The sequence below is a fragment of the Enhydra lutris genome, unplaced genomic scaffold (genome assembly GCF_002288905.1).
Source record: "Enhydra lutris kenyoni isolate GAN:26980312 unplaced genomic scaffold, ASM228890v2 scaffoldscaffold27, whole genome shotgun sequence".
Classification (NCBI taxonomy): Eukaryota; Metazoa; Chordata; class Mammalia; order Carnivora; family Mustelidae; genus Enhydra; species Enhydra lutris.
In genome coordinates, this window is record NW_019154111.1 from 7,646,963 (window position 1) to 7,764,349 (window position 117,387).

At 39.6% G+C, this 117,387-nt stretch overlaps 2 protein-coding genes across 2 annotated transcripts; both read right to left on the bottom strand.

The window, feature by feature from the left end:
• Positions 1–2,598: 2,598 nt before the first annotated feature.
• On the bottom strand, positions 2,599–6,044 carry LOC111151900 (short transmembrane mitochondrial protein 1). The gene is made up of 2 exons (XM_022510116.1): positions 5,964–6,044; positions 2,599–4,961 (listed from the first exon to the last, which is right to left on the bottom strand). Exons 1-2 carry the CDS (start codon positions 6,042–6,044, stop codon positions 4,887–4,889), a joined length of 156 nt encoding a protein of 51 aa, XP_022365824.1. The 3' UTR covers positions 2,599–4,886.
• Positions 6,045–27,657: 21,613 nt separating this feature from the next.
• Positions 27,658–110,868, bottom strand: LOC111151974 (nucleoporin 205). Its single transcript, XM_022510226.1, has 43 exons — positions 110,840–110,868; positions 103,507–103,649; positions 101,762–101,933; positions 99,599–99,743; positions 99,064–99,223; positions 98,405–98,633; positions 95,519–95,683; positions 92,641–92,816; positions 87,986–88,102; positions 87,627–87,764; positions 84,864–85,014; positions 83,229–83,434; positions 81,385–81,567; positions 79,953–80,003; positions 79,144–79,353; positions 76,377–76,476; positions 75,813–75,950; positions 74,503–74,692; positions 73,272–73,392; positions 71,442–71,523; positions 71,014–71,178; positions 70,584–70,708; positions 67,066–67,180; positions 64,810–64,959; positions 64,160–64,231; positions 63,650–63,807; positions 62,834–62,914; positions 61,432–61,623; positions 60,621–60,888; positions 60,431–60,529; positions 51,196–51,344; positions 49,078–49,269; positions 48,066–48,187; positions 46,139–46,277; positions 43,628–43,754; positions 38,297–38,373; positions 35,615–35,743; positions 35,263–35,389; positions 32,280–32,446; positions 30,581–30,704; positions 30,001–30,129; positions 29,593–29,666; positions 27,658–28,002 (listed from the first exon to the last, which is right to left on the bottom strand). The coding sequence occupies exons 1-43, from the start codon at positions 110,865–110,867 to the stop codon at positions 27,850–27,852; spliced, it is 6,039 nt and encodes a 2,012-aa protein (XP_022365934.1). The 5' UTR covers position 110,868; the 3' UTR covers positions 27,658–27,849.
• Between the last annotated feature and the right edge of the window lie 6,519 nt (positions 110,869–117,387).

Consider the following 117,387-nt stretch of genomic DNA (forward strand, 5'->3'; position numbering starts at 1 on the left):
ACTAAGCATTCTCTTTAGTAGTAGTAGACTTATGTCTCTTGCAAATATATTCTAATTTGATTTTTATCTTCTAATATCACAACACTATGAGTGGAAAGCAGTAATGATCATTTTATACCAGCTCAATTTTATAGATGACTGAGAAACAAAGACATTAAGTATAGTTGCACCTTATTGTCAAGTCAATTATATATCACACTTGCTTAATTGCCTTTGAAAATTGCCTTCGAAATTCCTGTAAAGTCACCCATGAAGTACACGGTACAATCTTTTATATTGGGATTTACATGACAAAGACTCATGAACCATTTTTTAGTAAATAAAAGCTAGCTAGTTTTCCCTCAGAAATGTCAGAATCAATCTGGTTGGTTTTTTTTGTTTGTTTTTGTTTTTTTTTCAGTTGCATACCAAATAACATCACTGGCCTCACATTAAGGGACCATGTTTGAAAAAGTACATCTAGAGGTCTTGGGTGGCTCAATTAGTTAAGCATCTCCCTTTGGCTCACGTCATGATCCCAAGATCCTGGGATGGAGCCCCAGGTCAGACTCCCTGCAGCAAGGAGTCTGCCTCTTCCCTTTCCCTCTGCCCCAATCTCCTGCTCATGCTTACTCTGTCACGTTCTCTAAAAATCTTTAAAAAAAAAAAAAAAAGTACATTTAAACAGAGTAACTCTCTGTATAGCAAAATGTTCAAACCATTGGCACACAAGGCCTGAGACGACCCAAGTACACAGATTACCCATCCTGCGGCTGCCATCACTAAATGAATTCAAAGCACAACTGCCCAGCTATTTCCATGGCGACTCTTTCTTGTCCCAATGCTGGTACAACCAGACATGCAGGAATGACACCACCAACTGCCCCTTTCATAAGGCCTTGCCACACGGGCAGTGATCCAAGCAGACACACGACTGAGGTTTTGCAATGCCCCACCCTGTTCAATTTCCATGAAGCCCTACTGTTGTGCCGTTGCCCAGTGCCTTGCAAAAAAAAATGGACTTGACTAAATTATGATGCACGGAGATTTAGAAAAGGTATAGAGTAAACATGAAAATCTAAGTGTCACAAATTCCCTTATTAAGACTGTGACACTTATGTTCCCTTCACCACCCTGTTGCTGTCCACAAGGCCCTAACAGTCACTAGGGAAAAAAGGACTCATTCATGACTAAGGAATGGAAATGCTGTGTGCAAAGTCCAAGATGGGAAGTTAAGAAAAGCCTCATTTGCTCCAGTAAGGTCTGTGGTGTTCCTTCCGGGGAAGTAACAGAATAAGTACTAAAAAGGCAAGAGACCTCAGTGGAAAAACAAATACCAGCAGAGCATCTAGGGAGTGAACTGCTTAGTGGAAATGAAAACATTATACACGTGTCCATATGCTCTACGAACCTGTATGCAAGACAACTAGAAAAAATACACATCATAACTTTTACAGTCCTGCAAATGAAAATTGAGTAAATGGGTTAGAAAAAAAGGAATTGTTCCTCTAAATCAGGTCACTGCTTAACTGCATAAAACACCAAATCAAAAGAAATGTCTAAAGGCATCAACTGGTAACTTCAACTCCTAAAATATAGCCCCTTTTGATGATTTTAAATACAGTTGTTTGGGTTTTTCTCTCCCTTTCCTTGGGAGGATGGTGGTTTAAGGATAAACTTTTCAAGTTCACTGTGTTTATTAAGTTCCCAACATCAATCCTAAAGTCTTATTTTGTACATGTTGGCAACCTTCCTTTTATGATCAGGTATGGTCAAAAGTTTTCTTAAATCACATCAGCAGGAGTTTTCAAATAATTTTAAAAGAAGAAGAAGAGTATATCTTGAGGTGATTCTTCCCATCCCTCCAATGATTTGTGAGCCAAAAGTCCCAACAAAACCCCCAGGGAACACAACTCTTAGTTACACAGTCAAAATCACTGCAACCCCCACCCATGTTACAGAGTTTCAACTACACCCTACAATGCGTGATGGCTCTGAGCTCCTCCTCTATCTCAGTGAGGATAATCTCGCCTGAGAACTCTGAGCCCCTTTTCGCTGCTGCAACCTAAAACCAGAATTTTCCTGAAGAGCAACCACTAAGGCAGCCTGTATTCACTGTGTCACAGTTCACATGAAGGCGAGAGCAAGAACAAAGCTACTGGATGGCTCCACTGGTGGAAATGAGCCTAGTAGCCAGGGAAAGAGACCATCACTCTTTAGGAAGCCTTACATCCAAATGAGATTAGATATAATATAGAGACACCTCATTTCCTAGTACCTAAGTTACCTTCATCCCTAAAAAAGCCACTCTAGAGACACACAAGAGCAATCATGCTACTGTAACTGTGACAAGGAATCCATTTGGAAGCACCTTTCTAAACTTGCAGCATTTTCAATACACTCAAAGGTGGTAAAACTTTATCCTTCAAGGCTGTCGTTCATTCTACTGAACTTCCTCATCCAAGATCAAATCTTGTGAGCCAGGAGGTATGATCAAGGTAGAACTAGAGATTTTCATCAGCAACCAAGAGAGTGACCACAGGATGACAAATTTTGCATGGTTCATAAACTGGTTCCAAAAGTGACTGCAGAAAAATAAAGTATTCTGACCAAAAGCAGCATGTTTGAACCAGTATCTATTATTTATTGGGTAATTTGCAGAGCACTGTGCAACACATCACATACATTATCTCAGCTGTTTCTGGTGTGAGCCACAGGAGGTAGATATTGTGTCCACATCTTAGAGAATACAACAGTGTCAGAAAAACAAGCGCCTTGCCCATGTTCTCACTTCTAGGGTGAAGCCAAACCATAACATGCTGCTAATCGGTATCACACACCAGGACAAGCTGCCAGAGATAAAACCTACACCCATGTACGAGAACCCTGTTTCCAAAGAGCAGCAAAACCCCTCTGTTTTAGAATCACACAGTAATAATGTCATCACTGTCTGAAATAAGGTGTCTCTAAATTACTCTTCCAGTTTACTGATATCTGCTAAAATGTCTTCAGAAATGGCATTATCAGTGAGCTGCCCGACAAGTCCCTAAAACAAAACACACAATCAAATGGGACTTCATCTACAGTTTGTGCAGATTACACTTTTAGGGTTTAGCTTACAGCTATACCCTGCACAGATATGTATAACTTTAGGTTCAAGGTTATCACTGTAACAGCAGAAGACAGGAAATCTAACATTCATCAGTAACAGATTAAATAAGTTATGGTATATCCATTCAATAGAATCTCATGTAGCCAAAAAAGGGAAAGAGGTTTCTTGGCCCTTACATACTGATACGGAATGATCTCCATTAAGGAGGAGGGAAAAAAGGGCAAGGGGTGAACTCAGTGCAATTTCTGATTTGTGTAAAAACCCCCTTACACACATGTATTTGTTTAGGCAAATAATCCTTCTCAAAGTATACAGGAAATTACTGACAGTGCTTGCCTCCAGGAAGAAGAACTGAAGGTCAGGAGTATGACAGGCCCTTTGTTCTGAATCACTTTTGTATCCTGACCCATGGGAAAAGTGATGTATACAAACATTTAATTTTTAAAAATGGACTAATTATATATTTGACAGATTATAACGGTGATTTTCTTTCTTTCTTTCGTCCTTTTTAAAGCAATAGAAGTTTACTGATTACACTGCAAGGGAGCAACGGGCAGGACAGCAAAGGAGACACTATCTACCAAGAGGTGGTGGTGAGGGGCTAGTCATAGGGCAAAGTAAGGGACTATGGAATTCTCCCTTTATGGCAATCTTAGAGACCGTGACTGGTTTTAAGTAGCCCATTGGTCGGTTAGGGCCTATGGCTTAATGAACCTGTTTGCATCAGCTCAGTGGTCACTGTGGGTCCTTTTGCCTTGCTCAGGTTTCTACTGCTCAAGCCCGTGGCCTGAAAGTGGCCTCTGTGTTCCACCCTGACAGACTGACAATAACAAATCTTTGGCAATTGGGTGAAGGTCTCATTTTCAGTAGCTTCTTCCTGCTGAATGAGGGACTTAAGAGATGTCCCTACCTATGGGTCAACATACAATGGTGATTTCTGATCGCAGGAAACAAACAAAAAAACTCTCAAAGTTTCTTACGAGAATCGCTATAAAGATATACTGTAAATACATTTTTAATGTGAAGAGGCATAAAATTTCCTTTACAACTTGTCATTTATCTGTCATGTAACGTCAAATGCACCTGTAAACCCCTGCGATAAGTAGGATTCTTTTGAGGGAAAAGAGCCAAATCAAAGACACAATTAAGGAAAACATGCATACTAGACTATGAATTCTACTGAGGATAAAGGCCATTATTTTACATATTTTTAAACTCCCTAGTTCCTGACAGAGTTCCCAAAGTATAGTTTCTTAGTTAATGAGTAATAAATTGATTTACTGATTAAATTAGCAATTATGGAGCTGCCTGACAACAGCACAAAATAAGTGGAAAATTCAGGAGTGACTGGCTTCTGGGCTTTAATTTTAATGACTTTAAAACAACATAATTTAGTACCACATGTTTAAACACCCATTATAATTGCTAAACTGTGAAATCAGCATTATTTATGTCTGGTCAGCTATACAAAACTCATCAATTTTTCTTTAGAAAAGAGTAGAAATTCCAAAGAATAAAGGAGAGACTAGTAATTAAAGGTCACATTTACTAATCTAGCACCATAATTCCAGTCTTATGCCGTCTCAAGTGGCTGGAAGGAGGAAGGGACGAGGTGAGGAAGCTGGAAAAGGGTGGTTCTTAACTTGTGGCCCCATCTGTGTTCTCAGGCAATGCAGGATCTAACAGGAAAATTGTTGAGGCTGGAATTTAAAACAAAAACTTTTGGTTCAGATGGTAAGGAGGCCCTCAAGAACAGCAGAATCGGTGTATCCAGAAGGCAGTACTGGAGTCCGCCTCATGAGCTAGGGGGTTTCTTCTTGGCATCCAAGTCCTTTTTTATTTCTTCTAGTTTTTTAGCCAGGTTTGGTATCTTTAAAAAGAGAAAAGGTTATTGTAATTTTGCATCTACCTAATCAATAGTCTTTTACTTTTCTTCGTCCAACAATAAAGGGTTGTTGTACAAGTCTTTATTTTCCTCTGAAAGTGACCAGCTAAATAGAATTTCTTGGCCTCCTAACTGCATAAGGAGGATCTCAGGAGTTGTTAAGTAATGTATGCTCCCTCCCTGAAGCTATATTCTGACTTCTACTTTTCTACTTCTACTTCTACTTTATAAACTCACTTAGCACCTCAATCCAGTGCCAAGTAGAAGCTGTACATATAAATAAAGGTGATATAAATTAATAAAGCTCCTTCCTAGAAAACCATATAACTCAAGTGAAGGTTGATAAAGAATTTCTTTTGTCACATGAAAAGCTTCACAACAAAAAAATCTAAAGTTACTATCATGTTTCCCTTCCTTCCCTCTTCCCGCCTCTTCCTTCCTTTCCCTCTCTTTACAACAACCCTTCCAGAATCCCCATTCATGGGCAGTTTTGTCAGCTGGTTTTCAACTTCTTGTCTATAAAATGAAGCTAATATAACTCCCCACTTCACAAAACTCTGACCTCCTTAACTGAGCTGCATTATAAAGATCTGCCACTAAAGTTCTCAGTCATTATTACCATTATTACCATGTAGAAGGAGCTAAAAAGATTATCCAATTAGTCTTTAAATTCCCATTTATCACAATTCTCCATAGAACTGTAAGAAGACTCTAACTTAGTAATTAATTGCTCTGGGCTAACAAACACAGCTCAGGATCACAAAAACATCTTAAACTGATGGAATTTTGCCCTCTTGTGGTGATATGGAAGACAGATGCTTCTGTGAGGTGTATTTTTCTAACGGAAAATCTTTCTACAAAGTTCAGGACATTTTCCTCAGATCTATGGACTTCATTTACAATGGAGGGCATATCTGACTCTAACAAAGACAAGTCAATACGAATTTGTGACATGGAATCGGGGAGGACATGGATACGGTCACTTACATCATAGTTCTGAGCCAGATACATTCCAACCACGTTGCCAAGAGTAAATCCAAGCTGAAAGAATAGAACAGGAAGAGTCATACTGGGTCCCGAGTCCTGTGCCATCTGACACCAAACCAAACTACACAGACAGTAGTCTTGAAGTAGCTCAGGCCAGTTCAAGACCCCAGTTTCCAGGGGCACCTAATGGTTTAGCATCTGCCTTCAGCTCGACTCATGCTCGCAGGGTCCGCGGATCAAGCTCCGCATCCCTGCTCAGCGGGAAGCCTGCTTCTCCCTCTCCCACTGCCCCTGCTTGTGTTCCCTCTCTCACTGCATCTCTCTGCCAATAAATGGATAAAATCTTTTAAAAAAAAAAAAAAAAAGACCCCAGTTTCCAGTCTAGGGCTAGACAGTATGAGATTCAGTTTTTTGTAAAATAAATATAGGAATACTCTCCCTAAAGGTTAAAGAGCATACAAAAGTGAGAATAAATGGCAGCACCAAACAAATCTACCATAGATTCTCCCTGTCCCCTCACAACCTCCATAAATACTTAACTGTCAGCTCCAGAAACTCAAGCCACACTGATGATTTTGTTGTTAAAAGTAATTTGTTTTCTCTTTCTTTTTTGGTTATAAGTATTGTTACTACATCAAATAAAAAATATCCGATTAAAAAAAAATACTCAGCTAAGCTCTATTATCTTGGACAATGGAGACATTTTCACAGTTACTCTCTTCATACCTGAGGCCCAGGGTAATGAAGTGACTTTTTCAGGGTCATTCATAACAAAGGAACACAGACCTAAATTAGATTCTCACTCAAAAATGAAAATGTATCATGACAGAAAAACATGGGAAACTCTGACATACAACTGAGACAGCATATGGCTTAGCACTCTGCCGTGGATGTAACCTGATGGGCAGAACGCTTAAGACGTGTGGGGGACAAAGATTCCCTAACCAGCTCTTACTCAGTGAGGAGAGAAAGGCATGATTTTTAGAGAACTATAAATGCTTATGCCATTGGGCAACTATTTTCCTGAACTTTTAAAAACTGTTTCATGAAAATTTAAAGCACTCAATTTACCACAAACAAACCAAAGCTCATTAAACTTCGAGTTCTAATGATCCATAACTCCCTGGGGTCTTTTCCTCCAATAATTAAGAATCTCCAAGAGGACACCTAATTTCTAATTTCATAAATTCAAACTGGCATCTTTTTTTTTTAATCATTTTCTCTAATCAGCATTTCTCCTATTCAATAAATAGCAGAGCTTAACAGAAAAACGTGGCACTTAACACTGTCAGTTCTACCTAATGTGGTCGAACCTTCTCTTCAAGTCAGAGATACATATAGGGAAACATATAGGGAAAGCCTTCCTGAGCTTTAAATACCAAAAGCACAATTTAAATTGGTTGTTAGTTGATGTTAGGAACATAAAAGCAGCTATCCATTCTCTAACCAGAGTCCATTTTCTAATAATTTGATTAATTAGACACATTCTCTCAAATAATAGTTTTACTAAGGTGGCACCAAGAAGCAAAATGATTTTTTTTACTCCTGTGGGTTGAAACCAGGTAGACCGTTTTCCAAATCCGAAAGAGTATTAAATTTACTTGTAAGAACTGTGGGGAGTGGGGGGGAGTGGGAGGGGATGATCAACTGAGAATTTTAGCTCTAACACCAAGCAGAAAAAACAGAAAGGTATAAATTCTCAAGAAAAACAGAGTTCTGGTTCTACTACTCACTATCTAGCTGGGTAGCTGTAGCTGATTTGAGTTTCCTGTTCTATAAAACATTATACTAACAGTGTTCTTGGGGCGCCTGGGTGGCTCAGTGGGTTAAGCCTCTGCCTTCGGCTCAGGTCATGATCTCAGGGTCCTGGGATCAGGCCCCACACTGGGCTCTCTGCTAGGCGGGGAGCCGGCTCCCCCCCGCCACCGCCTGCCTCTCTGCCTACTTGTGATCTCTTTGTCATAAATAAGTAAAATCTTTAAAAACAAACAACAACAATAACAAAAACAATGTTCCTTCCAGCTCCAACATTCTAGGATTCCTGGTTCTTAACCACATGTGTCTCAACATAAAAATATGGCATATCTAATGTGGCTTCACTTTGGCAATTTCACCAGCACATGAAAAAATAGAAGTTATTTTAAAACACAAACAAAACAAAAACTACGGGCCTCTAGACAAGTGGTATCCAATTCCAGTTTCAGAACACTGCCAGATCTACCACGGGGATATTGTAAAATTAAATACACAACATAAGAGAAATGTCACATATTAAGTGAATGTTGAGGAAAATGCAGGAAGCCAGAAAACCATTTATATGTTATCCATGGGATGCTCACTAGGCAAGTTTACACAGAGAAAACATCTTAATCTAATAAAAAACATAAAACATAAATCTGAGGAATGGTGACTCATTAGTCTAACAAGTTAGACTGAAGCCAGATTATAGAAGGCCTTGAATGAGTCTGCAACCTCCCTGCAGGCCCAGATTGCTTAACTTCTTCCAGGCCAAGACCTGGACGCCTCATCAGGCGTCCATCCAGACAGCTGTAAGCCTCCACGGTGCCCCCTCCAACTCACTGACCCCCCTCCCCCAGTAGGCCCTGCAGGGAAGGCAGTGTAGAGAAAAGGGAATGACTTCCCCAGCAGTCACTGACTAAACAAATGACTATCGCATTCCTTCTGCAATCATTTTGAGACTTTAGGAATATGTGGCTACTTCTCACACGCACACTGCAGACAATAAATGGTAAGACATCACAAATGTGGGGACACAGGAGTGACCTGAGCAAAGTGGTTGAGAACAAATGGGTGGGGGGAAGAGGCTGCAGCTAAGAGACACAGGAGGCAAGTCTAGACTGGGTCAGGGCAGCACACGTAAGAGACAGAATTTTCCATCTCTACATTTACACCATACAGGTACCGTACAGGTAAAATCGGTGAGGCTCTTCAATCCATTATCCACACTTCTGAAAGGCAAAACTCTATTCAAACTGTTTCACTGTAATTCAACTGGCAGCAAAATCACACCTGACCAAAACTGATATGATACTATTTATAGTCTATCACATTTCAGTGTGAATATTCACTTTTTGCTACAGAAAAAGCAATCTTTAAACAAAGGATTCTGCCCTACATCCCACTGGAGAATATGTGTAACAGTAAATATTTTAATGTATGTCATTAAAGAGTGCTATCCCAGAGTGCTATTGGTTAAATAATAAGTATATGCAGCTTAAACTTTTATAAAATCTTTTTAAAAAATCTCTCAAATACATCTGGCCCCCAAAGGTTTTGATTAGAAGACTGAAGACCCTTACATACTAAAAATAAATTCATATTCAGCCCTGTGAAAGGATTTTAAAACAGTCCCTACATATTTCAGTGTACAGGAATGTGTAGGAAAAAAGCTATAGATACATAAAATAGTTATATGAGGCAGCAGCCAGTATAGGACCCTGAATGTAGGGGCGCCTGGGTGGCTCAGTGGGTTAAAGCCTCTGCCTTCGGCTCAGGTCATGGTTCCAGGGTCCTGGGATCGAGCCCCACATCGGGCTCTCTGCTCAGCGGGGAGCCTGCTTCCTCCTCTCTCTCTCTGCCTGCCTCTCTGCCTACTTGTGATCTCTGTCAAATAAATAAAAAAAAAAAAAAAAAAATCTTAAAAAAAAAAAAAAAAAATTTAGGACCCTGAATGTAACAGATGCAGGAAGAACTAGAAATGGATCATGCATTAAGTGGTCACATGAATGAAACAGAAGTGATTCTTCTAAGAAACCATATCTGAAAGAGATCAATGTACCTAAATTTATTAAAGCCTCTAATTATGCTGAGTAAGTATAAAAATTTAAACTGAGAAGGGAACTGAATGTGGAGAATCAAGGCATAAGGTATGAATGAGGAGGTAATGACTAAAAGAAATAGGACTGATTAGGAGAGGACTTGAATTTAGAAATGGAGAGAAACAAGTATGGAGCCCCGGGTAGGGCTGGCTCAGGGACCTCAAAATAGGCAAAGTAGTTTAGTTCCAATGTAACCTTGATATCAAGCCAATGGCTACTCCTTACCATCAACAACACGATGAAAGCACTGCTTTGGAAGTATTCACCTACCAACTGTACTCAAAAAAGGCTGAACAGTTACTAAGTACAGATTGGGAAGGCCCAGATTAGTGTGGTAGCATAGGGGACAGCGAGCAAACATCGCTAAATTGCTTTTCTTCTTAAGTCAATGATGATCCCCAAAACAGGTTCGTAACTATAGAGAACTGATGGTTACCAGAAAGCAGATGGGTGGGGAAATGGGTGAAACAGGTGAGCACTGAGTAATATAGAGAGTTGCTGAATCACTATATTGTACACTTGAAACTAATATAACACTGTGTGTTAACTATACTGGAATAAAAATAAAAATAAATTTAAAAAATAAAATAACAATTAAAATAAAAATCAATGATGACCAATGATATAGAATGGAGAGTCCAGGAACCAACCTTTACATTTATGGTCAAAGGACTTTTTTTTTTTTTTTTAAAGATTTATTTATTTGAGAGAGAGAGTATAAGGGAAGAAAAGGGAAGGGCAAAGGGAGAGAGGATCCCAAGCAGACTCCCCACCAAGCTCAGAGGTGGACACGGGGCTCGATCTCATCACCCGGAGATCATGACCTGGGTGGGTCAACAGGCCAACTGAGCCACCCAGGTGCCCCTGGTCAAGTGATTTTTAACAAGGGTGCTGATACATTCAATGGAAAAAGAATAGTCTTTTCAAGAAATGATGCTAGGACAACTGGATATCCACAAGCCAAAGAGTGAATATGGACCCCTATCTCACATCATAAACAAAAACTAACTCAAAATGGATCAAAACCTAAATGTAGAGGTGCCTGGGTGGCTCAGTGGGTTAAAGCCTCTGCCTTTGGCTCAGGTCATGATCCCAAGGTCTGGGATAGAGCCCCGCATCGGGCTCTCCGCTCAGCAGGGAGCCTGCTTCTTCCTCTCTCTCTGCCTGCCTCTCTGCCTACTTGTGATCTCTGTCAAATAAATAAATAAAATCTTAAAAAAAAAAAAGACCTAAATGTAAAAGCTAGAACTATAAATCTCTTGTAAGAGCAAAGTAGTAAATCTCATGACTTTGCATTAGGCAACAGTTTCTTAAATATGGCATCAAAAGCACAAGTGACCAAAAAAAAGAGACACATTGGACTTCATCAAAATTAAAAATATTTATGTTTCAAAGAATACCATCCAGAAAATGAGAAAACAACCCAATGGAATAGAATAAAATATTTGCAAATCACGTATTGATAAAGGACTTGTATCCAGAATATAAGAATCCTTATGACCTAACAATAAAAAGACAACCCAATTTAAAACTGAGCAAAGGATTTTTTTTTTTAAGATTTTATGTATTTATCTGAGAGAGCCAGAGAGATCACAGAGTGGGAGGAAGATGGGGAAGCAGATTCACCACTGAGCAGAGTGCTGGATGCAGGGCTTGATCCCAGGACCCTGAGATCATGACCCAAGCCAAAGGCAGATACTCAACTGACTAAACCACCCAGGCACCCCTGACCAAAGGATTTGATAGACATTTCTTTTTTTTTTTTTTTTTAAGATTTTATTTTTATTTATTTGATAGAGAGCACAAACAAGGGAACCAGAGAGGGAGAAGCAGGCTCCCTGCTGATTAGGGAGCCTGAAGTGGGACTCAATCCTAGGACCCCAAGATCATGACCTCAGCTGAAGGCAGTTGCCCAACCAACTGAGCAACCCAGGCGCCCCAGACAGTTCTCCAAATAAGATATACATGGCCCGGGGCGCCTGGGTGGCTCAGTGGTTAAAGCCTCTGCCTTCGGCTCAGGTCATGATCTCAGGGTCCTGGGATCGAGTCCCGCATCGGGCTCTCTGCTCAGCAGGGAGCCTGCCTCCTCCTCCTGTCTCTCTCTGCCTGCCTCTCTGTCTACTTGTGATCTGTCAAATAAAAAAACAAAAAAAAAAACAAAAAACAAAAACAAAAAAAAGATATACATGGCCCATGAGCACATGAAAAGATGCTCAATATCACTAGTTATTAAGGAAATGCAAATCAAAACCACAATGAGGTGCCATATTACACCCACTAGGGATGACTTTAGTCAAAAAGTGTTGAAAAGGAAGTGGAGAAAATGGAACCTTCATCCACTGCTGATGGGAATATAAAATCGTAAAGACACTGGAAGATGGTCTGGCAATCTCTCAAAGTTAAGCGTACAGTTACCATATGATGCAGCGATCTTACTGTAGGGTGCATACTCAAGAGAACCAAAACATACAACCACGCAAAAACTTGTACACAAATGTTCACAAGATTATCCATAAGCCAAAAGGTGCAAACAACCCAAATGCCTATAAGCTGGTGAATGGATTAATAAAATGTGGTATATCCATACAATTTAATATTATTCAGCCATGAAAGTACTAATTCGTGCTATAAAATGGATGAACCTTGGTAACACTGTTCTAAGTGAAAAGCAGTCAGAAGAGACCACATGTTATATGACTCCACTTAAAGGTAATGTCCAGATTAGGTAAATCCATAAAGACACACAATAAATTAGTGGTTGTCCAAAACTGGGGAAGAGGAGAATGAAAAACGAATGCTAATGGATATGGGGTTTCTTTGGGGGACAATGAAATATTGGATATAAAATTATAGTGGTGATGGTTGCGCAACTCTGTGAATATGTAAGAAACCAGGGAATTCTACACTACAAATGGGCGAGTTGTATGACGAATATTTTATCTTAAAAATATTCTGGGGTGCCTGTTTGGCTCAGTCAGTTAAGCGTCTGCCTTCAGCTTGGGTCCTGATTGCAGAGTCCTGGCATCAAGTCCCGCATCGGGCTCCCTGCTCCTCGAGGAGCCTGCTTCTCCCTCTGCCTCTCTCCAGGTCTCCCGTGAATAAATGAATAAAATCTTTAAAAAATATTTTTTAAAAAACCATTAATATTTGGTAAAATATCAGCTATATGGGATAAAACTGGAAATCACAGACAACTTCAAGGTTTCCAGATTGGACAAATGTTTAAAAAGAATGGAAATGTTAGACTGAAAAAAAAATGAGGACCACTGAGATAAACAGTTGGCTTTGTGTATGAAAACCACAAAAAATCAACTCTTTTTTATGTAAGGACACATGAGCAAGTTAGTCTCAACACTGTATCAACATAAAGAAGCACCAAGTCTTAAAAATAAGAAAGCTAACTCCAGAGCAATCTGACTCTTCTCATCATTTGCTGCTCAATCTCTTCCCCAATCAAAAAGTTACATCTGTCATTTAGTAAATAAAGCTACAATTTTTACCCAGGGATGGATCCTGGCAATAACCCCAACTGAATACTACCTAACAATTCTGAAAGACTCATCAAATTACATTTTTTTAAAATTTTTTATTTATTTGACAGAGAGAGAGATCATAGGTAGGCAGAGAGGCAGGCAGAAAGAGAGAGGAGGAAGCAGGCTCCCCGCTGAGCAGAGAGCCCGATGTAGGGCTCGATCTCAGGACCCTGAGATCATGACCTGAGCCGAAGGCATAGGCTTAACCCACTGAGCCACCCAGGTGCCCCTTAAATTACATTTTCAATGAGTACACACCCAAACCCAAGTTATGACACAGAATCTGAACCATCTCATATTTACTGAGAAGGGCTTAAGAAATCTAAAAATAATCTCATTAAAAATAAAAAATAAGGGCGCCTGGGTGGCTCAGTGGGTTAAGCCGCTGCCTTTGGCTCAGGTCATGATCTCAGGGTCCTGGGATCGAGTCCCGCATCGGGCTCTCTGCTCAGCAGGGAGCCTGCTTCCCTCTCTCTCTCTCTCTGCCTGCCTCTCTGTCTACTTGTGATCTCTGTCTGTCAAATAAATAAAATCTTAAAATAATAATAATAATAATAATAAAAAATAAAAGTAATCTCATTTTATTTAGCAAATATAACTACAACTAGCATTCAAAAGGATACCTAAAAATGTTGTATCGTCTCAGGTGAGAAAAGCTACACACTGACAAGAAAACCAGAAGTATACATTATCTAACATTAATAAAAAAATAAACTGGGGCGCCTGGGTGGCTCAGTGGGTTAAAGCCTCTGCCTTCGGCTCGGGTCATGATCCCAGGGTCCTGGGATCGAGCCCCGCATCGGGCTCTCTGCTCAGCAGGGAGCCTGCTTCTTCCTCTCTCTCTGCCTGCCTCTCTGCCTACTTGTGATCTCTCTCTGTGTGTCAAATAAATAAATAAAATCTTTAAAAAAAAAAATAAATTGATAATTTTATTTCTCCATTTAAATCGAGAGACCTACAGAAACTATCTGAAGACTGCTCATTCCAAGGAGGCAAGAAAAAAATTCGTCTTTAGTCTTTAAACGTTTCAGACTTGTTGCAAAGAAATTGTGTTTGACATATGCTTCAAGTAATAATAAAACCCATATTCTATATAATAAAACAAAAACCTGCTGAGGATATAACCTGTATCTCTTCTACTACCACCACAGAGATGTGCATTTTTAAAATGTAAGGCTGGTTTTATATTCAATAATTTTCCTTAGATAGTGAAAGGAGGAGGCTGTTAATTCTTCTTTGGAGCCAGTAAATTAAATAGGGACATTCATGAAAAAGATAGATCTAACACTTTGGAAAGAGGTCAATCAGGTAGAACCAGTCTGCCTGTTCTCAAAGAAGCTGATTCAAATATTCAAGTATCTTATGAATACCTAAGAGTAGTAATCAAGTAAAGAAGGAATATCTAATTAAATCAACACACGGTATTAGCTAAGTGCCATGTGCTTAGGAAATCTAAGCATAAGCCATGTTGCTTCTTCCCCTGGAATTTATGATCTATTCTAGAAAGATAAGACTAAAACAAGTGGAGGTGCAGGGAACAAAACACAGCAGCACAACTCCAAATGATGGTCTGAATGGGCCGCATAGTTCAAGGGCATCATGTTAGAAATTGAACATAATCTGTATGAACATATTAAAGGAGAAAAATCATTTATCATCAGAGGGGGAAACAGCATGATAAAATTCAACAGTCAATCACAACAAAAACTTTTATACTAGAAACAGAAGAGAGGGGACGCCTGGGTAGCTCAGTATGTTAAGCGATTGCCTTTGGCTCGGGTCATAATCCCAGGGTCCTAGGATGGAGTCCTACATTGATCGGGCTCCTTGCTTAGCAGAAGCCTGCCACTCCCCCTGCTTGTGTGCTCGATCTGTCTCTCTGTGAGACCAATAAATAAATAAAATCTTAAAAAAAAAAAAAAAAAGAAAGAAATAGAAGAGAATTCCCTTAATGTTAGGAAATACCAGAAACACAAACATCATACAAAAACCTGAGAAGCATTTCCACTAAAAGCAGAAAAAACTAGGATATCCACTCTCCTATTGGAAGTCCTAACTCGAGAAAGACAAGAATTGGAAAAGAACACAAAACTGTCCTTTTTTCCTTCACCAGAGATATGACTGCCTTCACAGTATTGCATTCATTGATTTACTTCTTTTTTTAAAATTTTTTTTAAAAGTCTTATTTAATCTAGGGGCGCCTGGGTGGCTCAATCGTTAAGCAACTGCCTTCAGCAACTGCCTTCGGCTCATGATCTCTGGTCCTGGGATCGAGCCCTGCATAGGGCTCTCTGCTCAGCAGGGAGCCTGCACCTCCCCCCACCCCCTGCCTGCTGCTTTGCCTACTTGTGATCTCTCTCTGTGTGTCAAATAAATAAATAAAATCTTTCTAAAAAAATAAAATAAAAGTCTTACTTATTTAATCTCTATACTCCATGTGGAACTCAAACTCATGACCCCCAAGATCAACAGCCACACACTCCTCTAACTGAGCCAGCCAGGTGCCCAACTTTTTTTTTTAATTAAAAAACTATTTTAACTAAGCTCTATGCCCAATATAAGGCTCAAATTCACAACCCAGAGATCAAGAGTTGCATGTTCTACCCACTGAGCCAGCCAGGTACCCTGTCAGTCATTCACTTCCAAGTCAATCTACAAACTATGAGAGCTAAAAGATAGGTAAGACTGCTAGATACAAAAATCAGTACACCAAACTTAGCATTTCTATACATCAGCAACAAATTTGAAAATGTAATTTTAAAAAGGATGCCACTCATGGGGCACCTGGGTGGCTCAGTGGGTTAAAGCCTCTGCCTTTGGCTCAGGTCATGATCCCAGGGTCCTGGGATAGAGCCCCACATCGGGCTCTCTGCTCAGCCGGGAGCCTGCTTCCCCCTCTCTCTGCCTGCCTCTCTGCCTACTTTCTATCTCTATCTGCCAAAAAAAAAAAAAAAAAATTTAAAAAAAAAAAAAAAAAAAGGATGCCACTCACAACGACTAAAAAGTACCTGGAAATACTAAAAAAAAAAAAAAAAAAAGACTATTACTGAGAAGACAATAAAACACTGATGAAAGACATTTAAGACATAAATTAACAGGTAGGTGGATCATAAGTGATCCATGAGCTTTCTTTTTTTTTTTTTCTTTTTCTTTTTTTTTTTTTTTTAAGATTTTATTTATTTATTTGTTAGAGAGAGAGAAAGAGCGTGAGCACAGGCAGACAGAGTGGCAGGCAGAGGCAGAGGGAGAAGCAGGCTCCCCGCAGAGCAAGGAGCCCAATGCGGGACTCGATCCCAGGACGCTAGGATCATGACCTGAGCCGAAGGCAGCTGCTCAACCAACTGAGCCACCCAGGCGTCCCGATCCATGAGCTTTCTTTATGAAAAGAAAAGCTCCTGAGAAAACACGGGAGTTGAGAGTAGTTGGGGAGGCAAAAAAACAGAGGACAAAGGGAAAACCAGATGGGAAGGTCTGAAGGCAGGAAGGTCCATCAGTGGTCCAGGTTGGTAAGATAGCCTAGTCAGTCTAAAATAGAGGAGATATGTTAAAGGGCAGTAGTAAGGGAAAATGGAGTCAGATGAGCAAATCTTGAAAATCAAGTGCAAGTGGTTACTACCTGATGTACAGGGACATAAAGACCACTGACAGTTTCTGAGCATGTGAATTAGACAATTACTACTAGATGATTACTCTGGCAGCTGCAAGACTGAACAGAACACCAAAGGCATCAAGGGAAACACAGAACTAGAGAAGACAGCCTTACTTTTCTATGGCCGATCAGACTGGAGCGGGAGTGCCATGTTTCAAAAAGAAAAGTGGGGGAGAACTGAAAAACTATAATATTTGGGGGAAAGAAGGCTAACCGGAATAAACCCAAAACCATAAAGAATGGATGGAAGAATCAGAGATGTTTCGTCTAAAGAACAGACTAATGGGGGTCAGGGGGGCTGAGAGAGGTACCAAGATGCTCTTCAAATATGTACAGGGTTGTTATGTGGATTAGAACAGCTCTTTAATACCAAGAACTAGTTAGAGAGACACTGACCAAAAATGATATAGATCATCTGAGGAACTAGAGCACCTATTTCAATGGGAGGTGATGAAACATAAACCGGATGCCCCCTTAGTAGTGGAAACTGACACGTCAGCATCTTAGCAGAACTACAGAACCTAAAACAACTCTTCCAACTCAAAACCCACATTCCTACCCCAGCAAGGCTGGTGTAGTTAGTGCAACAGTGGAGTAAAAGACACCTACTCTACAAACCTGGCAGCAGGAACATAAAGATGTAACTCTCATAAGGTGAGTACAGAAGACCCAATGGCTTAAAACAATAGCTAACATTTACTGAGAGCTGTGTGCAAGGTAGTATTCTCTTTTTCATGAATGAATTTCATAGCCTTATAAGCAGCCTTATAAGCAGGTACTATTATTGCCCAGTTTATGTTGGGGAAACTGAGGCAGAGAGCAGATAAGTAACTTGCTCAAGAATACACAGGGAAATATATGTGCTAGGCATAGCAGCTAAATGATATGGAGAATGAAAGAGAGAAATAAATCAAGGATTATGTCAGTATTTCAAATTTGAGAAAGCCAGGACTGCAGAACAGAGAAGTTAGGTGTGAGGTATGCATTGCAGGGTGGGGAACAGAGGAGGTAATGGGTCCAGAGGTGCTGGATCTGAGATAAAGGGGATGACGAGAGATGTTCAGCAGACAGTTAATGACTGGAACTCAGAGAAACAGGACGCAAGGTAGTTTTGGAAGCAGCAAAGAGGAGAAGGTGGCAGCATGACAAGAAACACACTCCCTGAGGGTGGGTTTGAAGAAAAGAGTGAAGAGTCAAGGACTGAGCCCTGAGGAACACCTAGTAACTCAAAGAAGGGAAAAGCAGCCAGCACAAACGGGCGAGATTAGATAGGGCCCCTTCCCAGCTGCTGCACCAAGATACTGATCCCCTCAGTCCTTGGAGGGGCCAGCACCCGAGCCAGTCACCTTCACGGGTTCTTCTGTGAAGATAAATCCATATGTGTTGTAATGTTAAAGAATGTCAGAAAATATGGAGACGGAGGATCCAAAAGCCAAGGGAGGAGGGATTAAGGAGGTCGTGATAAAGGGCACCAAGAGCTGTCACCTCAGAAGGTGACCAGCAACAGCCAGTGACAGTCCGACAGGCAGCGGACACCGAGCTCCCAGCGGTGCCTGTCCTGTCAGGCTGCCCTCAAAAGCTTCCGAAGTTTCCTTACAAAACCTGTAGCGAAACCTTAAAGAAGCCACTGTAGTAAAAGCGAAGGGCAGCAGGACCACAGGAACAGGTTTCTGGGACAGGGATGATGGGCGAATATTTTAATCCACGGAGGAATGGACAAGGAAGGAGAAGATAAGCAGCCCATTCGGCTGCGGTAGTTTGGAATAGAGTTCCAGGAAGCGACAAATACAGGAAGCAACCTGGACAGTTCCAAAACGCGGGATGACTGTGGCTTAAGTTGTAATAATTTCAACCTTTCAAAACTTGTCCCGTCGCCATCGCCTACTTGCCTGAGGGCAAAGGAACCCCCATTTTGAGAAGAAACCGTATCAGAGTTTAGCTGGTATCTTGTAAAAGAGAAACTGAATTTTACCTGAGTCCTTACTAAGTTCTCTAAAGCACCTTCATGTAGTAACTCATTTTTACTCCTCACAATAAAACCATGAGGTAGGTTCCCATTTTCATTTGTGGAAACTGAAGCACAGTGAATTCAAGGGACCTCCCCGAGTTCCCACAGCTTGCCAACGATGGAGCTGGGCTTGGAACCCAGATGTCTGACCTCGTAAGCACTAGGACAAGACAGCTGGCCACAGGCTGAAAGCTCGAGGGCAACTCAGGAATCACCTGCTTCAACTCCTTGTTTTATAAATCAAATGGCTAAAAGCAAGAGAAAGACTTGCCCAAGTTCACAGAATTAGTGAATCATTCGACAGAGGTGGAACCAAAGTGAGAAGGTCATACTATCCTGCTTCTTCCAACAGATGCGGTGAGGAGATGGGGGAACAAGAGGACGCAAGAACATCCCTGTTCCAGCGACTTCTGAGCTAGGAATTTAATGAATGGCTGCAGCCTTTCGCCTTCAACGCTGAGGACTCTAATTCTCAAATCAGGTCACGCATATTTACACACAGCAAAAGCTTATTCCAAAACCAAGTAAATTCACTCCACAAAAGCACTTACAAAGTAATTATCAGGGGCGCCTGGGTGGCCCAGACGGCTGTGTCGGCCTTTGGCTCAGGTCATGATCAGAGGGTCCTGGGAACCAGCCCCTCAAAGGGCTTCCTGCTCACGGAGGAGTCTGCTTCTCCCTCTCCCCCTGCTTATGCTCTGTCCCTCTGCCACTCTCTATCGAATAAATAAAATCTTAAAAAAAGATTTACAAAACAAATAATAATAATAATAATAATCAATGCCCTCCCAGTCTGTCAACGCGCTACAGCTATACTAGGCTCAACGCTATCATCTCACTCTCTGAGGCTGACACTGTCTTTAACCTGTTTCCTCCAACTGAAAGACAGTAATTATTTCTACTGACTCCTAAGCTAACACCTAGTTAGGACACTGGAAAAACTTCCAGAGGCAAAGGAACAGCCCCGTCTTACTTGGGCGATGTAAGTCAAGGTTACCTCTTTCCCTCTGAGGATTTAAAAAAGTCAATTACCACCTCAAAAAAGACAAGGGGGGCACTTTAAAAAATTCTCTTCGATAAAGAACGTAACACTCGGGAAAGCGTCTCCTCCCCAGAGCACTCAATGTGGAAGATAACCTGGAAGGTAACTTGGAACGTTCGCGCGCCTCCTAATCGAACGAGAGGGAGGAAGCATCGAGTTCGGAAGCCTCAAACGCTGGCAAGGCAGACTCTGGCCTGGCGATGCTCGGCCCGCCCTCCGGAAACCCGCTGTGCCAGAAAGCCAGCTTTTAACCCAAATAAACAGCCATGCGATAGAGTTTATTTACTCACAGTAACACTCCCCCCCCCCCAAAATGAGCCCCCTGCAGGCGTTCCGTGCACACCAGGGTCTGACTCAACGCCAGCCGCCAGCCACCCTCAAAGTCTGGAAGCTAGAAAAGGCCCGGCGAGGGCTCCCCGAGCCTCCAGCTCTGACCTTGTGCTTCCGCCTCGTGAGGTGGCTTACTAACTTAGAGTTCGCGGCCGGCCCTCCCACGTTTCCAGAAAACCTTCCGGCGGGGCTCCAAGGCCGGGATGGAGTGTGCGGGCGGGAGGGCATGGGAGGGCATGGGAGGGGCGCCTCCAAGTCATCTGCGTCCCTCACAGCTTTAACTCGGGCGTCCCACAGTGCCCGCCGGGACAGCACAGCAGTGGCTGTGAAAATGCCCGCCCGACACCTCCACGCCTCAGGGACTCGGACGATTCCACAAGGACTGGCAAAGGGGCTTGGGCCCGGCACACACAAAACCCCGCGGCCCCCCCGCCAGGCGACGAGCGGGCACCGCGCGGACCCGGAGCACGCCCAGACCCCCCGAAACCCGGAACCAGGCCAGCCGGGCCCCGAACCAACCCTCACCACTACCCTGGACCCCGCCACTCCAGGGCAGCTGCACTGACCAGGAACTGCAGCATGGCGTCGGCAAGGAGAGGTGCGAAGGGCGGCTGCCGCTCGGTGGGCCGGTCGGAGCCTGCCTCTCCCCGAGCGAGGGGGCGGAACCCGCCGTGGGCTTCCGGGTCACGCCCGACCCCGCCCGCGCCTCCCGCCTCGCCTCGCCTCGCCTAGCCTCGCCTCACGCAAAGCCGCTCGCGGCGCCCGGGCGCCCCCTGGCGGAGAGCCCCGGAATTACCTCCTGGGCTGGCCGACTAGGAGAGAAGGCCCGCGGGGCGGGGAGAAACCTCAAGTCCCAGGCAGGCCTGGACGGACTGGTTTGATGGTTCAGATTCCAGGACGTGCCAGTCCCCAAGTCCCGCTACTGTAAACCTGGGTCGGTCCCGGGATCTAGATTACTCCCAGCACCCCAACGATTCTGATGCATAACCAGGCTTAGGACTCGCACACCTAGAAAGACTGCAGAGGTGCCGGATCCCATTCCCACGTGCACAGCGGAATTCTCCGTGGCGCTTTTGCAACATAATCTACCCAGACCCCACGCAGAATCTGTGGGAGGGGAGAGCTTTGGGTTTCAAAAGTGCCACGGGTGTGTCATGTAACCTGCAGGGAGCACTTTCAATAGAGGTTAGGGGCTTAAGTGGTTAAGCTAGACAGCTTTGGAAACTGGCACAGCCGTGTCCAATTCATTCCTGGCTGCTTAACCTCTCTCAGGCTCTCTTTCCTTCTCTGCAAATGGGGCTGATTCCAGCTCCCCGATGACCTGCAGTGTGAATCAAATGAGACAACGTGAGGAATCAAAAAATGCTCGTCACATGTCTGGGGTGGACAGTGAGCTCTAGAAGACCTTTTCTCATCCTGTCTCCACACAGAGCTACCCTCTCATACTATGGCCACCTCTCGCTCCTGGTCTTCAAATCATTCAACGACCTCCGTTAACACACACACTTCCAAAGCAAGACCTCATTTTCTTTCTTCTCAGCCTTCTGAGTTCACCCTTATCTGTTATATTAAGTGGAACTCTGGTACCAAACTGTAACAACCAAATCATATAGGTGTAAACTATATGGGAGTATGTTATGGAGATACAGAGGACAACGATGGGGAATGGGAAAGGTATCCAGAACTAAGCAGCATTTTCTCTCCATCTCTGCTTTTCTCTGTATATCTGCTTCATTGTTCTCTCATTTTGCCTTTTGTTTTTTCTGCCTTCCAGAATATGACCATTGTTACTCACTAGAGTTTACTCATTAAATGATCCAATGATAGAAAAATGGGATCACCTTCCCTACCATGTTCAATACCCAGGAGAGGAATGCTAATTGAGCAAGTTAGTGTCAAGCGCTCTCTCTTCAATTATAACCAGAGAAGAGGGCTCTCTTGGAACTAAAGTGACTGGCAAGGAGGTGGAGATGCTGGTAGATGGCTGTAACACACTTCACTTTCTGACATTCCTAGATTAAAATGAGACTCCGTCAAATCTTGACCAGTGCTTCTCAAACTTTAATGTGCATTCAAATCACCTGGGAATCTTGAGTGGGGACCTGACATCACGCATTGCTACCTAGCTCCCAAGTGATGCTACTACTGGTGGCCTCTGAAACATTTTGAGTTGCAAGACACCGTACTGCGAGCTACACGAAGATGAGAATTTCATTCCATTCATGACTCTATCCTCAGTGCCAGCAAGTGTTTGGTGCAGCCTCTGAACACAGGATTTATTGAGGTTCCTTGCATAAAACCTTAATGAATCCTGAAAGGGAAGACATTTCCTCTAAGGTCTTTTCAAAGGTTCTTTCTCTTATACCCCCAAATATTACCACAAGGAGAGGGGGGGAAAGGGAATTCTTTTTGCTACTTTGAGATTATTACTTAAATGTCCTCTGATGAAAACACTTCCAAGATAATGCCTTCCCTTTATCCCTTCACGATGCCTTCATCTACTGACTTCCCAGGTGGTCCCCTCATTCACCAAAGGCTTTGGCATCTAACAGCCTTCTTTTCAGGCTTGCCAAGCTGAATCATGGGTGACTTCCAAGGCCACATACACTTGTATTCTCCAGAATCCTTACCTCCAGGGACCTTCAACCTCACACCTCACCTTCAACCTCACACCACTTCAGCAATCCGACCGCCATGTTCATAACCCACACTTGGTCATCTACTCGACCTGCTCCACATTTGAAGTATTATATTCTCAAATCTTATTTCCTATTTTATCATTTTTTAAAGATTTTATTTATTTATTTGACAGAGATCACAAGTAGGCAGAGGCAGGCAGAGAGAGCGTGGGAGAAGCAGGCTCCCCGCTGAGCAGAGAGCCCGACCCTGAGATCATGACCTGAGCTGAAGGCAGAGGCTTAACGCACTGAGCCACCCAGGCACCCCACCAATTTTTTGACCTTAGCCAAATCTCCAGTCTCCCAGCTGTTCCATATTCTTATAAGCTGTGAGCTCCCCTCTGGCTTCATTCCCTTTCTAGCTGGTCTAAATCCTAAGAGATCTGAACTTCAATCAATACAAACAACGAAGATGCCCTCCAGTAGGTAAGCGGATTAAAAAACTGTGGTACAGGGGTGCCTAGGTGGCTCAGTTGGTTGGGCTACTGCCTTTGGCTCAGGTCAAGATTCCAGAGTCCTGGAATGGAGTCCCGCATCAGGGCCCCAGCTCCATGGGGAGTCTGCTTCTCCCTCTGAACTTCTCTCCTCTCGTGCTCTCAGTCTCTCAAATAAATAAATAAAATCTTAAAACAAAACAAAACAAAACTGTGGTACATCCAGACAACAGACTACAAGTCAGTGCTTAATAAAAAAAAAAAAAAAAGAAAGAAAGAAAAAGAAAATGCTATCAAGCCATGAAAAGATTGGAGGAAGCTTAAATGCCTATTACTGAGTGAAAGATGTTAATCTGAAGAGCCCATGTACTGTATGATTCCAAGTCCATGAAGTTCTGGAAAAGGCAAATCTATGGACACAATAAAAAGATAATTGGTTACAAGGGTAGTGGGTGAGCAGGAATGGAGAAATGAACAGGCAGAGTGCAAAAGGTAAGATTTTTAGGGCAGTGACCATACTCTGTATATCACAGTGATGGATGTATGTCATAGATTTGTCCAAACCCAAAGAATACACACCAAGAGTGAACCCTTCACTCTATAATCGCTTCAGGCGATTATAAGATGTGTCAATGTAGGATCATCTCTGGTAAAAACACACCATTCTGGTGAGTGGTATTGATAATGGGGGCGGGGGGGTGCTATGGGTGTGTGGGAACAACAGGTATAGGGGAAATCTCTGAATCTTCCTCTCAATTTTGTTTTAAACTTAAAACTGCTCTAAAAATATTAAGTCATTGGGGGAAATGACAGTTGGAACTGTTATTAATGGTATGAACAAACAGGTGCTCTCACCCCACGGATAGGAATAAGATGGAGGAATCACTGAGAAAAATATTGCAATGCCTGGTGAAACTTAAAACTCTTAATCTCCATCTCAGCGTTTCTACTTCTAGTTATGTAAGCCAGAGAGGCCTCCTTATAGGTCACACGTCTCATCCAACAAGACATGTGTGATAATCATTGCAGCACTGTTTCTAACAGCAAAATACTGGAAATTTAAATGTATGTCAGCCCACCAACAATAGAATGCATAAAATAGGGTATTTGTAAAATGCAGTAACTACCATTCAGTATTTATAATAAACGAGTATGAGGAATTGTTAAAAACACAATGTTAAATCAAAAAAAAGCAAACTGCACATTGTTCCATAGTATAACAACATACCTATAAAGATTAACAACCTGTAAAACAAGGGATAGGTTAAATGAATGATGGGGATTAAGGAGTGCACATGGAGAGAGCGTCACATGACGTATGGAAGGGCTCAATCACTATATTGTACTATATTGTATCCCTGAAACTAATATAACATGCTTTGTCAACAGGAATTAAAAAACTTAAAAAACAAAAAACCTGTAAAACAACCCTTTTTAATGCCTATGAATACACACATATGTAGTGGAGGCATAAAACATGAATGGCAGATTCAACAATGAATTCTTGACAAAGGTTATCTCTGGGAGGGAAGCAGGGGGAATGGGATCAGGGAGTTCCCAGCAGCCCCAACTGTACCTACCATGGCAGAGTTCCTTAAAAAAAAAAAATTCTGGAGCAAAGATGGTTAATTTAAAGATTTGATCAAATTAAGTATATGAGATAAGGCATCTGCATGTTTATTATATTGGTTATACGTATGATTGAAGCCATACACAATTTTTAAAAATTTGAATACATGACAAAAGCAATCGCTGAAAAGGTTTTTGGAAACATAAATTCACATTCTTGAAGCATCAACCCACAGATTATTCATTGCGATGGAGAGGTGTGTCAAGCACTACCTTAATTAAGTGAGCAAGCTTAAAATAATGGCACAAACTGATATACCTCCTGATGGGATATGCTGAAGGCACATCACCCATAGAATTGTAGTATTCTTGCCAAAACTGTTTAACCTGAATTAAAAAAGAAAACAAAACTGTGGGAAACTTTTCCAAAATAGCTTAAGCGTCAGGTTAAACACCTTCTCCCCTGAAAAGGGAGGGGAACCACTTCTGAATCAAGGGAAAATGAGAGAACGAAATGTAATGTGTGATTCTTGATTTAATTCTGGGTAAAAAAAAAAAAAATGTTCTAAAAGTACATTTTGGGGGCAACTGAAATTTGAATACAAACTCAGTATTAGAAAAATTTTTATTGCATTTTATGAGCAAATGTCTTAAGTGTGATAATGCTATTATGATTTGTAAGGATATACTTGCTGAAGTATTATGGATAAAGTGTCACAATGTCAATTACCTACTTTCAAACAGTTAAGGGAAAAAAACAGTATATATATATACACATATAAAAAAGATAAAGCAAATGTGCAAATGTTAACAGTTGGTGAAGCTAGGTTAAAGCTGTATATAGGTTCACTGTACTTTTCTTTCAGCTCTTGTGAAGAGTCAACATTTTCTCAAAATAACCTGGGAAAATAGGCAAATATTTAGAAAAGACTCAATTGTGTATAAACAGCTTTTATAGCTCAAATAAAGTACAGACATATATTTATGCAACACTATTTTATGAAAACTATAATAATAAAGGTACTCACCTCTTTTGTCTAATCCCACCAAACAGAGTAACTCAGTAAAAACAATGTTTTAAGACCTTAAGCTTATTTAGTAGTTTTTAGGACTAGACGAACCTTCCCTTTAAATGCTACACCTTTTTAAAATGAAAGTTCTGCGATGTTTTGATCCCCTTTGCTTTGCTGCAGAGCACAAGCCACACACCCAAAAGCCCCTCTCCACACCCCAGGTAGCTGAGCTGGGCAGTGTGTCCTCTGCAGCCCCCTGTGTGAGCTTCTCCCTCTGGCTTTATTATACAAAGCTGTGACCCTTCCTGCCCTCCCTCCACATACATTCCCCAGTGTCCAATTTCTGATCCAGTCTGCTGGAGTTTTGGAAGAAATGATGGGAAAACAAGAAAACAAGGCTTAGTAAATCTAAAAATCATTTTCAATTCAGCTTCACACTCACAAGGTTTACAAAACGCTTTGATTCTGTGCCCCAGGCTCCCTTCTGATCCTTTCTGGGCTCCTGCCCGTGTTCAGATGGTACAGTCACCAGAGGCCTGACAGGGGGCAGCTACAGTCGCTACTCCATGGCGGACCCACTTACTCACACATTCACACTCCCCTAAGACTTCTATTTGTTAGCGGGATGTTTTCCAGCTAAACACTAATGTTTCTAAGTGGTGGGCAGTAAATTAACTTCAAAATATAACAATGACAAGGCCCTTTTAAAAAGATGCTATGGAAATGACAGAAATTTTTTTTTTTAAAGAGCAACACTAGGGGCGCCTGGGTGGCTCAGTGGGTTAAAGCCTCTGCCTTCGGCTCAGGTCATGATCCCAGGGTCCTGGGATCGAGCCCCACATCGGGCTCTCTGCTCAGCAGGGAGCCTGCTTCCTTCTCTCTGCCTCTCTGCCTACTTGTAATCTCTGTCAAATAAATAAATAAAATCTTTAAAAAAAAATAAATAAAGAGCAACACTATAACTGAGTATAACTTTTCTGCTACTACATGAGCCCGGACCATTTGTGCAGTCTCTCCCGTATATTAGGCTGAAATAATTGGTGGCTGGAAAGGGGAAAATGGACTTTGAGATGATGCAGTCACTTGAACGTAAGTACAACTGGGCAAGAAGTAGAATGGTGATTGTATATGTTCTTTTGCTCTAATCGTAGCCATCATATTAATTACATGAGAAATATCAGCAGGTGATTAGTTTGTGAAATTTCACAATCATTTCTAAGGAAGAAATGCAAATCATTACACTGTCATTTATATGCAGAAAAGAAAAAAAAAATTTTAGGAAGGAGAGGGCTTCATTTCTTGGGACTTTTCCGTAACACATTCACAACACTGAGCACACTCTTCTGTCAAAGAGCATAGCTACAGTTTCTTGTCCACTCTACCTCATGGAGTAACCCTGAATATCACAAAGGTGTAATGTAGACAACAAAGGGATAAAACAGTAGAATTTTCAGACTATTCCTTTAATATAACATTCAGAACTATATCCCTAGAAGAAAACCACCACTGTGGGAATTTTACTTGTTGGATTCCTATTAATGTTGATCGTTTTCTAGGTAAAATTTCAAAAGACTAAACATACATTCGTTTTGTTTCCTTTTTTTAAAAAGTATTTATTTTTTCACCAGTGCAATTGGAAACAGGCAAAGAAATGTACAGAAAAGATGTTCATATATAAAGAAAGAAATAGCAAAATATTTTTTGGTCATAATTTAGAAACAAGCTAATCTATAAGAAGGAGACAGTTTTCCCCAATTCCTCTCTTCCCTAGAAGAGTATAAGCACAGGCTCTCAGTTCCTGGATATCCTTAGCAGGCCTCGGATACGTCTGACAAGAGCTTGTATGAAACTATAGCGAGATCGAACTTTTGAGTATAATCCTTCAATGTCCAGAAGTTTCTTTTGTAGTGATTCTCCAAAAGCGTTGATAGCATCAGCCTGAAGCTAGAGGTAAAACAGATGACATATCATTATTAAAATTATAGTCTCAAATATTTCTTTTATTCTGTCTTCCAATTTACAGTATCTTTGAATTTTTGTAATGCGGTCCTTTCTCATGTAGCAAATTAACTAAACATTCACACTTCCATGCTAGAATTTACTGGTATAGAATTGTTTTTCCCTCTTTCCTATCTTGTAAAAATGTGTAAAATCTTAAATAGCAACAACTATGGATGCTGCTTTTGATATATGGGCATATACACTAAAACTTTTCCCCAAGGGCAATACAAGAAGCTGTTAGGAGTGGATGCCTTTGAGGAAAGAAACAAAGGATAAATTGGAAAGAAGCTTTTTACTTTTGTTTGATTTTTCAATTAAGAAAAAAAAAATTTACATGTGTTTATTTTCAAAATATATAAATAGAGGAAAGGAATCTGGTATACACTTCAGAATTCATGTATTTTAGAATGCATATATAGTTTTGGATGGATTCTATTGGTATTATACTGAAACACTAAAATTAAGTGTAAAATTAGATGACTCTATCTGCCTTAGATCTGCAGTAAAATCAAAGCACAGAGTGAGAAGATCATTTATTAATCCTGCATTTCTTCTAACTATAACAGAGCAGTCTAATGAAACAAATGGTCATTAATTCAACACGTATTTCTCAAACATCTTCTGGAAGAACTATGCTTTGGCTAACTCTGCCCATGGCCTCACTGAACACTGGGTTCCCTAAACAAGCCAACCAAAACATGAATTACTATTACGCAGTCACTCAGAGGGCAGATGCAGTCGGGGCTAGGACGAGAGCATGCTACATATGACATCTGGTTAAGTATGGTCGGGAGGATGCTCTTTCCTGGATAAAGCCCAGTCATTGGCTTCAAGAAAGGCAGTGACCAAGAAGGATTAGAGAAGACTAGAGGCTTTATCAGACCAGAGCTAGGGACACTCAGATGCCTAGCAGCAGATCTAGTTGTAATTAGTTTATCTAATATCACATACCCTGCTAACTATTTTGTTCCCAAGACTCTTATTAGGTTCATGTGAGGTTTTTAAATTAGTTGTTTTCGGAATGCTCTTCATCCATTCTGATATTACAGGTCAAGAGATTACTAAGTACATAATACTATAATAATATAGTCTCCTGCAAAGGAATTTTTAATGGCTGTTCATAATCTCTCCATTAAATTATTTTCTCAAAAATTAAGTGCTAAGTTATCCTTTGTGCCTAAGAAGTCCACAAAGTCAATCTAAAGAAATTGGGAGTTTTCTGATCACGACGCCTACTAATGGTTGAATTCTCACTATGTCCCTTCCAGGCACTATTGCCCCAGGAGCCCCACATACGAAACCTCATTTTATCCTGACAAAACTCTCTGAGGCTGAACTATCATTCCCATTTCTTTGGTGAGGAAAAAGAGGCTCAAAAGTAAGTTGTTCGAAGTCCCAAAGCTGTTAGGCGGCCAGGCCAGAATTAAAATCAGGTCTTTGAACACAATCCTGAAAATCATTATCTTACCAACATACTAGGCTTTTCCTTTTTCCTTTCAAAAAAAGAAAAAGAGTATGGGGATAGAACCTCACCTGGTCTATGTCATGTTGGCTCACTCCAGTCAGCCCACTTCTAAAATCCAGGTTGGTTTCTGAAGTGAAGGAATCTGGCAATGAAAGACACAAACAAACCAGCTTTACAAGTATGTATCTACCATTTGGCGGAAGAACCTGAAGACCAGGGGACTCTGGAGCTGTCCAACCCTTCACTGCGAGAAGCTAAAGACCGGCATCTAAGATGTTCTTATGCTCCACACTATCTCCCATGAACAGAAGTAAAGTACAAAAAACAGCTTTGTCTAATAACGAAGTAGCTCTCGATGGCCCAATCCACTCTTAGAAACCCGGAAACATAAAAAATAAATAAAAATGTCACTAGTTTTTCAAGGCACTGAAACCTATAGGTATGTATGGTTCACTAATCTTCAGAATAAAGTTTACCTTGTAGTCTTCTGCTTTTAAATAAGGTTCTGGAGGCAAACAAGGAATCTTGGGAGTCCGTGGGCGTGCAGTGTAACAAGTAGTACTCCAGATGGCGCCAAAGAATAAATAGGCAGGTCTCTATGATGACTACAGAGTGCTCAGACTAAAGGAAGATAATCTCATCAAACCAGTTTCTGAGGAGGAAAACAAAGAGACCTCACTACTTCATGAGTGAAGACCCACTGCCTCGGTCTGAGAGAGGGGAAACATTCCACTGAAGGTGTCCCCCCCAGAAAGCAGCAAGGTGAGAGGAAGGAGGTGGGGACCAGGGGCTGCGGCACCAGCAGAGTCCCCAGTGTCCCCGCCTTCGGTCCAGAGTGACTGTATACATTATCAGGATTACTAGCTAACTCTAAAAGATAAGAAAAAAAATTTCAGGTTGGAAATAGATCAGGCATTTACTGGGGAAAAAAATTATGTCCCTTCTCATACAGTTTTGATGCCCAAATAATTTGAGAATCAGCAAACAGTTCCTACATTTAAAGATTCTCTTAAAGGTCACCATTCAAATTCCCACTGTGATTTCCATTAAGGATACAAGAACAAAGGGAAAGCAGTTTGGCTCGATTGTTGATCAACTTCACCAAGCGCCGTCTTGCTAGAACATATTTCTGGGCAGTGGAGATCTTCTCAACACCAACAGGCATCACAGACTGACACAACTGAGGACCAGAAGCAAAAGCAGCATTAGCGAGAACATAAACTGTAACAAAAACTTCATGAAACTCTATAGAGCGAGTCCCTATGACAGGCAAGGCGAACAACATTCAAAGAAGTTTAAACATCCTTGCAGACAAGGGTTATTATCTAGTTAGGAAGCTGGTAACTTTAAAAAAACTGAGCCAAAGTAGTAGAATTCACAAATGCAGATTCATCTGCTGCTTTCTGGAAAAGGTCTTATCTCTGAAACCGACATTTCCAATCTGCTGATGGGCCCACCCACCCTGAATTTCCTGTCAAACTTAAACAAAACACAACAGTAGGTTTTTCAAGCTGTAGGTCTAACAGTGCCATGGAGAATTTCTGTAACAGCTGTCATGTGTCTTCTGAAGAAAATGTAAAGCAGATTTCTACAGCATAAACTAAAATAGGCTCATCAACCCAGAACCGCCCTTCATCACACCTCTGCTCGGCATAAGCACTGTGGGCCGCCTCAAAATTCAGCTGTGGCTTTGACAGAAGGCACCCTGAAGTGCGGCTGGGGGGGCACCATGTCCTTGACGGGAAGGCTGCAGTCCCTCTGGCAAGAACCGGCATCACCCACAAGCTGCACGTGAGGGAGAAGGGCTGCCAGAGGTAAACCACCCCATTTCAGGGATTATCTGAACATCATCACAGTTACTCCTGCCTCGGGACTCGCTAGCTGTGTGGCTCTGGGTAAGTCATTCAACCCTCCAGGACCACCATTTCCTCATCCGAGAAAACAGGCATAGTGACAGTATCTTCCTCAGGGACTGAGAAAGAACTTGCAGCTCGGGGCCGGCACATCGTCACCACCCACCACACGTGCCCTGTCATCCTGGAGGAGTGGCAAGAGGGAGGAGCTCTGACTGCTCTGTAAAGTGACATGGAGTTTTTCAGGACACTTGGTGCAAACAAGGAATGACAACATGGTTCCACATCCAGGCCGCCAAAGGCCACCAGGAAGCTTCGGCACTCGCCAAGGGATACCTGTCGTGGTTCAGCTGTGCCAAACAGGAAAGACGGCAGCTGCTCAGGAAGCAGGCCTAGCAACTCAGCATCGTTAGCTACAGTAAATATCAGTGAGTGATTCTGGGTCACTGAGGGCAGGCAGTCAGGTCTGAGGTGCCATCTCATTTGTCTGAAAAATTCATCCAAAACCAAAGACACTGAAGGCACAGAGACCTCTTACTTAAGGGATCACTTCTACTGAATAAGCCTTTGCGACAGAAACCCAAGTTTCTCAGCACAGATTTTAAAAGAGCATAAATTACCAAAGCTCTTCTTCACAAGCCAGCTGCTGTCCTACTGGAGGACAGGTGGTGTTCCTGAACAGGTGTGACTTGCCTGTCTCCCATTCAAGTGTTGCCCTGCTTACCAGGCGTGGTACTCCTGTGAGGGACTCTTCTTCAGGCCACACAGAGCCATCATCTCAAACCCTTTTATCTCACTGCACACGTCATCTTTATGCACAAGCTGGACACCAGGACTGTGGCCCTTATCAGGAAAAGCAATGGCTTCTCAAAACTCTCCACAACTTGTTATAAGATTCATACCTCTTTGATCTCGTCTGGTGGAAGTTGCTCTACGTTCTGTAATTTGTTGACACTCCGTCGATGACTGTCGTAATAGCTGAAGAAATCATTAGCGCTCTGTTTCAGCAGGTAGACAATAATACCCAAACCAGGCAGGCGCCAGTACGGAATCACTGGAGCTTGAGTATCTAACAGAGTTGAAAAAAAAAACACAATGTTCCACCTATAAGACCTGTTTTAAATGAGGGATGGCCGGGAACTGAAGGGCATTTAAGCTATTATTAAAACCAACCCAAGCCTATTGGTGGGTACTTCTGACAGTTCAGAGGAGTGGTGAGCTACCACGATCAGGAGCTCCTATGCACAAAGCTGAAGCCTAAAGAATAGGGCAGTCTGGCTGGCGGACTCTGACAGAACTCCCTTTATGGGGGGAAGACCTCTTTGGGAAATCTGGCACACACCTTTGCATCCAGCTCCCCACCCACATCCCAAACACACACACATACGCGCACACATGTGCAAGCCGTACACACGAGTTGGAGTTTCCAGAGCCCAGGGGAAGAATTCCTGCCTCACCTACAGCCCTAGTTATATGGATTCATTTCTGGTCTGCACCTCTCTGGTTGCTGAATTCCCAGCTCACAGTCATTCTCCCAAGAGAAGGAGAACACTGAGATATTGAAAAAATACAATTAAATTTAAACTTTAACAACTCTCTTACCACCATGAGTCCATTTGGGTAGGAAAACAAAATGTGTTACCTTTTACTCAACTAGCTTCTGATGAAGGTGCAAAGGAACCATGAGAAGTTGGAAAAGTAGTTCGTGAAGGGAAGAACTGGAAGGATTGGTGCAAACAGAGCAATTTCCTCTTACAACCAAGTGACTCCTTGGGAAATACCTTAGTAATTTCAAGTACAATTTGGAGATAATCTTTGTTTAATGGCTCTAACTGCCAAGAATACTGTAGGAGGGATGTGCATTTGCTTCCTTCCCCACTATCTCCCTTAACTTTGCTTCAAAGTCAGATTTCACAGGTCTTCATGAGGAGAGGAAGAGAGAGAACAGTTTCTTGTCAGTGGATGTTGCCACCAACCAGGACACCCTAGACTCATCTAAGTTGCCGGGTTTCCCTTTCCCGTCTTCAGTGAAGATGTGACAGTCTCTACAATATACGGCCTTCTCCTAGGGACCCTGGTGCCCAGGCAACATTTAAATGATACCTACTCTGGAAGGAAAATATCCAAAAAGAGAATGATCTAATGCTGACAGGAGTACTTCAAAGCCTATCAGGAGTTCTCACATACTAACATGATCATAGCTAGAAAATATTAAGGTGTGCAGAAGCCAGCAGACTTAAACGGCAGATGAGGACAGCTCATGACAAAGCTGACTACAGAAACAGATTCTGCAGGAAAGAGCGTGAGGTCTAGGCAGCAGAAGTGCTACAGGAGAGCGCCCTGAACCACAAGTAATAGCACATATGCTAAATAGTAACAGTGACGACTCGCAGGAATGAAAATAATTCTACGTCACACTTAGGCAGTGCTAAGGGCCAGACATTGCTCTAAAGCACTTCACGTTTGAGTAACATGATAATCCTTCCAGTAATTCAATGGAGAAGAGCCTGTTGTTACTCCCATTTTACAGATGAGGAGGCTGAGGCACAAAGAGGCTAAGTAGCTTTTCTAAAGTCCTATCAACAGTCGCTCACAGAACAGGAACTCGAATCTAGGCAGCTCATCATGAGTCTATGTTCTTCGCCGCTAGGTTAGACCACCCTCTACAACTGAATGTTCTTGAACCTACCACACACCTATCCACTCCTGTGTCTACAACTGGCAAAGGTAAGTAGGCTTTTTAAGTCTTTAAAAAGTCTGAGGAAAAATGAAGACCCATATGTAAGGCTTCATAAAGTTCATCATCAAGTATTAAAAATCTAAGAATGACTTCGTATGTGAAAGACTGGCTCAAAGTGAGAAGAAACCGAATGAACTGTTAATAATTATTACTGATACATTATTAGCATATAATTAATGTTTTTGAAGAACAGATGACAAAACTACAATTTCATTTGAAAATGTTATGAGGTTAAATTTGTTTTAAAATGTTATAAGATTCAAGGGAGAAGAAAAGGGCCTCCTTCGACACTTTATAATGGAGTCACACAAACAGTTTTCGGCACCATTTACGCGAGACAGTGGTTATATGCTATTAAGCTAATATGTTTTTCATAATATCATTCTATTAAATATTTTATGTGATTAAGTAAGTTTCAGAGAAAATAAGATCTTGAAGAAGATGAAAATGTGACAAAATGATGTTCAGAAACCTCACACAAAAAGCTTCTGGAAATGAGCAGCAGTGCATTACATTACCAAGAACCACTAAGATCCGAATGGGCTTTGTCTTCTGAGTCTCCCACGGGATAACAGCTTTAATCAGCCCATAGCCGTCACTTTCCAGATCTTGCCTATTATGTCCTTAGGAAGTCATAGACTGTGTCATCTACATTTACTTGGCATCTACTTAGCACCTACATTTTACTTTGCTGTGGTATAGAAATTTGGGGCTATACTACAGGACCCAATTTAGACACTGCATTCAGCTCAACATGATTTCACACATAAACCGTCTGTTACATTTGTACATTTCTCACCCAGCTAGCTTACTCACCAATCTTAGAGCCTTTCTTTGGGGTCTCAAGTACTATTCAAAACCATACTCTCCCCACAAAGCTTTTCTAAACTTATCCTCAGAAAATCTTGACTTTCTGTCCTCTCGGGCTCTCTAGCTTATGCATGGGACTGACAACACTACCGCCTTACTGAGCCTTCTTAAAGTCATTTACAAATTTTCCCACTAATTACATATAAAGAAAAAACCTGTGTCTCACTGGAGCCAACTAGATTTTGTCTTAATTACAGAATACAGAAATACAGAAAAAATACAGAATACAGAAGAAAACTTAATCCTCAAATACATAAAGAAAGAAACAGGCTCACCTTGCCGGGTACCATCTCTGTTAATGGTTTCTGATAGGCTGGGGGTGAAGAGACACACAGCCTGTTGAAATGTGGGGGAGATCTGTAGCATGAGTGACTGGCAATATTCCATGACATTGGCACAGATCTACGAAGGAAGAATAACAGTAACAAAAATATTAGTTCCCCAAATGCCCAAATATCATCGAACTCCAGATTTGGAGGAGAACAAAGTTACTGATCATTTTGTAAAATTACAACAAAGTTCTAAATCAATTTGCAAAATTACTCCCATCTGCCCATCTGTTATTTTGCTTCTGAAAACACACAAATGTTCAATAACAGATACACGATGCCCACCCTTCTTTCTTACCTGCTGCATGGCCAGTTCGAGCTCATCTTTCTTGCTCACTCGATCTCCCTCCACATTATCATCTTGAAATTTAAACTGACGCAGTCTGTCAGAGCCCCCAAAGCGGCTTAGAAGTCCTAAACACTGGCGCTGAGAAAGAGAAAGAGATTTTATTCATATATAATGGGATATGTCTAAAATTAGTGACCTCTCTTTGAGGGATATAAAAAAGAAAAACTCATCAGGGAGTAAAAATCGCTTTAAGGAGTCTGATTTCTTACTTCCAACTGAGGCAACTGAAGTTAGCCCTATTAAAATTAGCCTTATTGCAACTGCCATTTGCTCGGCAGCCAACTTATGAACACCATTTTTTTTTAGCAGTTAATCCCCATTACACCATAAGCATTAGCCAAAGAATATTCTGTTATCACACCAATAATTCCTTGGAAGATACCCATTAAATGAACACAAGTTGATAAACAATGAGAAGGAAAATGAGATGGCAAATAGACGACACCATGTCACAAGCACGTCCATGACCATTTTGTCTAAGAAGGCTCAAGTTTAAAGGCTGCTTCTCCTAGGGCCACTTCTGGGGACTTCATAAGAGGGTGGGAATACACAGGGAGCCTTGGCAGATAAAATGAAAATGTCATCTGCTTGAAATGTTGGTACTTTTCACCTGACAACATAATTTTTCCTAAGGTTCTTGGAAGGAAAAGATAAGCTTTTCACAATTGGTAACCAACAGGTTACTCAACCTCCACAAACCTCAATGCTCACATTCCCAGGGCATAAACAGCGATTCCTACTCTAAGAGATTGTGGTCAGAATTATCTGAGACAATGAATGAATCATATTTACACTTGTATACAGTGCTCTGCACATAGTAAGGGGACAACAAAAACATGTTTTGTACTTTAGAAACTGGTATCTCGGGGCACCTGGGTGGCTCAGTGGGTTAAAGCCTCTGCCTTCAGCTCAGTGATCCTAGGGTCCTGGGATCGAGCCCCAAGTCGGGCTCTCTGCTCAGCAGGGGGCCTGCTTCCTCCTCTCTCTCTGCCTGCCTCTCTGCCTACTTGTGATCTCTGTCTGTCAAATAAATAAATAAAATCTTTTAAAAAATTTAAAAAAAAAACTGGTATCTCACACACACACCCATGGACACAGACATACACAGATATATAATACAGCCTACATAAACTGATGTTAGTTTACATAGTAAGACTGGGTAAGGCAAAACATATTAAAAAGACAATATAAATTTATTTTGTCAAAATATTTGCCAAAACAGATGCACTAACACACTTCTAGAGGTCACCTTATGAAATATCCTTTAAAAATATCTTTTTCTCCCTACCAACAAAAAAAAATTAGAAGACAAAAAAAAGAGAAGAGGAAAAAAAAGCAGAGTATTTGGGTTTTGCTGGTGAGAGTGCAACCCTTTTCAGAGTTTGATAATGGCTCAACATGTCCTGTGTGTGCATCCTTGGACCCAGCAAGACCAGTTAGTTTTTATCTAATCTATAGCTCAAAAATTTGTACACAAAAATGCTGACAGCAACTGTTTTCTTTTGGAAACCTGAAAAAACAGTTCACAAAAAGAGAACTGGTTAAGAAAATTACCGTATCAAAAACAATGAAATATAAATTCTAATATATAAATACAATTTTCTGAAGCCAATCAAAAGTGAAGCTATTCAGATCAAAGCAGGCCAGGAGGCTCCCACAAAGACAATACATATTTAGTTGACAATATGTTTGAATATATTAAAGGGAGATTACATAACTGGAAGACAGCCTGTGAATAAATTAGAACTAACTATATAAAAACCAAGCAAATAGGGGCGCCGGAGAGGCTCAGTCAGTTAAGTGTCTGCCTTCAGCTCAGGTCATGATCCCAGGGTCCTGGGATCGAGCCCGCATCATCAGGCTCCCTGCTTGGTGGGGAGTTTGCTTCTGCTGCTCCCCCTGCGTGCTTGCTCTTTCTCTCTCTGTCAAATAAGTAAATAAAATTAAAAAAAAAAAAAAAAAAATTAGAAAAAAAAAAAAAAAAAGCCAAGCAAACAAACAAAAAAAAACCCCAACTACTCACTCTAGGGAAAACATAATGTTGCACTTAAAAGTAAACATGGGTGATAACCCATTCTTTTTTTTTTTTTTTTAAAGATTTATTTATTTATTTATTTGACAGAGATCACCAGCAGGCAGAGAGGCAGGCAGAGAGAGAGGAGGAAGCAGGCTCCCTGCCGAGCAGAGAGCCTATGTGGGGCTCGATTCCAGGACCCTAGGATCATGACCTGAGCTAAAGGCAGAGGCTTTAACCCACTGAGCCACCCAGGAGCCCCCTATCACCTATTCTTAATCATAAATGACAAGTGCTGATCTAATTAAAATTATGATGTAATTATGTTGCATTTCAGTGGGGGGGGGGACAGTGTTGTGAGAAACGTCCATATTATACAGTGGAAGAAAAAGACAAAAGGGATCTAAGGTCTCATCCTCCTCAATGGAAAATCAACAGATCATTCCTAAAATTGGAAAATAAACACATTATTTTGATACACCACAAAATCAATTAAAACCCATCAAGAGGGTTTGCCCAAATCCAGGAAGCAGAACAGGGAGGATGAATGAGAGGACTTCTGTATTTTACTGTAAGTCTTTTAGGAACTACTCTTTAAAGAAGTCAGAATCAGTTACCTGGAATCTTCCAATATGTCCCTGAAGCTCCATTAGAGATCCTTCATTTACATCAACATCAAGTTCATTTAATATACCTATAAAATTTGGAATGCTTTTAAATACAGTTTTATAATCAACAAAATAAAAACATTAAAAGACCAGGAAGAGTGGTTCTAGCATTTTATATTCCCTATGTATAAGAACAGACAGAGACTTGCCATGAAGAAGCTCTGGGAAATACAACTTCACAAAGACTGGAAGTTCACCAATTGTTCATTTATATGCAACTTAAATCTAGACTGAATTCATAATTTTAAAAGGTACTTTTTAAAGGTTTTGGCATAAATCTCACTTTTTATTTATAACCATAAAAGTTAAAATTTTCTAAACTCAGCAGTAAATTACTTTGTCATGAAAGAGTTTAGGATATAAAATGCTGATAACGAAATACATTTCCTTTTTCATTTAACTCTCCTAGGTACTGTATCATTTAATTTTTTTTCATTTCCCTTAAGCAAAGTACGGTTTGCATATACATAAAAAAGTTCCTATTCAGCTTCTGTTTAGACTTACTACAAAATTCTTAAATCAAAGTGATCAACCTCTCATAGGAAAAAAACTATGAGGAAAAAAAAAAAAAGCTATCAGGAAAAAAACCTTTATTTCTATCAAGGCCTCCAAGCAAACCCACACTGGCTTCTTCTTTGTTCCATGGCTGTCGTCATGCTGAGGATCACCTGCACCTGTCCCAGTCACCCTAACTTTCTGTTTGCACAATCCCTTTAACTCAGGCCTAACTTCCAAGCATCCACTCCAGAGCATATAACCCAGAACCTTATCCTTTGCTACTCACAAAGACAAGACCTCCTCTTTCCAGATTTTTCAGCCCATGACCTCACAAAAACCTATAGAAAATACACACGCTGGCTCACTGTACCTCACCTGTGCCTCATTCTCTATCCCTTCCCGCCTCTACCTCCTCTGCGAGTCTGCTCCCAGAATCCCCTTCTTTCCCAGCTTACCAAAATCTATCCTGCCACAGAGGATTTTTCCTCACTATTTGAAAATATGTCCAGGTTTCCTTTGTACTCCAAAACAAAACAAAGACAAGCAAAAACCTGGTTAATATAAAATTCTTGAAATATTTTTCCCACATTTGCTGCTTACAACTTTAAGCCCTTCTCTTCCCATCCTACCCCTTGAAAGCTGGATTGTGTATCTAACACTATCATGGAATGCAGGCTTTTTCCTCTTTGTCCTCAAACTTTCTGATCTCTGCAACATGTGCTGCTATTCCCCAGTTCTTTTTTTCCACCTGCTGCCTCTGTTTAAAAAGACCACTTAGGGCGCCTGGCTGGCTCAGTCAGTGGAGCACACAACTCTTGATCTTGAGGTTGTGAGTTCAAGCGCCACACTGGGTATAGAGATTACTTAAAAGTCAAATCTTAGGGGCGCCTGCCTGGGTGGCTCAGTGGGTTAAAGCCTCTGCCTTCAGCTCAGGTCATAATCTCAGGGTCCTGGGATCAAGCCCCGCATCGGGCTCTCTGCTCAGCGGGGAGCCTGCTTCCCTCTCACTCTCTGCCTACCTCTCTGCCTACTTGCCATCTCTGCTGTCAAATAAATAAATAAACTCTAAAAAAAAATCAAATCTTAGGGCACTTGGGTGGCTCAGTCGGTTAAATGTCTGCCTTCCACTCAGGTCATGACCCTGAGTCCCAGGATCAAGTTCCACATCATGCTCCCCACTTGGTGGGGAGCCTCCTTTTCCCTCTGACCCTCCCCGCTCTGGTGCTCTCTCTCTCTCTCTCTCTCTCTCTCTCTCTCAAATAAATAAAATCTTTAAAAAAAATAAGTAAAAATAAAATAAAATAAAAATCTTAAAAAAAAAAAAAGACTACCAATTCTCAGTTTCCGTAAGACCCTTCTACTAAGTATCAGTTGAGTCCTCTATGTACCATTTGTATCGGTCTCTACTCCCAAACACTTTCTAGAATATTTGTGGGTCCTAGAAAAAAATTAACCTGCTGACAAGTATTTGAGGAGGTAAGACACACCCAGGATAAGGTGAGGCAATACAGGGGACACAGTTATAAATGGGCTTATAATTTAATGGGAGCATTTAAGATAAAAAATATATATAGCAAAATTATGGGAGAATACAAAATAATACATCATCAAGGGTTAAACTGCAGTGTAGGGTTGATAGAAGTTAAAATTGTTAAAAGTTTGTTGAAAAAAATCTGGGAGGGTATTTGGCATTATTTTCAAAAAAGTTTTAAGTATATATATTTTCAGACCAAGCACTGTCAGAAATTTATCAAGCTCAAATCTACAAAAACACATATGTGTACAAATAGACACACACATAGTTATTAAATGCCACACTTCTGGAAATTTTAAAAAAGACTGGGAACAGTCAACATGTTACAGGGATATGGTTAAACAATAAAGATCTGGTTAGCTCTCATAACTGGAGAATTATGCAGCCAATTTTTTAAAATGAGGTAGGAACTCTATGTGATGATGAGAAAAGATCTGGAAAAAAGTTACAGAGCAGTGTGTATAGTATGATTTCATTTGTGTAGGGAGGTGACAGTTTTATACCATATGCATAGAAATGTCTAGAAAAATAAATTGATAACTGATTTCTTTTAGAGAACAGGAACTGCAAGTTATGGTATTTTCACTCTGTTCTTTTATTTTGTTTGAATTTATCATCAGCATGTTAAAAATAAAACCCTGCTTTTCTGAATACAATCTTAATACCCTAACAGGGTCAAATGATGCTATTAAGCAAAATACAAAAATTTTAGGCATTTAAAAAATTTAATGACAGGAGACTTCATGAATAAAACGATCTTACCAGAGGATATGATAAATTCTCTTTTATCCTAACTCAGCACTTTTGGTGCTGAATGAAGTAGCATCATAGAATGAAGCAGCAATCATAGAATGTCCCTCTTGTTGGGGCACCTGGGCGGCTCAGTCAGTTAAGTGTCTGCCTTTGGCTCAGGTCATGATCCCAGGATCCTGGGATCAAGTCCCGCATCAGGCTGCCTGCTCAGCAAGGAATCTGATTCTCCCTCTCTACCTCTCCCTCCTGCTCTCTCTCTCTCCCTCGCTCTCTCAAATAAATAAAATGTAAAAAAAATAAAGAATGTCTCCCCTGTCATCAACCTACAAAATGAATGAAATTCGCCAAAAAGGGGTGGCGGTGGGGGACTTATGCTGTAAACACTGAAAAATGGTGATGGCAAAGGACAAAAATAAGAGAAAATTCTGGTGAAGTAAGTAGCATTATTCAGCTTCATGACCCTTATTCCACTCCTCAGATGCAGTGAAGGAAAGAAGATAAACCAAAAACTCTTGCAAATTCTCATGAAGACTCTTCAATTTGCAGAGAAATCTTTTAGAGTAATTAGGCAAGGCCTAGAGAAATCAAGGGAAACCCGTTAGGAGGAGAACCATTACAAAGCACCGTGGGACCTTAGTAGAGGTAAGAAGGATGACCTGACTGGTTTCATCTGAAGACACTGGGATGAGCTGGGGAAATCAGCCTAACAAGCACACAGGACTGAGATACACCACGACTACGAGGAGTGGAAGCTGCGCTTTCATCCGAATAAGCAGGAGCTCTCAGTGCTTCCCCAGGCACTGCACTCCGCCCTGCCAAACACTCTTCCTCTCCCAGTACAAAAGGGCCAAAGCACTGATACCCCATGGAGAGAAAAACATATTGGGGTTGTGGGGAGCAGAATCACGGGCTGGCCTCGTACTTGGCAACAGGTTAAAAATGGAGGTAGTATAGCCTACAAGTTCACAGCATGGGCTCAGAAGCCATACTGGCTGGGAAACCACACCACCAGTATTATCCATGTGACTTTGGACAAGGCAACCTCTCTGTGCCTCTCTGTGCCAGGCACCCCAAAACTAAATAGCTTTCTTAAACTGCACGTAAGAGGTAATCTTGTTCTCGTTAGTTGTAAAATGTGGAAAATAATCTCGTCAGACTGTTGTGAGGAATAAATAAATATACTAAATGTTTAAAATAAGTACTTGGCACATTATGCTTAGTAAATAAGAGCTACAAGTTCTGAGGTAAATAAAATCATAATCAGCCATGCCATCATTCACGAATAAAGGCAACTTTTAGACATTCATCAACATTAGAGTATTCAGGGAGCATAACATACTTTTTCTTGGGAGAAGGGACCTCAGTACAAATTAAAAATACCGATAGATAGGGACGCCTGTGTGGCTCAGCTGGTTAAGCGTTCGACTCAGGGTCCTGAGATCTAGCCCAGGAAATGGGCTCCAGCACCAGCTCCGTGCTTAGTGCAATCTCCTTGCCCCTCCCCCTGCTCACAAGTACTCCCTTCCTCTCCCTCGCTCTAATTCTTTCTCCAATAAATAAAATCTTTAAAAAAAAAAAAAAAAAAAGAGCTAATAGCTCTTATGCTCTGAGTGAAGAAACACTTGTCTGGAATTCAGCAATGTTTTCAGAGTCTCTTCAATTAACTCTTTAATCTGTTAAGTTCACATAAATTTAAATAGTTTCTTGTTTTTTAAAGATTTTATTTATTTATCTGACAGCGAGAGAGAGAGAGAGAGAGAGAGAGCGAGCGCCTGACCTGGGGCTCAATCCCAGGACCTCAGGACCACGACCTAAGCTGAAGGCAAATCCTTAACGACTGAGCCACCCAGGCACCCCAGAACTAAATAGCTTTCTTAAACTGCACATAAGAGGTAATCTTGTTCTCATAAGTCACCTCAGGATGTCCCTGTCTCTCCTGTACGTGCATAATCAAAAAACAATGTCTGAGAAGCCACTCACCAAATGTTAACATGTGGTGATTCTGTGCTTGCTTCAGCAGCACAAGGATTGAAAAAAAACACTTGCTAATTTCCAGGCAGTGAGGTTTTGAGTATTAATTATTTTCTTGAACTTTCTGAATTTTTTTGTATGATCATACATCATCTTATACATATAAACTTACTAATTAAAAAAAAAAAAAAAGGCTGGGCGCCTCGGTGGCTCAGTTGGTTGAGCAACTAACTGCCTTTGGCTCAGATCATGATCCTGGACTTCCAGGATCGAGTCCCGCATCGGGCTCCCCGCTCCTTGGGGAGTCTGCTTCTCCCTCTGACCTTCTCCTCTCTCATGCTCTCTCTCACTCATTCTCCCTCAAATAAATAAATAAAATCTTTAAAAAAAAAAAAGGCAGTTAACTCTGTTAGTACCAATTTCAATAAGTCCTATGTACTGCAAAGCCATAAAAACTTCATTCTATGAAGTATACGTCAGTCTGTAGAGAATTATTCAAAGTCCGTTCAACATAATCAACTCACCAGGAAGGGCTGCTTTACTTATAATTCCTGTCAGCAGAGCCAGTTCCTGCAAGGAGCCAGCGCTCACGTCCTGACAGCGCAGGATCGCTTGGATGGTATCCGAATGGGAAATGAGAAACTGCAGCACCTGAGCCGGGCCAAGGGAGGAGAAACAGAAAAAAGGGAGGTCAAGACGAGCACATTTTTTCTACATCTGTAATTCATCTTTTTAATAAAGCCAAAGCACCAAATTTGATGTCATGAATCACAGTGAACGTAATATAAGTGACTATCTTCTGCATTTATACAGTTTATTTCCTCAAGAAGCAAACATTTACCTAAAATGCAAAAGAAAACCAAAGATGATTTCAGCTTTTAGAAATTACTGTACTTAGAGGCTAGGGTAGAAAAGTATAATATAACTTACAACCACTATATGAAAACTATTACTTGACCCTTATTTTGTTTATTTTTATCTAAATGGAACTAGAACAGGAATTTAGAATGAGTGGGGATGAAAATGACTCCCTGAATTTAAGTTGCTCTATGAAAATCTGACTAGCCTGACATAGAAACAATCACATAAAAGTTTTTGTTAAATTCTCCTTTTGATATAACACAAATACAATAAAAATCCTGACCTCTAAACTCTGCCCTTCCACCGTGGCATTTTCAAGCGTACTTTCATGGAGGAATCCAATTATTTTTACATGTGATGTCTTCTCAACTAGATCATAAATGCCTTGAAGGCTGAACTATGTCGAAACAAGCCAAACATCTGAATCACTCAGGAACTGTGCCCCCTTTTATTTTTTATTCAGATTCCTGGCCTTAGCCCATAACTGTTGGACATAGAACTCTGCAATCTTTTTTTTTTTTTTTTTTTAATGTAGGCTCCATGCTGGGTCCCAATGTGGGGCTTGAACTCACAACAGTGAGATCAAGACCAGAGCTGAGATCAAGAGTTGGATGCTGAGAGAAAGGGGAACCCTCCTACACTGTTGGTGGGAATGCAGGCTGGTGCAGCCACTCTGGAAAACAGTGTAGAGGTTCCTCAAAAAGTTGAAAATAGAGCTACCCTAGGACCCAGCAATCGCACTACTGGGTATTTACCCTAAAGATACAAATGTAGTGATCCAAAGGGGCACGTGCACCGGAATGTTTATAGCAGCAATGTCCACAAGAGCCAAACTATGGAAGGAACCTAGATGTCCATCAACAGATGAATGGATAAAGATGTGGTACATATATACAATGGCATACTATGCAGCCATCAAAAAACTGAAATCTTGCCATTTGCAACAACATGGATGGAACTAGAGGGTATTAATGCTAAGTGAAATAAGTCAATCAGAGAAAGACAATTATCATATGATCTCTCTGATATGAGGAATTTGAGAGGCAGGGCAGGGGTAGGTAGGGAGGGAAATGGGGCATGGGGGGTAGGGAGAGAAAAAATAAAACAAAATGAGATCGGGAGAAAGACAAACCATTAAGAGACTCTTAATCTCATGAAACAAACTGAAGGTTGCTGGGGGGGTGGTGGGATAGGGATAGGGTGGCTGGGTTATGGACACTGGGGAGGGTATATGCTATGGTGAGTGCTGTGAAATGTGTAAGCCTGATGATTCACAGACCTGTACCACTGAAGCAAATAATACATTATATGTTAATTAAAAAAAAAAAAAAGTTGGACACTTAAGTGACTGGGCCACCCAGACACCCCTCAGTAATTTCTATTTTTAAAACAAGCTCCTCGGGGGATTCTGCCACAGCCAGTACAAGAGTGGTATTAGAGAATCTTGTATCATCAGAATGTCCCACTTCTTAATAAAAAAAAAATCTTAATCTCAATAAAGGAGAAGACAAGGAAAGTCTTCTGAGTTTTAAAGAACTGACTCCAAGACCACATATGGAAGTGGCAGGACGTACTAAAGCAGCATAAAACAAGGGGCCATGCTAGAAAGAGCAGCATTCTACCTCAGTGACGTAAGCCCAAAGACTGATGGCAGGGAGAGTACCTAAAATTACCATAAAGTATGACACAGTTCCTGGGGGTGTATTGAAAAGGGATGAAAATAAAACTGATTTCTGGTGCTCAATGAAAAAAATTTTTATTAGTTAGAAAATTCACTTATCTCAATTCGTTCTCTAAATATCACAACCCAATGGGCCATAATCATCTATCTTCCATATTTTCTGCAAGGCCTAAAATGGTGTACGGCTTCTCAATAAATCTCTGGTTAAATTACATTTTAGAAGCCAGTTTATTCCTATCACAATAACCACTTTCTTTTACAGAAGAACAAATTTAGAGAGCTTGCTTTCCATCTCACTATTCTATTCTTCGTTGTGGGGTTTCATTCAAATAAGAGCGGGTCAATGAAGTTCCCAGCAAAGTACAAGGGGCTGGTTTTCGACGCCCAGGGCTGCCACAGACAGTATGGTCAAGTCACGGACGTGGTCTATGGCTCGGGTTTGTGCAATGGTAAAATGAGGACCGACACCATCTACACCAAGGGCTCTTCTCACCTGCCCTGCTGCCTGTAAGTGCTGGGCCGTACTGGACGTGAGGATGACCTGGCACAAGCGGAGCGCCGGGAGCAGAATCTGCCGGTAGCGGTCCACCGGGGCGGGGATGAACACTGGCGGGTCTCTCATGCCGAACATGCTTCATTCATTTCCACCCAACAAGGAGAGAGCGACAGTCCAAGAGTTAAGGGATGCTAACAGTTCCTGCCCATCTCCATGGCAAGCAATCACAGGTGCCTGATTAAGGTGTGAGGCTACTAAGGAGAACTCTGCATCCCGTATCAACAGTAAAAACGGAGTTATTTCAATTCTGAAAAATCGTGGTAAAGAAAATCTGTACAATGTGAAGACAATGCTTGGAACTTCAACATATTTATCCTACTCTAAATGCTCCTGTGGGCCACAAAAACTACAAACAAGAAACAGATAAAAACTTTATTTTCTCCACATTTCCTTCTCCTATACGCAGAGCCAGAAATGAGTCCACATTGTCCATTACACTAATAAATCAAGATTTGAAAAAGTTAAAATGAGGGGCACCTTGGTGGCTGAGTTGGTTAAGCAACTGCCTTTGGCTCAGGTCACGATCCTGGAGTCCCGGGATCGAGTCCCACATCGGGTTCCCAGCACCACGGGGAGTCTGCTTCTCCCTCTGACCTCCTCCCTCTCATACTCTCTGTCTCACTCTCTCTCTCTCAAATAAATAAATGAAATCTTTAAAAAAAAAAAAAAAAAAAACTTTAAAAAAAAGTTAAAATGAGGCTGTAATATTTCACTTTTAAGATAAGGTATTAATAAGCTATCATTTATTATAAATGTTTATATTTAAATTTTTAAACAAAACAAAATGGTTGCCTGTTGAAGAGAAGGGAATGGAAGCAAAATACAGAAATAAGAAAAAGGCTATGCACAGACAAGTGATTAGATGCCAATAGCTAAGGAATGTAATTAACTCAATCCTCTTTACATAAGGGGAAAATAATAATTCTCATGTTTAAGATTTCAGAAAGCAATATAAAAAGAAAAAAAAAAAAACACTTCTTTGCTGGAGGTAAAATAGTTCTACAGTTAATCTTGAAATACTCAAATATTCAATTTGGCAATGGATCTTTTGACAAAAATTAGTAAAACTGACCTAAGTGTTATTTACTGCTAAGAGGGTATGCTAACAATATTGTAGCCAGGTAGACAAAAATGAGGAAAAAAAAAAAAACCCATATTCAAACTGAACTGATATCTGTTAAAAAGCTTGAAACTTAAAAATAGCTTGACTAAAAGTTTTCAAATGTGCAGAGTTGGTAAAATGATACAAGAAAAATATAAAATACTATTCAAATCATCAGGAATAGGAAATCTACAACAAATTATAATTTCACTATAATACTTTAAAGAATCACTACAACTAAAAATAAATGGTCTTTTTTTTTTTTTTTTTGAAGAAAGAGAGCGAGCATGGGTCAGGGGTAGACAGAGAGAGAAAATCTCAAGCAGATATCGAACTGACCTCTGGAGCCAATACAGGGCTTGATCTCAGGACCCTGAGATCATGACCCAAGCCAAAATCAAGAGTTAGATACTCAGTCACCTGGGCTACCCAGGCACCCCTAAAAATATATGTTCTATTGAACGGAACACTAAAGTTGAGAAGAAAAACATTTACTAATAAAATCCTCTATTTTCCTCTTACATTACTGCTCTAAAATGGAAAGGATTAGGTCCCTCCTACTTTTACCCTCACTAGCAACTTCCATTTATTAGTAAATGGCAGGGACAGAGGACCCAAAAAGAGTCATCAAGATGAAAGAATACTGCTCAAACAGAATGATAAACCAATGGCAAAATTATGTTTGGAGTATCTTTTTTCCTCACTGATCCTTTACAGTGAAGAATTAGTAAGGAAACAGCACCAACGTGTAGGGATACTTACCTCTGTGGGTCCATCTCTGGGCGCATGTCATAGACCTGGCACTGCGCCAGTCGCACTATCACCCCAGACCTCAGCAGCTCTAAAGCACCCTGCTGTATCTTAGCCACTCTTGTAAGAAATGCCTAAGAAGTTACAAAGGGAAAAACATCACTACAGAAATCATATCCAGGGGCCTCAGATAAAAATGAGACTCTCTCCCAGCACGTTTTTGATCTTCGATCATACTGAAGAAACACTCTGAGCTAGCTATGCAGGGGCACATTAGACTACATTTCTCAGGATTCTGTGAGGACTGAAGGGCACCACACATCTCAAGTGCTGCCTCCAGTGCTTTGCATGAAAGTAAGTACTCGACTCCACCGGAGTTTCTCTCACCGTCATGTGCGCACAGGGAGGGCAGGGAAGACTGTTTTGCCCACAGCTCTATCTCTAGTACCTGGTGCCACACCTGGCATGTAATGGGTATTTAATAAATACTTACTGAATAAACAAAGGAAGGGAAAGAACTTAATAAGGAATCTAAGCCTTCAGTGCTCCTATTATTATGACATGGTAGTGTTTTCAACCAGGAGAGAACAGAGAAAACAAATTTGGAGGAAAGGAAATGATGGATTATATGCTGTCCTGAAAATCCTGTGTTAAACTAGAACTAGCACATCAATACTAGAATGTTCACCAGGCAGCTAATGGTCTGAATTTTATTGTGAAGAAGCAATTTTGCTCATTGCTCTCCTCAGAGGACTGAGTGTCCTATCATTTGCCATCATCAGCAACCTGACTGAGTAGCGGTTCCATGACCCAACCAACCCTCTCAGGATCACTTCAACTCAACATCAGCAGGCCTAGAAGACGTATTTCTAACATGGTTCCAAATTTCAAACTCCTTAAAATGATTACAGCTTACATGACAGAAATATTCAAAATGGTGGCCTCACTAATGTTCTTTAATCTATTTACAGCTCTAAGAGGCAGTGAGCTGTTGATCTAACTTCAAATGAACATAAAGCCTTACCATTTTGGATTCGTAAGTGTAAAGGGCTTTTAAAAGGGGAGGTTGTGGAGTTAGTAAGCTCTGCAAAGTATGGTCATCTTCTACCAAGCTGTCCACAAGCACCTTCAAATAGCCACTGTTAGAAAGATACAAAAGCCACTGCTGCTGCTTGTCTACAGAGACAATCCGATCAAGAAGAGCCAGTGCCAGCATCTGAGGGAAGAACAAATCACAGTCTGGAACATGAAGATGGCCACCAGAATCATCGACAGAAACTGCCTTCATGTGAAAATACTTAGCACTTTTCTTACAAGGGGAATGGTAGCTAACAATAATATTTTCTTATTTTGTGTTTTGTTTTTTTTGAGAAACTGAATACAGAGAATCCATGCATACAGAATCTCGGTTTATTAATAAAAGGAGGAAAGGGACTTTTTAAAATAGCTTTTTTTTTTTCCTAACTGTGAAGTTTTAATTGCTCATTATAGGAAACCTAGAAAATATAGAAAAGCATATAGAAATACATGATCTGATAAACACTGTTAATCCATTTTTGGTCTCTCTCCTCCCAGTCTTTTTTCTTTTCTTTTCCTTTTTGTTTTTTGGGTTTTTTTGGTTTTTTTTTTTTTTAAGATTTTATTTATTTGAGATAGAGAGCGAGTGATTGAGAAAAAGAACACGAGCAGGGACGGGGAGAGAGAGAAGCAGGCTCCCCGCTGAGCAAGTATCCCAATGCAGGGCTCAATCCCAGGACCCTGGCATCATGACGAAAGTGGAAGGCAGACGCCCAACCAACAGAGTCACCCAGACACCCCAGTCTTTTTTCAATGCATAAGAACACTTAAACTTTTTCAACATAATTGAGAACTTACTATATAGTTTATATCTTATCCTATTTCTTAAAATCTCATTTCCCACAGTCTTCAAACACAGTTGACCTTTGAACAACACAAGGGTTAGGAGCACAGTGGAAAATCCACGTGTGACTTAAGAATCCCCACTGCCTTAATTACTAACAGCCTACTGTTAACCAGAAGCCTTGCTGGTAATATAAACAGTAGATTAAAACAAAAAACAGTAGATTAACATATGTTTTCTATGTTCTATGTACCATATACTGTATTATTCCAATAAAGTAAAGCTAGACAAGAGAAAATGTTATTAAGGAAATCGTAAGAAGGGAGCTCCTGGGTGGCTCAGTCAGTTAAGCATCTGCCTTCAGCTCAGGTCATGATCCCAGAGTCCTGGGATCAAGCCCAGCATTAGGATCCCTGCTCAGCAGAGAGTCTGCGTCTCCCTCTCCTTCTCCCTCTCCCTCCCTCTGCCTTCTCGTTCCTGCTCATGTGCTCTCTCTGCCTCTCACTCTCTCTGTAAGATAAATAAAATCTTTTTTAAAAAATCATAAGAAGAGAAAATACATTTACAGTGCCGTACTCTATTTGTCAAAATAAATCTGTGTGTAAGGATGGCCGGGTGGCTCAGTTGGTTAAGCGACTGCCTTCAGCTCAGGTCATGATCCTGGAGTCCTAGGATGGAGTCCCATATCAGGCTCCCTGCTCAGTGGGGAGTCTGCTTCTCCCTCTGACCTCCCCTATCGCAGGCTCTCTGTCTCTCTCAAATAAATAAAATCTTTAAAACAAACAAACAAATCTGTGTATAAGTGGACACATGCAGTTCAAACCCATGTTGTTCAAGGATCACTTCTATATGATTCAGAGGCTATGAAATTCTCCACTAGCCGGAAGTCATTTTCTCACTGCATTATCACCAGTATGACACAATATTTTAAAAGAAATATAAATGTAAGAAAGATATATTCAGTATAAAAGCTGTGCCTCCAGCATTCTCTTAACCAAAGATCTTCCTTAAGCAGCATTTCTAACAGTGTAGGGCCAATCTCACAATCAGCAGAAAGATTATTCTGAGGGAAAATTTTGAACAAACTGAGATTCTGAACAGAATTAAAACATACGAATAAACAACAGAAATTCCAAATCATAGCAAGTAAGAAAATTCACTAAAATATATTAATAGAAAACAATTCTCAATATGCAACATGCATTTGAAAAGTTGATTCAGTTTATACCTTAGTAAGTCAAAACACTTATTCAATCATTCTACTAAATAGAGTTACTGTACCCTTCCAATCTCATGACCATCACAGGCATCTCGACAGACCACTTCCATGAGCGCAGCGCCGTAGCTCTCAATGATGGCTATGTTTTCTCGCTGTAATTTACTAAATACATCTTCAGGGGCTGTCAGCCTTTCCCACATGGTTTTCTTGGCTAATAGGGTTATAAAAGAAAACATTGAAAATATTCCAATAAAAAACAGTTTGGTAACTGAGTACAACTCATACACACAAGAAAAAAATCCCTCCATTACTGCATGTACCCATAGGCCCACCAACCAAAGGGTCCAGGCAGGCGAACTTCAAGGACCCAACGCACACATTCCATGTATGTACACTAAGATAACAATGGTATTAGGAAAAGGAGAGACTAGTTATTCTTTTTTTTTTTTTTTTTTAAAGATTTTTATTTATTTATTTAACAGGCAGAGATCACAAGTAGGCAGAGAGGCAGGCAGAGAGAGAGGGGAGGAGCAGGCTCCCTGTGGAGCAGAGAGCCCGACGCGGGGCTCGATCCCAGGACCCTGGGATCATGACCTGAGCTGAAGGCAGAGGCCTTAACCCACTGAGCCACCCAGGTGCCCCGAGACTAGTTATTCTTAAAGAAATCAAGATGAATTGTAAGAGTACAAGAGAACCAATACCCTATGTTTATTCTGCTAACCAATCTATTTTCATCCTTTATTGAGACCTATGAGAAATGTGGCTAAAAAAATCAGGTACAACGTAGACCAGTATCTACTTCCCAAAAAAATTAAGATAATTTTATTCTTTTATATTTTGTAATTGAAATACTTATTAAAAGAAAGAGTATACCCTGTATCTTAAAGATATGATCATACATCATACATCATACATCTTACACAAGATTCATGTAACCTTCCAGAAAAGTTTCAAAAATATATTACATAAAGCCATGACCTGTATTTGAAACCAATCTTGTGATTTTTTTCCACCTACTACCTAGCAGCTGTTTTAAAATTAAAGAAAAGTTCTCCAGATTAACTGATCAGAATGGAGAGTAAAAATGAAGCAGGATTAATCACGAAAAATAAAAGTTAACCCACATTGGGCCTACATTCCATTATAAAGTTTGCAGCAGGCAAACTTTCAGTTTTAATATTTTTTCCCTAAAATATTTTTAGCTCTACTATGAATTTTATTTGTTATAGTTATTTTTAATTTCAAATAGTGTCAAAGGAGGGTATGGTTTTTACGTTTCTCAATGTCACTCCCTTAGGTCATATGGTCCCATCTACTTCTCAGCCTCACTTTCCACTCTTCGCCTCTCCCACTAGCTGCCACCACACAAGCCTTTATGTTTCTGAAATTTACCACTTTGGCCTCAGGATCTCGTACACTTTGATTTCTCATGGTTTTCCTCAGGTCTCAGCATGGCTGCCTCCTCTTCATCATTCCAGACTCTAATGTCACTTCTCAACTACATCCAATACTCCCTACACTACTACACACAAACACATCACAGTTCTCTTATATTTTCTGTCTAGTACTTACTTACCAGGACCTCAGGTGATATTACAGTGGGATTCTGTGTTGTCTACCACTGGTCTCCCAGTATTTAGCCCAGTGGCTAGCACGGTAGCACCAATATTACTGATGGACTAACAGCTTAAAGTTCAGAACCTTGCCCCAGGGATGCTACCAGCTGTCCTCAGGATGGGTGTGGAAAAAACCCAGTCTGAGGAGCTATGGTACCTTTTCTATTTCACACGAACTTCTGTTTGAATAAAGGTTTTGAGTAAAAGTCTGAAAGCCACCACTTTTAAGTTTGTTTTAGCTACAAACTGCATATTTCAAACATGGCTGAAATGAGGGCAGAGGGCCGCTGAAACATGACTCCGGAGACTCTTCCACATAACCCGAGACCCCTGTAAGAACCCGAGGGCCTCACAGTGAAAACTGAAAGCAGTGCTTTACAGCCGACTAGGTATCAAAGTAATAACTTGATTTTTGTTTTCAAACTTGAATAAGGTCTCCAAGTTCCACATACTATTAACACTACCACCTAGAAATAAGATTAAAACTTTCTTTCCAATCTTCATTTTTGGAGAAATTCGTTCATTAGAAACTATCAAGTTAGTTTCTTATACACCAAACCATCCCTTCTTCCAACATACCTTATAAATTACTGCCATACAAACTTTTCTAAATACCAACTTTGTATCACTTTTCTAAATAATTTAAAATGGCTGGGGCACCTGGGTGGCTCAGTCGGTTAAGCGTGTGCCTTTGGCCCAGGTCATGATCTCAGGGTCCCAGGATTGAGTCTCCATCAGGCTCCCTGCTCAGTGGGAAGTCTGCTTCTCCCTCTGCCTCTGCCCCTGTTCATTGTCTCTCTCTCAAATAAATAAATAAAATCTTTTAACAAACGAAAACCACTCTATAATTTTGGGGCGCCTGGGTGGCTCAGCTGTTAAGTGTCTACCTTCGGCTCAGGTCATGATCCCAGGGATCAAGCCCCCCATGGAACTCCCTCCTCAGCAGGGAGTCTGCTTCTCCCTCACTCACTCCCCCTGCTTGTGTTCCCTCTCTGGCTGTCTCTCTCTCTCTGTCAAATAAATAAATAAAATCTTATAAATAAATAATAAAATAGCTATCAATGCTTAATCCAACCACCACTAACGCTGCAATTTCATTTTCAAGGTCATTAATAATACAGTCCTACCCTTTCTACTTGACTTTATTTGCCATCAACCTTCTCCCCTACTTATACCCAGGCCACTCTCCTTAGTCTTTACTCCCTCCTAGTCTGGTCCTTGCCTGAAAAGCCCTCCTCCATTTATTCCTGTGTAAATACATCTTTACCTGCAAAGACCAGTGAAAGTCTTGATCTTTTTTTATCTCTTACCTCTTATAAATTCATACTTGGGGTCTGAAAACTAAGGGCTGCGGGCAAAATCTGACCTGTTTTTAAAAAGCTTAATGAAAATGCAACAAACTCACGGTCCTTCATTTGCAGTCTCTGGCTGCTCTCCTACTATAATGGCAAGGTTCAGTAGTTGCAACACACAGCATACGGCTTGCAAGCCTAAAATACTTACTATCTGGCCCTTTACAGAAAAAGTTTGCTGGCATCTGGACCATATCATCCAATTTAACACTTCCTCTTTTATAAGTACATATATTGTCATTTCTACTAGAATATAATCCTTATGAAAACAAGAACCCAATTAATATTTTCTGCTTCTTAGAATAAAAATAACCAACCACACCAAACGATTACTGATTTTTATTTGTATTACAAAAAACTGGAAATAATCCTAATGCCCAAAAATGGGTAGGCTAAATAAATTACAATATTTTCTAGGTGACAAAATGTACAGAGCTATTAAAAATATTACTTAAGAAAAAAGTTCATAAAATATTGAGTGGAGAGAAAAGGGAAATTATAAATAAGTATAAAATGAAGGCGACTCTAACCAAATCTTGTGGTAGTTCTTAGCAGGGTAAAATGTGTGACCTCTTCTTCCTCTTATTTATTAGTATGTTCTAAACTTCCTACATTCAGTATATATTTTGAAAAAAAAAAACTAAAAGCTAAAAATAGTTTCTAAATGCCTGATTATTAACTTTTAGTCAGGGTCTCAAGTTCTTTTTTTTTTTTTTTTGAGAGACAGAGAGAGAATGCATGCACATGTGTGTGAATTATGGGGGCAGAAGAAGAGGGAGAGAATCTTAAGAAGGCTCCATGCCCAGCTTAGAGCACAAAACAGGGCTCCATCTCATGACCCTGAGATCATGACCTGAGTCAAAATCAAGAGTCAGTCACTTAACAAACTGAGCCACCCAGGCAGCCCAGGTTCTAAAAGAATAAATGAGAAATGGACATCTAAATTCACATCAAGCAAAGAGCCTACACTTAACTACAATACATACACATATAGCTACAGCTAGTGTTTTTAAGGCTCTTATTGGAATCAGACTCAAAAGAACAGAGTCAATAGCAGGCAAGATTCTCTATGAAATCCTTTTAGTCCCACTACTTTATGAATTATATGTGTATTTATACTATAATACCAGATCACACTAATGCCTAGATCATAAGAACTGAGAATCTCACCAAAGGAGTCTAAAAAATTTAGTAATGGCAATAGATTGTCTTTTCTAACCTCTTTTTTAAAAAAGATGAATTGATATTATGGTTTCACAAAGAATAATATTCTTGCTCAAAAGTTACAAGAGCCCCAAAAGAATTATGAGCAGAACAGAAAATTCCTTATTCTTATGACAATTTTTTTTAATGTCTTTTTTTTTTTTTTTAAGATTTTATTTATTTGACAGAGAGAGACACACAGAGAGGGAACACAAGCAGGGGGAGCAGGAGAGGGAGAAGCAGGCTTTCCGCCGAGCAGGGAGCCTGATGTGAGCCTTGATCCCAGGACCCTGGGATCATGACCTGAGCTGAAGGCAGCTGCTTAACAACTGAGCCACCCAGGCGCCCCCTCTTATGACAATTTCTAATGCTTACTTATAAATAAATAAAGTATAGAACTGAGTAACATTAACTTGTCAAAATTAAGAGAAAAGAAAAGCCAATTTAAAACTACGAGAACATGGGGAGCCTGGGGGGCTCAGTCAGTTCAGTGTCCAATTTTTGGTTTTGGCTCAGGTCATGATCTCATGGCTTATGAGATCAAGCCTTGTGTTGGGCTCTGCACTCAGTGGGGAGTCTGCTTGAAGATTCTCTCCCTCTGCCACCCCCCACCCCCACTCATGAGCATGCACGCACGTGCTCTTTCTCAAATAAATAAATCTTTAAAAAATAAAGAAAGAACACATGAGAAAAGCTTACAATAAAAAGTGTTTAAGATTGCAACAATTTAAACAACTTCAAAATTAAGTAACTGAACCAACATCTTCCATATAGCTGTACCAATCAGCTTATCAAGTTGAATGAAAAGCTCCTAGAAAATGAAAAGTTATTAACCTGTTTTAAAAGCAATATAATCCATTTTACTGAGATTACAATAGAACATTCAAACAGGGCTAATCTCATGGAGAGAAAACTAAGGAAGATATACTACACTCTCTGCTCCGAAGTGCTGCATAATTTTATAAATAAACTTCTACTGAAAACATTAGCCTGATAAAAAAAAAGTGCTAGAAATGTGTTATCTTTGTAATTATCAATCTGTATTTAAATGGAAAGTATTTCTATAATACTAGAGTTTAGGAAACAAACCAAAAAAGAAATTAGGAATATAACAATGGTGCTTCATATTAAACATTTAGGCTCTGGTCAAATTATCCATATTTTCTCCTACTGGTCACTGCTAAAAAAGAAAATAAAAGGTGAAAAGAATACAAAGAGAGATATTCACGATGTCAACTCTTGTCAACTAACCCCTAGGGATTACACATGCAAAAGCAATGTCAGATTTTCACTACCATGTTCTTAACTGGAAAAACATCTAAGAATCTTCCATATAAGAAGACATGTAAGAATTCACTCAGAGAACGTATGGTTTTGTTCCTCCCCAGATCTGCATTGACAGCTCGAGGCGATGAAATCTACCTGTAGGGATTTTCAGAAAGCTAACTATACACTTAAGAGCCATATGAATTTCCTTTTCCCTAAACTATATGCTCATATCCCTTGTCCATTTTTCTACTGGGTTATTGACTTATAGGTGCTCTTTACACACTAGAAATTAGTCACTTAAAACATGAGCTACAAATACATTGCTGGCAGATATTATCTATCAAATTAAAAGGAAAAAATTACAAATTGCAAAAAGACAACAACAACAAAAAAGATGAAGATGTGAGATGCTCTGGTCGGGAGAAGCAACATTCTATTACCGATTGAGAAAGCCGAATTCTAATCTCAGATCTATTACAGACAAGCAAGTCATTTAGTCTATGTAAGTAAGATTCCTTTTACACAAAACAGGGAAAATAACTGCCCAGTATCCAGTATATATAGTTATGTTAAAAATAAAGTAAGGGCACCTGAGTGCTCATTTGGTTAACTGTCCAACCCTTCTGTTTCAGCTCAGGTCATGATCGCCACGCTGGGCTAGGTGCTCAGTGTAGAGTGTGCTAGAGATTCTTTGTCTCACTCTCCCTGTACCCCTTCTTCTGCTTGCATGTGTGCTATCTCTCTCTAAAATAAATAAACTCTTTAAACAATCAATAAATAAATAAATAAAGTGAAAGTGGTATGGAAAAATAAGTATACAGACATTAAAACATCAGTTTCTGGGGGGTGCCTGAGTGGCTCAGTTGGTTAAGCATCTGCCTTTGACTCAGGTCATGATCCCAGGATCCTGGGATCGAACCCCACATTGGGCTCCCTACTCAACAGGGAGCCTGCTTTTCCCTCTCCCTCTGCTGCTCCCCCTGCTTGTGTTCTCTCTCTCTCTCACACAAATAAATAAATAAAATCTTTTTTTTTTTAAATCAGTTTTTGTTTTAAAAAAAAATAGAAAATAGATACAGTGTCAAAATATACATATACACACATGTCCTCAATAAATATTTATTGAATTTAATTCTTCTTTTTCTTTGCTCAGGATGGAGCCCAATGTGGGGCTTAAAATGAAGACCCTGAGATCAAGACCTCAGATAAATCAAGAGTTGGATGCTCAACCGCCTGAGCTAATCAGGCACCCCTGAATTTAATATACCTAATTTGAAACTTAAAAACACTAGTATCTAGGGAATAAAATATTCTGCTATTTAAAATAAGTCAAGGGCGCCTGGGTGGCTCAGTGGGTTAAGCCGCTGCCTTCAGCTCAGGTCATGATCTCAGGGTCCTGGGATCGAGTCCCGTGTCGGGCTCTCTGCTCAGCAGGAAGCCTGCTTCCCTCTCTCTCACTCTCTCTCTCTCTGCCTGCCTCTCTGTCTACTTGTGATCTCTCTCTGTCAAATAAATAAATAAAATCTTTAAAAAAAATTAAAAAAAATAAAATAAAATAAAATAAGTCAAAATAGGGCTGCCTCGGTGGCTCAGTCATTAAGCATCTGCCTTCAGCTCAGGTCATGATCCCAGGGTCCTAGGATCAAGCCCCACATTGGGCTCCCTGTTCACTGGCAAGCCTGCTTCTCCCTCTCCCACTCGCTCTGCTTATATTCCCTCTCTCACTGTCTCTCTCTCTCTCTCTGTCAAATAAATAAATAAAATAAAATAAAAAAGAAATAAAATTTAAAAATAAAAATAAAATAAGTCAAAATTAGCAGCAATTAAGTGGTAAAAAAAACTAAGGGATGAAATTAAAAACAGAGGAGAACTTTCTTTTGTGGCCACACTACTTTTAACATCTTGATAATCGTGCCTTTTATAAAAAGCAAGTTGTGGTGTGCCACCTAGTGGTTATGTGGGGATTTTGCCATAGTTGTACTAAATAGAATATTAAAAAATTTTAGACAAGAGAAACATGGGGGTGACGTGTTGGGGGAGAGGAGCAGGGAGTGGAACCTCCATTATTACTATCTCTCTTTATAAAAGTTCCTATTTGCTTAAAATACTTCTCTAAACTATTATTTAATGACTTTAAAAAAATTTTTGTGCATTTTTTAAGTGAGTAAGGCATTTCCATAAATACATCATTTGGCTATTATCGATCTTTCTAAGAAAGATATGTAAAAATATATAGCCAGTAAAGAGTAATACGAGATAATCTGGGTCTTACACACAAAGTGGCTTTTAAAAATCTGTGTACAGGGGCACCTGGGTGGCTCAGTGGGTTAAAGCCTCTGCCTTCAGCTCAGGTCATGATCTCAGAGACCTGGGATTGAGGCCCGCATCAGGCTCTCTGATCAAGCAGGGAGCCTGCTTCCTCCTCTCTCTCTCTGCCTGCCTTTCTGCCTACTTGTGATCTCTGTCTGTCAAATAAATAAATAAAAATCTTAAAAAAAAATTTTTTTTAAATAAATAAATAAAAATCTGTGTACAAAATAGCAAATACTTATAACTGTTCTCAGCAGAGTACCAGGAGTCCATTATCAAAAGGTGCTTATGGCAAGTTCTTAAATAGCAGGATAACCCTGGTATAGAGTATTATATACTCATCTGCTGAATTGTTAAAAACATTTTTCATATCCGGAGACCGAAGAGTCCACGTTATTACTCTTAATTAAAGATGCTAATATTTTAGAAAGTGGAATTTATCAATATTTGAAAGAGGCATTACATTTGACCAAGAAATTCTACTTCTTGGGGTTTATCAAAAAAAAACCTCACATTAGTACAAAGACACATGTGCACTACTGATGAGACTTCATATAGGAAAAGGCCATTTGGTAGAATCTACTAAAATAAATATGTGCACACCCTTTCACATGGAAATTTTACCATGAAGGATTCTTCTAGAAAAATACACAGGCATATAAAAGAGTATCTGATGTAGCACTTTTGTGACAGTAAAAAATCAGAAACAACGGAAGTGCCTATGAATAATCCAAGTAGGGAAATAAATGTTTCCATATTACGGAACATAGTCATTTGAAAAGGTTTCAACTACGGGCGCCTGGGTGGCTCAGTCAGTTAAGCAGCTGCCTTTAGCTCAGGTCATGATCCCAGGGTCCTGGGATCGAGCCCCGTGTCCTGTCAGGCTCCCTGCTCAGCGGGGAGTCTGCTTCTCCCTCTGCCTGCCACTCCCCCTGCTTGTGCACTTGCGTGCTCTCTCTGTCAAATAAATAATCTTTAAAAAAAGAAAGAAAAGATTCGACTAGATGTGCACTGTGATGTACTGCAAAAGGAAGAAAGACATGGATACACTAAGTATCACATATTGTTCAGTGGGACCAGAGACAATAGAGGGAGTTAAAAATATATATAAGCTAAAGTGGTATCTGAGAGTTTGTTGTTTTTTTTTTTTATAAAGACTTCTTTTTTAATTTATTTGACAGACAGAGATCACAAGTAGGCAGAGAGAGAGAGAGAGAGAGAAAGAGGAGGAAGCAGGCTCCCTGCTGAGCAGAGAGCACAATGCAGGGCTTGATCTCAGGACCCTGGGATCACGACCTTAGCCGAAAGCAGAGGCTTTAACCCTGAGCCACCCAGGCTATTATGAGAAGATAGTACTCATGTACTATCTTCTTAATTTTAGAAAATTAAACATTCTTCCTTGACTTTAGAGCAGACCTTTAATGATTCCATAAAGACTCATTTATTAAGATTTGCTTCGCCAAGGGATGGAAAAGGGATTTTTTTTTTTTAAATTTAAAGTAACCAATCACTAAAACAGAAAAGATGAGAAATCTATCCAGTTCTACCTGCTTCTAATGTGTCTGGTTCATCTGGTCTTTGGGCGATCTGTAAGTAATACAACAGAGAGCCATAGAGGTGTGTCCTCACTCGCTGGAATCCGCCACCTAAGGAGATATATAGTAAAAACCTTTCTTCAGATTAAAGTTAAAACAAATATAAAAGATATAATTTATAAGAACTTTAGATGAAAAAAACCTGTCTTCAAAATGAAGTCCAAGAGCTTCTTCAATATGATGTGAAGTGAAGAATCTCCAATAGAAGCAAAACCCACCACTGGGTTCTCTGCTGGAGGAGGGGAGGCGAAAGAACTATCAAGCATAAAAGCACAATGGGTCTCTCCGGGTCCCAAGACTAATGGTTGCTTCTGTTCCGTGCGAACAGCTTGGCTTAGGTGAGCAGTCAGGGTGAACACAGCACCTGCCACCACTGGCATTAACTCCTGGGCTGCTTCGTCATCCAGTATCTCAAAGCAGAAAGACAAATCAGAGTGAGGACTCTGCTTTCAGCTATAGTCATTAGCAGGCTTTACATGCATTTAGCTTTTCAACTACCGTAAGAATGTAAGAATGGAATGGCACTGTTCAAAGAAAACAAAAACTAATATATAGAAAGAAATTTAAACACGATGCTGGTAAACACATGTTCCTAACCAGAAGGGATTCCTATCAACATTCCTTAGGTTTTTTTAATGTACATTCACGTAAATGGCCTCACACCCAGTGACCCATCCAGTATGTCCGGGATGGGATCTATCCCTGTGCATCTTTAAAGAGCTCCCGAGATAATTCTGATACACACTTGGGTTGAGAGCCACTACTGTACAGAAGTCTTTTTCAGGGGAAGTCTTAACAATGGCAGTGTGCAACTCTATTTATTCCTAATAGAAAAGGGGGGAGAAAAGGATGGTGGCAAACTGTGTTTAGATGGTATACAAATATTTGTTCAGCAATATAGGAAGTAATTATGAAGTAAGAAAGTTTAGGAAGCAATTTAGGAAGTATGTCACCTTGTCATGCACGTCTTGTAAAATATCACGAATAATCAGTTGTCGATCCTCTGCCTGAATGAGGTCCTGGGGACAAGCGGTCAGTATAATTTCCACCAGCTGCCTCCATGACTCTAAAACATGCCGTTTTGCATGAAGACACTGCAGCAATTTGTTTCTTCCTACCACATACTGAAGTATAGTGCTGATTTCCTAAAGCCACAGAAATTGAATCACAAGGTTACCGCATGGGCAAATGGTATCTTTTATCAACCAGAGTCCTTTTTTTTTTTTTTTTAATTTATTGGGGCACCTGGGTGGCTTAGTTGGTTAAATGTCTAATTTCAGCTCAGGTCATGATCTTGGGGTCCTGGGATCAGGCCCCACGTCAAAGTCCTCGCTCAGAGGGGAGTCTGCTTCTCCTTCCTCCTCTCCCTCTGCCTCACCCCCACTCATGCTTGAGGGTGTTTCTCAAATAAATAAAGTCTTTTAAAAAAATAAAATTTATTTATCTTTTTAAAATTATTTTAAATATTTTTAAAATTTAAATTCAATTAATTCACATACAGTGTATTACTGGTTTCATAGGTACACGTCTGTGATTCATCAGCCTTATGTAATACCCAGGGCTCATTACAATACATATCCTCCTTAATGTCGATCACGCAGTTACCCCATCCCTCCTCCCCTCTACCCTCCAGCAACTCTCAGTTCATTTATCTTTTTTAGTAATCTCTATATCCAACATGGGCCTCAAACTTCATGACCCTGAGACCAAGTTGCACACTCCTCCAGCTGAGCTAGGCTGAGTCCCAGTGGAGTCCTATTTTTAACTCTGTCCGTTCCTCTGAATACACTTATAGTATACTTTGGAAACCTTCCACGTGCATGTCAATAAGCTGAGGCAGTATGGGTAGAAATTAGCTTTTTAACCCCATCTTCTCTTTGTATTATCTACTTAGACTTACTGTGGAGCGCCAGAATTGCCTATAACTCAAGGTCAAGGGCATGTTTCCCTGACACATCTTTTATTTCTTTGCCTCTTGCTTTGGCCTAGCCAGCTGTGTGTCCATATACATGATTCTTCCCACCTGACCTCTTACCCATTCCTCCCCACCTGTGATGACAAATGACTCTCTCTTCCCTAACTGACAGAGAGCAAGGGAAGTCTAGTACACAATATGGACGGGCTGCAAATCCTTAACTAGTATAGCAGAAAAAGATGTTATTCCCTCTGGCATCCCGATGTTAACTTTGGTTTAGAGTATCAAAGTTTTAAAATCAAAATGAAAGATTCCATTAATGTTTAATTTGAAATAGTTTACTTATTAATCAACTACAAGTCAATTTACTGTTTTGTTTTCAAACTGGCAGTTAAGTCGTTAAAAAAGGTTAAAACTAACATATACTCAACAGGGCTTACCTCCATTAGCAGAGGTCGCTGTCCTATGGCTGCCATACCCTGAAGGGCATTTACTTCAGCTACAAGAACCCTATGGAGAAGCTATATAATTGAGAAAAGAGAAAAATCAGACCACTGCAGACACTGACAGAACAATACCTCTAGCAATTACTATAAACTGCCCTAGAGGGAAAAGTTTTGGATACCTCTACATACCATCTTCAAGTAGCACTGTCTAGTTTCTAGTTACAAACTTTAGATATCCCTCACATTACTAAGTGGTACCAAACAGCCTCTGTAGCAGATCAGTTTGTGCAAATGCCCTTGGATATCTTCTTCTTACTAGTGAGGCCATTACCATTCACCTGGTAGAGAATTAAATAGCTAAAACCATTCCACAGCTGGGCAGCGTGACTGCTCTCAGGAAGGTGATGGGAAACCTTTTAAAGAGGTAAAGTTAGGGAGCACCTGGGTGACTCAGTGGGTTAAGCCTCTGCCTTCGGCTCAGGTCATGATCTCAGGGTCCTGGGATTGAGCCCCGCCTTGGGCTCTCTGCTCAGCGGGGAGGCTACTTTCCCCCTCCCTCTCTCTCTGCCTGCCTCTCTGCCTACTTGTGATCTCTCTCTGTCAAATAAATAAATAAAATCTTAAAAAAAAAAAAAAAGAGGTAAAGTTAGGGTGGCTTATTCAGTTTCATTTCCCAGCTATTTGAAAAATGAAAACCACAGCCCAATAAACCAATATCCTTATCAGAAAACAACTGTATAGCTCTATTTTTGTCCGATGACTCAAAGTCAGAAGCACTTGATACTGCACACACTTCAGACTAATCCTCACCTTGACATTGCAGACTGTCTGTCCCCGTAAATTCTTGTGTTCACAGTTAGCAATAACTTGTTCGATCTGGGCCCGATCAAAGAAATCTAACTGCAAAGGCTCAGGAATCTCCTGACTGAAGTCAATCGAGTCAAGAATACTTAAAATTTTTCGACGTACTAGAAAAAAAATAAAAAGTAGTTCAGTTTTACTTGGGACCATCAGGAAAAGAGCAAACCATTGTACTCAGCTCACGCCCAAAGGCAGTGCTATGTTCAAGCAAGTCCAGCAACAGAAGACTGGGTTGAAATCTAAATTTGACTTTATTTCTAATATATCCATTTACAAAAACATTTTTTCCATTCATTCATCCTAGTTTTAAAAAAATTATTTCTGAATGGCAAATAATCCTTTCCAAAGCTTTTCTATACCAGTTCAGAATTTGCAGATACAGGAGTAATAATTACCTTCTGAAATTTTAAGCAATTTAATATATACCTATAAAGTCATTACAGATTCAAAGGGCTTTACCTTTTGTAGCAGTGTCAAAGTGAAAGAACCCAGAGACAGACCTATTTTCATCTTCTATTCCTCCTTCACCATCTGTTAGAGCGTCAATAATAGCAGATTAGGAAAAGAACAACACACTTGTAATATTTATTTGGAAATAACAAATATAAAGTATTTCTTTTCTAGGTCACTGCTGCTAGGTCAAAGAGCTCTCTGCAAAAGGATAATTGAAATGCAGAGATGATGAGAACTTACCAACAACATTCATCTAATTCTTTCCGTCCCTAGGAGATCCACTTCACAATTGTAAAGAGGATAATCAGAACTCCCAAAGAGGCAGGACCCAATCATGCCAGTGAGATGATTAGAAAAGCTTATGCTTAATTTGCATGCATAAGACACATTAAAATATCATGGGTCATGCTGGCTCAGTGTGACACACTCCAATGAATATTTGTGGATATGAATATAGCAGAAAGGGATGCTTCAAACAATAATAAAATGACAATTATGGGATGACTTAAAAATTCTGTGTTTTAAGGAAGAAAATTGTAAAGACAGAAGAACTTATTTGGCCTACAATTACATGCTAAGCACAAGACTTTTGTGCTCGCATTCACACAGACCAGTCAGCAGCACAATAAAACAAATGCCAATGCATACACGCTGACCTGAGTACGGTTTCACGGGCATGTCATCCAGTAAGAGGTGCAGGAGCCTCTGGGTATGTGACCGTTGACGATTCAGAGAAGTTACCCTTAGTTCTATGGAGGCAGTTTTCATTAACCATGACATCTGGTTCAGCATAGACATTTCATACTCTGCAAGTCACAGAGAGATTTGGTTTCACAGAGTAGTAACACAAGATCGTAACAGACCTAAATTCTGTAACTTATCAGGTATTTTTCGATGTAACACAGTCAATAACTTCTGAAACCTGCCATCATAATAATTTATCACTCTAAGGAAATTAAAAAAGCAAAAACAGATGCTAAGAGAGAAAAAATAAACTAGCATATGCCTATAAAAGATAAGCCAAAGCAAATGAAGAATACAAGATAATCAAGCTTCCATTACCAGAATTTTACAGAGATCTACAGAATTATAAGTCTGTCCTATTTGGACATTAATATGGAATTTCATACTTGAAAAAAATTAATTCTCAAATATATAACTTGTAAAAAAAAAAAAAGCCCTAACATACAGTTTGACTTTTATTTTCTAAAACAAATATATAATGCATAATTTTATATCTCTTAAGATAATCAAGGCCACCTGATTTAACACAGAATTAGTGTTCGTCTTTACACCATAGCAGTGACTCAAGAGCTACAGCCATGACCCTGAGCCACCCTATGGCTGTGAGCCTCAATAGGGGCCACATGGTGACCAAGAACATGAGAAAGCAGAGGCCCAGCCACGACAGGCACCTCATCAAGAACACCAAGTTCATGTAGACATGATCCAAGACATGCTGTGGAGCCACTCAAGGTCTCCAAGGGCAAGGGGCTCTCAAGTTCATCAAGAAAAAGGGGGGGACCTTTTTCTTGACACCAACACCAAGAAGATGAGACGAATTTCGCAATGTCCTAGCAGCCACGAGGAAAGCTGCTATCAAGAAGGACCGAGCCCCTCCCTACTCTGGGCATACTAAAACCTTTCCAGAAACAAGAACAAAAACGTAACTATATAATTAGGATTGGGAATCACTTAAAGCTTTTGAATCCAATATTCTTAATATGCCTGATCTAAAGTCTTAATTTCTAAAAGTATAAATATAAAATACACCAGGGGTGCCTGGGTGGCTCAGTGGGTTAAGCCTCTGCCTTCAGCTCAGGTCATGATCTAAGGTCCTGGAATCGAGCCTCGCTCGCATCGGGCTCTCTGCTCGGCAGGCAGCCTGCTTCCCCCTCTCTCTGCCTGCCTCTCTACCTACTTATGATCTCTCTCTATCTCCCTCAAATAAATAAATAAAATCTTTAAAATATACCAAATACCACTACTGCCACCAGCTCTACTGCCAACAGGCAAAACTAGATTCACTTTTAAAAAGACAGATACAGTAATAGATAAGACATTAACTTTTCTTCCTAATTAGATAGAAAAGAGGGCTTCTTAAAAAGCTTGTTATATAAACAAAATCTTAGGACTAAAAATAAGACATGCTTAATAGGAAAATTAAGTGAAAAATATTTTGCTATTAGATAATTCCCCAGGGCCTCTCAAACCATCACTCTAAAAAGTAGATTAGTAGCTGATAATTCCTAGTAATAAGAATTTATTATGCAATCTGTGAGCTTACATTTCCCAAAACATAAAGATGATACTAAATAATCTTAAAAAAACTCCACAGACTACAACTATCTAAATATAATATGAATTCAGAAAATTGTTACAAAATGATCAAAAAGAAAATTATATAAAGTAGAATCCTATAAAATACAGGTAGCCCGGGATTGTGTTGGCCCCATCAATAAACTCCCCTATGGTTTTCCACCGTAGTGAGTTTTCCATTTCTCATGTCAAGACCTGAATTGGTTTCAATATATACACAAGAAACAAAAGTAAAACAATAGATTGTAATTAAACACCTTCACTCAGAAAAATCTGAATTTCCAGAATCATCTTATATAAATACTTTCTTATCTCTTCAACAAAATTAAAAATTTTTATTTGGTAGTATAAGGATAAATTCTATCCCTGGCAAGCTATTTTTAAATAATTTTATGCCAGCAGCTAGAACATGAGGCTTCTCGAGAACAATTACAGAAGCAATCCAAAGTAACAAAGAAGCAAAGTAACAAAATGAAAGCAGAATTCCACAAATACTGTAACTGCTACCCCCACCACCAACACTGTACAAATAAAACCAGGCAACACAGACTTGACAAATTAGTTATCAATGGTATGGGAAAATAATGTCCTACCTTTGTTAGAGAAAGGTAAATGTTGCAACTGAGAAAATAAAAAGTCCTGGCTGGTTCTCAAGTACCTCATGGTGGGACCGGAAGTGTCCGAGCAGGCGCACAACTGATAGATCACCTGAAGGGTTAGAGATGCGCAAAGCCCCAGGTCATTTTCTGTGCGTTCAAAATTTTAAGGTAAAAGGTGAACCAGAAACTAACACCCATCAGTAACTCAAGCAAAATAGATAAATACACATAAAACACATGCTCAGATACAAGCAGTTGTAGGGCACCCGACGCAAGACAAAGTACTGGAATATAACTGAGAGTGCTGATGACATCACTATAGAGCTAATCTTGGAGACAGCCTAAGTATGTTTGTTAATACACAGTTAAGTTTAGTATTTTAATTATTATTTTTAAAAGATTTCTATTTATTTATTTGACACACAGAGAGAGAGAGATCACAGGTAGGCAGAGCAGCAGGCAGAGAGGGGGAAGCAGGCTTCCCGCCGAGCAGAGGGCCCGATGTGGGGCTCGATCCCAGGACCCTGAGACCACGACCTGAGCCAAAGGCAGAGGCTTAAACCACTGAGCCACCCAGGCGCCCCTTCAATTATTATTAATAGCAAAATACTCGAAGTAACTTCTAAAAACTGTACTTAATTTATCTGACTCTCAGGAAGATAAAAAATTTACCAGAATTGAAGCAATTAAAAAAAAAAATAGAAAGAAGATGCAGATTAAATTAAATAACACCTTGCACAGTCTCAGCTGAGGCTGAAGAAGGCAATGCTCTGTCCTGATTTCAGCTTTAATGTTGTAACAGCTGTCCTTTCTATATATTGTATGTGATCTGTTTTTCCTATTTTGTGCCTTTTGTTTTTCATATTTTGTGATTTCGCTATTTAAAATAGCCCCCAAGCACAGGGCTGAAGTAAGTGTTCCTAAGTACAAGAAGGCTAGGACGTGCCTTACAGAGAAAATACAGGTGTTAGGTAAGCTTCATTCAGGCATGAGCTGTAGTGCTACTAGCCTTGAGTTCAATGCTAACGAATCAACGATATGAATTAAGTAAAGTGTCTTTTAACAGAAATACATATAACCAGGTTATTGAATTATTGGTTGAGGAAAATGCCGGGATCCGAGGCTTACAGGGTTCTAACGCTATGTTTTCCCTAGAAGCAATGACTCAATATTTGCCAATTCAGTGTTCATTGTGAATTTATAAAACCAGTAATGACGATCAACTATAAATCCATGTCTGACCTTATATTCTTAAGAAAAATACAGAACAACAGGGACACCTGCGTAGCTCAGTCAAGCATCTACCTTCAGCTCAGGTTCTGATCCCAGGGACCTGGGATCAAGCCCCACACTGGGCTCCCTGGTCAGCAGGATGCCTGCATCTTCCTCTCCCACTCCCCCTGCTTGTGTTCTCTCTCTCACTCTCTCTCTGTGTCAAATACTAAATAAAATCTTAAAAAAAAAAAAAAAAGAAATACAGAACAAAAAAAGTACTAAAGGTGTTGGCTAGAGCAGAGTAAAGAACTTGGCAACAATCTACAGGTAATTTACACTGCAGCAGCACAGGAAGCCGTCAGCAGAAAGAACTACACAAACCATGTCTACACAAGGAAAAAAACTAAAAAGAACACAAGGTAAAACTTGAATTGTGTGGTTGCAGATGTACGCTTGTCTTCCAGATAGCTGTGATGTTATTTTTGGTACTCTATAAACAAATAAGCATTTGAGAAGCTAATACTGAACTTCTCCAAACAAAACAAAATCAGTTATCCACATTACGTGGCCCCTTGAGAAGATGATCTCAGGGTTCTGGGATTGAGCCCCTGCATCAGGCTCTCTGCTCAGCAGGGAAGATACAAGATCTTCTCTATTGAGAAGATACAAGAACAGATGCTCAAAGATGTGGGAGAGGTCACACTGTCGGAGGAAGGACACGGCAAGTGAGTTCCCAAAACACTACAAGCCCTCTACAAGTGTGTGCCCAATAACCTCCCCAGTTCCCAAGACGAGGCAGGAAAAATCTCCATCCTCAGAGGGAGAGCAAAGGTACAGGTTCAGTCTCAACTTCTTCATCCAGAAGGCCTAGTACTGCTAGATGACAAAGATATCAGGAAGGTCCAAATTCTTCCCTTTGCTACAAGGGAAGCAGGATAAAGTATAAACCTATGGGGGAAGGAAGCATCTTCCATTAAAAATGGAGCAGTGCTCCTTGGTTCAATGCAGATTCTGACTCAGCAGTCTGGAGCGGGGCCTGAGCTTCGGCGCTAACAAGCTCCTGAGGGGGGCCAGCTGATGAGGCTGGACCCCAGTTTGAGTAGTGAAGTCACAGAGCAGCTGTAAGAAGCTGGCAGACCGCTGGGATAGACACGTTTTCATTGGTCAGGACGGTGGATACAAACCAGAGCATCTGGGTGAACCAGGGCCCGCACTCTGATGTGAAAATCAGCGGAGCTGAGTAGCAGCGCATCTGCTTTCCAGTCTGTCAGACTTTCCCCCACTGCCCTCTCCCCACCTCTGTCTTAAATCTGGCTCTGTTCACTTACTTCACCTGCCTAACTCCTCTAGCCTCCTTTAGCCTTTAGCCTAACTCCTTTAGATTAAGCTTATCAACTACTTCTACCTAAATATGTCGAATTCTAGAGCACTGCTAAAATGCACATCAAGTTCGTTCCCCCATTTTGATCCTGAGGGAGACCTAGCTTACAGGTCTTCCTCACAGGACTCACAGTGAAGGACTGTTTGGACAGCCAGAGGACAGAAGAAAATTGTAAAGAACTAAAAAAGAAAAATGGGAGCATAATGAAGAAAAATCTCCAGGTCACTAGAAGCCGACAATGCCTTTCTTACTCTGAAAACGTGAATCAAGGGTGCTACTGAAATTAAGAAATGAGTCGCACCACAAAGAGCCTAGTTTTTCAAACACAAAATGAGTAAGATGAGAAATAATCGTAAGTGAACACAGGCAAAACAGGAGCTCTCAGAACAGTTTCAACTTGGCACTAATTTGACTTTCCACCACCTTACGTTTGGCTCCAGTGCTGGAGTCACGTGGTTCTTAAACAGCGCTTTCACCCACAGTCCTACACTCTCAGCTAAGTCTCACAACAGCCCACCGCACACACTAGACACAGACAAGTTCCACGCCACCCCCAAGCTGATGTAGCTCGTTAAGGGACAGAGATGAGAATCAGAGGTCTTCTGACCCAAATCCACTACTGTCTTCACCAAAAAGAAACAACTTGAAACAGCTGGACACTGGACACTTTCTACACTACCGGGTCAAAATCCATCTCGAAAATCTAATTTCCCTCATTTTTCAAGGGAGCAACACGTAAGATCTATACATCTATAGGTTCTTGGGGTTTGTGCTCCATGGACTTTATCTATAAATGAAAGACAAGCCAAACTCACTTCAACTCAAGTCTTACTGTTATACTCTCAGATCTGTGATATATTCAAGCATTTCTTAAATCTCTCCTACTAAGTGCTATTAAATACAGCCTTCTGTATACCTGGTAACACAGTTCGGCGAGTTGAGGAGATTCTCTCACTGCTACTGGGCCTGTTCTCCCTTCAGTTCCCTTCTCCAAGATGTTTAAAATGGCGTGAAGGCACGTCCGAGGGCAACCCAACACTCCTACGAGAAACCAAAAAGAAATTCAGCTTTTCAAATTTCTGCATTAAAAACCTAAAAATCCTTTTATAAATATTAAACTCCATAAATATATGCTCCACTGTAAACACACTTTCAAATACTGCCGTAGAAAATTAATAAATTCTCCAAGGCTTAATTTGTTGACTTAGATCTAAGTTCTAAAGACTTATCTACCATATGACCTCTCACTGCCAGAGAATTATCCCACGGGCCCAGAATTCAACGAATGACCACTTAGCTACATAAAGATGAAAAGAAATCAATGTCTACGTGTCCTCTGGCTATACCTGGATCCTGCAGGTTTGTAGTACTGACAGGTTTCTTCAGTTCAAAGCCCAGGAGGTAGAGAGCAAGGTTGGGGGGGTTGCGTTCCAGAGAGGTGATGAGAAGATTCAAGATGTGGATTCTTGTTTCATGACGGATTCCAGCTAATTTCTTTTCAAGTTCTGATCCTTAATGTGGAAATGCATGACACAAAATTACAAAACAATAAAAAGGCCAAGATAAGTTTAAATACATAAAGCTTGTATTCCAAACCTGCATGTTCTCTTTAAGTTCACTTCATCAGCCATTAGAATGCAGATGTGTTTAAAGCCTTACATGTTTGTGCTAGCAAATTCTCAAACTTCTCTTTTATCACCAACAGACAGTTAACAGTTTTCTTTATATTATTTATACAGAGTAAAAAAATAATATATGTTAGTAGAAGACATACCCTCTTCTAGACGTACAAATTCTTCTGTGTCTTCACTATCCAAACACTCCACAAATCCAGCCATCAGCTTCTGACTTACACTCTGGGGTCATATAAAGATTTTTTAAAAGACAAATTATAAACTTCTTAAATATCAGAGAAACTATGATACACATTCTATGTATTATAAACATTTGTCTATAAAGAAAAAAGGCAAATCTCTAAAGTATTTAGGTTTCAATTTCACTTTTAATAGGAAACGCAGTTCCTTAAATTGCCATAAGTTAGCTCTCTATAGAAACAAAGAAACAAATATTTTTTATTGGTTTCAAAACTCGCTTCCCTAATTTTCTTTCCCAAAATAGCAAACCAGTTAAAAAAAATAACATTAAATGGCCATCTGATGACCTCCTCATTGTATACCCAATGCTATGAGATCTTAACTAAAATATAAAATAAAATTCTCAACTTCTCTCTTTAGAATTTGTTTCTGGGCTGGGCTGAGAGATTAGACATCATCCAATCTCCTTGAGGACTCTAGCAGGATATTAAAATTGGTAATAATAATTCATACTCAAATGTTTATGACTGAGATAAGAACCCTCACTTTCCACATCTCCTCTCATATAGTTTTTGTGGGGTTTGTTACAATTGATTAATGGAACTTTACTTCAGTATGTGGGTGATACACTGATTATTAGCCCAACAAAGGAGGATTCTGATGACAGTACAATCCTCCCTATCATATAGTTTTCAAGAACCTTATCCAAAAGCTAGATCAGACAGTGGTTCTCAACCTGGGTGGCACTGCCACTCCAGACAGCACTTTGAAATATGTGGGGGCATTCTGAGTTGTCACATCTAGAGTTTATTACTGACAGACAGTGGCAGGGGACCAGGGATGCTAAGAGTCTTGCAATATGAGGAAGAGTGATACAAAATGAATATCTGTCCCATCCAAAATGCCAGAAGAGTCTCTGTTTTGTTTTTTAACAATTTTATTTATTTGAGAGAAAAAGAGAGAGTGCATGAGCAGGGGAGGGAAAGAGGGAGGAGAAAGAGAATCTCCCCACTGAGCACAGCCTGACATGGGGCTTGATCTCAGGACTGTGAAATCATGACCTGAGCCAAAACGAACACTCAGACACCCAAACAACTGAGCCACTCTGTCACCCCAAGAGTCCCTCTTTTAAAACACTGTACATAACAAAATTCAGCTACCAAGAAGTACACAACAAAATTCAACTAGCTAAAGTAGTGCTTTCTAACGTGAAGATACAAGGGGACAAATGCTTATAAGGATGAGAAAAAAGCAGCAAATTCCCCAAAGGTAGCTATTCAGCATAGAAATGAGTTATCCAGAACAGAAAGAGATTATAAATCAGATTAACCGGATAGCATCTGAAAACTGTCTAAAGTGCAATATCAAATGAAGTGACACAAATGGAAGTTACCAGAAAGCCACAACAGTAAACAACTCAATAGTGAGACACATTCACAACTGCACAGGCTCAGACTACAGTCAGCGTGACCGACAGAGTGAAACAAAGGATACAAACACAAGCAGAAGCTACACTTAGAAACCTTATCCCCTTAATGTACTCAGAGGAGCAAGAGTCTCATTCCGCCTGCCAGGCACACACCACAGTGTCTGCAGCATCACTGTGGATGGTACACTCTTCAAACACGAATCACAGCCCAGGACATGGATAGGTTTTCACTATCATATACACATACACTTACTCTCACAGAATTTTTTCATAAACACGAGTAAGAGTCCTCCACAGACACTGTGACTTCCATATGCACTCAGAATGTACCCAAAGAAATAACAACAACAAAATCAGTTACCTGGTCATGTGTGAAATCTCCAACCAATTTTATCTGAATATTGGAGTTGCAAGAGATACAGCAGAGGATCTTGGCACTTTCAAAAGCCAATTCTGGATTAGTATTGCCATGATACAGGTATCTTTAAAGCAAAAAAACATTTGAGGAACAACGTGACGAAACTTTTGGCTTTTCACACCTCTCAACAAGGAACATTTAGAACCAGGGCATATAGCACTCCTGGGTAAATGAGACAAAGGTTTCCGTTCTAACTAGATGCAGTCTGTTGTGGGTTGAACTGCATTCCTCCAAAACTCAATCACTGATATCCAAACCCACAGTGACCTTATTTGGAAACAGGGTCTTTGCAGACAGAGTCAATCAAATTAAGGTGAAGTCATTGCAGACTACATGCACAGCCCTAGTCCAATGACTGCTCATTAAAATTAGGGGAGATTCAAAACAGACGCACACACAGGGAGAACACCAGGTGAAGCTGAAGATAGCAATCAGGGTGATGCGTCTACAAGTCACAGAACAGCAAATACTGCCAAGCAAACCACTGGAAGCCAGGATAAATATAGTGAGAAGTTTTCTTCCTAGCTCCTAACTGCCAAACTTCTAGCTTCCCTAAAGGAAACAAACTATATATATATAGTGATATACAGTATATATAATATTATATTGTTTCCTGGAGTTGAGCATCTCTCGTGGTTTGCCTCCCTCTTAATTTTCATCTTATTTTTCCTTCCCTTCCCGTACACTTACCTGTTTTGTTTCAGCCCTTCTACTGTTCGGCTATTGTGGACACTGCTATTATAAAGATTGGGGTGCATGTGCCCCTTCGAGTCACTGTATTTGTATCCTTTGGATAAATACCTAGTAGTTCAATTGCTGGGTCATAGGGTAGCTCTATTTTTTAACTTTTTGAGGAACCTCCATACTGTTTTCCAGAGTGGCTGCACCAGTTTGTATTCCCACCAACAGTGTGAGAGGGCTCCCCTCAAGGAGACAAACAATATTAAGATAATGTCATTTGATACTCAGAAATGTTTAGGATGTGGAACCCACTAGAAAGAAAAAAAGAAACTATAAAGGTCAGAGTAATTAAAATAAGGACTAAAGAAAGCAAGAACAAAATGAGCCCTCACCCACCAAGTAATGAATGAGGGAGCTTACCAGATTTGGAAATCAAAGATAGAATGTCCACGTGATTTATTTCATCATTTTTCTACCTACAATTATAACTCACCTGGCAATATTCACCACATTATCGGCCTTCTTAGTTCTGGGATTGATTCCCTGTAACAGTTGTTCTAAAGGAGAGACGATTAGAGCCAGCTGACTCTCTCTCAGAAGATCCATGAAGAGATTTTCCTTTTGCAGAGTCAGATTGAGAAGTGCAAGGCAATGCTGTACTGCCTTCTCCAAGTGTTTCTTCCCTACAAAAAAACACAAACTGAAGTTAGAAAGTTCTATATGAACCTCAGAAATGCACAGTTCTTAGGAAAACAAGCTAAGGGACAAGTTCTGGACTTAAAAAGCCCTCAAATGTTCACTTGCAGCAGCAACTTCATAAAACTACTCACCCATGCCAATTCACGGTCATTACCGTAACTTAAGAATCCCCGTATGCAGTGGCTTCTTAGTCACTTTCCCTTAGCTCTTCCTTAATTATTTGGAGAAATGGTTCCCAGAATGGGGGGTGATTTAGGCCCAGGGGGACACTCGGCAAGATCGAGAGATACTTTTCGTTGTCACAACTGGGAAAGCACTACAGGCATCTAGTGGTTAGAGGCCTACAGTGCACAGGACAGTCCCCACAACAAAGAATTACATGGTCCAAGATGTCAATGGCACCAAGACTGAGAAACTGATTTAGAGTAATACATACTCACTGCAGAAAATTTGCAAATAAAGAAACTGAGAATTTGAACAGGATCATCTGCAATCCCATCATTCAAATTTAAAATACATGGACTCTGGAGCCAAACTGCCTAGGTTCAAATCAGAGCCACAACTTACTGTGGAAAGATACGAAACCACTTTGTTGCATCAATTTCCTTATTTGCAAACTGGAAATAACATATCTAATAATAATAGGGCTTTTGTACAGATTAAATGTGTTAAATGTGCTTTTAAAAGCACCAAATGAATATTAAGCACTCAATAAATCATGATAATTAGCAGCAGTAATGATATTGAATAAAACTTACTGAACACTATGAACCACCAATTAAGTACCTTTACAAAAACTATATGGACAAGAAAACAAAAAGTACATTAGATTTATATTTAGGCATGTTACAGATATTAAAGTGAAAGAAACATGATCATAACTACTGATTAAAAAAACCGTGCAATGAGACACAGTGATAGTGAGAGTCTCTGTACTGTACTTTCACTTTTAATATGCTTTCATTGCATGACTCACTGGAAACACCTATGGAGAATCTCACAGTGAAAAAGAACTTCGGAAATCATCTCTTTCAAACCCTCCACTTACAAAAAAATGAAAATATGAGAACTGTTTTCATCACATTAAGACATTCAGGCACATACCAGGGAAAGGGGCGTAGGTATCCAGCTGCTTAACACCTTCTTCCAGTAAACTAAGGGCAAGCTCCAACATTGGTGACTCATTCAGAAGATGATACATGAGACTAAATCCTGGTGGCTTGTAGGCTATGATTTCTTCTCCTAAATAGAACACAACACAATCCAAAAGACGAACAGTTAGTATTTTTGTCAGACCCTTGATTTATATGAAATGTATGAAACTTGTAAATTAAATGGCATCTAAACGGGCAAGGTTCAATTTAGAAACAAGGACACAAACTGTATACAGCTATAATTCCCAAAAGGGCTGTTTTGCTCAGAACAGTTAGTTACCGATAACATGTTAACTGTCCAAGAACCTGTAAGGCAGTGTTGTCTTTCATTGCAAAATTTTACTTTATTTTCTCTTGCTCAGAACAATGAAAATAACTAAAATAATGTAACAAAAAAGATTACATTCTAACTTAATTCACAAACTTAGAAATAATTTGTATCTTATAATTTATAAATTACAAATAGCTTTACAAATAGCTGACAGCTTATTTGAAAGTGACAGAATTAAATTACCTTGTAATTCCACAAACTGGTCTACAAAATCTTCCAGTTGAGGCTCATAATCTCTGAGCAATTTATAAAACACCTCCAAAACAACCTCAGCAACTTCCCACTACAGAAAGAAATAAATGTGACAGTAACAATAAAACAGTCCAAGGTGATAGCCTTGCTAGGCTTTCCATTCCTCCCACTTTTCTCCAGAACATGAAGAAGCCCCTTCTCTGAAGTGTCAAATACTTCCTATTTTCTCTAAAAATCCCAGCTGTAAAGGTTCTGAGATATCATCTAATCCCCCTTATTTCACAGAGGAAACAAATGAACCTCAGAACATGAGTAACTTCCCCAAAACCATAAAACTTGGTAGCAAAGGTACTGGAAATCAAGGCCTGGACTTCTATTCCCAGACCAGTATTCTACCTTACGGCCCTAGCCAAAAAAAATGAAGAGGACTCAGTCACTGCTGGGCTTGTCCCCTAATGACCCCATTAACATCTTTCTGTTAAAAAATGTTTTTTAAAGCCGTGTAACAAGGAAAAATATTTATGCCAAAGGAAAAATATACAAAACAGTATAGACAGTAAAATTAAAACTTTATTTTAAAAAAATCCATTATATAGAATTTATGAAGGCTGAGTTTGCTAAATATAGACAGCGTGTTTTTTTAAATTATTATTTTAAAACCATTTCCACTGCACATAATTTTATCAAGACGGAGTTTGGGAATTGGGACTATACAGTGATTTTTTTTTAATTATTATTTTAAAGTTATCCATTTAGCTGTATTTTCTAAAAATGTCAAGATCATTTATTTAAATAAAAAAGGCTTATCACCACATAATAATGGATTTTAGGATTGATAAATACACAAACACTGTCTCTAATAATCTAGGTTATTTAGATTGAGATCTAAAGCTATTTTTGTGAGAAGCTAGTGTTCTAAAATGTAGTAACAGAAGTTCAACCTGAAGAAGACTTTCTTTTTTTTTTTTTTTAAAGATTTTTTTTTTTTTTTTTTTGAGAGAGAGAGACCAAAGTAGGAAAAAAGGCAGGCAGGAGAAGAGGAGTTTATCGGGCTCTCTGCTCAGCAGGGAGCCTGATGTGGGGCCCGATCCCAGGACCCTGAGATCATGACCTGAGCCGAAGGCAGAGGCTTTAACCCACTGAGCTACCCAGGCGCCCCTGAAGAAGACTTTCAAGTGCAAAAAATTCATAAAGTTGAGGAACAAAAGTCTGAGGGTTAAGTATGCTGGGCCGGAAACACAATCAATGGTAGCTAGGGAAAGTGGCAGCACTGGAAATGTGCATACGCGTGAATGAAAAACAATAACCTGGAAAGAATGTGGATGACTGAAGCTTTAACACTTAGGGTCATAATGACCTTTTTTAAGAAAAGGCAAATAAGCTACCTAAGACAAGTGCAAAAATGTATCAGAACATCTTGTCGAAGAGATAGCCATTCTTAGCATCCATTATTTGGTCGCCAAGGTAATTTGAGGACTTAAATGTACACCCCTCTCAGTGTTTATTTTTACTATGTGAGAAGGAAAAATTATAAAGCAACTGACAAAAAATGAATTTCAGTTACTTGAGACTAAATATTAGAAACAAACTGTCCAATGAAAGGGGAAAGAATAGATGAACCATGCTAAAAACAAGTAAGGCTCATGCAGTCACTAGACTATTTTCAAAGAATCTCTGACAGCATGAAGAAGTGCTCATGATACCATATTTAGTGGCCAAAAAGAGATGCAAACTAAACCAATTATTTCAATTAAAATATATATGTATAGGAAAAAGATTAAGTTATCTTCCTTTGGCAACAGGATTATGGATAATATCATTACTTCTTATATTATTCTCTATTTTCCTAATTTTCCCAAATTAGCATAAAAATTTTTATAATCCTAATACAATAACAAATAAACCCAACAGGTTAAAAAACAGAAAATTATACAAATAAAGCAGAAATGTCCCTACGAGATATATCCAAGTGTATTCTGTGAGGCGATAAACAGTATTATAGACTAAGTGAATTACATCAGAACCTGGAAGGGTCTCTTACATAGCTTAGAGGTTATAAGCTTGAATCTGGAATCAGAGTCCTAGGTTCAAATCCTGGTCCTGGACCTTACGCAAGTTCCTTAACCTTGCTAAGACTCCATCCGTAAAATGGGAATATTAATAGTACCTGCCTCAGGGTAATATTGGAATTACATAAGATGATATATATGATAAGTTCAGTTCTGAGTGTGTTGCAACCAGAGCAAATATGTATGTAAACGTCAATGCTCCCTGAGCCTCCATCCATCACAAACATACCTGACAGATCATAATACACCTTCCCACTAAGCCAAGACTTCACAACCCAAAAGCACTACTAAATCTATAGAAATTGGTGTGCAAGTTTGTGTTAACTTATTTTAATTCCTAAACAAAATCATCCCCAAGAAGGACAATGTGTTTCCAACTGACAACGGTATGATATTTTTGGTTCAATTTTGGTCCAGATTTGTTCAGTGAAGGATCTGAATGACTACGAATTCATATCAACTAAACTACTGATCACTAAAAAGTCAGTGCTTTGGTTTTAATGCCCAGATTTGTTTTTTTTTTTTTTTAACGCATATAAACTAATCAGATCATGGACGACACAGTATTAAGACTATGAATTTTACTGACTGGCAAAAGCTAATATGAATTTATAGCACCTTATGCCTTTCATAAAAGAAAAAGGAGCAATAAATGAGTAAGGACAAAAAACATTTTCTCTGAACATTACCTTTTCAGCTGCTCTCCGGTAAGCTCTTGTGCGGAATCGGAGAAACACAGAATCTCTAAGAAACTGCAAATAAGGGTCAAAGCCAGGGGGCCGCAGGCCAGCACCCAAATTAGAAGGAAATGAGCTCTCCACCAGGGTACTAATAAGCTGGCAAAAAGCCCGAGTCAATGGGTATTCTTCACATCGGGATTCTATTTCATTTAGTTCAACCTACCAATAAAAAATAAAGACATTTAGTAATATAAAACAATTAGCTATAAAGTACAAGACATTTGCAGACATTGATTCATTAATATTGAGCTTATCATCATCACAGCAAAAGAAACCTAATGTATATCACCATTTTTCACTTAGAGGAAAAGACACAAAAGTAGTATATAAATCTAGATCAATCAAATGAAGAATTTTAAATTCCCACATACTGTTCCCAACTGCAAATTAAAAATAGAAATCTAACATGTTTCTTTATGAAAAAGAGAGGGCAAGTGTAGACAGAGAGAAGACAAAAAACTAAAACAAGTAAATTCTCACTTCAGGTTGACTCAAGTAACCTAATTAAACTGAATTTAAAGCAAACTTTCAGCTTGGATGGCTGCCATGTAACATCCTTTCCCAACTCTGAAATCTGAAGTATTTTGGTTCCTCTCACGAAAAATTTCATCTCCATTTCAACATGGACCAGACAACATTTCAAATGAAAATATATTAAATTTGAAAATGATAGGAACCTAACAGGGTAGGAAAAATTTTGTTAATTTTCATCATGTGACTATGAATAGAGAACATTTAAACAAAAAGGAAAACTTTACCTCAATACCAATAGCTTGCCTCTGGCTTGGAACCCTCACGGTCTGCAGAATCTTAAAATAGTAAGAAATAGATGTTAGGAACACTCCCCCCACTCCTCAATGAAAAGTAGTGGCTCTGCAAAATAATTGTCCTATTCCTCCCACACCACATGTGTATATATTATGCTGATCAGAAAGCACAATTGAAAAGTCTCTGATGGCACTTTCATTAGCAATCGTGTGGGATTCAGGTAGAACCTCTGATTATCTGGGCTTCAGAAAACTGGTAGTTGCTAAGAGCACACAAGAAGTATGACAGAAAATTTCCTCTGAGATATTCTAGGAATCATCTTAAGAGGATTTATGGGACGAAATCTCACCAATGCTCAAGACCAGCCCTACAATTAGAACCAGAAAACTAATAATTAAATTTGTTAAGAACAGGTTTGAAAAGGTTTCTTGTGTGGGCAAAAGTTCTGAGTTAAGATGTTCTGACCTGACCTGCTAGGGACCTAAGCAATAAATGGTATAATTAATTTCACTTAATGTTATGTTACTTACCGCTCTTACAAGCTGAAAATATACTATCAGGTAGGATCCTTTAAAAACAAGTCTTGCTCTAAGGGTATCTAAAATGTCTAAACCTAATCATATTTCATTTTCGGTATAAAGCAGCACTAAGCACTTAGAACACTAAGTATGATATATTCACAAATGAAAAAAATGCAGTATTAATACTAAATCCAAAGTGATTCAGCCTCTCGGCACACACCAGCTCCCTTCATTTTGCTCTTATAAAGTAGCATTACATCTTCAGGACACACGTTAGAAAATAACTAGAATATTTTACTCCTTCAAAATGGTGTTAGAATCACAGACTCCTATATGTTTTATTGTTTTTTAGACAAACACATATTCCACCTAACTATTTTCACAGAGGTATTTCTGTAAAGCACATCCTTATTCTCCTTTTTAATCTTAGTGTGTGTGTATATATACATATATAGAATAACTATACCTTCACAAAACAATTCCAATAGGCCTTATATCTAAAGAAGTGTTAACAGAGATACTTCGTTCTTCTGATATGGGACAGGAGGACAGGGAAGGAAGCAATAGAAAAGAAAAACATTCCCCACATTTAATGAGTACAAATAATATCTGAAGGCTTTTATCAGCCTGGTCTTAAAGACAGAGTTGAGGAATTCTGTCCATTTATTAATATCTCACGGACTGAAAAACAAAGTCTTAAGAGAAGAACCCATCTCCAGTAACCTAGTGAAGCTGTCAGCTGATCTAAGAGAAATACCTAAGCCTGTTAATTTCTGATGCTATGCTTGGTACTCAAACCATAACTGTCTAACTGGGAAGCTGCAAATTGGATGCCCCTGCTTCTACCACATTATCAAGCCTCACTTTCCAAACTATCAAATCAGAGAGCTGGTAATACTACCTGAGTGTATTCCAACGACTGCCAGAGGGAAGCAGCAATTTCAGGGGATTTTCCAAAAGCTGCAAGGGTCTTCAGCAGCTCTGCTTTGAGAACAGGGGGAATACTGCATTGCAGGAGCCCCAGAATCACCACAACCGGGGTCCACTGAGGATGTTCACAGAGTGCCAGACGAGCATTTTCACTCTGGGGATCAAACACAAAAGATGAGAGAGACTTTCCCATCTTCAAAACCTAAGAAAAATGACCAGGAATCATCTAAATTGCTAGCACTTAGTATACTGAGTATTCACAGGCTTAATACATACTAAAACAAAGATAAGCCTATGGCTGATGCTTGAGGGATCAAATCAGATTACAGCTCAGTCAGTGTAAAGAAGGGAGGAGAAACAGCCTTTTAGAATTACTTTCAGAGCTCTAAGTATGGAAAATAATCCATATGAGGGTCACATAAATCTTACCTAAGCACTTTCAATCTTTTCTTAAACAATGTAGACTGTTTTTTACTATAATATATGAATGAATACCTTTTAGTTTTTTGAGAAAAAAAATGAAGATATATATGGTAAAATACACCACTTTCCTTTTTGAGTAGGCTCTACACACAGCATAGAGCCCAATGCAGGGTCTGAACTCACAACTCTGAGATAAAAGTTGGATGCTTAGCTGACTAAGCCACCCAGGCATGCCAATACCATTCCATTTTAATTCAACAAGTAATACTACTAACTTTATGGGAGTTTTTTGTTTTGTTTTGTTTAATATTTTATTTATCTGACAGAGAGAGAGGGAACGTGCATAAGTAGAAGGAGCAGCAAAGGGAGAAACAGGCTCCCCACTGACCAGGAACCCCTATGTGGGGCTCAATCCCAAGACCACGGGATCATGACCTGTGCAGAAGGCAGACGTTTAACCGACTAAGTCACCTAAGCACCCCCTAACTTTATGTTTTAATGTTTAATAACAAGCATTACTAGAAAAGCCAAAAAGTTAGAAGACACTATTCCTGTCCTCAAGACAGAATGTCTCACTAAGCAGTTTTGTTCTAGGAAATAACAGAACAAGTAGAAGAGGTTTCTGAGTAGAAAGATTACGTAATGAAGTTTGTGTTTTCTTATAAAGACGAATTTGGTAGTGGTGGGTAAGATGGTTTGGTGTAAGGAGAGACTAAAAGAGTAATTCAGTAAATAACTTCTCAGGTTTTTTTCTTTCTTTCTTTCTTTCTTTCTTTTTCTTTCTTCCTTATTAAAAAATGTTTCTTTTTAGCTAAAAATATTCTTGGGGTTCCTGGATGTCTCAGTCGGTTAAGAATCCAATTCTTGATTTCGGCTCAGGTCATGATCTCAGAGTCAAGAGACTGAGCCCCACTTTGGGCTCCACACTTGGCGTGGAGCCTGCTTGAGTCTCTCCCTTTGTCCCTCTCATGCCCCCTGCACATGCTCTATAATCAAAAAATAAATTTTAAAATAAATTTTAAAAATAACAAATAAAAAATATATTCTTTATGTATACATAACACCAACACACACACATCCAAACCTATGCTAGGAACTTTCGAAAAGGATGTGCATCTACAATGGATTCTTATTTGCCCTTCTATTTTCTTCTAGGCATATACTATTATCCCCCACTAGCTGACAGCAATAAGCTGGGCTACCATTACGATACCCTCTGAAGGTAAAGAAACAGAGCTTAAAAACAGAATTCCATATATGCAGAATTCTATATATGCAAAACTTATCACTCATAAACTTCAAGCATTTCATGAAAATTTGGAAGTTCCTTAAAATGCCCCGTGCTAGAAAACAAATAAAATTACACCCTCACATGCTGTGGATAATAATTACCCAAGTTATGATGGTGGAGGTGAGCTGTAAAAAAGCAATCAATCCATCCTGCTCCTTCTGGGTGATGCCGCGTGAAGGGAGGTGACGGTACTGGACACTATCTGCACTCGGAAGATCCTTCCGGAGGTGCTCATGGTAAAGCATTAAGGAGTGAAAGAAATGTTCCCAGGAAACAGGACTGCCACCTGTTCCCTGAATATTTTCAACTGTAAAGAAAGACAGCACAGAATTTCGTTTCAAAAATGTCTAAGCATCTGCTTGGAAATGGAGGGAGAAAATAAATTTAAAGCAATAATCTTTGTCTTTGTCCTAGTTAAGTAGAGTGTGTTGTCTTGTCCAGATTAAGCAGTGTGTTGAAAAGGGTTAGAATTCCTCTATAAACTAAAACTCTGGATTAATTTTTCCTCAGCTAAGAATGGGTGGTGCCCATCTAAGTGCAAAGGTAAATTACTTTTGATTTCAGTTATCTACTTTATACCCATAAGAGTTCTCTGTGTTGTGCTATAATTAGGTAAGGCTACTATATACTCTGTTATATACCAAGCACTGGGCAAGGCAAGCAGGCCTTGACAGAGTAGCCAGAACAATGGCCTTGGAGCTGGGCAGATCTCAGTTCCAATCCTGCTCCTCCTCGTGACCTTGGGTAAGTTACTTCTCTAAACCTCAGTTTCTTCCCATGTAAAAATGAAAGTAGTAATATCTACCTAACTAAACAGATGCTTAATAACTATTTCTTTCTCTTCTCTTTTGCAGTGTTGCAATTTAACCAGACTCAAGTCTGAAAATTAAATGCGGAAATTGGGAGGATTGACGGAGAAACTGTAAGTACAGAAATTTAGAAAACAAGTACTTACAAACATGAATTGAGAAAATCAAACTCATGTGGCAAGGGAATATATTTTGTTTTGAGTACCAGATGTGTTCTTTAAAGTTTTTATGTATCAATTCTGATTTCTTAAACTGAATTTTATTTTACATATACATATATATATATATATATATATATATTTTTTTTTTTTTTTTTTTTTTTTAACATTTTATTTATTGGGGCACCTGGGTGTCTCAGTGGGTTAAAGCCTCTGCCTTCAGCTTGGGTCATGATCCCAGGATCCTGGGATCGAGCCTCACATCGGGCTCTCTGCTCAGCAGGGAGCCTGCTTCCCCCTCTCTCTCTGCCTGCCTCTCTGCCCACTTGTGGTCTCTGTCTGTCAAATAAATAAATAAAATATTAAAAAAAAAAAGATTTTATTTATTTATGACAGAAAGAGATAGCGAGAGGAAACACAAGCATGGGGGAGCTGGAAAGGGAGAAGCAGGCTCCCCGCTGAGCGGGGAGCCCAATATGGGACTTGATCCCAGGATGCTGGGATCATGACCCGAGCTGAGGGCAGCCACCTAACGACTGAGCCACCCAGGCGCCCCTGAATTATATTTTATAAAGCAAACAGTAGAGCTGCCCAATCTGGAGACCATTACTAATGCATGAAGCTACCAACGCACTTCTTTCCCATTATTATAAAAATAATTTATACACTTGGTAGAACCAAGAATATAACCAATATTCTTTAATAGGCAGGGGGATAATGAACTCAAGAATGTCACAACAAACTTAGACAATATCCAGATTTTTCTCACCATGACTACTACCATTGACTTTAAGCAGGCTGAAACAGTAGTGGGCACACTGGGGCCCATTGGCCAATCCCTGGAGCATTTTCAAATAAGGAATGTAAATCGTTGGAGGCAATAGGTCACCCATTTGCCTAACAAACTTTGACAACACAACCTGAAATAGGGAAAAATCAATAGTTTACATAAAGCTTATCTTAATTTTAAGGTAGCATGGACTAGCTAATAAAGACTACATATGAACTAAAACTAAGTGCTCTGATTTAATAATCTGGTATTCTACTTATGAAACATTATTTTTTCAAGATCATCATTAGCAATTTAATGCAATTATAGAATACTTTTGTGAACATAAAGTACAATGTTTTTAAAACATCTCACTGTCACAGAATATAAGACTTCTTACACTTTTCTCTTTTTTTAAATCAACGTATAGTGTATTTGCCCCAGGGGTACAGGTCTGTGATGCATCAGTCTTATACAATTCACAACACTCACTAGCACCCACCCTCCCCAATGTCCATCACCCAGACACCCCATTCATCCCAGCTCCCGCCCCTCCAGCAACCCCGAGTTTGTTTCCTGAGGTTACAAGTCTCTTATGGTTTGCCCCCCTCTCTGGTTTCGTCTTGTTTCATTTTTCCCTCCCTTCCCCTATGATCTTGTCTTGTTTCTCAAATTCCTCCTATCAGTGAGAATATGGTAATTGTCTTTCTGATAGACTTTTTCACTTAGCCTAATACCCTCTAGTTCCACCCACATTGTTGCAAATGGCAAGATTTCTTTTTCTGATGGCTGCATAATATTCCATTGTGTGTATATACCACATCTGCTTTATACATTCATCTGTTGATGGACATTTAGGTTCTTTCCATAGTTTGGTTACTGTGGACAAGACTACTTACATTTTAAACAGTAAAGCAATGGAAGAAATTGACTCCTCTAAAATTAACCAGCAAAGTCAGACAGCAAAGTCAGATATACTTGGAAACCAAGGTTCCTGAATCCCAGTCAAATTTAGTATGAAGACCTAGGAACCTGAAAGAATTTTGGATGCTAACCTAAACATACTGTTTCGTGTTCAGCCAATGCCACATTCCTACATTCCTGTTCTGTAAATCCACTTCTTAGTTTTTTCTTTTATCTTGCTTATTCCTTAAATCTAATAACAAACAAAAATACTGTTCAGACATTGAGGCTCACTGGTTGGAATTCAGAACTGAAAATGTTACAGATCTCTGGAAATCATTGTAAAATCTATTAGGTATAAGTCATTTTCTAATTAGTTAGAAAAATACCCTTTTTTTTTTTTTAAAGATTTTATTTATTTATTTGTCAGAGAGAGAGAGGGAGAGAGAGCAAGCACAGGCAGACAGAATGGCAGGCAGAGGCAGAGGAAGAAGCAGGCTCCCTGATGAGCAAGGAGCCCGATGTGGGACTCGATCCCAGGACGCTGGGATCACGACCCGAGCCGAAGGCAGCTGCTCAACCAACTGAGCCACCCAGGCGTCCCAAAAAATACCCTTATTTTTAAGAGATATCTATTTACCCAGGAAAATGGGAAATGCCATGCTGTCTATAACTTTAATGTACTCCAGCAAAATCAAAGTAGTAAAAATAGCAGTAGTAAATGAAGCAAACAGGGCAAATGTTAACAGTTATTAAAATGCTGGGTGTTCGTTATAATTATTATCTCTTCCATATGTTTGAAATATTTCATAATATATTTTTTTAATCTTCAAAAAATTTTAATAAGCCCTTCTCTAAAACATTTTTATAAATGGGGAGAAAAACAATGTAAGATATGCAGTAAAGAGAAAAGGTACCTGATCCCAGACTCTAGCATAACTGAAAATTATTCAACATGAAAGCTTCTAGAAGAGCAAATCCCAAAAAGATGAAGATAGATACTACAATCCATCTTATTTGCTACTGCCTATCATACTTAACATAGAATAGAAAATGGACTTTTTCCATATCATCTATTGATATGGATGGATCAATATGATATTGATCATAGGCATTTTGTCATCAATTCTAACTTCTAAACCTTTCCTTCTATTACTTATATCTCTCCTATCTTCCCTAACTTGTTAATAATGGTGTATCGAGGGCACCCAGCTGGCTCAGTCTGTGGAGCATGAGACTTTTGATCTCAGGGCTGTCAGTTCGAGCCCCACACTGAGTGTAGAGTTTACTTAAAAATAAAATCTTAGGGGCGCCTGGGTGGCTCAGTTGGTTGGGCGTCTGCCTTCGGCTCCGGTCATGGTCCCAGAGTCCTGGGATCGAGCCCCGCGTCGGGCTCTCTGCTCAGCGGGGAGCCTGCTTCCCCCTCCCTCTCTCTGCCTCTCTGCTACTTGTGATCTCTGTCTCTCTCTGTCAAATAAATAAAATCTTTAAAAAAAATAAATAAAATAAAATAAAATCTTAAAAAATAAAAATAAAAAAAGGAATGATGTATACTGGTTATTGTCATGCCTGTTGAGGAAAGACTAATATTAATACCACGAGAAGTCAAATAAGTGACACATAGAAAGACTATAGACACCTGTCTACAATTGGACACATACCTAGTATGTTACAAAAGGCTAACTACATAAATGATCAGAACTTAGAGTTTCAAATTTCCTTAAGAAAACAGTATACATTTTTAAGTTACACAAGTGGTCATTGTGTTAATGGCAATAACATCAGGAATAACATTTGTTCATGGTTCAAGACTCCCAATTATCATACCAAGGCAGAAAAGTAAGAAAACTAAGAGCTCACCTGGCGTTGAGGGGGTCGCTGATGAGCTACCCCAAGGTAAGAACCCATGATCGTGGAAGTCTGAAGAGGCTCTGAGGGACACCAATATTCGAGAGCAAGCTCCAAATTAAAAGGGTTCTTTTTATATAGCTCACCAATCTGCAAAATGTAAGCAAAACTGAGTGAAAATGCCTTTAACTCAACAATTACTTTTAAATGAAAATTTACATTTTTATGGAATTCACTTGTATATTTAAGACATTAAAACTGAAACTTTTACTTTTTGTATATTTAAGACATTAAAACTGAAACTTTCCACAGTTACGGAGTAAATAACGGAAGGAGGGAGAGATGACCGTTCATCCAGTGTAATGGCTTACCAAGAGCATTAAGTGTTCCAGATCTCTTCTAAGTGAAAGGGGAGGTTCATTACCCATCTGCATACTCATATGAATTATTCGAGCATCTTCATCTGCCCGATTCCTCAACTGTTTCACCTATTAAATACATTACAGACAGCTTAGTATAGAAATTTAGTATATAGGTCAATAACACTGAAACCCAGCAACTAAGAGTGGTTACATAATAGAAAAACTGTTTAAACATCTATTCCACTTTAATGACATGAAGAAATATACCAGGAATTGTATGATACCACTATCCATAATTTATAATATCTTAAAACGTCAAAGCATTTTCCATTACAGAGAAGTCGAGTTTTAAAACTACAGTGTTGCTTGAAAGGAACATTACTGACATTTTGGACAAGACATTTCCTCACTGGTTTGGATCATCCTGAATACTGAAGGACAGTTTAGCATCTCTGGACTACCTACTAGCTACCAATAACTCCACCAAAGATATTATAACAAGGAAAAGTGGTGCCACTAATTTTCCAAACACTCTCTGGTGGACATTACTGCACTGGCTAAGAACCATTACCTTGTAACATTTGTGTGAACTAAATGTCAACTGATATAAGAAAATACTCCCTTTTGGGGACCCTGGGTGGCTCAGTGGGTTAAAGCCTCTGCCTTCGGCTCGGGTCATGATCTCAGGGTCCTGGGATCGAGCCCCGCATCGGACTCTCTGCTCAGTGGAGAGCCTGCTTCCTCCTCTCTCTCTCTCTCTCTCTGCCTGCCTCTCTGCCTACATGTGATTTCTGTCTGTCAAATAAATAAATAAAATCTTAAAAAAAAAAAAAAAAAGAAAATACTCCCTTTTATTTATTTATTTTTTAAGATTTTATTTATTTATTTGAGAGCGAGACAGTGAGAGAGAGCAAGAGAGGGGAGAAAGGGGGCTCCTGGGTGACTCAGTGGGTCTCTGCCTTCAGCTCAGGTCATGATCTCAGGGTCCTGGGATCGATCCCCGCATCAGGCTCTCTGCTCAGCAGGGAGCCTGCTTCCCCCTCTCTTTCTCTGCCTGCCTCTCTGCCAACTTGTGATCTCTGTATGTCAAATAAATAAATAAATAAACCTTAAAAAAAAAAAAAAAGAGAGAGAGAGAGGGGGGAGAAGGTCAGAGGGAGAAGCAGACTCCCCATGGAGCTGGGAGCCGGACGCGGGACTCAATCCCTGGACTCCGGGATCATGACCTGAGCTGAAGGCAGTTGCTTAACCAACTGAGCCACCAAGGCACCCAATACTCCCTTTTAAAAACAAAACAAAAAGAGCTAGACAAACCCACAATTAAAGATTTCAATACTCCTCTCTCAATACTTAATCAAACAAGTATACAAAATCTGTAAGGATGTGGAAGACTTAACACTGTCAACCAAATTTACCTACTGGCATTTACAGAATACTCCACAGAACAGCAGCAGAATATAGATTCCTTTCATGTGTGCACAGAACACTTTCCAAGATATGTCAAATTCTAAATCATAAAACCTTCCCCAACCAATTTAAAATAAACTGAAATCCTATAAAGTATGTTCTCTGACCATAACAAAAATAAACTAGAAATCAGTTATACTGAGATACCTGGAAGCCCCCAAATATTTAGAAATTAAACAATACTTCTAAATAACCCACTGATGAAAGAAGTCTCAAGGAAAATTACAAAACATTAAATTGAACAAAAAAGAAAACACAACGTTATCAAAATCTATGTGACACAGCTAAAGCAATAAAGATAAGTGTGTAACATTAAATATTTGTATTAGAAAAAAAAGTTTCGGGCGCCTGGGTGGCTCAGTGGGTTAAGCCGCTGCCTTCGGCTCAGGTCATGATCTCAGGGTCCTGGGATCGAGTCCCGCATCCGGCTCTCTGCTCAGCAGGGAGCCTGCCTCCCTTCCTCTCTCTCTGCCTGCCTCTCTGCCTACTTGTGATCTCTGTCTGTCAAATAAATAAATAAAATCTTTAAAAAAAAAAAAGTTTCAAATCAATAATCTAAGCTTCTACCTTAATAAACTGAAATGAGAAAATGCAAAGAAGCCCAAAGCAAAAGAAAGAAAATAATGTAGTGCAGAAATCAGTAACAGTGAAACAAAGTATAAGAAAATCAATGAGGCCAAAATCTGGTTGTTTAGAAAGTTCAATAAAATTGATAAACTTCTGGCCAGGTTAATTAAGAAACAAAAAGAGAAGATGCAAAAAAAAAAAGAGAGAGAGAGAGAAAGAGCAAGAAGATGCAAATTACCAAAATTAAGAATGAAAAAGGAAACATCATTACAGATCCTACAGGCACAAAAAATATAATAAAGGAATATTAGCAATAACTTTATGTTAATCAATCTGAATAAAAAGGACAAATACACTGACAGACACAAACCAAAACTCACTCAAGAAGAGACAGATAGGGAGCCTGCTTCTCCCTCTGCCTCTGCCTGCCATTCTGTCTGCCTGTGCTTGCTCTCTCTCTCTGACAAATAAATAAATAAAAAATCTAATAAAAAAAAAAAAAAAAAAAGAGAGACAGATAACCTAAATAAATAAAATTTTAAAAATGAAAATATTGTTTAAAATCTTATAATTTTAAAATTAAAATATAAATATTAAACATTTAATTTTAATTTTATTAAATTTTTATTTGGTTTATATATAAATATATATTTTTATATTTATATAATTATATATTTATATTATATTAGGTATATTATATATTTATATATTTGTTTTATTCTATTTTTATATTTGTTATATAATCAATATATAATATATATGTTATATGATTAACATAATATAACAAATTATATAATTAAATTTTATTAAATTTAATTAAAATTTTAATTTTAAAAAAATATATATTGGGGCGCCTGGGTGGCTCAGTGGGTTAAAGCCTCTGTCTTCAGCTTGGGTCATGATCCCGGGGTCCTGGGATCGAGGCCCACATCGGGCTCTCTGCTCAGCAGGAAGCCTGCTTCCTCCTCTCTCTCTGCCTGCCTCTCTGCCTACTTTCTGTCAAATAAATAAAATCTTTTTAAAAAAAATTTTTAAATATATATATATTAAAAATGAAAAATTTTTAATTTTTTTAAAAATAAAAATATTGGGGCACCTGGCTGGCTCAGTGGGTTAAAGCCTCTGCTTTCGGCTCGGGTCATGATCCCAGGGTCCTGGGATCGAGTCCCACGTCAGGCTCTGCTTCAGCAGGGAGCCCGCTTCCCCCATTCTCTCTCTCTCTGCCTGCCTCTCTGCCTACTTGTGATCTCTGTCTGTCAAATAAACAAATAAAATCTTAAAAATAAAAATATTTAAAATATTTAAAAATAAATAAATAAATTTTAAAAAAAGAGACAGATAACCTAAATGCTCCTATATCTATCAAAGAAATTCCAGTATCCCCAATTGTGTGAATTCACTCTTCATACTATTCAAGCCATTTATGATTATCTTTCCATAATCAAAGTCCCATCTGGACTACTGATTAGGAAACACTTAAGTCTTAACCTTTCTACAGCCTCGTTTCTGCAAATGTAAAATGAAAGGATTAATACACTTCTTCCTATTCCAAAATTCTGTGATGTTAATCTACCAAGTCCTTCCAGGTTAGTGAGGGTTCAAGTTATCTGTTAAAGTATTCCTTGACTATTCTAATCCTGAGGGAACTATTCTTAGACTATATAAATCCATAAGTTTACTGTCTATGCTTCTCACTTACTTACTGTTACTACCTAATCTCTCTAACTAGATTATAAATTCTTTACTGGTAAGGAATGAGTCTCCTACTTTTCTTCTTCACAACTCCTAGTATAGTACCTGGCACATGGGAGAAACTCAACAAACATTTAATTTATTAAAAAATGAATAAGCACTTCACACTTTGATTGTTTGTTGCCACTTGAGGTAATCTTTCCATTTACCTTATGTGCTTCAGGGGAGGGGGTATATGAGCTGAACTGTACAACAGCATTATTATAAGCATAGGTTCTTTAGGGGGGCTTTTTAAAAATAAACATACATAAAAAATGAGTTCATAGGGCTTTTCTCCCTCATTTATTTCCTGACCCCATTTTCATGGCTTCCTTGGCACAAAGCTGCACAAAAAGCTTGTTTGTTCTTAAGAAACTGTCTGAAATGACTCTAAGAATTCTTTTTTCGATTGAAGTTACAGCTCAAACTCTTAACTCGAATGTAGTCTTTGCATTTGTTTCTTAAATCCATTACATTACCTGTATCCAATGCAGAAGTCCACTTATACACTGTAATTAAGAGTCTATACAATTATCTATAAAACTGAGATTTTCCACTATGCCTCTTCCAAATCATGTATAAATATATAAGACAATCTAAGCATTGATTTTGGGGTATCATGGCATTAATAATTCTCTACCCACAGAAATTTAACTATTACTCTCTCCTTATAAGCTATTCTCAGTATCAAATATTTTGTTCCTTTAGCTTAGTCTCAATTAACAGGTCTTATTTCATTTTCATGAATAACTAATTCAAAAGCTCTAACATAATTATTGTCAAATCATAGTCTACAATAAAAAATTTTATTAGTTTCCAAAACAAAGTTAATTTATCAGTTTTATTATTTCATAAAATTTTTCTACTACTTTTTACTTATCTTACATTATTATACCTACCTTCATTGGCATAAGCGCAAGGAAATCTGTGATGAGATTATGGATTCTACGGATATAAAATTCCTCCTGATAGAAGTTTTCTGATACCACTACCGATTCAGTGAGGAACAAGAAAACATTGTCAGCAATTGCGAGCTCTGCCATTGCTTCATCTGCTTCTGTGAATTCAGCCAGGGCTGGAAATATATTAGGAAAACAGCATGGAGGAAAAGTTATTAAACTAAATTATACTATCTCAGAATACTCTGTTGATGTTTCAAAACTCAGGTATCTTCTCAACCTTCAAGCATGTGCTATGCACAAAATAAGACTGTATTACTGTAACTGACTCAAAAACTCAAAAGAGCTACTGAAAAAGTACATTAGAAAACCACATGCTCAGGGCACCTGGGTGGCTCAGTCAGTTAAGCATCTGCCTTCAGCTCAGGTCACAATCCCAAGGTCCTGGTAGCAAGTCCCGCATCAGGCTCTCTGCTCAGCAGGGAGTCTGCTTCTCCTTCTCCCTCTGTTCCCCCACCACCCCCCACAGCTTGTGTACATGCACATTTTCTCTCTGTCTCAAATAAATAAGATCTTTAAAAAAAGAAAAAAAAAGTGCTCTTCACAGTAACATCATGAGCAATAAAAAATTATTTCAGAGATATATTATGTAATGCTGATATAGTCAGGGAGTTATTATCAAAACATTAACATATGAAAATGATGTTAAGGCTCTAATCTCAAAGAGATGAACTAGATCACTCAGAAAAAGTCGTCACAGCTCATAAGTGAGACCAAGACCTGAACACGACTACATTAAGTAACTCATCTAATTTGATAACAATGTATAAAAATTGAAAAACTAAACCTTAACCTAAAGACAAACTGGTCTACTTGTAACTTCTTTTAGCTTTTAGTTTAAAAAAATTCAAACAGGTATCTGAAAATAGACCAATATAATGAACCACCACAAACCCCATTAGCTAACTTCGACGTTATGCATTTATGATCATAATTCATCTAGATCTCCATGCATTCCCAAATGAGATTTAAGCAAATGCCGATAATTTAACACTTCATTTTTAAGTATTTCAGTATACAACTCAAAAGAATACTTTAAAAACAAAAGAAAAATTGGGTGCCTGGGTGGCTCAGTGGGATAATCATCTGCCTTCAGCTCAGGTCATGATCCCAGGGTCCTGGGATCGAGCACCACATCAGGGTCCCTGCTCAGCAGGAAGCCTGCTTCTCCCTCTCCCTCTGCCACTCCCCCTGCTTGTGCTCTCTCTAATAAATAAATAAAATCTTTAAAAAAATAAAAAGAAACCATTACATACAAATAACATTATATCTTAATACCATTATATCTTAAAAAAACAATTTCTCAGTATCAAATATCCATACAGGAATCAAATTTACAACTATCCCATAAATGTTATAAAAGATTTCAGTTTGGTGTTTTGCTTTTTGCCTTTTTGAGCAATTTGTTTGCTTGAATCAGGATTCAAATAAGATCTACAGATTATGTTTGAGTGATAAACCTATAGACTCCTCCTTTATCTTTTTGTCACCTGCCCTTTATTCACTATAGACACTGGACTTTTATCCTATAGTTTCCACAATGTGGTTTGATACCCATCCCAGTGGTATAGTTAACATACTCCTCTGTCTGGTTACACTAAAAAATTGGTAGTTTGATTTAAAGACTTGATCTGACTTACATTCAATTTTGTTGGTAAAAGTATGTCACAGGTGCTACTGTGTCCTTCCATCAAGAAATACATTGCTCGCTTCTTTTAAAACATAAAACTGCTAGTTACTTAGAGGTAATCTGGCTTCGGAAAAGAATTACTATGTAGTTCTTTCTACTTGAGCGTCATTAAGACCAAATACAGAGAAAAAAAAAAAAAAAGACCAAATACAGAGTGTGCTACTCAAAGTACACTTTCATTGCCTTGAAAAGGGTCAGGAAAAGATACAAGCCAAGAGTTTCAACCAGAGGAAAACAGATGGGTTTTTATGTTTTATTTTGCATTTTGAAATAAAGGCTGCTTATCTATGGATACCATACCTACCCCTTGAGAATGAAATAGTTTAATTCTTTATGACTAATACTTATTATTAAAATTACTAATTAAAGACTAATAACTGACTCATTACAAACCTTCACTTGAACTAAGAAATACTGGAATTGAAATCACATGATGATCAATTCAAGAACTATTACCTGAAGACTATTTATTTAGGTAATAAAGCAGCATTAATATATTAATGTAAATTGAGTGTTAATGCCTAAAAAGTTTTTTGAAATTTTGAAGTTTAATAAAGTTTCAAACACTATAAATTAGTGAACATGTTTGCTAAATTCTTCAGAAGTCTATGAAGACAGTAGTAACTAATTCTTCAAAATTCCTATTTTATTAAAAATTTGTCTGGGGGTGCCTGGGTGGCTCTGTGGGTTAAGCATCTGCCTTCGGCTTAGTTCATGATCCCAGGATCATGGGATGGACCCCTCACCGGTCCTGCTCCTTGTTCATCAGAGAGCCTACTTCTCCCTCTCCCCCTCCCCTTACTTGTGTTCTCTCTTTCTCTTTCTGTGTCAAATAAATAAATAAAATCTTCAAAATTTTTTTTGAGATACCACTATTTCAAACTTTACACTCAAGGAAAAAAAAGAAGCGAAAAAAAATCACTGGCTCTAAGGGAAATATTTCATAAAAGTTCTTCCAGGGGACAGGGAAAAACTGTGTATTTCACCGCATTCCAAAGCTTCATTTAACGCAACTCTAGATACCTTCCTGTGCTCATGCTTATATATATCAAAGATAATACCTCTTTCAAAATACCATTAACGTTGATAAGTTCTTTCTCGTAACTAAATTACCCACAATCAATTTACCTGTCACATCAGGTAGCTGAGATATTCCTCTCAAGGCCAGTGCCCAGGCAAGTCTAACAGTGGCTTGCAGCCCAGGTAGTTTCCAAAGCTGTGAGTCTTGAAGGCGGGAGTGAATTGTTGCGATGTACTGTCTTTCTGTCAGCAAAGGAAGCTGATGAATCATATCTGAAAACACAAAAATCGACCACTATACTGAAAAGTGGAGAAATTCTCACTTTTGATAGACAGAAATAATGTCTAAAAATCAGAAAATTGAAGTACTCTTATCAAATAACTGTGACTAATTAACATTAATGTTTGACAAACCAAAAAAAAAAAATATTCCACCGCAAAAATCATATGCAAACTCAAAGTGGCAATTGACAATAATTCTAAATTTTAGTTCTATTTTTTCCATTTTTTTAATAAGTGTACTACAAAACTTTTAAAAAACAGTTAAAGAGCCACTCATTTCTTCTGTATTTAAATTCTAAAACATATTGGGGCAACTGGCTGGCTCAGTCTCTTGATCTTGGGCTTCTAAGTTCGAGCTCCACATTTGATGTAGAGATTACTTAAAAATAAAGACTTTAGGGATGCCTGGGTGGCTATGACGGTTAAGCCTCTGCCTTTGGCTCAGGTCATGATCTCAGGGCCAGGGATCAAGCCCTGCATCGGGCTCTCTGCTCAGCAGGGAGCCTGCTTTCCCAGCTCTCTCTGCCTGCCTCTCTGCTTACTTGTGATCTCTGTCAAATAAATAAATAAAATATTTTTAAAAATAAATAAATAAATAAAGACTTTAGCTCTCGCGCTCGCTCGCTCTCTCTCTCTCTCTCTCTCTCTCTGCCATGTGAGGACACAGCGTGGCCACCTGCAAGCCAGGAAGACAGCCTTCATCAGGACCTGACCGTCCATGTTGGCATCTTAATCTTTGACCCTCCATGTTGGCATCTTGATCTTTGACTCTCCAGCCTCCAGAACCACCTGGGTGGCTCAGTGTTTTAAGCGCCCAGCTCTTCATTTTGGCTCAGGTCACAATCTCAGAGTCATGAGATCAAGCCGCTCTGTGCTGAGCATGGAGCCTGCTTAAGAGTCCCTTCTCTTGGGGCACCTGGGTGGCTCAGTCATTAAGTGTCTGCCTTCAGCTCAGGTCATGATCCCAGGGTCCTGGAATCAAGCCCCACATCAGGCTCCCTCCTTAGTGGAAGCCTGCTTCTTCCTCTCCCACCCACCCTGCTTGTGTTTCCTCTCTCACTGTGTCTCTCTCTGTCAAATAAATAAATAAAATCTTAAAAAAAAAAAAAAGAGTCCCTTCTCTTCCTCTCCCTCTGTCGCCACCACGGCTTATGCATTCTCTCTAAAAAAATAAAACATAAAATCTTTAAATCAATAAATAATAAAATACAAATCAATGTCATTTAAAGATTAAGAAAGATATAATTTGGGGCACCTGGCTGGCTCAGTTGGTGGAGTGTATGACTCTTGATCTCAGGGTTGTGAGCCTGAGCCCCATGTTGGGTATAGGGGTTACTTAAAAAATAAAATCTTAAAAAAAAAAAAAAAGAATTTTACTAGATAAATAAATGCCTCAATTTAAAATATCAAGCAAAAACTGGCCAAAACAAAGATCCAAATTGCAAACAAGTATCTATTCTGATTATAACAAATGAAATTGCTAAATAATAATAATTTTCAATTTACAGTTCAATTATACTAGGGTACTTCAAACAAGCACAGGATTCTGAATAAATACTAGAATGGGAAACACCACTAACACCTAAGAATTCATTTATTTTACTTCATTATTTTCTTGTATTTCCTTCTGTTGTCAGTGGTTCCCAACCTTTAACCAAGAACACATTCATTATTTAATTTCCTGTATTTTAAGTCTTCATCTACAACTATACATGTACTAATAATTCACTTCTCCCATTTATTAATCAAACATGTACACAAAAAAACAGCAATAAATTACAATTAAAATGAGTTAATATTAGCATTCTAAATTGATTAAAATTGCAACCTAATACAAAACCTTCCATTTTAGCCTATGAAACCTTCTAGGCATTTCATTTGGTTTTGAAAGTCCCACTTACCAGCTTCCATTAACACAGTCTACCCCTACTTAATTCTGTGCTTCATTTCATTCAAGACAGGATATCTGACAAATGCAACAACTGGCAGCATTCCTAGATGAGCACAGGTACCACTAGTCTGTGACAGGCAAAGCATTGTGTGACAATGTGACTGGAGGAAAGGGGTACTTATGTTTTCCATAAGCCTTTCCCAATGCCTAAGGATGGTCACAAAACATGAGTGGAAAATGTCTATTCTCCTTATATACCTACTGAGAGAACATGCTGATGATACAATCAAAAGTGGACAGGGGATAACTGTTCAAATAAGTACGAGTATCTATGATGTTAAAAGGCAATAATCTTCCAATAATCTTGGGGAATCATTTTTAAGATCTTCATTTCTAAGCAGTAACTATAATGTTACCAAGTGACAATATAAATTAAAGAGGATATATTACTAAAAATGATAATTATCCTCCCTTAGAATGTTTTCATGAAAGATTTGAAATGTGAATAATATAGAAAGGAACAAGCAATTAATTAGGAATGTAGAACTCATGACATATATTACCTAACTTTTACCACTCCCCTATTCCAAAACTGAAAAGGACAATAGAGATATCTAACAGCGTGCATATTTATAAAATGTGATCTTATATCTAAATATTCAAATACCAATGAATTACACACACAGGAATACAGGAATAAAATACATAATTTTTTATTTTAGTAGTTAAAATAGTTAAAATAATGCCCTACTTAAACGTTACCTCCACAATTTAATCTGATTTTTTAAAAACAAAGACATTAGTAGTACAGAATTCAATACCGTCTCGTTCCTCTGTGCTTTGTTCTATAAAACTGATATCAAAGCAGTACAGAAGCGCCATAAGAAGAGCCAGATTCACTGCATCCAATGAGCCATTAGCCTCAACTGTTACTTTTTCCAAATGTCCAATAAGAAGGAGAGTGTCATCTTTGCCTAAAGGTGACTGACAAGCCCAGGCAAAAAGGCTTTCTGCCAGAGACTGCCTGCATTCCTTGATGAGATCAGAAACCTAGAGATAAAAATGTACGATTATCAGTATACATAAATCACCGTGAAGCCTGGTCTTATTTCAAAAAGTAAACTACCTTTTACAAAGCTAACTAACTAAATAAAAATCTATCTGAATCCACAAGTAACTCTAAAAGCTCACATCTAGAATTCTAAACAAACCCTATTATTAATTCCTTATTTTACATTGCAACCTCCTTTATGCAATGACCAATTCCTTCAAGAGTTCATTCCAGAAAGAGCTACAATAGCACATAAGAGACTAGAAAAAAGTAGAAACAGTTGTAAGTCAATTTTGGATACAGATACCCACACATTTCAACGGGCATTAGCAATTTTCCTATGCCTGTGTTAGAATGTTCTAAATGCTATGACATTTCTGCCTGAGAGCCGACACAGATGACCATGAATTGATGACATTGAACCCTTGCCTCTTTCCGGTGTTTTTCACTGCCCAAACCTCTCTCTCGCTGTAGTTTCTCAAACTCATTGTTCACATCAATCTGTGACACCAGAGTAAGGACTTTGTAAGTCAATCCTTGCTCCATCAGCTCCTCTGTAAAGCGTGTTGTCATGGAAACCAGCTCTGGACTGTAATGAAAAGAAATCAATGGAGAAAGTTACAAGGAATAGTCACGTCTATGCTTCATCATACAGATATAGCAGTTGTTCTTGACAATAATGTTTCATTACTGGAAAAGAAACAGAATGAATTGTAACTCAGTTCTTTCCATCCTTGCTATATAATTAGGTGTCAATAAACTTCTAACCATAAATTATTTTTTATTTGTAAACAAAATAAAGCAGCTTTAATCTGTCACTCTTTATGGAATACTCAGTTGTATTACTGATTTTATTTAAATTATACACACTAAAAGGAGAAATTTTTGTTATTTCTAATAATTAAAATAATAATCTGTCAAGTAATTTCCAAAAAAGCTCTGAAATCCTAAGAAGCAAACAGACCTGAGTTCGAGGGTCCATGTTTTGCCTCGTCTAGACTGTACCAAGGCTTTCAGGGAGTTTGCAATGCACCGTTTTCCATCCCAGTATAAAAGAACAGCTACTAATCCTCTGGTGAGACCAGGAAAATGTGGCTGTTGGTGCTCTCCTAGAAAAGGGAGTTAAGAAATAATTTGGTAAGTATGTGTTTAGGAGGAGAGAAAAATTACCATACCAATGTTCAGTTCAGAGAAATCACAGAATTTCAGGGTTCTAGAGGACCGTAGGACTCCTCTACTTCAAACACTGTTTTCCTCCTCCCACATCTTCAAGAAGCCACCCAATCTGTGCCGGAACACCAGCACTGACACAGAATGCACCGTTTCCCAAACTCAGTTTCACCTTCATCTATGATTTCCACATGCTGGTCTCACTTGGTCCACTGAATCTAATGATATTTAATGCCCATTTCCCCTCTTTCACACGAGATCTTTCAAATGTTTGGAAGGTTTTTCCCCTGAGTTTTCTCTGAAAAGTAAATAATCTATTCCTACGTTTCTAGTTCACTCGCCCTTTTAACTGTTCACCTTTGAATAAGTTCCACTTTTGTCTTTTTTAGTTTTGGTTTCATTTCCTGAGCCTGGTTGTCTTCTCCCCAAAACCCAATCACTCCACTCTCTCCTGTCCGCAAATTCATCTCATGGCTCACACCTCTGTACAGGCCATTTTGTGCCTGGAAGCCTTTCGTCCTCCTGAGCGCATATGTATTCCATGTGACACGTGCCTACTCAGATTTCAACACCTAGTTCAGTCCTCATGAACTTTGTGAAGACTTCTCTGTACACCCTGAGGTCAATTTAATCCCTCTGCCTCTGGACCATACTAAATCTTGCATAAACTGGCATCAAGGCACTTTAATGTATAATTACTTGTCTCCATGTTTTTCTCAATTACTAGACTATGAGCTCCTTTACACTAGTTGAAGTTTCACTTGTGTTTCTATCCCTGGAGTCTTAACACAGTGTCTAGCCCATGATAAACATAAAATAAATGTTTGCTAATGAAAGTTCTGAGTTAAACTCAAAACTCAAGCCTATCCAGTTAACATTTCTATAATAGGGCAGGAAAATTACCTTCCTCCTTCTCAATAACATACTTCTTTTAATGCAGCCTTAGGTCAAAAGGATTTTGGAAGCCACGTGATAACTTTAAACATATGAGACTTTCTTGGGGCACCTGGGTGGCTCAGTTGGTTAAGTGCCCAACTCAGCTTTCAGCTCAGGTCGTGATCTCATGGGTTGTGCAATTGAGCCTCTCGTGGGGCTCCATGCTTCTCAGTGCAGAATCTGCTTGAGATTCTCTCCCTCTGCCCCTCCACCCACTGACATGCACACACACTCCCTCTTTACATGCAACTATTCTGCTTAAAGTCCCTGTCAGCAACTTCCCACTGCAATTAGAATAAAATCCAAATAATTTTCCTTGCCTACAAGACTGAATATAATCAGATTCCTGCTCTCTTCCTTAACTTCCTTCGCCCTCCCCTGTCTTTATGAGGCTCCTGCATCTTTTTACCCACGGTCTCTTTATTCTTTAGTGTGCCTTTGGTGTAACCTCAAGCACCTGCTATTTGCTCTGCCTGGGTCACCCTTCCCCAACAACTCCGGTACCTTGTCATCATTCAGGTCTCAGGTCAAGTGTCCCAGAGAAGCCTTCTCTAAGTATCCTATTTAGAGTTGCCCCCAAGAAGCTCCCATATCTCTATATCACACCACCTTTTTTAATTTTCTGCCTAGCTCACAGTATTACTAAAATTATCTTATTTCTAACCTATTCATTATCTGAATCACCTTCTCAAAAAGAACTCCAAAAAAGCAGTGAACTTACTTTCTTACTCATTACATGACAATAAATTCTTTGTGCCATAAAATTTGTGAGATGCAGCCAACGATTCTTTGCTAATAAATTACCGTGGAAAAGCCTATTTTAAAACAGTTAAATTACCTTTAACAATTCCAATCACTAAAGCCCTCCCATTAGTCAAAGATAAACAGAAGGAGACATTTTGAATATGGTTTTTCAACTGAACTACTCTGGAATCTAAATGATACAACACTTGAAACCCTGAGTGGATGACTTCATGATTGTATACGGCCTTACGGCAGATTCAGTGAAATGTCGACCTACCAGCAAGGAGAAGCTCCACAGCTGCCAGTTCTCCGATATCAAAAAGGTCACTAAGGATAAAGGCCTCTTTAATGAGCTGTTCAGGAAGAAGTCGGGTTCCCTGTTGACCCTGGATGGCGACTCCCTCTGTACTGGCCTTCTGAACCTTTTCGTGCTGTTGGACATTTTTTGGCTACAATGGTAAAAATAAATAAAATCGTGGAATGAAAATCGTATACTGGAGACAAGGTCTTAAATTATTACCTAAAGAAGGTAATTCGTGGCAGGTAACATGATGGAAGAAGTACCGCTTATCAGACAATCTACCATTAGGCCTTTAAGACATGACACTTCCTATTACCTTCAACACTTATGCTGTTACTATCTTCTTAATAACTGCTTCTGCTAAACTCTGAAATACAAAATGTTGAGAAAAGCAAACCAAATAATACACTATTTTTCAAATTTGTAAAGAACATTTCCAATTATATATTTCATAAATAAAAACAATATGGTCTTCAAGTGAGAAATAACAAATAGATACATGAATTGTTGACTCAATTAGGAAGGCTAAGGATAGTTTATTAATATATTATGTAAAATGTAGTCTTAGTCCCAAAGGTCTTACTAGGTTCAAATATTTAACAAATGACATATGGTATAGAATTACTTGATGGATCATAAAATTTTAGAAATGTACATCTTATAAAAGGCCACATCAGTCTATTTAATCCAACTCCTCTACTAACAGATGGAAAAGCGGGCACCTGGGTGATGCCGTCAGTTAAGCGTCCAACCCTTTAGTTTTGGCTCAGGTCGCAATCTCAGGATCATGAGATCAAGCCCTGCACTGTGCTCCAGCCTCCGTGCACCCTCAGTGCGGAGTCTACCTCAGAATCTCTCTCCCCTTCCTTCTGCCCCTCCTGCTTGTGCTCACTCGCGCACTCTCTCTCTCTCTCTCTCTCTCTCACTCTCCTTCTCTCAAAAAATGAAATAAATCTTTGAAAGAAAAAAAATAAGTAAAAAACAGACGGATGGAAAAGCTGATGCCAAGATAAGTCAAGTGACATCTGGTGCACATACAGCTCTAGTGGTAGAGCCAAGACTAGAACTCAGCTCACATGGCCCCCAGGCTAGGGCTCTTTCTACTAAAGACATCAAGAAAGGTAAAAAAAAAAAAAAAAGCTAAAAAGCAAAAGGGCATTTCTGGTAACACAAACAGTTCTTAGATAGTCTTGTTAGTCTATAAAAGAAAATTATCAAACAGTAAGGAAAAGAATTTCCAAATATAAATTTCCTCCACTGAAGTACTCCATTCCTGGTTGAAAAGGATTTCAGGATGCGGTGATTAATGACATGTAAGAATTAATTAGTTTAGCTAATACAACTTACATAACATTATGAAGAGTTAAAATGTTGAAAGTGTACCTGGAAACAAACAAAATAATCAATCTTACTGAGCTTAGGTATATTAACTATAGGTCAGAAATTCCAAGGAGGCTCATATTTCTGGAATATACTAAACCTTCTAAATTGCATTCAAATATTGCTAAGCTATCTCCCCGCTAGAGATAAGTACAGTATAACATCTGTGGAGAACAAAAAAGAAGAGAACAGCTGCTTCTAGGAAAAATTACATTCATAGAGAAAACTTGAGCCAAGGACTATACAAGTTATGTATTTCATTCACATGCATTAAGAATTTACTTGCTTGTCAACATTTTTAAAAAATGCATATCCAAGAAGTAAAAAAGAAAATTTCCTACTGGGTTTCTGAACAGTGAGATGAAGTCAGGTTTGTGTTTCTTCAAAATCATGTCAAGAAGGTGGACGGCTTCAGGTTGTCTTCTCCAAAGAGCATTTCCCACTGTTTGCCAAATGTCTTTGTAAGGACCCCAGAGACTGGCAGCTTCAGGAAAAAATAAATGAAACAAGCATCATATAAAACATACATGTGGAAAATAGAGAAGTTACTGTCCATACATTTCAATTTGGTCACCATACCTACTTTAAAATATACAGAGTTATACATACAAATCAAACATTAATATAAAAGCATACATATCAGCCTTCTCAAGCAACAATAAAAACATCCTTCTACTTAACTTAATATAACATAAAGTAAATCTTGACTTTAAACTGGAGTATCTGCTATGGTTTTGCCACTTTATCAGCTGTGTGACAGGGAGCAAGGAAACAACCTCTTTGAACTTCAGTTTCTGTACATAAATAATACAGCTATCACCTACATCATAGGGTTGAACAGATTAAATGATATAAACTAGGGGTGCCTGGGTGGCTCAGTCGTTGGGCGTCTGCCTTTGGCTCGGATCGTGATCCTGGGATCCTGGGATCGAGCCCCACATCGGGCTCCCTGCTCCGTGGGAAGCCTGCTTTCCCTCTCCCACTCCCACTGCTTGTGTTCCAGCTCTCGCTGTCTCTCTCTGTGTGTCAAATAAATAAATAAAATCTTTAAAAAAAAAATGATATAAACTAGATGAAATACACAACACAGTGCCTGGCATACTGTAGGCACTCAATAAATATAAGTGTTTTCTAGCCTCCCTATCATCCAAATAAAAGCAGGAGTAGAGGCAAAAAAGATTAGATTTTGTAAAACTTAGCAGCTGAAAAAAAGCACTTTATTTTGGCAGGGATACTAGCTATTAAAAATCAACATAGAAATATGGAACACTTCTAAAAATTTATATAAAAAGGATCACATTTTGATTTGTAAAGGTAATAATAGGAAGCAATACTGAGCTTCTGCTAGGTGCTACTGAGCATGGTTCTAAGCTTGTCAACACATAATATTTTATTTCAGAACACTGTGAGGACAGCACTACGTTTTCCTCCATTTTATAGATACAGAAATTGAGGCAGAGAGGTCAAGAAACTCACCCAAGGCCACACTGGATAGGTGGGTCATGAATCCAGGCAGTTTATCATCAAAATGTGCCTTAACTGCTGAACTATACTGTCTCTATACATAACACTTGGAAAACGAAAAGATTTGGGATGATACAGGTATTTCTGACACATCCAGTAAGCGAAGAAATTAAGATCACAACATCTAGACATACCTAGGTGAATTCAACTAAACTCAGCCAAATTTACTTATCTGAAAATGTTTTAAGCCCTTAAATAATAAAATATTACAGAGGAAAAGAGAAACAATTTGATCTTTAAAAACTCACAATTAAGTTTTACAGACAAAGCATACTTAAGCGAAAAATTTCAATAACAATACAAAAAAGTGAATATGGTTGTTGCCACAAAAGATCAAAATGATGGTCAAAAATTTTTAAGGGATGGCTACACTTGTGCAGCAATTTGGGGAAAATCTGGGTGACAAAGAGTAGCCAAGGGAAAGCAGGAGCTAAGGCTCAAAGACAGATGTGAAAGTGTAAAAGAGAATTCACAGAGCCATAGTGACCTTACAGACTGGTGACTTTCAAACTATTTCCACTATAACCCATGGTAAGAAATATTCTGTATCTCAATCCAGTACACAATTATGTGCAAAACGAAAAGTTGTATATAAAATACTAATATTCATTCACTGTATCTGTGCATTCCAAATTTTTTATCCTGTTCACTATTTTATTCACTATATAAAATCACTATATTTGGGGCACCTGGGTGGCTCAGTGGGTTAAAGCCTCTGCCTTCAGCTCAGGTCATGATCCCGGGATCCTGGGATGGAGACCCACATCAGGCTCTCTGCTTGGCAGGGAGCCTGCTTCCCTTCCTCTCTCTCTACTTGCCTCTCTGCCTACTTGTGATCTCTGTTTGTCAAATAAATAAATTTTTTAAAAAATCTAAAATCACTATATTTATTTTAGACCCACTGTTTGAATAACACTCCCTGAACACCCAAGTTTCTGTTTGCAAACAATCAAATATGGTACCTATATGTGTTTATAAAGACTCTGAAAGGGAAACTAGTCAAAACCAATCAGTCACTCCAAAAACGTGGAACTTATCTATAGCCTAGACTATTAAGGGTCGTCTGTAAACATGCTTAACTGCTGTCTGAAAAAAACACAAATCCAAATAAACCTACCAGGGCAGGCAGGGCAGACTCTGCTGAGCACAGAGTCTACTTGAGATTATTTCTCTCCCTCTCCCTGGCCCTCCCCCCCTGCCCCCACCTCACGTGCACACACACTCTCTCAAAAAAAAAAAAAAAAAAAAAAAAAAGAAAGAAAGAAAGAAAAAGAAAAGAATAAATTAAAAAACCTACCAGGGCAGTAAGATGGCATAATAATGTAACCTAATTAAATATGTTAAATGTTCATTGTCCTATGAACAGTGTTATCAGAAAAAGGCATGCATTGGGGAAAATTTTTTTTCAGGGGGAATGTGCTGGGAGAGGACAGACTAGTCAAACCAGATCATTCATTCACTCAACAAGTATTTACTGAGGGCTTTCCATGTGCCAAGGACTATCAACCAAGCAAGACAAACAGGATCCCAGTCCTCATGGAACTTTGAGATTGACACAGAGAAAGACGTTAAACGTAGAATTCAGAAAACAATTACCAGTATAGTAAAAGATGATGAAGTAGAGTGCTAGGAGAACGTATAAAAGGGAGAACCTAGCCTAACCTAAACTGAAGATCAGGGCAGGAAGCCATAGGTCATTGGTGCGGGGACATGGGGGATGGGAATCAGCAGGTCCAGACTTCATATCAACAGCAATCTACTCCCTGCTTTGCTTCCATTCTTGCCAATCTTCTGATTAAAAAATATAACTTGTCATATAAATTTCTAGAGTAAAAAATGTGCTAACGAGGGACGCCTGGGTGGCTCAGTTGGTTAAGCAGCTGCCTTCAGCTCAGGTCATGATCCCAGCGTCCTGGGATCGAGTCCCACATCGGGCTCCTTGCTCGTCAGGGAGCCTGCTTCTCCCTCTGCCTCTGCCTGCCATTCTGTCTGCCTGTGCTCGCTCTCTCTCCCTCTCTCTCTCTGACAAATAAATAAATAAAATCTTTTAAAAAAAAAAAAATGTGCTAACGAACCAACAAGAGTACCAGTGCGGATATACTTCCCATTAAAGATCAATAAACTGAAATACTACTTTACATATCTGTCTTTTCCGAATCTGATTAAAGAAAATCAATTGCTAGGATCCAGTCAACTCTGGATACACTAAGAGTTCAGGCCTGCCAAAATGAGAACCTAACCGCTGGATTCTACTGATAGCCAGTGATGTACTAACTAGTTGGATGGTAACCAGTTAACTTCCCTAGAGATCATTTTCTTGGCTCTAACGACAAAAATAGAGTAGGTTTGAGTCCAAGATGCAATTTTTCCTATTAGTAAATAGGAAAGTTCCAAGTAGTAGATGACAAAATGAAATGGGTACTATAGGGCAATGGTGTGGTTGCTGGACTAAATAGAACCACAGAAGTGTCAGGAACCAAGGATGACAGGTAAGTAAGCTGCTAATAAGGTGACAGAACCTAAAGTAGAATGAGGGCAATAAAAGCACAAGAAAAGGCCTGTTAGTAGAAAAGAGCCAGAACTAGCAACTGATTGGCACAGGGTACAAAACAAAGTATCAAGGGGAATCTGGAGGGCTTAGCTGGTAAAGCGTGTAACTCCTGATCTCAGGGCTGTCAGTTCGAGCCAGATACTGGGTGTAGAGATTATTTAAAAATAAAATCTTAAAAAAAAAAAAAAGAGGGGTGCCTGGGTGGCTCAGTGGGTTAAAGCCTCTGCCTTCAGCCTAGGTCGTGATCCCAGGGTCCTGGGATCAAGCCCCACATCGGGCTCTCTGCCCAGTAGGGAGCCTGCTTCCTTTCCTCTCTCTCTGACTGCCTCTCTGCCTACTTGTGATCCCTATCTGTCAAGTAAATAAATAAAATCTTTAAAAAAAAAAAAAAAAAGAAAGAAAGAAAGAAAGGCATCAAAAACAACTTCCAGGCAAATTTGAAACTTGTCTTACCACAGGTTATTTAAAAATTCTGAGCTGATAAAAGTAAATTCTCTTCTTTAACAGTAACAATATATTGAGACACCTGGGCGGCTCGATTGGTTATTCATTTGGTTGGTTATTCATTCATCTGACTCTTGATTTCAGCTCAGGTCATGATCTCAGAGTGGAGGGGGCAGCTCCGCACTCACCAGGGAGTCCGCTTGGGACTGCCTTTCTCTCTTTCTCTCTCTGCCCCTTCCCTCCCACCTCCCACCAACCAGGGCATGCACAGGGCACACACACACTCTCTCTCTCTCAAATAAAATTAAACAAATATTTTAAAATAAGTAAATAAATCGTTAAAATAATAAAGTAACAATATACAACAGAACCTCTGAAAAACCAATAAATTTCTTTGTATTAAACATACTTAGCATTATAAGCTGAGTTACAGAGAAAAATTCTAACCCCCTCCCCCCTTTTATGAAACTGAGAGGCATCCAGTAACTGGTCAAAAACTACCAAAAACCCCATGTATCCTGGCATCCTTAGTCTATCATTAACATCAACACATCACAGAAGGTAATTGCAACAGAGAGTTTTCATTGGCTTGTCTTTGGCTGGCTAATTTTCATAAACACCTTTCTGTGATTACAAATGTAAAGAGGCTATAAATTCTTCCAAATTACTAAATATGTACTGATGTATTTTTAACATAAGTGATTAGTTCATTTGAGAAATAAATCTTTAATGTTTAGGAATACCTCCAACAAATCACATTTATTCACTCATTTACCATATACTAGTTACTGGTAAGCTGTAATCATACAGCCAGACGTGAGGGTAATATCTAGTTTGACAAGCGCTATGAAGGAGAGATACTCAGGGCAAGAGATCACAGAATCAGGGAATATGATCAACTCAAGGAGGTCAGAAAAGGGAAGGATTCCTTGAGGAAGTGCTCATTAGTTGAAATCTGAAGGATCAAGAATAGAGTTAAATGAAGGGAGGAAGAAAGAACATACATCTAGGAAGAGAGGACAGCATGTGGGTTCCCATGGTAAGAAGGAACACTGCCCATTTCTCCCTTCCCTCAGGCAACCAACATTCTTTGTTTCTATGAGTTTGACTACTTTAGGTATCAAATATAAGTGGAATGGGGCACCTGGATGGCTCAGTGGGTAAGGCTCTGCCTTCAGCTCAGGTCATGATCTCAGAGTCCTGGGTTGGAGCCCCACATCGACTCTCTGCTCAGCAGGGAGCCTGCTTCCCCCTCTCTCTCTGCCTATTTGTGATCTCTCTCTGTGTGTCAAATAAATAAATAAAATCTTTTTAAAATTTTTTAAAAAATAAGTGGAATCATTCAGTATTTATCTTTTTGTGACTGGCTTACTTCACTTAACGCAATGTTCTCAAGATTTATCTAAGTTGTAGCATATGACAGGATTTCCCTTTTAAGGCCAAATAATATCCCACTGTATGTATATATTACATTTTGCTTAGCCACTCATCCATCTATGCACATTCAGGCTGCTACCCTAGGATGTTTAATTAAATACAAATATATTCTGACTCAGCTGCAAAAAATGTTTCCTTTCTATGTTATCAATTAAACACTCCTGTCACAAGGCCTTATTATACAATGTATATTCCTTGCAGTTGTTGGTAACTCCCTTTTCTCAGTCCTTAGGTGATTTATGTTTAATGATAGTACCTTGGAATGTGTACTAAAGAACAGTATATAATGACACATATAAGATCGAAGTCTTGTTTTTAAGATTACATCTGGGTATGAGACAGGACAGAAATATTTAGAACCTAACTTCATGACCAGCATTCATATATATGAAAACTCAATGTAATAAAATGAATTAAGTTGCGCTTAAGTAGTTTAAGCACCTAAGACTGGTTTACAGTCATTAGGTGTATAACCCTGGGTTATACAGTTATAGAGTAAGGCAGTTACTTAACTGCCTTAAGCTTTTACTTCCCAATCTGTAGACTGGGGTACTTAACAACAGCTACTCCATCGGTGTACAAAGGGGATTAAATGAGATGATGCAAGTACGACACTTAGTCCAATGCCTGGGACATACCAGATGCTCAATAACATAATCCTTCATTGTTATAAAATAATTTATTAGTGTTTCTGAAATGGCTTGATTTGTAAAATTCAGATTGAGACAACTTTACTAGAATATCGGTCCTGTGGAAAGTAGAACCAGCACTTTCACCCCTCCAAAAAAAGACTACATAGGGTGGGGGGGGTGGAGCGCCCAGTAAATATTACTCTTGATTGAGATTCTCTACCAGCATTTACCACACAGACATGCTCTTATAATTGAATCTAAGAAGCTAACTGCACCTCATTCTGAGCAGGAAATTCTCCGTTTTCAAGACCATTCTACCCTGTGCAAGACTTTTGGCATCCTTGCCCCGCCCATTAGGCGCCAGGAATTGTGACAATCAAAATGCACCCACTCTTTCAAAAGCCTCTGGGAACGGTACCGCCCAAGGATGAGAATTAGCAAAAGAGAACCCACCCCAAATCCTCCAGTGTCTTTCTACTACCTTCTTGGTTCTACCTTGATACCTCTCCAAAGGCAAAGAGGGACGCGCCACAAAGGCAGAGCTCGGAGTCCTCTGCTAAGGCAGTGGCACCCCCTCCCCAGCCACCTTCCAGGTTGCAAGCTTCATAATCAAAGACCCTCGCTTCCTACAAGACCACCCAACATCCATTCATAAGGGGCTGTGCTGGCTACTCTGAAGTGGAAGCTTTCGGCCCGCGCTCGTGGCTAAAAATTATCTCGGGTCCTCTGGCCTCACTGCCAGAGACTTATATATCTTGGCGAAATCCGGGCCAAAGACACATAATGGGGTGGGGAGTTGAAGGGACCAAGCTCAGCCCCGGGCTGCAAGAGACTGCATGCGGGGTTCCAGTGGACCAAGCCTCGGTGCCTGCACACTAAACCCCAACTCGAGGGCTGGAGCGGCAGCGCGGACGCGCGCCATTCAAACTGGGGAGGGGTGGGATTCTAGGCCCAGAGCTAGGGAAAAGCAAGCACAATACTCAAGTGAAGGCCTGGATTGCGAGGAACCTCACAGTCCGGGTCTTTCCCTAAAGAACCAACCGTCGCCCTGCCCGACTGATTCCTTTCTGCCCCGGCCGCCCTTACCCGAATTTACCGCCAACAGCGTCGCCATCTTGGAGGCGCACTAACGGAGCCCTCGGGCCGCACGAAAGCCCCAGAAAAGGGTGAGGCTGCCCGAAATCATGCCTGAACAGGAAGGTATCACCCTGTCTCGGAATGGCAGTCTCGACGGACTCGGGCGGACAACGACTTGGAAATCTGCTGTAGGTCGCAGACGTAAATTTTGGCCGCGATATTCTTATTCAAATTAGGCGAAGGCAACCAGCTCGGAAATACGAGGTCCTCGATATGACGTTAGTCGTGCGGTGCATTCTGGCCCTTGTAGTTTCTTTTTAATGATGATTGACGTTTAAGTGTGACAATAAGACAACGAGACTAATTATTGAAATTAAGACTATTTGTGGTATTATAAAAGCCGTAAACTCAAGTCGTTATCTCCATGTCAAATTAAAACTTCCTTGCATTTCTCTCTGAGGAGTGGAGTGTAAGGTGTGTAAATCTCAAAAACCATTTATCAGTTATAAACTAAGTTTTTGTTACATTCCAATATACCAAGTGTATTGTGTCAACATAGTTGCATAGACTGAAACAAATCACAGTGAAACAAATCATAACTTTTTATTGTGACATTTTCAAATATATGCAAAAGTAAAATAATGAATGCTCAGCTTCAATCACATGGCCTCCACCCCTAACGGGAGATTTTTGAAATTTCCAGACATATCCTCTCATAAATACCAAATATTTTTCCTACCTAAACACCCCCAAATAGCTGGATTTTTTTTTTTTTTTTTTTTTTTTTTAAGATTTTTCATTTATTGGGCGCCTGGTTGGCTCAGAGGGTTGGGCCTCTGCCTTTGGCTCAGGTCATAATCTCAGAGTCCGAGGATCGAGCCCCACATCGGGCTCTCTGCTCGGCAGGGAGCCTGCTTCCCCCTCTCTCTCTGCCTCCCTCTCTGCCTACTTGTGATCTCTGTCAAATAAATAAATAAAATCTTAAAAAAAAAAGATTTTTCACTGAAAGAGAGAGAAAGCAGGAGCAGGGGAGAGGAGCAGAGGGAGAAAGGGAAGCGAACTCTGGCTGAGCAGCGAATTGACATGGGGCTTTATCCCAAGACCTGGAGATCATGAGCAGAGCTAAAGGCTCATGCTGAACTGACTGAGCTATCCAGGGCCCCCAGATAGCTGGGTCTTTTCTTTTAGTTACTAAATTTTAGTTTACTAATTTTCAAACTAAAATATAAAGAGTCATTACCATTTACTATCTATGCCAGACCTTGATTACAAATTTGACATTATCGGAGGATGTAATAATTATTATTATGTTATCTCATTTAATCCCTGAAACAACTCTATTAGCAAAATGATGTTAATTAGGGGCACCTGGGTGGCTCAGTGGGTTAAAGCCTCTGCCTTCGGCTCAGGTCATGATCCCAGAGTCCTGGGATCGAGCCCCACATCGGGCTCTCTGCTCCATGGGGAGCCTGCTTCATCCTCTCTCTCTGCCTTGCCTCTCTGCCTACTTGTGATCTCTCTCTGTCAAATAAATAAATAAAATCTTTTTAAAAAATGATGTTAATTATAATTATTTATCTCAGAGACGTTACCTGTGCCTTACAATCTCAATTTATCAATTCCAACATTCCACTGAGGCTGGGAGGAGATAAGAGTTTATATTTCTACTTCATTGTTGGAAATCAGAATTATATAATTTAAACACAATCAGAGCAGGCATGTTCATTCTTTTGAACAAATAGTATTGAATGACACGATGTACATTCAGTGGAACACAAAAGTCACCAGCGATTTTTTTTTTGAAAGTCGTTGCTGTCCAGACACAAATGCCAGACTACCATGAAAGTGGTTTTAAGGAGTGAAGGAAAAGAGAAAATGAAAAGGCAAAGCGATATTTCCTGAAGTTTAGCATGAAAGGGAGAAAAATATTCAGCAGAAACTTGGCAGAGAGGGGCATTTAAAGATTTTCTTTCTCAGGACAATTCTTACAAGCCCTCCTTCCCTCCACCCCCGCAGGCCCACACACTTCCCTCTCAACAGATCACTTTGCTTTCTGTGAAGGAACGCTTCAACTTCCTGCCACTCCCCCTCACCCACCATCACATTTACAAGGATTCTTTCACACGTTCCTCAATCCATAGCAATTGAGATATTGCCATCATAACTCCCCTAAAACTTTCAGTATGGTCACTAATGACAAATGGTCAACCCCACTGGCACTTTTCTGAATTTCTTTTTTTTTTTTTTTTTTAGATTTTTATTTATTTATTTGACAGAGAGAGACAGCAAGAGGGGCAACAGAAGCAGGGGGAGTGGGAGAGGAGAAGGAAGCTTCCTGCTGAGCAGGGAGCATGATGCGGGCTCGATCCCAGGACCCCGGGATCATGACCTGAGCCGAAGGCAGACGCTTAATGATTGAGCTACCCAGGCACCCCACTTTTCTGAATTTCTTAGAAATTATTTCCCCCTTGGCATGTGACACACCACCCCTGTTAGTTTTCTAGTTCTGAAGTTTCCTGTATGGACTTCTCTTCCTCCTCTCACCCATTAAATGTAGGTCTTTCCTTTGGGTCTCTATTTCCTCATTCTACATGCTTTCTCTAGGAAATCTTACTGCTTCATACTACTTCCCTGTTTGCTGATGAATTCTGTATTTAAATCTCTAGTCCAGTCTTCCTCCTGGGCTTCAGATTTGCATATCCACATATCTATTGATTGTCATACATTGTCATCTCAGAATCACTTAACCAATTAAACCCAAACTTAAATTAGCATTTTCCTCCTAAAATTCTGTGACCTGTATCCACTCAATTGCCAAAGTCAGAAATCTGGGAGTCATTCTACATGCTTCCTTCAATGGCCAAATCTTACTCATTCTATCTCATAGATGTTTCTGGAACACTTTTTCTTTGTTCTGTGCCCTATGCCCTTGTTTTCTTTAGGTCAAACTTCTTTTAACTTGTATTTTGCAATAACCTCTCACAGGTCTTCCTGATTTCCATTTCATCCTCCTCTCACGGACTCCAAAGTGATTTTCTTTTCTTTTTTCTTTTTTCTTTTTTTTTTAAGATTCATTTATTTATTTGAGAGAGAGCAGGAGAGCACGGGTGTCGGGGGAGAAGCAGAGGGAGAGACTTTCAAGCAGACTCCCCATGCAGGGTTCCATCCCATGAAATCATGAACGGAGCCAAAATCACAAAAGTAGGAGGTTTAACAGACTGAGTCACCTAGGCACTCCCCTATCCCCACCAAAGTGATTTTTAAATACACAAATCAGATCCTATACTTGCCCTGATCAAAATTCATCAATGAACTCTTACCCAAAATAATACTTGAAAACTTCTTAGCAAGGAACTCATGCCACTTCCTGATCTGGTTCAGCCTCCTTCTTCAACCTCCTCACCCTTGCTCTTCTCAAATTCTCTTTTTGGTGATCCTTCTCAACTAGTTTCTATTCCCCAACTACAACATGCTTTCTTGTACCATGTATGAATGAATGTCTTTGCACTTGCTGTTCTATACTCCTGGAATGTCCTTCCATCCCTTCTCTATCCTGTTGACCCCCACTAAATTAACCACCCAAATATAACCCATCTTCCAAGTCTGAGGGCCTCTGTTAATGCTGCCTCCCTGATGATTACTCCAAGTTGGGAGACAAATTCAAAGGTTACTTTCCCCACATCCCTATTGTACTATTAGCCACTCCATTACGTCCCTATGTGCTATGATGACTATCTCTCCACTGAAACTGTTAGCCTCTTGTGGTAGACTGTTATTAAAAGGCTCCCAATGAATCACACACCCCTGAATTCAAGCTACTGTGTCATCATCTGCCACGCCGAATCTGGGCGGGCCTTATGACTTGCTTGGCCCAAAAAAATGCAGTGTAAGTGACAATGGGCAAATTCCAAGGACTGAAGAGACATTGCTGCTGCCACTTTTCCTCTTTTCGTGCCCTGAACATCACATGAGGACACCTGAGCTTGCCTACTTGAAGATGAAGCACTATGTGGAGAGAAGCCTAGCCAGCCTCTAGCTGTTCCTACTCTCCTCGATGAGATGTCAGATATGAACAAGGCCATCTTGGATCCTCCAGTCCTCGCTGAGCCATGGGTTGACAGCAGTGGGGTATGTGAGCCCAGCCCAGATTCCAAGATTGTGATCAAGTGAACAGCTATTGTTTTAAGCTACAGTTTTGTGGTCTGTTATGTTCAATAAACAACTGCTTTGGGGCACCGGGGTGGCTCAGTCGGTTAAGCGTCTGACTCTTGATTGCGGCTCAGGTCATGATCTCAAGGTTGTGAGATCAAAATCCACGTTGGGCTCTGCCCTGGGCATGGAGCCTGTTTCCTGCTCCTGCCACATCCCTGGCTTGCAGGTACAATTCAGAAAAAACCATTTGCAGAGCTTGGTGCTTGATACCTGAAAGAAAGAGAGATGGAACATGTCATTACGGCTGACAGTTCAGACCCAGAGCCCAGCTTCCTGGGATCAAATTCTTTTAGCTATGAAACATTCCTTGGTGAATCAATTTCCACATCTCTAAATAGGGATGATAATATTAGTTCCCTCATGGAAGAATTTTTAAGAAGCTTTTGTAAAGTGTTTAGGATGTGCTATATGTGTGTTCGTTAAATAAAAATCAATTATTTCTAAGGCAAAATAAGTGTTAAGTGGAAGAATAATAAATTACTTAAAACCAGTTTAGCCAAAAGTGCACTGCAGGGGCACCTGGCTGGCTTGGTTGGGAGAACATGCAACTCTTGATCTCGGAGTTGTGAGTTTGACCCCCATGCTGGGTGTAGAGATTACTTAAAAAAAATAAAATCTTAAAAAAAAGAAAAGTGTACTGCAGGGGCACCTGGATGGCTCAGTTGCTTAAGCATCTGCCTTCAGCTCAGGTCATGATCCCCAGGTCCTGGGATTGAGCCCTATTTCCCTGCTCAGTAGGGAGTCTGCTCCTCCCTCTCCATCTGCCCCTCCCAAGTCTCTCAAATAAATAAATAAATAAATAAATAAAATCTTTTTTTTAAAAAGTGTACTGCAAATGTGGAAGCATGCAGCAATTAAACAATGTGTGGTTTCTCTGGGGTTGGGGTAGGATTCTGCCCCAATCAAATTCATCCATTATTTGTAATTTCCCTCTCTGCACCTATTAGGTGAGTTTTAAATGTATACACAAAGTGCTTTGAGATCTTAAAATAATGGCGGTCATTTCTTATCTGGAGTCTAGGAAGTGAAAATTAGGTAAAGGTACACAATGGAGGTAGCACTTGGATGGTCAGATGGTGGGATTTTATAGTGTCCTGAAAGTGTATGGGAACAGGAAATGGGAGAATAGACCAGGGAAAAAGAAGTGATGAAAAGTCCCAGGTTTAGTATTTATAGAGCTGCAACACCTTCTCTGGACAAGGCTTAGAAATTCAGGTAAGGGCACCTGGGTGGCTCAGTAGGTTGAGTGTCTGCCTTTGGCTTGGGTCAGAATTCCAGGGTCCTGGGATTGAGCCCTACATTGGGCTCCCTGCTCGGTGGAGAGTCTGCTTCTCCCTCTACCTCTGCCTGCCATTCCCCCTGCTGTGCTCTCTCTCTTTCTGTCAAATTAATAAGTAAAATCTTAAAAAAGAAAAGAAAAGAAAGGGAAGGGAAGGAAAGGAAAAGAAAATAAAGGAAAGAAAGAAAGAAAGAAAGAGGAAATGAAATTCAGGTATGGTGTTTCCAGTTCTATGATTTTCCATATCCCACCCAATGGAGGACCCCAGGCATGACAGATTCGTCGCTACCTGTATGTGTTGACCCCAGCCAGTGGCCAGTTAAGTTTGTAGTTGCAGAACCACTGGCCTTGGATTACAAGTGGTCTCTGGTGGAACAGGAAACTAATTGGCCCTAGATTTTTCCCTAGAGATCCACAACCACAATGTATCGAGTGGGTTCTGTAGAACAGCTTCCCCTTCACAGGCTGCCTCATCCCAATAGCCTCTTAACTGGTCTTCCTGCTTCTGGTCTCTTCTTTCCAACTCCCACTCCACAGCATAACCAGAGGGATCTTTGTCCTCTCCACAACACCCTTCACACTTTTGTCACCGGCTGGAGGCGAAATGCAGTTCTTAGAATGGCCTACAAGGCTGTTCAGGATCTGGCTCCTCTAGGCCTCTTCAGTTGAATCTCACATCTGCTCACTTGGGCTTCGGTGACTACTGCAGCTACTAAGACACACATTCTCAGCCCCTCCAGCTCCCCAAGACCCTTCATCGGTGCAAGCCCTTTCTTCACAGGATATTCCCTCCAGCTACTGGACCACATCTTCCTTCCCCCCAATCTTTGCTGGCACTCTCTTCTTTAGCCCCTTCATCTGGTTGGTTCTCTCAGGAAATCACCTTTCCCCACAGCACCCTTACCTGAGGCTAGATTAAATACCCTCCTGCAGGAGCACCTGGGGGGCTCCGTCGGTTAAGCTGACGCATATGACTTCTGCTCAAGTCGTGATCTTGGGGTCCTGGGATCAAGACCAGCAGCAGGGAGTCTGCTTGTCTTTCTCCCTCTCCCTCCGCCCCTCCCCC

Coding starts and splice junctions, on each gene's coding strand:
- LOC111151900 (XM_022510116.1), bottom strand. CDS start 6,044: ATGACTCTTCCTGTTCTATTCTTTCAGCTTGGATTTACTCTTGGCAAC. Junction 4,962..5,963: donor ATCTGGCTCAGAACTATGAT/GTAAGTGACCGT, acceptor CTCTTTTTAAAG/ATACCAAACCTGGCTAAAAA.
- LOC111151974 (XM_022510226.1), bottom strand. CDS start 110,867: ATGGCGACGCTGTTGGCGGTAAATTCGG. Junction 83,435..84,863: donor AGTCAATGGTAGTAGTCATG/GTGAGAAAAATC, acceptor CTTTCTTTACAG/TTGAAAATATTCAGGGAACA. Junction 73,393..74,502: donor AATGTGGTGAATATTGCCAG/GTGAGTTATAAT, acceptor TTTGCTTTAAAG/ATACCTGTATCATGGCAATA.